The 144,179-nt window shown below is 42.1% G+C and overlaps 4 protein-coding genes across 8 annotated transcripts; 3 read left to right on the forward strand and 1 right to left on the reverse strand.

The window, feature by feature from the left end:
* Nucleotides 1–22,927: 22,927 nt before the first annotated feature.
* On the forward strand, nucleotides 22,928–47,505 carry scdb (stearoyl-CoA desaturase b). The gene is made up of 6 exons (XM_060924739.1): nucleotides 22,928–23,097; nucleotides 23,209–23,469; nucleotides 42,648–42,778; nucleotides 43,901–44,106; nucleotides 45,844–46,076; nucleotides 46,585–47,505. Exons 2-6 carry the CDS (start codon nucleotides 23,232–23,234, stop codon nucleotides 46,782–46,784), a joined length of 1,008 nt encoding a protein of 335 aa, XP_060780722.1. The 5' UTR covers nucleotides 22,928–23,097; nucleotides 23,209–23,231; the 3' UTR covers nucleotides 46,785–47,505.
* A 7,483-nt stretch (nucleotides 47,506–54,988) lies between these two features.
* Nucleotides 54,989–60,287, forward strand: wnt8b (wingless-type MMTV integration site family, member 8b). The gene is made up of 6 exons (XM_060924740.1): nucleotides 54,989–55,059; nucleotides 56,300–56,333; nucleotides 56,784–56,922; nucleotides 58,096–58,221; nucleotides 58,426–58,568; nucleotides 59,727–60,287. The coding sequence occupies exons 1-6, from the start codon at nucleotides 54,989–54,991 to the stop codon at nucleotides 60,285–60,287; spliced, it is 1,074 nt and encodes a 357-aa protein (XP_060780723.1).
* Nucleotides 60,288–96,151: 35,864 nt separating this feature from the next.
* hif1an (hypoxia inducible factor 1 subunit alpha inhibitor) lies at nucleotides 96,152–118,268 on the forward strand. Its single transcript, XM_060925977.1, has 9 exons — nucleotides 96,152–96,596; nucleotides 102,828–103,078; nucleotides 107,939–108,087; nucleotides 108,234–108,379; nucleotides 109,288–109,394; nucleotides 111,306–111,369; nucleotides 112,286–112,396; nucleotides 115,104–115,149; nucleotides 116,920–118,268. The coding sequence occupies exons 1-9, from the start codon at nucleotides 96,171–96,173 to the stop codon at nucleotides 116,988–116,990; spliced, it is 1,371 nt and encodes a 456-aa protein (XP_060781960.1). The 5' UTR covers nucleotides 96,152–96,170; the 3' UTR covers nucleotides 116,991–118,268.
* A 4,972-nt stretch (nucleotides 118,269–123,240) lies between these two features.
* cuedc2 (CUE domain containing 2) lies at nucleotides 123,241–141,268 on the reverse strand. 5 transcript variants are annotated; one of them, XM_060925980.1, is made up of 9 exons: nucleotides 141,175–141,268; nucleotides 130,196–130,283; nucleotides 129,959–130,102; nucleotides 129,754–129,815; nucleotides 129,106–129,224; nucleotides 126,658–126,828; nucleotides 126,288–126,352; nucleotides 125,386–125,446; nucleotides 123,241–125,255 (listed from the first exon to the last, which is right to left on the reverse strand). In XM_060925980.1, exons 2-9 carry the CDS (start codon nucleotides 130,267–130,269, stop codon nucleotides 125,109–125,111), a joined length of 843 nt encoding a protein of 280 aa, XP_060781963.1. In that variant the 5' UTR covers nucleotides 130,270–130,283; nucleotides 141,175–141,268; the 3' UTR covers nucleotides 123,241–125,108. The 5 variants fall into 5 exon arrangements, with proteins under 5 accessions (XP_060781963.1, XP_060781961.1, XP_060781966.1 ...); XM_060925978.1 differs by having other exon boundaries at nucleotides 130,196–130,286; XM_060925983.1 differs by lacking the exon at nucleotides 141,175–141,268 and adding an exon at nucleotides 134,465–136,960 and having other exon boundaries at nucleotides 130,196–130,286.
* Between the last annotated feature and the right edge of the window lie 2,911 nt (nucleotides 141,269–144,179).

A 144,179-nucleotide genomic window follows, 5' to 3' on the forward strand; every position in this document is an offset into this window, starting at 1 on the left:
CGCCGCGGATATTTCATTTTGGTTGCTTGGCTCTGTACTGGTACTTCGACACTGCTTGTTTACCGTCACCTAATCCATATTTAGGTAAGTAGAAAAACAGTGGTCATGTTTATGTGCTGATTGTCTCAAAGCTTTAAGGTAAGTAAAGTATTTTCAACTAAACCGGTTATGAGTGAGTCCACTCGGACTTCGGCAGCCAGCAACCTCTAATTATAAGTTTCAGTTTCACCGCGAGCATATGGGTATTTTCTCGCCTTGTAGCTTGTTTATTTCAGCTTTGATTGCTGATTACCTGAACGCAGTTGGGTGAGTATGTTCGCCTGACTCCGCCATGGATAGTTCGTTTTGTTTGCTTGGCGCACTGCTAGGCTTGCTCAGCTGGAAAGCAGTTTGGGCTCTCGACTGCCCCCAGCACCGAGCGACTACGCTCTGCCTCCTAAGTCTAGGAAGCGCCCTAAGGAGCCGTCATGGGAGACTCCCTGTAGGCCCAAGTACCAGAAGGTAGACCCCTTGGCGCAACAAGTGGGCACCTTGGCTCTTTTTGTATTGCATTGATTTATTTCGCAATAAAAACATACATAACATGTAAACATAATATAAATATTACGGAGGATAACACAAAAGTAAAAATACTTATTTCCATTGTGGTCCTTCAGAGCTTGCTGAGATTAAGGCTTTGCTCTATAACCTACAACCACCTGAAGCACAGCCTGCTGATGCTCTCGCCTCTGCTGCTTCATTTACTCCTCCTGAGCCACAGCCTCCGGTGCTGTCCCCGGCCACGGAGCTTCAAGAGGAGGACGTGCTTTCCACTATGGTCAAGCCCGCGATAAAAATGGTGCCTGGGGTTGGACACAGCACCATCTGAAGTACAGATGCAGAGTGCCTTTTTTAGACTCCCCCTCTGCTGTTTTCACTGTTCCACCTTCAGCCCCCTTTATAGACCCCTTTCACTGACGTCACCCGAAACCGGAAGTAAACAGACCCTTCGCCATTTTGGAAGACCAACAAACTCGTGATTAGGGGGAAATAACGGCAGCGGTATGTGAACCCACGAGAATAAAGTGGAGTGGCAAACAACTTAAACAAACAAATCTGAGCTGTTTTATTTATGATTTATTGGCCCAACAGTAGACTTGAAAGAAACCTGTGTGAGACTTGGCAAAAAACTGTGGATATAATGGATAAGTCTGTGCATGATCTGCGGACACTTTGAGGTAAGCAAACGCAAGAAATTCAGATTTAAAACATGCTAAATTGGCCCCAAGTTGATAACTGTATGAGGAGCAAGCCTCCCAGACTTCTACAATTTAATAATAATAATAATAATAATTTAGGATAGGCGGCACGGTGGTGTAGTGGTTAGCGCTGTTGCCTCACAGCAAGAAGGTCCTGGGTTCGAGCCCCGGGGCCGGCGAGGGCCTTTCTGTGTGGAGTTTGCATGTTCTCCCCATGTCCGCGTGGGTTTCCTCCGGGTGCTCCGGTTTCCCCCACAGTCCAAAGACATGCAGGTTAAGTTAACTGGTGACTCTAAATTGACCGTAGGTGTGAATGTGAGTGTGAATGGTTGTCTGTGTCTATGTGTCAGCCCTGTGATGACCTGGTGACTTGTCCAGGGTGTACCCCGCCTTTCGCCCGTAGTCAGCTGGGATAGGCTCCAGCTTGCCTGCGACCCTGTAGAAGGATAAAGCGGCTAGAGATAATGAGATGAGATGAGATAATTTAGGATGGTTTGGGGCTTGCTTGCTGCTGCCAGGTTGGTTGTTGAGTAGCCTGACTGTTTTTTTTTTTCCTTGCGTGTGGTATCATTGTTGACGTGAGGTTGCTTTTTGAACATGCCAATGCGGACACGATTTCCCCTGATGAGTTATGACTTCAGACGCGATGCGTGTGTGGAGGTGTGGAGTCCGCGTGATATGTGCATAAGATAGGCTTCTCATGTGTTTGGAGATCCGCGCTCCAAGACAAGCGCAAGCGCAAGCACCCCCCCCAAGGGAAAAAAAGAGACCCCCCGAAAATATCGGCATAGTTCGAACACTGAGTGTAGGCACTGGGTGTAAACAACAAATAGTTTACAATGTCTGGGTAGCAAACAGATGGCAGAATTGGTGTCAGATCCTCCTTATGTTTCCATTCTCCCTTGCCCTGAGTCTTATCATATGGGTCAAACCCATCAATCACAGCCAGTTTCTCCACATACCGTGCCCTTTCTGCAACTGGTAATGTACTCACATAACCAGAATTATCATCCATCGTGTCACTTTACTCTCGCTCGTACTTTGTTTTATATTGTGAGTGCATGTACTTGGTCTTCCAATATGGCGCCTAACAAAATCTCGCGGCACGGTGACGTCATGTGAAAGGGGTCTATAGAGGAGCTGTAGAGATACAGGATGCGTCCAGTCAGGGTCTGGTCAGCATGGAGGCATTGAGAGCCGACACTCGCTGTCCACGGCCACAGTGTCGTTTGACCGATGACTTCATCGGGAAGAGCTATGATGCTGCAGCACGGGCTGCACGCATAGGCAATTCGTTATCTCATCTGATCCTGGCCCAGTCTCAGGCTGTTCAGTCTTCTGGAGCAGACCCATCACTGCAAAGCCTAGGCAAGGCAAGTTTATTTATATAGCACATTTCATACACAGTGGCAATTCAATGTGCTTTACAGAAGTAAAAGCAAAACAGTAAACAATAGAAAATAAAATTACATAAAATAAATGGGGAAGAAAAAAAATAAGAATTAAACAATAGTAGAAATAAAATAATAAAATGAAGTAAAAGTTCAGTAAAAAAAAAACAGCAGAATAAAATAGAATAAAATTTAAGTAAAGTTTAAAACATGCAGAGACTGTAAAAGTTAAGAAAGTTTAAAACATGTAAAGATGACACTATTAATCAGTTAGCAGAAAGCATCTGAGAACAGCTTGGTCTTTAGTCTAGATTTGAAGCTGCCAACAGCAGGAGCATTTTTGATGTCCTCTGGGAGTTGGTTCCATAGCTGTACTGCATAGTAACTAAAAGCTGCTTCACCACACTTTGTTTTAACGACAGGTTCAGGGATGTGATTTTTCCGCGAATTCGTGGAATTCCGCTTTTTTCACCTCAAAACTTGAAAAAAAATGTTTCCGATTTTTCCCTCAAATCCACATTCGTATCCTATTCGTTCCGACTTTGTTTGAAAGATGGCAGCCTTGGATTTGCATCTTTATGCCTCGATCACGGAGGCTGCCATCTTTCAACTCTTTGTTTGAAGCGAGCGCGTTCATTGGTTGTTACAGAGCGATGGGCCAATCACGTACCTCGTTTCATCTCATTGATGTAATTATGTCATTTACGCAATTATGTCATTGAGATGAAACGAGGTACATGATTGGCCCATTGCTCTGTAACAACCAATGAACGCGCTTGTTAGCTGTATGTAAGCTCGCTTCAAACAAAGAGTTGAAAGATGGCAGCCTCCGTGATCGAGCGTAAAGATGCAAATCGAGTTAAAGAAATCAACAGAATAGTGAAAAACAAGTTCCGCTGGGAATGGTTGGAGAAAGAGGTTGCTACAGACGTTGGACATAAGACTGTGAGACATTTGTTCAGTGATTTCGTTCTTTGGGGAGAGGGCAGAGGTCTCTGGCTGTCAAGTTTGGGGATACTGGGACCTCCCCTGCCCGAGCTACGAGCGTCCAAAGTCGGGCTGGAGCCCGGGATAGAAACGAAACCTAAGCGGAGCACCGCGGCTCGCCTCAGGGCGAATTATGTCCCAAGGCGCGGGGCTAGCGGGCCCTGCTAACGCTGGTTCTTTGGGGGGGGGGGGGGGGGTGAGTGAGTGAGAGTGTGAGAGTAAGTGTGTGTGTGTGAGTGAGTGTGTGTGTGAGTGTGTGTGTGAGTGTGTGTGTGAGTGAGTGTGTGTGTGTGAGTGAGAGTGAGTGTGTGAGAGAGTGTGTGAGAGAGAGAGTGAGCGTGTGTGTCAGAGTTGCATGTTGACCATTAAACTGGCTTGAATTTGTTAATCATGACAAGTTTTTTCTTGTGTGTTTTGCTTGCCATTTTAGTACAATTTTTAAGTCAGAAAACCCCAAAACCCAGGAGCTTCGGGGGGCTTCCCCCCTTGTCCCCCCACCAGGTCGCTGCCCTGGACCAGCTGGGGGCCTGCGGCCCCCAGACCCCCACCTAAAATTTTCAGATAATTTCACCAGCCCCAAATCACATCCCTGCAGGTTTTACCAGTAAATTTTGCTGCTGCGATCTGGTAGATCTGATTGGGTTAGGTCGCTGCAACATATCAGAGAGGTAAATGGGCCCTGTACCATTTAGAGATTTGTACACCAGCAGCAATACTTTAAAGTCAATTCTGTAGCTTACTGGAAGCCAGTGAAGGGACTTTAGAATTGGAGTAATGTGCTCTCTTCTTTTTGTTCGTGTGAGAACCCTAGCCGCTGCATTTTGAACCAGCTGAAGTCGTTTGATGGTCTTTTTTGGCAGGCCTGTGAGAAGGCCATTGCAGTAGTCAACCCTACTAGAGATGAAGGCATGTATAAGTTTTTCCAGATCATTTTTTGGCATAAGTCCTCTTAGTTTGGAAATGTTTTTTAGGTGATAAAATGATGTTTTAGTAATTGCTTTCATGTGACTGTCAAAGTTTAGCTCGCTGTCCATGAAAACACCAAGATTTTTAACCATATCTTTTGTTTTAATCCCCTTTGTGTCAAGAATAGTGGTAATCTTGAGTCTTTCATCTTTTTTCCCAAATAGAATTACTTCTGTTTTATCTGTGTTCAGCTGAAAATTTTTTGACATCCAGTTGTTGATTTGGTCGATACACTGGTAGAGACATTCAAGGGGGGCATAATCATTAGGTGATAGAGCAAAATAAATTTGGGTGTCATCTGCATAGCAGTGATACAAAATTGAGTTGTTCTTGATAATTTGTCCAAGTGGGAGCATATTAAAGGTTGAATAGTAATGGTCCAAGAATCGACCCCTGGGGGACACCACAGGTCAAGGACATTGATGTTGAGGTACAATTTCCCATGGTAACAAAGAAGCTTCTATCTTTTAAGTATGATTTTAACCAATCGATAACTTTACCAGTCAACCCAACCCAGTGTTCAAGTCGATATAACAGTATGTTGTGATCAACAGTATCAAAAGCTGCACTGAGGTCCAGTAACACCAGGACCGATGTTTTGCCTGCATCAGTATTAAGACATATGTCATTTATAACTTTAATCAGCGCTGTTTCAGTGCTATGATTGGCACGAAATCCTGACTGAAAGTTATCAAAACAGCTGTTTGATATCAAGAAGGCAGTTAATTGATTAAAGACAATTTTTTCAAGGATTTTCCCGATGAATGGTAGATTTGATATTGGCCTGTAGTTGTTTAATACTGAAGCATCCAGATTATTCTTTTTAAGTAGGGGCTTTACAACGGCTTTTTTCAGGGACATAGGAACAATGCCAGTCTCAAGGGATGTATTTATGATCTGAAGCACATCTGTAATTATGAGGTGAAGAACAGACTTAAAAAAGTTGGTGGGCAGAATGTCCAATGCAGATGTTGAGGAACTGAGATTTTGTACAGTTTTTTCAAGAGTCTCGTAATCAATTAAACAAAATTCTGACATTGTGTTGAAGTTGTCTGTCTGTGTCACTGGTGATTGCAGCTTTTCAATTATTTGCAACTGAGATATATTATGAGCAATATTCTGCCGTATTTTATCAATTTTACCTTTGAAGAAGGATGTAAACTCATTGCATTTATTAACTGAGAGAAGTTCAGGTGCTAATTGTGGTGGGGGATTAGTTAGCTTCTCTACTGTTGAAAATAGCACATGGGCATTGTTCATATTCCTGTTGATGATGTTGGAGAAGAAAGACTGTCTTGCTTTACGAATTTCATAATTATATTTACAAAGCATCTCTCTATAGATTTGATAATGGATGTGAAGTTTAAATTTATGCCATTTTCTTTCAGTCTTTCTACATTCTCTCTTAAGCAATTTAACAGCTGGGTATTGCTTCCATGGTGCTTTCTGCTTGTCATTAATTCTTTTGATTTTGAATGGAGCAATATCATCCATAATTTGGGTTATATTTAAATTAAAAATTTCCAGTAAATCATCTACAGAGTCTGACATTTTGGTTGAGATCCGAGAGAGAGCTTGCTCAAAGAGAACACGTGTTGTCGTTTATGACTCTCCTACCCATAGTCGTTGAGCTGTTTTGAATGTGAGGAGACATAGAAACATCAGAGAAAACACAGAAATGATCAGATAAGGCCAGGTCAACAACAGTAGTAGAAACAGTAAGACCCTTTGTGATAACGAGGTCAAGGGTATGACCACAAGAGTGGGTTGGCCCCTGTACATGTTGTACTAGGTTGAAGTTGTCAATAAGTGCAAGTAGTTCTCTGGCATAAGTATTTTCAGGATTATCTACATGCAAGTTAAAATCCCCAGATATAATAAGACAGTCAAACTCTAAGCAAATGACTGACAACAGTTCACCAAACTCTTCCAGAAAAACTTTGGCTGAATGTCTTGGAGGCCTGTAAATAGTTAATAACAATATGTTAGGAGAGCATGTAACAAGTGCACATAAGTGTTCAAAGGATTTAAAATCACCAAGTGAGGACTGTTTACATTGAAAAGAGGCTTTGAATATATTTGCAATCCCTCCACCTTTCCCCTGTCGGGTAGCATTCATGAAATTAAAATTTGGGGGGGCTGCATAAGGGTGGTAGCACTATTTGCTTGATCCAGCCAAGTTTCAGTTAAAAGCAAAAAATCAAGATTGTGTTTGCAGATAAGATCATTAATTAAAAATGACTTGTTTGAAAGTGATCTAACGTTCAGAAGAGCTAGCTTTACAGAAAGTCTAGAAGTAATATCCGCTTGGGCACTCTGATGTTGTTTTGAAACAGGAAGGAGACTAGACTGGTTTACCCCCTGGGTTAAATATGCTCTATGTTTTCTATTTCTTATCAACACAGGAATAGATAATGGCATAGGCATACTGGGTTCCAGCTTGTTTTCAAAACTACGCCCAATGCAGGGACCCACAGCACATCATACAAGACTTTCTGTATGTTCCATATGGTTGGATGAGGGAAGGATTGGAGATGTCATGTATTTTTTTAGATGGTGAAAAAGACTGGTAGCCAGCTGAAAGTCCTGGGCGAACACAGTTCAGTCTGTTGGTTGATTTTTGACGAACTGGGTACACTGCTTGTCGCAACTGATTTGGACTGGAAAAAGAGTGTAGCCATTGGCAGCAATCTCTGCATACTTTCAGGGAAATCCATGCAGGGGGGAGACAGAGATGGTACAATAAAGTCAGAAGAGCGAGACTGAGATTGGAACTTTGGTGAGGTCTTTGTGAGTGTCTTCATGACTGTCTCTGTGGTGACTGTTTCCATGACAGTCTCTGTGATACTTGCATGGGGTCGAGATGTGGATGATGGAATCACATGCTCACATTCTTCATGTGATTGTTGATGTCCTTGGCAGTCTGCCCCAGATGGTTCTTGGCAGTCTGCCCCAGATGGCTGTGTGTCCTTGGTGAAGACTTGCATGGATGATTGTTTTGGCTTTGCAAAGTCAGTCTGCGATATCTTATCAACTGTTTTCCTTGATGTTGGCTGAGAGAAAATTGCGTGTTGTAAAGTGAGGCTGTAGTGATCCACTAAAACTTTGGTCCCAATCCGGCTGAGTTCAGTGCTGTTTGGCTTGAAGAATTCTCTGCGATTCCAGAAAAGGTTAAAATTGTCTATGAAGTTCATACCAAATAAAAAACAAGTTTTTCCAAGCCAGGTGTTAAGACTGAAGAGTCGAGTAAATGCAAAGCTTCCCCTTGCAGGAAGTGGGCCACTGATAAAAGATTGTATTCCAGTCTTATAGAGATCAGAAAAAAGTTTTCTGAAATCATCTTGGACAAACAGCTGTTCTCTGAAAACATCATTTGCTCCCACATGCACAACAATACATTTGATAGTTTTATGCTCGGACATAAGTTTCAAAATGCTGTCTTTGGTGTCAGAGATGGATGTATTTGGAAGGCAGCAAATAATCATTCCATGTCCCTTTAAATGTCTTACAGTGGAATCACCAAGAACAAGGGTTGTGGGATCAGGTGGTATTACGAGCTGCTTTTTGCCTCTTCCCACAGCTCTTCAGTTGTGGTGCGATCTCTTTCTGTGATGTGTTTGTCTGCCTGAGAATTCCGCTTCCACATCCCTGAGGCATTCAAATTTGTTCTGAAGCCTTATGGGCTGTGGATTTTCCATAGGATTGTAAATTCTATTGCAGTTTGTAGACATGGCTCTATTTCTAATAGCATGGCTGTGGAGCATGGGTTGCATAGTACCAGGACGAGCTGGTGTTGAGGTAATTACTCTTCTGTTTTTATTTTTGGGCCTGCCACCCATCATGTGCCAGTTTTTTGTACTCACATTTTGCCCTGTTAGATCGATGATTTCACCCACTCGATCTGCAATGCCATCGGCCTGTCGGGATGCAATCTCTGCATTCTCAGCCACTGTTTCTGTACTCCTTTCCTGAGATATCGCTCTTAATTCATCCGTCTTTGGCAGGGCATCAATCTTTGATTCCAGGATAGAAATCCTCTGTTCTAGTTCTGTGCATTTTCTGCAAGATCTCCTGGATTTTTTGCCTCCTGGCATTTTGTTTTAAAAGCTAACTTATCTTATAAAGATGAAAAATAAAATGAAAAATAAAATGAAGAAAAAATAGTGGAAATTAAATGATTGAGTAAAGTAAAAGAAAGATCAAGCAGGAGCAAAGCAAAGAAGCGTCCTACTTGCTTGAGTAGGAGGAGCAGAAAAAAGGCCTAAGCGAGGCCTTGCTGCAGGCATTTGCTTTCATGTCCAGGGAGCTGGGCAGACTAATGTCGTCTTTAACTCTCGCCAGGCGTCAGCTCTCCCAGTGATTCCGGGACAGCTCTTTGGTGCCGCCGCACAGGCACGTCGGGGTACAATTCCCACTCTCCCCCCATAGGGGGCGTGGAGGCAGACGTTGACTACTCCACTCCGGCGGTCGGACACTTCACCAGTCAACAACTTGCCTACTGGGAAGTGGTAACATCGGACCCCTGGGTTATATCCACCCTCTCTCAGGGTTACAGCATACAATTCAGATGCCGACCGCCGAGAGTTCAAGGGGTCAAAATGAAAGCTCTGGCAGTACGCCAGGAGGTCTTGACCCTCCTGGAAAAGGGTGCCATCGAGCCATTAGATCCACCTTCACAAAACAGTGGTTTTTATTCCACCTATTTCATCATCCCCAAAAAAAAGGGGGGGTGGGCTTCGCCCCATACTGGATCTGAGACATTTGAACGACCACCTCAAGGTCTTCAAATTCCGTATGCTGCGCACATTCGACGTCTTAAACAGCATCGATTGGTTCACAACCATCGATCTGAAGGATGCATACTTCCCAGAATCTTTATGAGATTCGTCGCGACAGCACTGTCCCTACTTCAGAGCAGGGGAATGCGTATCCTCCCCTACCTGGACGACTGGTTGATTTGTTCTCAGTCAAGGGTAGACGCGCTCAACGACCCAGCCGTGCTGGTTTCTCACATCACCAAACTTGGGCTCAGGGTGAACCACGCCAGGAGCTCCCTCACACCCAGCCAGAAGACTGTTTTTCTTGGCCTTCAGCTGGATTCTCAGCTGTTGAAGGCAACCCTGTCTTAGCGACAGGTGAGCGATATTGTCCGACGGTTACATCGCTTCAGGAAGGGACGAACCCTGACCTTCAGGTCTTTCCAGACACTACTAGGTATACTCACCGCGGCCTCATCGGTAGTTCCGTTGGGCCTCCTCACACTCGGGCCTCTACAAATCTGGATGAACAGCCTTGGGTTACATCCACAACATCACAGGCCAGTCAGAATCACGGCCAGTTGCTCCTCATGTCTACGCCCATGGAGAGAGCGCTCTTTTCTAACGTGGGGGGTACCCATGGGGTCCATACCCTCTCGCAGAGAAGTAGTCGCCACCGATGCATCACTGATCGGCTGGGGCACAGTGCAGCAGTGCAGGACTGCCCGGGGCGTATGGGCCCCACAACAGTGGGGACAACACATCAATGTGTTAGAGCTGCGGGCCGTTTTCCTCGCCCTGAAACATTTCCGTCCGGTTTTAGCAGGTCGGCATGTCCTTATAAAGACCGACAATACATCTGTGGTCTATCATATAAACCACCAGGGCGGCACCAGGTCACTACTTTCCCTGAAAGCTCACTCGGCACCTACTGACATGGGCTTACCCTCGTCTGGTGAGCCTGAGGGCAATGCATTCACCAGGAGTGAGGAACACTCCTGCGGATCTTCTTTCACGACAGAACCCCAATCCGGGGGAGTGGAAGCTGCACCCGGAAGTGGTGCAGAGTATTTGGCTGTGATATGGCAGGGCAGAGGTGGACCTTTTCGCCTCCCAGGCCACGACACATTGCCCCCTGTAGTTTACACTGAAAGAAACGTCAAGCCCCTCGGGCCAAGACGCACTGGCACATGAGTGGCCACAGCAGCTCCTGTATGCTTTCCCATCACTCCTGCTAATTCTGCCCACTCTCGAGAGGATCCTCAAGGAGGATCACAGGGTGCTGTTGATAGCCCCCTATTGGCAGGGAGAGTCTGGTTCCCTACCCTGTACAGGTTGCTGCAAGGAGCCTTGGTGTCTCCCTGCACGGATGGACCTCCTCTTACAGATGGGAGGTCAAATTTGGCATCCGAACCCAGCACGGTTGCAGCTGTGGGTGTGGCCTCTGAAGGGCCCGACCCACTGCTAGCAGAATGTGAGTCGACCGTTGTGCGGACCATCCAGTGTTCCCGTGCACCTTCCACCAATGCGCTCTATGCCAATAGGTGGAAGCTCTTTGTGAGTTGGTGCCAAGCACGCCATCAGGAACCGGCATGTTGCCCGATACCGGTGATTCTCAGCTTTTTACAGTCTCGTCTGGACGAGAGCCTTGCACCCTCCACCATCAAGGTGTATGTAGCGGCTATATCCGCAATTCACAACAGGGTAGACGGGCTGACTGTGGGATCCCACACACGGGTGAGCCACTTTCTTAAAGGTGCTCAGCGCATAAGACCCCCTCAACACAGTCCAAGACCAGCTTGGGACTTGCCTCTGGTTTTAAGAGCACTGTGTAAACCTCCATTTGAGCCCCTACAGGGGATGGAGCTCAAGTGGCTATCTTTAAAGACAGCATTCCTTTTAGCTATGATGTCGGCTAAGAGAGCGGGTGAACTACACGCCCTGTCTATCGGCCGGGAGTGCTTACAATGGAGCCCCGATGGCACGGGTGTAACATTGTGGCCTAATCCTTCGTTTATGCCCAAGAACTTCTCCTCTTCATACACCAATCAGCCCCTCAGCCTGGAAGCCTTCAGACCACCGCCTGAGGAGAATGAGCAGGGCCAAGGTCACGTCCTTCTTTGCCCAGTTCGAGCACTGAGGGCATACATTGAAGCGACTGCTGCATTTCGGCAGTCGGATGCACTGTTTGTGGGTCACACTGGACATAGGCGCGGCCACGCATTGTCCAAACAGACTGTCGAACTGGACCGTGGAGGCCATTAGCAGCAGCCTCCCGGTCCCTCCCCACATCCGAGGCCACTTCACTCAGAATGTGGCTGCATCATGGGCGGCTCTACGTGGAGTTCCACTCTCTGATATCTGCGCCGTTGCCTCATGGGTCTCAACTTGAACATTTGCAAGGTTTTATAGGGTTAATGTGGCCATGCATAATCCACTGGCCACAGCCACCCTTTCAGCCATTCGTAGGGTAAATAGGTCTTCCTCGTGACCCTGTTGGTATTAGTCATCCGGGTGCTTCAAGCACTGCCTCTGGCGGTCAGGAGAAATGAAATAGAATGATGGTTACGTATGTAACCGCGGTTCTATGAATTTCGGATGACCGCCAGAGCTTGGCTGTCACTCGGAAGGCTGACGAGAAGACTGCCAAGAGAACGCTTCCGGGGTAAATGCACCTTAAGTACCGGTGCAGTGACATACGTCACCCCTGTCGCAAGCGACTTTGTTGGTATACACACTCGAACTGCAAGGCAAGGCAAGGCAAGTTTATTTATATAGCACATTTCATACACAGTGGCAGTTCAATGTGCTTTACAGAAGTAAAAGCAGAACAGTAAACAATAGAAAATAAAATTACATAAAATATTTGGGGAAGAAAAATAATAAGAATTAAACAATAGTAGAAATAAAATAATAAAATGAAATAAAGTTAATCAGCCTCGAGATTAATTATTATTATGGGTTTAACTCATAAAGCGCGCTCTTCCCATGGCTCTTCCACGAGGATCACCAAAAATCGTCCCGCAGACAAAATCTACGAGGATCACAAATATCACATAAAGCGCGCTCTTCCCGTGGCTCTTCCACGAGGATCACCAAAAATTGTCCCGCAGACACAATCTACGAGGATCACCAAATAAAATCGTCCCGCAGACAAAATCTACAAGGATCACAGTAACAAAGAATTAAAGTAAAAGTAAAATCATTAAAATCAAAGATTAAAAAGAAATTAAAATAAAGAAAGTAAAATCATTAAAATCAAAATTAAAATAAATTATGTTAAAGGAAATTAATTACTTAGGTAAAAATTAATCAAGTGAAAGCATCTGAAAACAGCTTTGTCTTGAGCCTGGATTTAAAACTAACAACAGTAGGAGCATTTTTGATATCATCTGGAAGTTGGTTCCAAAGCTTAGCAGCATAGCAACTAAAGGCTGCTTCACCACACTTCGTTTTGACAGCTGGTATTACTAGCAAGTTTTTCTCTTGTAATCTTAGAGACCTAGTTGGTGCATATAATTGAAACATATCCAGTAGGTAGCTGGGTCCCATCCCATTTAATGTTTTAAATAGAAGTAGTGCTTTAAAGTCAATTCTATAGCTCACTGGGAGCCAGTGCAGAGACCTTAGGATTGGAGTGATATGGACTACCCTTTTTGTTCTTGTAAGAACCCTTGCTGCTGCATTTTGGATTAGTTGAAGCTCTTTGATGGTCTTTTTTGGAAGACCTGTGAAAAGGCTATTGCAGTAATCAACCCTACTGGAGATGAAAGCATGAATAAGTTTTTCTAGATCATGTTTTGACATGAGACCCCTGAGTTTAGAAATGTTTTTTAGGTGATAGAATGCAGACTTTTTTACCACTTTCATATGACTGTTGAAGTTAAGTTCACTGTCAATAAGGACACCAAGGTTTTTGACAGTATCCTTTGCTTTAAGCCCCTTAGTTTCAAGAACAGTGGCAATCCTAAGCCTTTCCTCCTTTTTGCCAAATATAATTGCTTCAGTTTTATCTGCGTTCAGCTGAAGAAAATTGTGAGACATCCATTTGTTAATTTGGTTAATGCATCTATGAAGAGAATCAAGAGGGGCATAGTCATTAGGTGACATAGCTAAGTAAAGCTGAGTGTCATCTGCATAGCTATGGAAGTTTATTGAGTTATTCTTAATAATTTGTCCAAGTGGGAGCACATAAAGGTTGAATAGTAATGGTCCCAGGATTGAGCCCTGGGGAACCCCACAATTCAAGGACACGGGTAATGAACTGTGGCCTCCAATGGCCACATAAAAAAATCTTTGTTGTAGGTAAGATTTTAACCAGTTGATTACTATGCTAGTAAATCCAACCCAATGCTCCAGTCGATGTAACAGTATGGAATGATCTACCATGTCAAATGCAGCACTTAAGTCTAAAAGCACCAAGACTGAATCAGTTTACCAGCATCAGAATTAAGACGTAGGTCATTCATGACTTTAATAAGAGCTGTTTCAGTGCTATGATTGGCATGAAAACCTGACTGAAACTTATCAAAACATCCGTTTAATGTCAGGAAGGCAGTTAATTGATTAAAAACAATTTTTTCAATTATTTTACCAACAAATGGCAAATTGGATATGGGCCTGTAGTTGTTGAGTACTGAGACATCCAGGTTATTCTTTTTCAGTAGGGGTTTTACAACCGCTTTTTTCAGAGATGAGGGAAACATGCCAGTTCATAAGGAGATGTTGATAATCTGAAGTACCTCGTCTGATATTAGGTGAAGAACAGATTTGAAAAAGACTGTAGGTAAAATGTCCAGTTAAGATGTGGAGGAGCTGAGACTTTGTACTGTTTTTCTCAGAGTCTCAACATCAATTAAACTAAATGTTGACATTGTATTACGACCCCCTCTCTTGTTATCCAATGGTTCCAGATTTTGAAGTGTTTGCACCTGTGTGGCTATATTCATACGTATTTTATCAATCTTTCCTTTGAAAAAAGATGCAAGGTCGTTGCATGTATTAACTGAGAGAAATTCAGAAGGCATTTGTTTTGATGGGTTTGTTAGCTTTTCAACTGTAGAAAATAGCACACGGGCATTGTTGATATTCCTATTAATAATGTCAGCAAAAAAAGACTGTCTTGCTTTAGAAATTTCTAAGTTGTATTTACATAACATCCCTTTGTAGATTTGATAATGAATCTGGAGTTTAGATTTACGCCATTTTCTTTCAGACTTTCTACATTCCCTCTTTAACATTTTAACTGCTGGATTTAGTTTCCAGGGTGCTTTTCCTTTGTCTATGACTCTTTTGGTTTTAAAAGGAGCAATAGCATCCATAATATGATTCATTCTTGAATTAAAAATTTCCATTAGATCATCTGCACAATCTGAAGATTGACATGGGAGTTCTGAGAGTGCCTGCTCAAAAAGAGCTGCTGTGCCATTGGTAATTACCCTCTTTTTTACAGTCACAGACTTGTTTTGAAAGTGAGGGGAAATGGAAACATCAAAGAAAACACAGAAATGATCAGATATACCCGGTCCATGACACTAGTAGATACATTAAGACCCTTAGTGATGACAAGGTTGAGGGTGTGGCCATGGGAGTGTGCTGGCCCTTGTACATGTGTTAGGTTGAAGGCATCAATCAGTGTAAGAAATTCATTTGCATATGTGTTATCTGGATTATCAACATGGAAGTTAAAATCCCCAGAAATAATAAGATTGTCAAACTCTAAACAAATATTTGACAACAGTTCCCCAAACTCCTCTCGGAACAGTGGTGCAGAAAGTCTTGGTGGTCTGTAAATAGTCAACACTAATATGTTAGAAGAACATTTTAGGATTGCACTTAGGTATTCAAAAGATGTAAAATCACCAAGAGTTGTCTGTTTGTACTGAAAACATGCTTTGTATATATTTGCTATTCCTCCTCCCCGTTTATTGGCTCTTCCAACACTCATGAAATCAAAGAGTGGGGGAGTTGCTTCAATAAGAGTAATAGAGCTGCTTGATTGTTCAAGCCAAGTTTCAGTAAGAAGCATAAAATCCAGTTTGTGTGTACCATTGAAGTCATTAATTAAAAAAGGCTTATTAAGTGATCTTACATTCTGAAGAGCTAGTTTTACAGTGAATGTGGGGATAATTTCCACAGAAGCGTTCTGTGGTTGTTTTGGAACTGGAAGGAGATTTGACGAGTTTACCCCATTGATAGGATGAATAAGAACACCTCTCCTTGTTAGGACAGGAATAGAAAAGTACGTCGTGGGTCCCAGCTTATTTTCAAAACTACCATCTGGACCCAGATTATATCAGTTCGTTCCAACATGAAGGTCTTCACTGCTGCTGGTGAACTGTAGCTGTGCACATGGTCCTTGAGTCTTATCTGTAATCACAGGGGGAGGTGGTGCCCTCTGTTTTTTGGGTGCTGTGGCAGTTGGCCATGTTTACCACTGTGAGACATCCCCTTTTCTCTTTACAACAGTCTGAAAACGTCTGGGGACTGAGGAGACAAGTTGCTCAAGTTTAGGGATAGGAATGTTAACCCATTCTTGTCTAATGTAGGATTCTAGTTGCTCAACTGTCTTAGGTCTTTTTTGTCATATCTTCCGTTTTATGATGCGCCAAATGTTTTCTATGGGTGAAAGATCTGGACTGCAGGCTGGCCAGTTCCGTACCCGGACCCTTCTTCTATGCAGCCATGATGCTGTAATTGATGCAGTATGTGGTTTGGCATTGTCATGTTGGAAAATGCAAGGTCTTCCCTGAAAGAGACGTCGTCTGGATGGCAGCATATGTTGCTCTAGAACCTGGATATACCTTTCAGCATTGATGATGTCTTTCCAGATGTATAAGCTGCCCATGCCACACGCACTAATGCAACCCCATACCATCAGAGATGCAGGCTTCTGAACTGAGCATTGATAACAACTTGGGAACAGCTATACATGTGGTAGACGTCCTTACACAGAACAATTTACAGAAGTGAAAAGACATGACATTTTATCTCATTTATACAGTTGAGGAGTTGAGGGTTAAAGGCCCAGCAGGGGTAGTTTGGCAGTTCAGGTATTGAACTCACAACCTTCCAATCAGAAGTTTAGTGCCTTAGCCACTGATCTAACACTGCCAAAGACTGCTGGCTGTTACAAATCACTGACACTGGAGAGTCATTCCAAAATGATAGTTAAACATCTCACAGAAAGCGTAACATATCAGCAATTGCAAAGTTATTGTTGTTGTGTGTGTTTTTTCTTTTTAATATCTATGTGGAGCATCCAGGATACAAAATCCAGCATAAATTTAGATTATAGGAATTACAACCAATTAAAATCCACTGGTCAGAGTTATTGTCTGTGCTATGCAGTTATAGAAAATTAATCAATACATTCTGATCAGGGGCAGCATGGTGATGTAGTGGTTAGCACTGTTGCCTCACAGCCAGAAGGTTCTGGGTTTGAGCCCAGTGGCCGACAGGGGCCTTTCTGTGTGGAGTCCAAAGACATGCAGGTTAGGTTAATTGGTGGCTCTAAATTGATCGTGAGTGTGAATGGTTGTTTGTCTCTGTGTCAGCCCTGCGATGATCTGGTGACTTGTCCAGGGTGTACCCCACCTCTCACCCATAGTCAGCTGGGACAGATTCCAGCTTGCCTGCGACGCTGCACAGGATAAGCGGTTATGGATGGATGGATCTTCTGACCAATCAGAATTTAGTTTTAAACAGTGCTGTGGTATAATATTTTATGAAACAATTTCAGCCAAAATTCAACAAAGAACCATCACTGCTCATCATATACAAGCTTTCTCTGGTTGAAGAAAAAGACAAAAACAATAAACTATTAAGGAGCTGAAAGTGTCAGCTCTGTTTGCTCAGCCAAAAAAAATCAGACTTACTGAAAAGAACCATAAGTACAATTGTTACTACATCTACATTTTTGTAAAGCTGCTTATTTTGAGTGTAACAAATGATTAAACATTCATTCATCTTCAGTAGCTATTTTATTCTGATCAGGATAGCAGTGGATCCGTAACCAATCCCAGAAGTCCTGGGTGCAAGATGGGAGAATTCCCCCTGAATGGCACACTGGTCCATTACAGGGCACCATTCACATACATTCACACCTGGGGGAATTTGGCACAGCCAATCCGCCTGCCAAGGTGTAGACTGGCCATCAAGAAGTTCTTTTTTTCCCAACTGCAGCATATAGCCTACATACAGATATTCAGTAGGTCATCTTAGCCGCAGCTGGTGCAATCTGTAATAGCAGAAATTAGTTGCTATCACAACTGAAAATAGCCTATCTAGCACTCAGGCTGTTGGTATCTAGCACTCGTTAAAAGTACTTATCACCCGTTGCCGGGGTGCAGAGAAGGTGTGCCAGAAAAAAAGGCTTTGCTGGCTGATGCTGCATAGTGTGCTAAGATAATGGATTTATATACGCAGACTGCAGGTAATGATGCAGACACTAGCAAAGAGGTAGAAACATCAAAGAGGAGTGAAAAGGGAACAGGTGCTTTGTCATGCTCACTGGTGCTAGCAGCTGTAATCCTGCACACATCGTGTGTACATTTTAAAAAAAAAATGATTTTGTTCATTTTTTAACATTCTATCTTGAAAATAAAATTGTGACAACAGCAGGTCATGTCTTTGGATGAAACAGTAACCAGCCCATAAGTAAAGTGAACACACCCAAGGAGGCAGTGACAAATTCATTGGACAATATCATGCATTGCATTGTACTGGTAGGTGAATTTTGATGGCATGTGCAGAAATCTGTGAAGTGCACAAAAGTAGTCTTTCAGCAGGAACTATTGGAGAAAGAGGGCAGGTTTTGCGCACTTCTGTGCTTGCCAGGAAAAAGAGAAAGACGCATAGAACACCTGAAAGTCTACCAAAACTTCATTAGATATTCCTTATGCATATTTACAAGAGAAAAAACATACCAACGGACATCGAAAAACTAGAAAAGAGACACGTTGGAGATGTAAAACTTCCACACTAGCAAGCGAGTGTGACAAGTTATAAACAAACATGGCTGCCAGGTTTGCTTCATTAAAAATGGAGGATTTTGAGAGAATTTTAACTGCCAGGTAGCTTTGTTGTGTGTCGTTGTCGATGTTGATTTTAAAAGTAACTAAGTAAATTACTTAGGGAAATGAATACTTCAGTCTGAGTGAAAAATACTGTGGTGAGCGTGCATGGAAGAAGAGTCTGGAGACAGAAATCTTAGTTTCTCGGTTGTTAGCCTGTGTTACTTGCTCTCCATAGCACTGGCTTGACTGCTTCATTAGCATTCGCTAACACTACTGATGAACGCTACACTGGTTGGAAAGTGACTTCACTGCCGCACTGACTGTGCCGACTTGTGGGTAAGCTTGCGTTGGCCTTCGAGAAGGCTGATATGCTAATATGAAGAGTGTGTATGTATAATAATAATAATAATATTGGCTGGCCTTTTTTCATTGTATATCAGATATATTCCATTCAGCTAGCATGATATTGAACTTGTCTTTGACTCGTTCAGTATTATGCTAGCTGAATGGAGTATATCTCAAGTCAAGTCAACTTTATTGTCAAATATGCTATACATCTTCGACATACAGCACAGATGAAATTTCAGTCCTCTCTGACCCACGGTGCAAACAGGCAATGCAATAAATAAAAATAAAAATAGAATAATTGAAAAAAACAAACAAACAATATAAACAGTATAAACACTCTAGATAAGAACTAGACATAGACTAAACACTCAAACAATATAAACAGTATAAACACTAGATAAGAACTAGACAGACTAAACACTCAAACAAACAATATAAACAGTATAAACACTCTAGATAAGAACTAGACATAGACTAAACACTCATATACATACATATATATATATATATACACACACACACACACACACACACACACACACACACACATGTAAATTGGTGCAAATAAACAGTCAAGGGTACTTGAGGTATAGCAGGTAAACATGAAATAAGCAGTATAAACAAACTAGCAGCTGTTAAGGTGAGGTAGTGCGGAATAGTGCAAATGAGCGAGGTAAAGTGAGATGTGCAGTCCCTGAATTCAGTGTGTTAATGAACGATGAGGTGTGTGTGTGTGTGTGTGTGTGTGTGTGTGTGTGTGTGTTTTGGGGGGGGGGGGGGAACTGTGAGGATGACATGTCAGATGCTGAAGGGGGGTCAGGGGGGGTGTGCGAGCAGAATCTGTGGCAGGGGCAGAGGGGGGAGGAGGGGCAGAACAGGGAGGGAGTTGAGCCTCCTGACCGCCTGGTGAAAGAAACTGTTCTTGAGCCTGCTGGTTTTGGCCCGGAGACTCCGCAGTCTCCTCCCCGACGGCAGCAGACTGAAGAGGCTGTGAGATGGGTGGGTGGGGTTACCTGCAATCCTGATGGCTTTGCAGGTGAGGCGGGAGTTATAAATATCCATTAGAGAAGGGAGAGAGACACCAATGATCCTCTCAGCTGCTCTCACGATGCGCTGCAGAGTCTTGCAGCAGGACACGGTGCAGGCGCCGTACCACACGGTGATGCAGTTGGTCAGAATGTTCTCGATGGTGCCTCTGTAGAAAGTGTGCATGATGGGGGCTGGGGCTCTTTCTCTCCTCAGTTTGCGGAGGAAGTACAGACGCTGTTGGGCTTTTTTGGCCAGTGAGGAGGTGTTGTTGCTCCAGGACAGGTCTTCAGAGATGTGTACACCCAGAAACTTGGTGCTGCTCACCCTCTTCACTGCAGCACCATCGATAGATAGTGGAGCATGCTGGGCGTGCTCTCTCCTGAAGTCCACAACAATCTCCTTCGTCTTCTCCATGTTCAGACGGAGATTGTCATCCTTGCACCACATGGCCAAGCGGCTCACCTCGCCTGTAGATTGTCTCATTGCCATTGTTGATGAGACCCACCACAGTCATGTCATCCGCAAACTTAATGAAGAGATTAGAGTTGGATGTTGGTGTGCAGTCGTGGGTCAGCAGAGTGAAGAGGAGGGGGCTTAGCACACATCCTTGGGGGGCCCCCGTGTTCAATGTGATGGTGCTGGAGGAGTTGCTGCCAACCCGTCTGTCTGTCCCAGTTGCACAGGGAGGTGTTGAGTCCCAGCTGGTCCAGTTTATGAATGAGCTGCCGAGGAATGATTGTGTTGAATGCTGAGCTAAAGTCTATGAACAGCATTCTGACATACAAGTCTTTTGTCTCCAGGTGGGTGAGGGCTGAGTGGAGGGCAGTGGAGATGGTGTCATCGTACAATTTGTACTTTGTCCCAACTTTTTTGGAATCGGGGTTGTACCATTCACTGGGAAAATCCTTGAAAAAATTGTCTTCAATCAGTTAACTGCCTTCTTGACATCAAACAGCTGCTTTGATAACTTTCAGTCAGGATTTCGTGCCGATCACAGCACTGAAACAGAGCTGATTAAAGTTATAAATGACATGCGTCTTAATACTGATGCAGGCAAAACATCGGTCCTGGTGTTACTGGACCTCAGTGCAGCTTTTGATACTGTTGATCACAACATACTGCTATATCGACTTGAACACTGGGTTGGGTTGACTGGTAAATTATCAATTGGTTAAAATCATACTTAAAAGATAGAAGCTTCTTTGTTACCATGGGAAATTGTACCTCAACATCAATGTCCTTGACCTGTGGTGTCCCCCAGGGGTCGATCCTTAGACCATTACTATTCAACCTTTATATGCTCCCACTTGGACAAATTATCAAGAACAATTCAATTTTGTATCACTGCTATGCAGATGACACCCAAATTTACTTTGCTCTATCACCTAATGATTATGCCCCCCTTGAATGTCTCTACCAGTGTATCGACCAAATCAACAACTGGATGTCACAATTTTCTTCAGCTGAACACAGATAAAACAGAAGTAATTCTATTTGGGGAAAAAAGATGAAAGACTCAGGATTACCACTATTCTTGACACAAAGGGGATTAAAACAAAAGATATGGTTAAAAATCTTGTTTTCATTGACGGTGAGCTAAACTTTGACAGTCATATGAAAGCAATCACTAAATCAGCATTTTATCACCTAAAAAACATTTCCAAACTAAGAGGACTTATGTCAAAAATGATCTGGAAAAACTTATACATGCCTTCATCTCTAGTAGGGTTGATTACTGCAATGGCCTTTTCACAGGCCTGCCAAAAAAGACCATCAAATGACTTCAGCTGGTTCAAAATGCAGCGGCTAGAGTTCTCACATGAACAAAAAGAACAGAGCACATTACTCCAATTCTAAGGTCCCTTCACTGGCTTCCAGTAAGCTACAGAATTGACTTTAAAGCATTGTTGCTGGTATACAAATCTCTAAATGGTACAGGGCCCAATTACCTCTCTGATATGTTGCAGCGGCCTAACCCAAACTTCTTCCCCCTTTATTTTATGTAATTTTATTTTTTATTGTTTACTGTTTTGCCTTTACCTCTGTAAAGCACATTGAACTGCCACTGTGTATGAAATGCGCTATATAAATAAACTTGCCTTGCCTTATGTCGGCTCAGATTTGGTGTATTATATTGGGGCCACTTGACAACAAATTCCCAGACTGCTTTACATTACCACTCTACCCCTGCACCTGCCTGTATGTTTTTTGATAGTTGGAAGCTGGGTGTGAACATGGGGTGAACCTGTAATGCTATCCTGCAATGCTACCCGCTGCACCACCATGTCACTCATCATTCAGGATTCACCATTCAACACTGTGTTATTTAAACTCTTGAATTATTTCCCACAGATTAAAAATATAAAAACAGACATATTCCTTGTTGTCTGCTGTGGTTTATGATGATGATGATTATTTTTCTTCAGATTTAACCCCTGTGCACAATACCTTGAATGCATTATCCCTTCTGAAGTACACTTTCTCATCTCATCTCATTATCTCTAGCCGCTTTATCCTTCTACAGGGTCACAGGCAAGCTGGAGCCTATCCCAGCTGACTATGGGCGAAAGGCAGGGTACACCCTGGACAAGTCGCCAGGTCAGCACAGGGCTGACACATAGACACAGACAACCATTCACACTCGCATTCACACCTACAGTCAATTTAGAGTCACCAGTTAACCTAACCTGCTTGTCTTTGGACTGTGGGGGAAACCGGAGCACCCGGAGGAAACCCATGTGGACACAGGGAGAGCATGCAAACTCCGCACAGAAAGGCCCTTGCCGGCCACGGGGCTCGAACCCGGATCTTCTTGCTGTGAGGCAACAGCGCTAACCACTACACCACCGTGCCGCCCCTGAAGTACACTTTGCTTTGTCTATTTTCTTAAACTACCACAGAAATACTGTCTGATTTCTTTTGAAGATGTTTCCCCTTTTTTATGCAGCGCTGAAGCTTTTAATTTTTTTCCTGAAGCTTTTTATGAACAGTTATTAAAGTATAATGACCTCGATGAGGTAATGACCTCTTGGACATGGACTGTGTGACTAAAAACAATGAGTCAGTGTCACTGCAAATTGTGCCATTCGAGCTGGGCTGCACTGAATAATGTGACTGGGAGGAGAGAGAGAGGGGGGTGGGAAGTGAATTGTTTAGATTGTAGCATCCAGCATGAACATCAGACCAGCTGACAGCCAATGAGACTAGGTGGCATCTGTCGCCTCCCAACCAAATGCAACAGTTATAACCGTGAACTATCTAAATAGAATGAGGGGCTTAGGTAAGTAAGTTGAATAAAGCAGGCTGTGAACCACTCTTCTGATATAGAGCTCTTCTTGTAGCCTACTTTAACTCGCATTTACAGGTAGGTGCACGAGAATGGGGAGGTTTTCAGAGCAGCATCAGACTGTATGTGTGTGTGGGGGGACAAATATAATTCTTTGTGTGCTGTTGTTGCATGAATAATCTCTTTCAGACACTACAGGCCAAATTGAAAATATGACTGATACAGAAAAGAGGGATGGCAACTCAACCAGGCAACGAATAATACCTGAGGAAGATGGCGAAACAATGTGGGTAGATGATGCTTTTGATGAATCCTACAAAGAGAAAGAGGGCCCAATGATTCCACTGGAGATAGTATGGAGAAATGTTGTGGCGGTGTCTTTACTGCACATCGGAGCTGTTTATGGACTGACCATGATCCCTTCTGCTAAAGCACTTACACTATTATGGGGTAGGTTTACTCTTATGTGCCAGTATCTTAACTTTTAACTTCTAACATAATTTTATCTTCTTGTTTTTGATCAGTCACATGATCATGATGATGTACAATGAAGTCTACAGTGCTGTTTATTCTGGATGTGAGGGGGCATTTCGGTGCTGACTAGCTGTCAGAAACACACTGTCTTTTGTTAGAAAACTGAGACTAATGCTTATTACCGAGTCATGCTTTTATTCAGATTTGAACAAACAACAAATGACATTTTCTCTAATCTCCAGTTTAATGTATTATAGTAACTTAAATGATTTTGTTGTTAAGAGACTGGGAGACAGACAGAGTATCGTGTTTCCTATCAGAAAGAGATTGGCGTAGTTTCCTTTTTGGAAAGCTAAGAACCCTGAATTATCCAATAAATCCCCTTTAAGGGTGAAGTCATAAGAGACAGAGACTTGTCTCTAATCCTGCAGATAAAAATTGTGTTCCACGGTTTTGGGTTATCACACTGCATGTTTTGACCAACCGAACAATGCACAATCAGTGTGTCAATAGGCTGTCTGTTGTGAGCTAGACAGTATTTGTCTCTAGCAGAATTTTCCTCTGGGAGACTTTGCAGACTTTGTCTGAACACACAGCACAGTGAGACATTCAGCACCCCTGCAAAACATCTTGACACAGGAAATGCATGCCTCTCAGCAGGGCTGTTTGAGTCTCCAGGCCCCTAAGAGGCTACATCTTATAGATATTCCTTAATTCATTTTGTGATTGCTTCACAATCACATATTGTTCTCTGATTTGTATTATTCCCTTAAATTTCTGGCCCTTTCTTCTCCCACAGTTTTCAAGATACTGACGCCAAACTAACTTTAACTCATTTGTCTTGTGCCTGAGTGGTGTGTTTGTATACAACTAATTGATGTCAGCTCGTTTTTTTAATTGCCTTTTTTAATTGATAATTTTTCCCATAGACAATGATGGGACAGCTTTATGTCCCTAATGCCAACTTAGGCAGACTCCAGGGTGCAGAATGCAACCCCTTCTGACAAGTTCATATGCTCCTCAATGCTAAGACCTGTGGAAATTTACCTATGAGTTATGAGCTCCCCTGTGGATTAATTAAAGCCTATTTCACAGCAGATATTTTTGTTTGCCTTTATTTAAGATGATAAAGTAGCTAGAAAAAGCGTAATGACTCACTTTCTATCCAGGTAGCAAGCAGCTGCTAGCGTGCTAATGGCTACCATGCTAACAGTGTGCTAAAAGGCTTCGTGCTGGAACATTTTCAAACAGTTTGTCGAGTTCACTATCAACATATATATATATATATATATATATATATATATATATATATATATATATATATATATACAGGAAATTAGGCTGAACTGTGGGAAGGACTCCAATGACCCAGAACCTGACTGGGACCGAGATGTTGCCTAATGGCTGTGTCTGGGATAGAGGTGCTAGGATATCGGCTAACACAAGTCAAATCAAGTCAAGTTTATTTTTATAGCGCTTTTAACAATAGACATTGTCACAAAGCAGCTTTACAGAATTTGAATGACTTTAAACATGAGCTAATTTTATCCCTAATCTATCCCCAATGAGCAAGCATGTGGCAACAGTGGCAAGGAAATCTCCCTCAGATTACATGAGGAAGAAACCTCGAGAGGAACCAGATTCAAAAGGGAACCCATCCTCATTTGGGTGATAACAGACAACATGATTATAACATTTTTAACAGTTTTAACATGAAGTCTGTTTTGTTGATGTTATAACTCTTCATTGATGGAAACTTGAGTGCAAAACTGTTCATGACAACTGCAGTCCTAAAGTTAGCAAGTCAACTGTAGTCCTCAGCCATAAAAGCGTTACTGTAAGTGTCCAGAGCATCTTCCAAGTGTGACTTTCAACTGTCCATATGGGGCCGTCTTCCACAGGAGAGATGTGATGAGACTCCAGCCAGACATAGGGCATCAGGATGGATCAGGCAGGTCCGAGGAGCAGAAGAGGTCAGCATCTCGATCTCAGGATTGACATGTAACTCAGAGGAACAGACAGAGTTGGGGGGGGAGAAAGAGAGAGAAAACACAGGTTGTTAGGTATGCCCAATGTCACCTGATGAGTAGGAACAGTATACATTTTGTGCTGAGTGCAAGCAGGGATTCTGGCAAAACTAACTATGACAACTAAAAGGGGAGAGCCAGAAGGTAACACAGGCATGAGGGCACTTCAGGACATAAAGCAGCCAGCCACTACACCATCAACAAACTCGAGTGAGCAAGTGAGTGGGGGGCTGACAGCATCCATACATCCCAATTTACCAAAACACTCTATGTCTGAGGATCCTCCAGATCTACTCCTTTATTTCATAAACACTATTAACAAAAAGCTTTACTAAACAGATATGTTTTCAGCCTAGACTTAAATGCTGAGACTGTGTCTGATTCCCGAACACTACTTGGAAGGCTGTTCCACAACTGTGGGGCTTTGTAAGAAAAAGCTCTTCCCCCTGATGTAGCCTTCACTATATGAGGTACCAGCAGATAGCCTGCACCTTTTAGTAGATGTGGCAGGTCATAAAGGGCCAGAAGTTCACTCAGGTCCTGTGGTGTGAGACCATTCAGTGCTTTAAAGGTCAATAGTAGTATTTTATAAACAATATGGAATTTGATTGGGAGCCAATGCAGTGTGGATATGACAGGGGTGATGTCATATTTTCTAGTTCTAGTAAGGACTTGCTGCTGCATTTTGAACTAACTGGAGCTTGTTTATGCACTTATTGGAACATCCAGACAGTAAGGAATTACAATAATCCAAACTGGAGGTAACAAAAGCATGAACTAGTTTTTCTGCATCATGTAGTAACATTAAATTTCTTATCTTAGCAATATTTATGTATCTATGTATGGGCGCTGTGTGAGACGGCTGCCTCTCCAGTAGCTTTGTAGTTTTTAGCTCTTTAAACCTTTTTTCCACCTTTTTTACTTTTCTGCTCTTCTTATGAAGACATAGTGTGTTTTACTTATATCACATGGATATTTTTAACTTTAACACACAACCAGGAGCCAATTTTCTCACTTATTCGAGAGAGGAGCTGCTGGCCCTGAAAACAATGGGACGAGCCGGGATATGACACCCCATCCTGGCGGAGTTGAGGAGGAAACCCAGGGGCTGCAAAGCTGGAGCTAAGCTAAAGGCTAGGCTAGTGGACAACTGGCAGTGCTACAAACCATCCATTCCCTCCATTATCATGGGGAATGTGAACTTGCTGCCGAATAAAGTCAACGAACTATCTGCACTGAAAACCAGTGGATTTATCAGGAGAGCAGCTTATTTATCTTTATGGAGACATGGCTAACGCACCTTGTACCAGATGCTAACATTGACCTGCGGGAATTCACTGCTGTGAGAGCTGACAGAGACACTAACACATGCAGGAAAAGCAAAGGTGGGGGACTCATCATTTATGTTAACAACCGCTGGTGTAACCCGGGACATATCTCCGTAAAGACAGTTTTATTTTGCCCGGACTTGGAGCTGCTAGCCATTAGCCTGCAGCCATATTATCTGCCGAGGGAGTTCAGTCACGTGATCACCATCTGTGTTTACATCCCTCCAAGGGCAGCCACAGCCGCTGCATGTGAGAGGATTCACTCTGTCACAGCACGGCTGCAGACATGGCACCCTGAGGCATTTATGATCATTTCTGGGGACTTTAATCATGCTACTTTGGACTCTACTTTGGCTGCTTTTTACCAGGCTGTGGATTGTCCAACAAGGAACAACAGGACAATTGACTTGCTGTATGCTAATGTGAGGGATGCATACAGAGTCACACCCCTCCCCCCACTAGGGAAGTCTGACCACAACCTGGTTCTTCTACAGCTGAAGTACACCCCCCTGGTTCAAAGGCAGCCTGCAACAACTAGTTCCATCAGGAGGTGGTCCCCTGAAATGGAAGATGCCCTCAGAGACTGCTATAACATCACGGACTGGGATGTGCTGCTTAGCCCACACTGTGAGGACATAGAGGGGCTGACACACTGTCTGACAGATTACCTCAACTTCTGCTTGGTCTCCCCTGCTAAGACTGTACGGTGTTACCCTAATAACAAGCCATGGGTAACACAGGAAGTGAAAGCTGTCCTCAACAGAAAGAAGGCCGCCTTCAGGAGCTGGGATAGGGAGGTGATGAAAGCAGCACAGCAGGAGGTGAAACGCTGCATGAGGGAAGCTAAGGACAGTGTGGCAGCGGGGGCGTGGTCTAGCATCAGTCTGTGACAGGAGGGCGGAGTCGGGGAAGTTAAGTGGCAGAATCATTACACCTGTTAATTGATGTGTTTGTGTGTCTTCCCAGTGACCGTGCCCTTCTTAAGGAGAGAGAGTGAGAGCAGAGAGAGGCTCTCCACAACCAGACAGCTGATGTGTGTGCGTGTGTCTGTGTGTGTATTTACAGCTGAAAAGCTGAATAAAGAGAGTTTTTGTATTCTCAGTTCTGTCCTGCCATCCTTCTGTGCTCCACCCATTTACACAAACTGCCACAGTGGTGCCGAAACCCGGGAAAATGAGCACAGAAGACAACAGCCCCATGGAGTCCTCCACCTTTGCCGACCTGATCCACGCCCTCGCCACGGCCCAACAGAGCCAGCACCAGGGGCTGCTCGCCCTCCGAAAGGAGCAAGAACAATGGTTCGAGGCCCTGGTGCTGGTGCAACAGGAAGATCGTCGGGCGTTCCGGCACCTCCTCGCGTCGGCGGGGTCCACCAACTCCACTGCCGCGGGCCCTTCCCCCCTCACCCTCACGAAGATGGGCCCGCAGGACGACCCCGAGGCATTCTTCACGCTCTTTGAGCAGGTAGCAGAGACCTCGGGGTGGCCGGTGGAACAGCGCGCGGCGCGCCTCCTCCCCCTGCTAACGGGAGAGGCGCAGCTGGCCGCGCTACAGCTCCCTGCCGACCGCCGGCTGGCCTACGCGGACCTTCGCCAGGCCGTCCTCCAGCGGGTGGGACGCACCCCGGAGCAACATCATCAGCGTTTCCGCTCTCTGCGCTTGGAGGAAGTCGGCCGGCCGTTCGCGTTTGGCCAGCAACTCCGGGACGCCTGCTGGCAGTGGTTGAGGGCCGACAGCCGCGACGCTGAGGGACTCATCGACCAGGTGGTACTGGAACAGTTCGTCGTGCGTCTACCAGCGGGAACCGCAGAGTGGGTCCAGTGCCACTGCCCGGCGTCGCTGGATCAGGCAATCGAGCTGGCGGAGGATCATCTGGCGGCTGTCCCGACGGCAGGACAGCAGACGACCTCTTCTCTCCTCTCTCTCTCTCTCTCTCTCTCTCTCTCCTCTCCTCCTGTGTCTTCTCCTCGCCCCATTCCCCCACCGCGGAGACGGGGGCCGGCGCCACCTCAGCCGGCCCGCCGCACCCGCGGTGCCCTTCCATGTCTCCCTTCTGTGTCTGTCTCTCCCCCCCCTCAGGTGAGTGAGCCCCAGAGCACTAGAGCAGAGAGGAAGCCCGGGCCGGTTTGCTGGCGCTGCGGGGAACCGGGCCACCTCCAACAGCAGTGCTCGATAATGGAGGTGGGCGCGGTGGTTCGGATCCCCAACACGCCAGGAGCTGCCCTCGATCGGGCCGGAGCGTATCGCATACCGGTGAGTATCCAAGGGGATACATATCAGGCGTTGGTGGATTCGGGCTGTAATCAGACCTTAATCCACCAAAACCTGGTGCAAGACGAGGCATTGGGGGGAGCACAATTGGTGAAGGTGTTGTGTGTGCATGGGGATGTTCACAACTACCCTTTAGTGTCGGTCCACATTATTTTCAGAGGGGAAAAATTTATAGTGAAGGCGGCGGTTAATCCTCGCCTTACCCACTCTCTAATTTTGGGGACTGATTGGCCAGGATTTCGGGGTTTAATGACACACTTAGTCAAGAGTGGGTCCTGCCATTTGACAGGGGGAGGTCCCGGTGTCGCTTTGGCGGGAGCAGCTGTCACAGAGCTGTCTACGTCATCTCCGCGCCAGAGTGAGGAGCCACCAGCTCCTCCTCTCTCTATTGGGGAATCCCTCGCGGATTTCCCATTAGAGCAATCGCGAGACGAGACTCTGCGGCATGCTTTTGACCAAGTGAAAGTAATCGATGGTCAAACGTTCCAGCCGAACGCCACCCCGTCCTTCCCCTACTTCGCGATTATGAAGGATAGATTATACCGAGTGACGCAGGACACTCAAACTAAAGAGCGAGTCACGCAGCTTTTAATTCCGAAGAGCCACCGGGAATTGGTATTCCAGGCGGCTCACTTTAATCCCATGGCTGGACACTTAGGGCAGGATAAAACACTAGCCCGAATAATGGCCCAATTCTATTGGCCGGGGATTCGCGGCGATGTCCGTAGGTGGTGTACGGCATGCCGTGAATGCCAGTTAGTAAATCCAGCGGCCATTCCAAAAGCGCCTTTGCGCCCTCTACCGTTAATCGAGACCCCGTTCGAAAGAATTGGCATGGATCTCGTCGGGCCATTAGATCGGTCAACACGAGGGTACCGCTTTATATTAGTTCTGGTGGACTATGCAACGCGATACCCGGAAGCAGTGCCTCTTCGCAATATCTCAGCACGCAGTATTGCGGAGGCGCTCTTCTGCGTCATCTCCCGAGTTGGAATCCCGAAAGAGATTCTGACTGATCAAGGCATCTCGTTTATGTCATGAACACTGAACGAACTGTATGGGTTATTAGGTATTAAGCCGATCCGCACCAGCGTTTATCACCCACAAACGGATGGCTTAGTGGAACGGTTTAATCGCACCCTTAAAAACATAATTAAGAAATTTGTAAGTGAGGACGCGCGTAACTGGGATAAATGGCTCGAACCCTTGTTCTTTGCAGTGCGAGAAGTCCCCCGAGCCTCCACGGGGTTCTCCCCGTTTGAATTATTATATGGGCGTAAGCCGTGTGGCATTTTAGATGTGCTGCGAGAAAATTGGGAGGAGGGACTTTCACCAAGCAAAAATGAAATTCAATACGTTATTGACCTGCGCGCAAAACTCCACACACTCACACAATTAACCCAGGAGAATTTGCGGCAGGCCCAAGAACGGCAAACCCGCCTGTACGACAAGGGTACGTGCCTTAGAGAGTTTGCACCGGGAGAGAAAGTATTCGTACTGTTGCCCACATCGAGCTCTAAATTAGTCGCCAAGTGGCAAGGACCCTTTGAGGTCACACGGCGAGTCGGGGACGTCGATTATGAGGTGAAACGAACGGACAGGGGTGGGGCGCTACAGATTTACCACCTCAACCTACTCAAACTCTGGAACGAGGAGGTCCCTGTGGTGTTGGTGTCGGTGGTTCCAGAGAAGGCAGAGCTGGGGCCGGAGGTTCAAAAAGGAACATTAGCATCACGTCCCTCTCCGGTCCCCTGTGGAGACCACCTCTCCCCGACCCAACTCGTGGAGGTTGCCCAGTTGCAGACCGAGTTTTCGGACGTGTTCTCACCCCTGCCCGGCCGCACTAACCTCATAGAGCACCACATTGAGACGCCCCCGGGGGTGGTAGTGTGTAGCCGCCCTTACAGGTTACCCGAACACAAGAAAAAGGTGGTTCGGGAAGAACTCGAGGCCATGCTCGAAATGGGCATTGTCGAGGAGTCCCACAGTGACTGGAGCACACAGTGACGGTACCAAGGCCGACGGGTCGGTCCGGTTCTGTGTGGACTACAGAAAAGTCAACGCGGTGTCTAAATTCGATGCGTACCCAATGCCTCGTATTGATGAGTTGCTCGATCGGCTAGGCACAGCTCGTTTTTACTCGACACTGGATTTAACAAAGGGTTATTGGCAGATCCCCTTGACTCCATTATCCCGTGAAAAAACGGCCTTTTCCACACCGTTCGGCTTACACCAATTCGTCACACTTCCTTTTGGGCTGTTTGGGGCGCCTGCTATGTTTCAGCGGCTGATGGACAGGGTCCTCCGCCCCCATGCCACCTATGCGGCCGCGTACTTAGATGATATCATTATTTATAGTAATGACTGGCCGCGGCACCTACAACACCTGAGGGCCGTCCTTAGGTCGCTGAGGCGGGCGGGTCTCATGGCCAACCCGAAGAAGTGTGCGATTGGGCGGGTGGAAGTACGGTATCTGGGCTTCCACTTGGGCAACGGGCAGGTGCGTTCCCCAAATTAACAAGACCGCAGCAATTGCGGCCTGCCCGAGGCCCAAGACCAAAAAGGGGGTGAGACAGTTCCTGGGGCTGGCTGGCTATTATCGTAGGTTTATACCTAATTATTCGGACGTCACCAGCCCGCTGACTGATCTGACTAAAAAGGGGGCACCAGATCCGGTCCAGTGGACGGAGCAATGCCAGCGGGCTTTTTCTAAGGTTAAGGCTGCACTGTGTGGGGGGCCACTTTTACACTCCCCTGACTTTTCTCTCCCTTTTATGTTGCAGACGGTTGCGTCGGACAGAGGGCTGGGGGCCGTTTTGTCCCAGCAGGTGGAGGGGGAGGATCGCCCTGTCTTGTACATTAGCCGCAAGCTGTCGGTGCGTGAGGGGCGCTACAGTACCATCGAAAAGGAGTGCCTGGCAATCAAGTGGGCGGTCCTCACCCTCCGGTACTACCTGCTGGGACGCCCTTTCACCCTCTGTTCGGACCACGCGCCCCTCCAGTGGCTCCACTGCATGAAGGATGCCAATGCGCGGATCACCCATTGGTATCTGGCACTCCAACCCTTTAACTTCAAGGTGATCCACAGGCCGGGGGCGCAGATGGTCGTGGCGGACTTCCTCTCCCGTCGGGGGGGGGGGGAGTCGGCTGCAGGCCGGACAGCTGCCCGGCCTGAGTCGGGCGGTGGGGGTATGTGGCAGCGGGGGCGTGGTCTAGCATCGGTCTGTGACAGGAGGGCGGAGTCGGGGAAGTTAAGTGGCAGAATCATTACACCTGTTGTTAATTGATGTGTTTGTGTGTCTTCCCAGTGACCGCGCCCTTCTTAAGGAGAGAGAGTGAGAGCAGAGAGAGGCTCTCCACAACCAGACAGCTGATGTGTGTGCGTGTGTCTTTGTGTGTATTTACAGCTGAAAAGCTGAATAAAGAGAGTTTTTGTATTCTCAGTTCTGTCCTGCCGTCCTTCTGTGCTCCACCCATTTACACGAACTGCCACAGACAGCTACAGGAGAAAGGTGGAGCAGAAGCTGAAGGAGAACAGCATGAGGGAGGTCTGGGAAGGTGTGAAAACCATCACAGGCCACAATACAAAGACCAGAGTCGTTGAGGGGACAGTGGAGAGGGCGAATGAGTTGAATGACTTGTTCAACCAGCCCACGTCCCCCCCACCCTCCCCCTCACTGCAGCCATCTCTCCTTCTTCCCTCAACACACCTCCCCCCAGTCATCACAGCAGCCACCTCCTCCCCCACCTCAACACAGACTCCTCCATGCATTACTGCAGACCAGGTCAGAGGTCAACTGAGGAAGCTTCACCCCAGGAAAGCAGCAGGCCCGGACAAGGTGTGTCCCCAACTACTGAAGACCTGCGCTGCTGAACTGGGTGAACCACTCCAACGTATCTTCAACCTCAGCCTGCAGCTGGGGAGAGTGCCCACCCTCTGGAAGACATCATGTATCATTCCAGTTCCCAAAAAGAATTGGCCCAGCAAGCTGAACGACTTCCGACCGGTGGCACTCACTTCACATCTGATGAAGACGCTGGAGCGGCTCTTCCTCAGCCTCCTCAGACCCCAGTTACAACATGCCCAGGACTGTCTGCAGTTTGCATACCGGGCAGGTGTTAGTGTGGAAGACGCCATCCTCTACCTGCTACACCGAGCCCACTCGTATCTGGATAAGGGAAATGGCACAGTGAGGATCCTCTTCTTGGACTTCTCGAGTGCCTTCAACACCATCCAGCCCCTTTTGCTTCAGGACAAACTGACCAGGATGCGAGTGGACCCCTGCCTGGTCACCTGGATCTCCAGCTACCTCACTGACAGGCCGCAGTACGTCAGGCTGAAGGACATCACATCTGACACTGTGATTAGCAGCACTGGAGCACCCCAGGGCATGGTGCTGGCCCCTCTTCTCTTCACCCTGTACACTGCGGACTTCTGCTACAACTCAGAGCTGTGTCACATTCAGAAGTTTGCCGATGACTCAGCCATAGTTGGGTGTATCAGTGATGACAGAGAGGAGGAGTATAGGAGCCTGGTTAGGGACTTTGCTGTGTGGTGCAACAGGAACCATCTGCAGCTCAACACCTCGAAGACCAAGGAGCTGGTCATTGACTTCGGGAGGTCCAGACCAAGGTCACGACCAGTTCTGATCAAGGGAGTCGAGGTGGACGCTGTGGATTCCTACAAGTACCTTGGGCTGTGGCTGGACAGCAAGCTGGACTGGACTTGCAACACCAATTACTTATACAGGAAGGGACAGAGCAGGCTATACTTCCTTAGGAGGCTGCGGTCCTTTAACATCTGCAGGAAACTCCTGTGGATGTTCTATCAGTCTGCGGTCGCCAGTGTCCTGTTTTACACCGTGGTGTGCTGGGGGGGCAGCACATCCAAGAAGGACACATCCAGGCTGGACAAACTGATCAGGCGGGCCGGCTCTGTGGTCGGCATGAAGCTGGACTCTCTGGTGACGGTGGCAGAGAAGAGGTCTATGGACAAACTATTGAACATCATGGACGATGCCAGTCACCCTCTGCACACCGTCATCAGCAACTAGAGGAGCCTGTTCAGTGACCGAATGCTCCTTCCCAAGTGCAGGACGAACAGACTCAAAAACTCCTTTGTCCCTCATGCCATCAGACTGTACAACTCCTCTCTGGGGGGGGGGGGGGGAGGAGGGGTAACAGGAGGACAGAGGACGGGAAGGAGCAGTAGCCTAGCCTAACAATAAGCAATACCGGACAATGTGCAATATAAAGTGCAATATCTCTCCTGCTGCCCCCCCTTTTCCCTTTTTTTCCTCCTCTCTCTCCCCCTTCCTCTCTTCCCCATATCTTATTCTTTTTATATCTGTATATGTAAATCATCTCATCTCACTTATCTCTAGCCGCTTTATCCTGTTCTACAGGGTCGCAGGCAAGCTGGAGCCTATCCCAGCTGACTACGGGCAAAAGGCGGGGTACACCCTGGACAAGTCGCCAGGTCATCACAGGGCTGACACATAGACACAGACAACCATTCACACTCATGGTCAATTTAGAGTCACCAGACTGTGGGGGAAACCGGAGCACCCGGAGGAAACCCACACGGACATGGGGAGAACATGCAAACTCCACACAGAAAGGCCCTCACCGGCCATGGGGCTCGAACCCAGACCTTCTTGCTGTGAGGCGACAGTGCTATCCACTACACCACCGTGCCGCCCTTGTATATGTATTAATTTAATTTATCTAGAAGTTTTTCTCTATTTCTTTTCTCTGTTTATCTGTAGTGATGCTGCTGGAATCTTAGTTTCCCTGAGGGAACCCTCCCAAAGGGGTCAATAAAGTTTTATCTAATCTAATCTTTTTCTGAGATGAAAGAAAGCTATCTGGGTAATGTTATTGATATGAGTCTCAAATGAAAGACTGGGGTCATTAATCACCCTGAGATATTTTACTGCTGCACGTGAAGAAACAGAAAGGCAATTCAGAGTTACTGTGTAATCAGAAAATCTACTTCTAGCTGCATGTGGTCCTAGTACAAATACATTACTTCTGTCTTGTCAGAGTTAAGCAAAAGGAAGTTAATAAGCATCCAGTGTCTAATGTCCTTTACACATTCCTCAATTCTATTAAGCTGGCATCTCTCATCTGGTTTTGCAGAAATATACAACTATCTGTCATCAGCATAACAGTGGAAACTAATACTGTGCTTATGAATAATATCACCCAGAGGTAACATGTATAAAGAAAAAAAGCTGTGGACCTAAGACAGAACCTTGTGGAACACCAAACTTTACCTCAGTACGTCTGGAAAAATCACCATTTACACCAACGTACTGATAGCGATCAGTTAAATAAGAGCTGAGCCAGGAGAGGGCTGTTCCCTTAACTCCCACATTTTCTAGTCCATCCAAAAGATTGGATGATCAATGATATCAAATGCTGCACTAAGGTCAAGCAACACAAGCAGCGAGACACAGCCCTGATCAGATGCCAACAGTGGGTCATTTACTACTTTAACCAGTGCTGTCTCAGTGCTAACACACCTCACTTATCTCACTTCTGATAATATATTTAGTCATTATTTGATATGTTTTGTCTAGAAGTTATTTACATTATTCATCATGTCTTTTCATCAATCTTGATGTGTTTCGTATTGTGCGGGAGACACATTTTGCTGTTTTCCTTCTCAAAGAAAAAAAGAGGAGGTTTATTCTCTGTTTAAAAGTTTGAATTTAAAGGCTATTGTCCATTATTTTAAATTAACCCCCCCCCCCCCCCCCCAGTCTACACATTATTGGCATCGTGTGAATCTCCTGAAACAAAGCATGTAATTCTATATTTTAAATAAACCATATTTTACCGGCTGTTTCAGGTTAAATTACAAATATTAAGCATCAAAATGACCATACTGGTCTCCTGAAGAGAACAACGCCATTAGTTAAGCAAACTTGTGAATATTTTTTGAGTTTTGAGAGCTTGTTTCAAGCATTAATAAAGTGCTTTGCACTTCAGACTTATGGGAGTATGGATGGAGAAAAGGGACAAATTAATTCTTCCTCATTCTGGTGATATGGAAGGGGAAAAGAGACAAACTAGCATAGGGTTATATGTAACATGTAATAGATGATGATTACAAAAACCCGTGACACAGAACAGGGCGTGACGTGACATATTATCACTCACAGTCAGTGACGTCCCCGTCCCATCATGGACCAGAATAATTGTCATGGATATTGAACTCTTGTCCCGTCCTGTCCCAGGAGATCTTACCTTAGCTGTCTTGTTACGTGTCATGGTATAGTTTGGATAACATACTATAGTTTTCATTGTCACGGTATAGTTTGGATAACATACTCTAGTTAGTTGAGAATAATCAAAAGAAAAGAAAAGAAAGAAATAAACAAATTAGTGTGTATGTGTTAATATTTATTTCTTCTTTGATCTTCCACGTTTGCTCTGACATTTGATACATTTTCAATTCTTTGCTTTGTTAATTTCATCCTGGGTTTTATGCCCCAATCCTTTACATGATGGCTGATACTACTGTTTACATTTAGTACAACTGAAATACAATTCACTGTCCTTTGGCATATTGCAGGAACAGTAACTGCTCCACTGTTGAGCCATATTGCTTTTGGGATCCTATTAATATCTGGGGGTTGTCAAAGAATGGAAATTGAACTAACTTTTTTCTTTGAAACATTTTATTAGATGTTTCCTCATAACTGATTTTTCGTATATTGTTGATGGGCATATGCCATTGCAAATGGAAAAGGCATTAGCAATGGCAAAGAGCCCACAAGCCCATTACTCTGCATGTCACATGATATATAATTAATGGTCAACAGTTTGGACTTGGGTGACACAACTTTACAGATTGCTTTGATCACTTAAAAGTGCAAGTAAGACCCCCTGCAGTGTCAAAGACATTAACTGTACCATCTTCACAGTAGACATTTGAGAAAGTAATCCAGTGGTTTCCACTACCTTCCAAGTCAGTATTTATGATCTGGACCATAGGTCCAGATACTGGCGGTGCTTTAATTGCACCAACCTCTATGCAAGAATACAGTCCTTGCATAGATGGGAACTGGTGTTTCATTGTTGTCATTTATGACATCACGCCATGTCCTGTTCCATCCAGTTTCATTGTCCCATCACATCCCAGTATTACAATGGCAGGACGACTCCTAGATTACATGAGTATGACATGATAGGAAGAAATGACAAGTCAACACAAGAATTTTTCAGTGAATTATTTATTAATTAACAAATTGTATCCCATGATGGACAATAAGGTAGGTGTCCCATCCCGTCCAGTATGTCACAGTTCCATCCCGTCTCATATGTCCCATCTCGTATGTCCCATCCCATATGTCATGGGTCCGTCCGTCCCGTATTGCGGGGAGATCACTGCCTGAGTGATGTCACATCATGTTATGTTCCGTGTCATGGGTTTTAGCAGAACCCGTAATAGATTGTAAGTGTAAATATTGACATGTGTTTGTGATGCTGAAGAGTTGCCATTGCAATACACTCACAGTTTCTGCAGGAACTGCACTATCTAGTCCACTTAAGACACTGACATGTACTGTCCTATATAACATTGACTGTTTAATATTAATATCCATCCCCACCAGTGTTAGCTCAGGTAGACACACTCTGTAAGGGATTGTACCAACCAGTCCTAAAATAGAAATCATAATCTGGATTCACCCAGTGACTGTTGTAAAAAGAGCAACTGGCAACTAGGGAAAGACCTGGTGACAGCTTGGAAATACAACTGGCAGGAAGGAAAGACCCCAATGGGCCTGCCATAGGCTAGCTACCTATGGTAGGAGGAACCTGGCACTATTAGCATACAGGTTCCACCCACCCATGGCTACGGAAAATTCAAAGAAGATACCCCCAGAGTCAGTGAGAGTGGGGGCAAAAGATGACTTTTCGGCAGACAACACAGCAACTGACCCAGGAATGAAACAGACAACGAGAATGATGACTAACATTATACATGAGACAACAACACCAGCTCCAGGAATCAAGCTCCAGATTTGCAGCTGTGGTTGGGCCAAAGTAACATCCTCTATAGGCCTGAGAATCCACCAAGGGAGAAAAAGGTGTTTGAAGGCAGTGGGTTAGGGACCTTGCATCAACCGCTATTTCTTACGAGGCATATCGAATCAGTCAAGTGAAGTTCAGCAGCAGGAGGAAAGCCAAAGTCTGCAGGACATCAATACCCCTGTCCTTGAGAAAGAGGTGGAATCAAGCACAACAGAGTGTTGCGAGCCTGGCCCACCACAGCCTGCAATCAAAACTAAGACCCAGGGGTGAAGGCCGCTAGTCAGGTGGCCCAAATCCTGTGAAAAGAAAGAGTGGGAGACAGTTAACAAAGACCTCAGCAAATTACTGGAACAACTGAGGGGTACATCAACAAAGAAACTGGAGAGAATGGGAGAACTCATCTACAGCTATGGAGCTGAGCGTTTTGGAGTTGTAGAAAAGAGGAATATACCAATACCCATCCCAGTCAAATCCAGGAGACAGCAAGAAATAGAGTGGCTCATCAAAGAGAGAAGACAGCTAAAGAAACAGTGGAGGAAAGCTGCAGAAGAGGAGAAGGATGGAATAAATCTGCTGCAGGCAGAAATAAAAAAAACAGTTGTCAACCTTGAGGAGAGTAGAGAACCTGAGAAAGAGGCATAGAAAGAAGGATCGGGCCAGATCAAACTTCTTCAGAGACCCCTTCAGGTTTGTGAAGAGTCTGATCACAAAGGAGAAAAGTGACAAACTTGCAACACCAAAAAAAGACCTCGGGGTTCACCTTAAAGAAATCCACATGGACAGCCGGCGTTACGAACAGATCATCCTCCCACCCGACATGCCACCGATACCTTCCCCTGAACATCAGCTAGACGTCAGCCATCCCAAGTGGAGTGAGGTGGTAACAACTGTACGTCGGTCAAGAGCTGCATCCTCCCCTGGGCCCAACGGAGTCCCATACAGGCTTTACAAAAATGCTCCAGATGTTTTACAGTTCCTGTGGAGACTGATGAAGGTGGTGTGGCAGAAACGAGCAATACCAACAGCCTGAAGGAGGGCAGGGGGTGTCTTAATTCCAAAGGAAAAGGACTCTGCTGATATCAACCAGTTTTGCCACATCAGTCTTTCGAACATTGAAGGGAAGGTTTTCTTCAGCATTTTGGCTCACAGGCTGACGGCCTACCTAGAGAAGAACCACTACATCGACATGTCTGTTCAGAAGGTGGGGATCCCAGGCTTCTCTGGGTGTTTGGAGCATGCAAACATGATCTGGCATCAAATCTGAGCTGCCAAAAAAAATGGAAGAGACCTCCATGTTGTGTTCCTGGACCTCGCCAGTGCCTTTGGCTCAGTCCCTCACAATCTTCTTTGGTCTGCTTTCAGTTACTTCAGTGTCCCAGAGCCCATCACAGTCCTATTTTCAGGACATACAGCTTTGCCTTACAACTGATGAATTCACTACAGCATGGCAGCATCTGGAAATTGGCATCATGGCAGGATGCACCATCTCCCCACTAGCCTTCACCATGGCCATGGAGGCCATCATCCAGGCCTCTCGGTGGGTGGTAGGAGGAGAGCAGCTCAAACCTGGTCTCCGTCTCCCTCCTATCAGGGAATATATGGATGATATGACCATACTTACAACAAACAAGCCCTGCATTAGGCGACTACTGAGGAAGCTCCAAGAGAACATCGAGTGGGCTAGAATGAAAATAAATCCAAGGAAGTCCAGGAGCATATCAGTCATCAAAGGGAAGCTGTTCGAGCAACGCTTTTACATTGGCGAGGAGCCCATACCAACGATGGCAGAAAAACCTGTTAAGAGTCTTGGATGCTGGTACGATGCAACCCTCAAAGATGTAGACCAAGCAGACCAGATTAGGCAGGACACCATCAGGGGCCTGGAGAGCATTGATAGGTCCTTCCTACTGGGCAGGTTGAAGCTCTGGTGCTTTCAGTTTGGTCTCCTCCCCCGCCTGATGTGGTCCTTGACCATCTATGAGAGCCCAGTCTCCAAGATTGAAAAACTGGAAAGGCTGGTTAGTTCATTTGTGAAAAAATGGCTTGGTCTCCCCAGGTGCATTGCCAGTACAGGCCTGTATGGGAAAGGTATTCTTGAACTTCCAGTGTCCAGTCTAACAGAGGAATACAAGTGCTCCAAAATTAACCTGGAAATGACACTGACAGAATCCCATGATCCATGTGTTGCACAAACAGCTCCCATTCTGGCAACTGGAAGAAAGTGGACCCTATCACTAGCTAAGCAGCAGGCAAAGTCATCCCTTAAGCTTCAGGACATCATTGGTCACATGCAGCAAGGGAGAGGAGGTCTCTGCCTTGGAGAGAGCAATCTATCCAGACACAAAGTAACACCATCACAGCGCTGAGGTCTTGTAGATGAGGAGGTACGCCACCAAGAACAAGCAATGAGGTGTGCAAAGGCCACTTCTCAAGCAAACCAGGGGCAGTGGATGTGATAGGAGGGGGTTGAGAAAAGAAAATTCTCTTGGATGGATCTGTGGAACATGGAAACACATTAAATCAGCTTCGTCATATGAGCCACCTATGATGTCCTGCCATCTCCAATCAACCTCAACCAGTGGTACGGAGAAGACCTTATGTGCCCCCTCTGTCAGTCTCTGGCCAACCTGAAGCACATCCTGGTGGGCTGCAAAACAAGCCTGAAACAAGGCCGTTACACCTGCCGACACAACCAGGTGCTGAAGTGCCTTGCATCAATGCTGGAGTCCAGGCGTTCATCCATCAATGCCCTACCTCCTCCTTCATCAGCCTATCACTCATCTGTGATAAAATTTGTCAGTGCAGGAGTGAAGCATGGCAAAGCCCATGCATCCAAGCCACACATCGGCCAACTAGGTGGGGCACGAGACTGGAAGCTATCGGTGGACTTGAACCAGCAGCTCTGCTTCCCAGCTGAAATTGCCATAACAAATCTCAGACCAGACCTCATGCTTTGGTCCTCTTTACTTCGCTCCATGTACATAACAGAACTGACCATGCCCTGCTCCATTAGGGTGAATAGTGAGAGTTAAAGCAGAGGGGGGCACACCTGGGACGCCAGATGTCGCCGATGAGCCCTCTGGAGGTGTTGTGGGCCTATCACTGAAACACCTAAGAAGGAGGGTGCCCACCTGATGACCCCGATGAAGCTTTATTCCTCCACACTCCACCCAAATACCATTCAGGCACCCACCTGGAGACCCTCAGTTTGCACGCCCGTCCCCACCAGTGTTAGCTCAGGTAGACGCACTCTGCAAGGAATTGTACCAACTAGTCCTAAAATAGAAATTAATAGCAGTGTGTTATCTGCTGATGTATAGAGGTATTAGAGAATAGATGCCCTGCCCTTAGATGATATTTATTGCTGTTCCAACAGATGGTAGGAAAGTCAAACTTTTCTTTCGTAAGCATCCACGTAATTATATAGGTTATGCTATGCAACAGCACAATCACATTTACATTTTCTTGTGGAAATGCATCTCTAGTTTTCTATGCCACTTATCCATCGTGGGTCTTGGGTGGACAGGAGACATTCTCAGCTGACATTGGGTGAGAGGTGGAGCACACCCTGGACAGGTCATTGCAGGGCAACACAGAGAGACAGACATTCACACCTATGGGCAATTTAGAGTAGCCAGTTAACCTATTCTATTACCCCTTTTCCACCAAATCAGTTCCAGGGCTGGTTCGGGGCCAGTGCTGGTGCTGGTTCACAACTCATTCAACTTGCGAGCCAGCTGAGAACCAGTTTGCTTTTCCATAGCTCAGGGTGCTAAGCGGAGCCACGTCATTACGTCGCTGTATACGTCAGTTACGTTGCTGTATACGTCAGTTACGTCGCTGTGTTTGTATAAACCTTGGCGTGAACATCGTAGCAACAACAACATGGAGAAGAAGTAGCAGCAGCAGCAACAACAACAACAATAATAATAATAATAATGGATGACTTCGCATTTGTACAGCTGCTGCTTCTCGCCGCTTAAAAATGGTGACCTTTCGTGATCTTGCTATTGTTGTTGGTCTTAACAACTCCGCCCCCCCACTGACGTAAGCGGTTCTTTCCTCTGGCTCAGCAAAGAGTTGGTGCTACCCTGGAACCGGTTTTTCTGGCCCCAGAGCCAGTTCTTTGTCAGTGGAAACAGAAAACCCGGTTCCAAACTAAGCACTGGTCCCGAACCAGCCCTGGAACTGCTTTGGTGGAAAAGGGGCATATGTCTCTGGACTGCGGGAGGAACTTGGAGCACTGAGAGGAAACCAGCAGAGGCACGAGGAGTGGCCCCGGTCGACCTTGCTGTGAGGTGACAGTGCTAACGACGATGCCATTGTACCACCTACATCCAATAGATTTGGGACCCCTGATGGCATAAGATCCCTAAGCAGCCTAAGGGCCCTGCATCTCATTCATAAATACCACAGAATCAGTAATTGAGTGAAGACGAGAGAGTCTGAACTTTCTTATTAATTTTTCTATTTTATTTTACAGCATGGGTGTGTTTCATGATTAGTGGCCTGGGAGTGACAGCTGGGGTACATCGACTCTGGAGCCACAGGTCCTATAAAGCTAAACTGCCATTAAGAATCTTCTTAGCCATTGCAAACTCTATGGCCTATCAGGTAAATGAATTGTCTTATGTGATTCATTCTTGATCCAGCTTCAACCTGAGTGTTGCAAAATAGGGATTTAGATTTTTCCTTTTTGAAATAGGACGGCACGGTGGTGTAGTGGTTAGCACTGTTGCCTCACAGCAAGAAGGTCCTGGGTTCGAGCCCAGCAGCTGACAAGGGCCTTTCTGTGTGGAGTTTGCATGTTCTCCCTGTGTCTGCGTGGGTTTCCTCCAGGTACTCCGGTTTCCCCCGCAGTCCAAAGGCATGCAAGTTAGGCTAATTAGTGGCTCTAAATTGACCATAGGTGTGAATGTGAGTGTGAATGGTTGTTTGTCTCTATGTGTCAGCCCTGCAATGACCTGGTGACTTGTCCAGGGTGTACCCTGCCTCTCACCCATAGTCAGCTGGGATAGGCTCCAGCTTGCCTGCGACCCTGTAGGACAGGATAAGCGGCTACAGATAATGGACGGATGGATAGATGATTTGAAATAAATTGAGTAACGGCTGATAGCAGATGCTAATCCAGTACCAACATCCTCAAAGTCAGTGATTTTTCAGTGTGGGGTCCGTAGACCCAGAGGGGTCTGTGAATTATAGGCAGAGGGCCAGTGATTCTTTTAATGTCATTAGACTAGTGAAAATCTCAACATGCCATTATCAAAATTCTTACATTTATCTTTTGAGTTCTTATAGTTATTCACCTACTTGACTGAACACTTGAATTTAATGTGTTTAACCAAATCTTAATTTAAAAATAAGTCTATAACTATGCTGAGGGTGTAGAGAATTTATTTTACATTGAAAGGGGTCCCTGGTTGCAAAAAGTTTGAGAACCTCTGTTCTCAGTAACCAAACTGACTCTGTGCAGGCTTTGTTGACAAGTTATGAGAGCAGTGATAGTGACAGGCTTTTAGGAAACTTCTTCTGTCCTACTTTAAATTCAATCCAATAAAATCTAGGCACTATTGTCTCAGATAGCAATACTTTTATATTGAATTGGTAAGTCCCTGCTGCAAAGTATTGTACAGGATCTTACCTTATGATTTGTCATTATTTAACATTAGTTATAATTATGCTTAATGTGTAGCACCTGATGGATTTTTGTCATCTCTGCTATTTCTGTCCATTCAGGATGATATCTATAAGTGGTCTAGAGACCACAGAGTCCACCACAAGTATTCAGAGACCAGTGCAGACCCACATAATGCTATGAGAGGCTTCTTCTTTTCTCATATGGGCTGGCTGATGGTACGTAAGCACCCAGATGTCATTGAAAAAGGGAAAAAGCTGGACCTCAGCGACCTCAAGGCAGATGGCATCGTTATGTTCCAGAGAAGGTATAACCATGGAATAAATTTTATTGACTTTATTCAGTGAAATTTTAACTTTATAGATTACATGCTAGAGGTCACTTTATTATGTAAATTGACTATAAGTTGCATTTGTCTTTGTACCAAATTCTTGGGCATATATCACCATGTAATATTAATTTAATATTTGCTGACGTAACATTTATGTGGCTTTAGGCAATATCTTACCAGTAATGTTCTTTATGCATTACGAAGCTTGTAGTCAATATGAATTCAAGCCTAAATGCACATTGCGTCAATGCAAACTGACACAACCAGGGTTATTTCGCCCCCTTTCCTCTTTTGAGCCAAAGTGTTACTCACATTGTGTGACATGACAAGCTAATAAAGGCTGATCACCTCTGCCAAAGCACACATTAGACCACAGTGAATGAGCAGGGTCCGATGTGTCCTGTCTGTGTGCTTGCAGTCCTTCAGTGGTCCTGGAATCTCTCTGAAAAGGGATTAGCACATTTAAACTCAGCTGAACATACAGTATGCTCAAAACTTGCTAGCTCACAGAGCTGTCAAATCAGTTAGTAGAACATTAACTGGCTTGAAAATATTATATAAATTAATTATAATGTAAAATTGGGAAACCAGCTTTTGCAGCTTTTTCCACACAGTTTATGTAGCTAATAATATCTCTTCAAGCTGATTAAGAAATCAGTTAGGATGGTGACTGCCTCATGAACATTTTCTTTTAAAAATATAAAATTCATTTTAGCATAATATAAAATTTTAAATAACAAAATATGCTATATAATATACAGTGCCTTGCAAAAGTATTCACCCCCCTTGGTGTTTGTCCTGTTTTGTTGCATTACAAGCTGGAATTAAAATGGATTTTTGGAGGGTTAGCACCATTTGATTTACACAACATGCCTACCGGGCGGCACGGTGGTGTAGTGGTTAGCGCTGTTGCCTCACAGCAAGAAGGTCCGGGTTCGAGCCCCGTGGCCGGTGAGGGCCTTTCTGTGTGGAGTTTGCATGTTCTCCCCGTGTCCGCGTGGGTTTCCTCCGGGTGCTCCAGTTTCCCCCACAGTCCAAAGACATGCAGGTTAGGTTAACTGGTGACTCTAAATTGACCGTAGATGTGAATGAGAGTGTGAATGGTTGTCTGCGTCTATGTGTCAGCCCTGCGATGACCTGGCAACTTGTCCGGGCTTTATGGAAGAGTGGCCAGAAAAAAGCCATTGCTGAAGAAAACATGTTTGGAGTTTGCCCAACTGCATGTGGCAGACTCCCCAAACATATGGAAGAAGATTCTCTGGTCAAATGAGACAAAAATTTAACTTTTTGGCCATCATGGGAAATGCCATATGTGGCACAAACCCAACAGCCTGAGAACACCATCCCTACAATGAAGCATGGTGGTGGCAGTATCATGCTGTGGGGGTGTTTTTCATCTGCAGGGACAGGAAAGCTGGTCAGGACTGAAAGAAAGATGGATGGCACTAAATACAGGGCAATTCTGGTGGAAAACCTATTTGAGTCAGCCAGAGGTTTGAGACTGGGACGAAGGTTCACGTTCCAGCAGGACAATGACCCTAAATATACTGCTAAAGCTACACTGGAGTTTTGTTAAAGGGAAACATTTAAATGTCTTGGAATAGCCTAATCAAAGCCCTTGCTTGTTTTTTTAAAAACTATATCTTAAATCTTTTCCTTTATAGCTTAAAGAGAGATTGAATGTGTGCGTTAATGTCATTTTCACTGGTTTAGGTATTATAAGCTCTCTGTAGTGGTAATCTGCTTCCTCATTCCCACACTGGTGCCGTGGTACTTCTGGGAGGAAAGCATGTTGGTGGCCTACTTCATCCCATGCCTGCTAAGATACACTATTGTCCTTAATCTCACCTGGCTGGTTAATAGTGCTGCCCACATGTGGGGAATGAGACCCTATGACCACAACATCAACCCCAGAGAGAACAAATTCGTTGCCTTGGGTACTTTAGGTAGGAGGATTTTAAATACCCATTCTTTGGTATGTTTTGCATCCAACCATTTGCTTACATGATAAACATGTTTATGGGTTCACGATTTTAAAAATAAAATGATTATGCATGGTAGAACTTTATTCCTCCCCTAATATTTATGAGCTTTGTGAACAAACCTTTATGAGAAAACAGTAAGAGTATGAGTGGGATGATGTCACATAATACTTATACACATATCTGCTCTTTGACCTATATGTACATATCTAAATACATACAATTTTTAGATAACACCATGTATAACACCATTACATGTTTACAAGATTTTACAAGAAAAGACATTTGGAGTATTCAGCAATGTATTAATATTATCCATCCCTTCATATTTAGCGTTCAGAGATGTTGTTTGTTGGGTTAAGGGTCGGGTTGTTCGCTTTATTTCTCTAGAATTTATCTTGAATTCCATCAAACATTTTTTTATTATTGTTCATATGTTTTTGCAGTTGGTTAATATTAATTTTCATTTCAGGGGAAGGCTTCCATAACTACCATCACACATTTCCATATGACTATGCTACCAGTGAATATGGCAGTTGGCTGAACTTCACCAAGGTGTTCATTGATTTTATGTGCTATATTGGCCTTGCCCAAGACCGCAAGAAGCCATCTCATGACACAGTCATGGCTCGGATTCACCGCACTGGTGATGGCAGTCACAAAAGTGGCTAAATTATTTCTAACATTTCAAAAGCCAAAGTGCATCATGGGAAGCTAAACTAATATCTAAATATATTTGTGCCTCAAAGTGTGCAGTGAAGATCCTAGTATTATCTCCAGTAAATTAAGAATTCTTGTCTTAATTACACAGACTAAGGACCACTGTTTAATTATTTTTGGCAAATTTTATGATGAAACTGTGTACTTTAGCACTGCACAGTTTAATTTGGAAACATGGCTCGCTCTAACTGTAACAGTAGTAGTAATAGTATTACTTAAACAGTGCATTCAGGTAAACCTAACTGATATCACTGTTTGTTTAGAATGTAAAATTCACATTGACTTAAAGTCATTCTGATAAACTATGCAAGCTATACAGTTACAGCTTATATAACATCACAAATGTGCTATTACTCCCTATGGCACCTTTGGTTTATATTCAAGTTGCCATAAAGTGATGAAAGTGAAAGAAGTGACAGAACTGATAGAAGAAACAAGATTTCAAAGCAACAGATACTCTGATACTGTTGATTTGCACACTGACACTTCTTTGAAATTCAATACCCCATTTTATGTTGAAATAGACAACTATGCTGGCCTTCAGATTTCAATTTATATAAACAAAAATGCTATATAAATTTAAATTTTATCGTTAATAGTTTAACATTGTATGACCTATCCAGAACACTGAAAATATCTTATTTTGATTCCACTGCATGAAAAGTAAATATATACTGTATAAAACTGTTCTTTTCTCATAATGAAATTACAAAGATATTGGCACCGCTGAATTTATTTCACGTTCTGTTTGGCAGGCTCAAAATAATCTTCATTTTTAATGAGGTAGAAGACCATTACATTATTTTTATTATATGCATTTGGCTATCAACTCCTCTGCATTTCTGCCTAAAAATGCGATTCAGATCAGAGGACAAAAATTTAAATCTTGGCATGCAGTGCATGATATGATTTTTTGAACATGTTCAAAATTTCAGCGACAAAGGAGCGACACTTTGTGACTCACGTGAGGAAATTGAGAAGCCCTGCGAATGTTTCAAGACACTTTTGAAACTCTCTCGCAAATGACGTTCGCAATTTGTCGCAAGCTGTCGCAGCCCAGTGAGATACTGGCTTAAGAATGTACAACATACTTGCTTGCAGAAGAATTTTGAGGGATGTCCATAATTTAAACAGACATGAAAATTGTTTATTAGATTCTTTTCATACATGAATGTAAGATCAAGATAAAAATCAATCCCATGCCCATCCTTATACTATCTAACAATAACCACAGTGGGTCCTTTCTGTGTTTTTCTGTAGTTAAGCTGTTCTATATCACAGAAGCTCTTTAATAAATACAGCAGGCCTTTATGGGCTACTTATGGTATGCGTTCTCATATCGACCACTGATGTTTTAAAAATAAAAGGATGATTTATTATTATTATTATTATTATTATTATTATTATTATTATTATTTCTCTCAGTAGTTTACAGCAGGTTTTACCTGTATGGAAGCCTTAAAGTAAGGTCAAGGAAAGTTATCACTTTATGTACAACTGAATAAATAAAACATTTTGAAAAGAATTTCATGTTGTGAATTACTTTTATGGATGTTTACGTGTTGTTTTAATCGAGTAAAACTTGTGGACCTATAGCAGCTATAGTGTTGAATAAAACTGTCATTTAACTTTCATCAGTCAAGCATCATCACAGACAGCACAAATGTATTTTAGGTAAATTTAGACTTCAGCATGTTTGTAGCCCTTTGTGATGACTTCTTCTTTAGTATTCCGCTTGATGGCAGGTCCGCTCTGATGGCTTCAGCCATCAAAGTTTCTAGGGAAGAATGACAGTAGTGGTTTCCCATTGCCTTCTACTGGATTATTATACAGGTTTTCTCCTCTCAACCTTTCACACACATTCACACCTATGGGCAATTTAGAGGAGCCGGTTAACCTAACTGCATGTCTTTGGACTGTGGGGGAAACTGGAACACCCGGAGGAAACCCACACAGACATGGGGAGAACATGCAAACTCCACACAGAAAGGCCCCCCCCGTCAGCCACTGGGCTCAAACCCAGAACCTTCTTGCTGTGAGGTGACAATGCTAACTACTACACCACCGTCACACCATGCTGTTTTCATGATGACTAGCTATTAGATATAAAAATACATGAATGTTTCGGGGGTGGCACGGTGGTGTAGTGGTTAGCACTGTCGCCTCACAGCAAGAAGGTCCTGGGTTTGAGCCCAGCGGCCGGCGAGGGCCTTTCTGTGTGGAGTTTGCATGTTCTCCCTGTGTCTGCATGGGTTTCCTCCAGGTGCTCCGGTTTCCCCCACAGTCCAAAGACATGCAGGTTAGGCTAATCGGTGTCTCTAATCAACTGTAGGTGTGAATGTGAGTGTGAATGGTTGTTTGTCTCTGTGTCAGCTCTGCGATAACCTGGCGACTTGTCCAGGGTGTACCCCGCCTCTCGCCCATAGTCAGCTGGGATAGGCTCAGGAGTGATGCGATGAGACTCCAACCAGACACAGGGCACCTGGATAGATCAGGCAGGTCCGAGGAGCAGAAGAGGTCAGCATCTCGATCCCAGGACTGACATGTAACTCAAAGGGACAGATTGGGGGGGGGGGGAGAAAACACAGGTTGTTCGGTATGCCCAATGTCACCTGAATAAGTAGGAACAGTATACATATTGCACTGAGTACAAGCAGGGACTCCTGCAAAACTAACTATGACAGCATAACTAAAAGGGGAGAGCCAGAAGGTAACACAGGCATGAGGGAGCCCCGGGACATAAAGCAGCCAGCCACTACACCATCAACAAACTCAAGTGAGCAAGCGAGTGGGGGACTGACAGCATCCATACATCCCAATTTACCAAAACACTCTATGTCTGAGGATCCTCCAGATCTACTCCTTTACCTCATAAACACCATTAACAAAAGGCTTTACTAAACAGATATGTTTTCAGCCTAGACTTAAACGCTGAGAAATGTATTTCTTAAATTAGAATCTGGAAAACTTGGCTTGTTCACACAAGGAATTTCTTTCTCTTTTAACAAAAACAATCCAAAAACAATTTAAAAACAAAGAGACAAATTGTTTTCTCTTGGTTACTGAGGATAAGGTTAAGGTTATATTCAGGCAGAGGCAGAGCATTAAATACCTGCATTAATAGCCTAGTATGTTCAAGGAAGGTCTTCACAAGGACAGTAACACTAGCGTTTGTCTGTGTGTATGTTGGACACTGGCCCCCTCTGCTGACTGCAAACTAGAGAGCGCTCATGCACTCCTTAAAATCTCTTCAGGCAGGTGAATGGGCAAACGAACCTCAACTCTTATTGCTCATTCTTACTGAATACATCCTCCATACATTACTGTATAATTGTGAAGATAGGGCCCCTATTGTACAGGGTGAGCCATAAATTCCCATACATACAAGGAAGTTACGTTTATTTTCATTTTCCAGATAACTTTGAAGGACGACTTTCATCAAGTTCATACAGTGTCTTGCAAAAGTATTCATCCCCCATGGTGTTTGTCCTGTTTTGTTGCATTACAAGCTGGAATTAAAATGGATTTTTTTAAATGGGCTTCCATTCAAATCTAAAGTTTGCGTGCAGTTTCTGCAGATAACAGATAAAGCTCACACCTCAATAATATGTTAAACATTTTCATCCTAAAAACTACATATAAAACCTAGTAATACCCTTAGATCTCAAATGCTCAGCTACATCTCATCTCATTATCTCTAGCCGCTTTATCCTGTTCTACAGGGTTGCAGGCAAGCTGGAGCCTATCCCAGCTGACTACGGGAGAAAGGCGGGGGTACACCCTGGACAAGTCGCCAGGTCATCACAGGGCTGACACATAGACACAGACAACCATTCACACTCACACCTACGGTCAAGTTAGAGTCACCAGTTAACCTAACCTGCATGTCTTTGGACTGTGGGGGAAACCGGAGCACCCGGAAGAAACCCACGCAGACACGGGGAGAACATGCAAACTCCACACAGAAAGGCCCTCGCCGGCCACGGGGCTCGAACCCGGACCTTCTTGCTGTGAGGTGACAGCGCTAACCACTACCCCACCGTGCCGCCCCGCTCAGCTACATTTTATATACAATATACTGTGTGTGGATTACAGTGTCTTGCAAAAGTATTCATCCCCCTTGGTGTTTGTCCTGTTTTGTTGCATTACAAGCTGGAATTAAAATGGATTTTTGGAGGGTTAGCACCATTTGATTTACACAACATGCCTACCACTTTAAAGGTGCAAATTGTTGTTTTATTGTGACACTAACAGTAATTAAGATGAAAAAACAGAACTCTGGAGTGTGCATAGGTATTCACCCCCTCTCAAAGTCAATACTTTGTAGAGCCACCTTTTGCTGCAATTAGAGCTCCAAGTCTCTTGGGGTATGCCTCTATTAGGTTAGCACATCTAGCCACTGGGATTTTTGCCCATTCCTCAAGGCAAAACTGCTCCAACTCCTTCAAGTTAGATGGGTTGCGTTGGTGTACAGCAATCTTCAAGTTATGCCACAGATTCTCAATTGGACTGAGGTCTGGGCTTTAATTAGGCCATTCCAAGACATTTAAATGTTTCCCTTTAAACCACTCCAGTGTAGCTTCAGCAGTATGTTTAGGGTCATTGTCCTGTTGAATTCAATGTGAACCTTCGTCCCAGTCTCAAACCTCTGGCTGGCTCAAACAGGTTTTCCTCCAGAATTGACCTATATTTAGTGCCATCCATCTTTCCTTCAATCCTGACCAGCTTTCCTGTCCCTGCAGATGAAAAATATCCCCACAGCATGATGCTGCAACCACCATACTTCACTGTAGGAATGGTGTTCTCAGGGTATTGGGTTTGCACCACACATGGCATTTCCCATGATGGACAAAAAGATAAAGTTTCATCTCATTTCACCAGAGAATCTTCTTCCATGTGTTTGGGAAGTCTGCCACATGTTGTTAGGCAAACTCCAAACGTTTTTTAAGCAATGACTTTTTCCTTCCACTCTTCCATAAAGCCCCACTCTGTGGAGTGTATGGCATAAAGTGGTCCTATGGACAGATACTTCCATCTCCACTGTGGATCTTTGCAGCTCCTTCAGTGTTATCTTTGGTGTCTTTGCTGCATCTCTGATTAATGCCCTCTTTGCCCAGTCTGTGAGTTTTGGTGGGCGGCCTTCTCTTGTCAGGTTTGTAGTGGTGACATATTCTTTCCATTTCGCTATAATGGATTTAATGGTGCTCCCTGGGATATTCAAAGTTTGGGATATTTTTTATAACCCAACCCTGATCTATACTTCTCCACAACTTTGTCTCTGACCTGTTCAGAGTGCTCCTTGGTTCTCATGTTACTTCCTTAGTAGTGTTGCAGAGTCAGGGTCCTTCCAGAACAGGTTGATTTATACAGACATCATGTGACAGATCATGGGACACTTTGATTATACATAGGTGGATCTTAATCAACTAATTATGTGACTTATGAAGTAAATTGGTTGGACCAGCTCTTATTTAGGGGTTTCATACGAACAGTCATGGGAATAACGGCGTTAGAAATAAACGGCGTTACTAACGGCGTTACTTTTTTTAGTAACGAGTGATGTAACTAATTACTTTTTACATCGTTATAACACCATTCCCATTAATTACAATAAAATACTATGCGTTACTTTATTAAAGCTGTTCTCATCTGGCACGCTGCTCGTTCAGCCTTTCTTTACTCTGCTTTGGTGTGGGGCGGGGAGATGCAAGACAACGGCACAGTAAGCCAATCAGAGTAGATTTGGACAACATACGTAGGTAGGCCACGCCTACTGCACTACTGCGCGCTCTTTCAATCGGAAGACACAGTGATGGCGAGCGGTCAGCCCAGCACTGCGCTTTCACACTGGAAATACAGCCATTACTTTTCATTACTTGAAATAAAAGGCAAGAGTGTTTACGTGCAATGCACATTATGTCGAGGAACAAAGCGTTTGTTCTCGTCAGTGGCCAGTAATTAGTAACATAATTTTAGTAACTACAAAAATATATTAGTACATTTGATAGATGTCTTATCTCACATTGTCCCACAAAAATATTAATATAGTGTAGATAATGTTACTAATTGGTTCTGTTAAGTGTCCATTTCAGTCATTAAACACATTTAACATTCACTTTTATTATGATTACACTAATTGAATTTGATTTTTTTTTTTTGAGGGGGAACAAAATGTAACGGAATAATTACTTTCCCTGGTAATTAGTTACTTTTATGACAAAGTAACTCCATTACTAAGTTACTTTTTCGGAAAAGTAACTAGTAACTATAACTAATTACTTTTTGAAAGTAACGTGCCCAACACTGCATACGAAAGGGGGTGAATACCTATGCACACTTCAGATTTCTGTTTTTTCATCTTAATTATTGTTTGTGTCACAATAAAACAACAATTTGCACCTTTAAAGTGGTAGGCATGTTGTGTAAATCAAATGCTGCTAACCCTCCAAAAATCCATTTTAATTCCAGCTTGTAATGCGACAAAACAGGACCAACACCAAGGGGGATGAATACTTTTGCAAGACACTGTATTTATGAACAAAATCAGCTTATGGTAAAAGTGTTAATTTCCCCGATGGAAACTTATGGCCCACCCTGTTGTTGTTGTTGGTGGTAGTAGTAGTAATAACAGTTAATGAGAATCACGTGTTATTTGTGCCAGAAATTTTCAGTAATTAACAATTAAATGACACAAAACTTGTTTATTATACTTAATACAATATTATTTAGTATTCAGTACTGTCTTTTCTTGTTTTTTTCTCTGTATGTGGAAGTAATAATATATGGAGTACATAAAATGGTTAGTTAATTGAATTCAGTGAATTGTTAGCTAAGTGAATTGAAAAAGTTCTCTGATTTTGTGTGTGTGTACAGTGCCCTCCATGACTATTAACAAGCTGGAGCCTATCCCAGCTGACTATGGGCGAGAGGCGGGGGTACACCATGGACAAGTCACCAGGTCATTGCAGGGCTGACGCATAGACACAAACAACCATTCACACTCACATTCATACCTATGGTCAATTTAGAGCCACTAATTAGCCTAACCTCCATGTCTTTGGACTATGGGGGAAACCCATGTGGACACGGGGAGAACATGCAAACTCCATACATAAAGGCCCTCGTCAGCCACTGTGCTCGAACCCAGGGCCTTCTTGCTGTGAGGAGACAGTACACCACTATGCCGCCCCATATAGTTTTTTTTCAATTCAACTTAAAAAATCCCCCCTTTTCAGATCATAATCCAAAAGCATCTCTTTAGGCCTCTAATAAATTTCCTTAACCTTAAATTAGAAAGAACACAAGCTTTGAAAAAAATTGGAGATCACTGAAAGAGCTTTGAGTTTGTCAGGATTAGGAGAGTAAACCCAGCATTGTCATGACCTGTTTATTTCATTACATTGATCTGCACAGTTTCTATTCATTTCATCCTCTTAATTCAGTCTCTTCTTTCCAGTTTGCTCAGCCTTGCATTCAATCATTTAGTTGGTCTATCTTTAAAGCATCAGCAGATTATAGGGCTTAGAGTGTTAGGCACTCGTCTTTACGTTCAGCACACAAATCCCATCTCCAAGTTTTGAGATTTGTTGAATTTGTAGGCTATGGGCTCGTACAAAGAAAAGGAAAAGAAAACACCCCAATAACCATTTTCAGTCTAGATAAAGGGCTTGGTCTGGTTTAAAGATGATTAAATCTAAGTCTGCTCTGTAAAAGTGCACTAATTTCCTCAGCAGAAGAAGAATCCAAATAACATTTGGTGTTTGATCAGTGATAATCCCCGACCGTCCTTGGTTCCCATGCAGGCTACTGTAGCTATCACACTGGGCCAATGGAGTTTTGGACGAGATCAGTGATCTTCAGTCCGGATTCATATGGATTCATTCACCCCAAATGTTAAGATGCACTGAGCTCTTCCCCACTATTTGGCCCCGGGGAGCCACTGTGCCCTTTTGATCATTTCAGTCTCTGCTAGGCACAATAGTGCTGATTGGCTGAAAGGCTAAGAAGGGGGGAAAAGGCTTTAATTAAGCAGATAATCTCAGTTTGGGATGAGAACAGATCCATTTCAGAGGCTTGCCTGGAGCTTATATAGACTCTGCTGTGCCTGATTCTGTTTTCTAGACTAACATCTGGCTTTAACGGTTCTCTCTCTCAGAATGTTCATCCATTTGGACATTTATTATTATATTTTCATTTTGATGGTTCACATGAAATCCTGCTGCAGTTGGTAAGTTATATTTTACATGATATTTTAAAACATCGTTTTGGAAAATTATTGCGCTACTGTTTGTCTTGTGAAAACATTAACATACTATCATTTTCATGGTGTTGAAGCCAATTTGTAAAGTACAATGATTTTATTCAGTTAATAACAAAAATAAGCCTGATTACACCCCACCCTGCACCCCCTAAAAAGATTAGATATTGCATTCATCAATCATTTAATTTATTTTAACTTATTGTTTATCGATTTTTGAATGTTTGTGGGTGTGAAATGTATTGCATTTACATGATTTTATAGTTACTCATCCTGTTGGGAACTGATTTTGTTATGGCATCTTTTGATGTTTGCATTATTTTGTTGAATTGTCATTATTACCTATGTTTAATTACATCTCTGTTACATTGACATTTTGAGATTTTTTTCAGAACGAAAATGTGAAGTTCTACCTAAATTTCTGGTTTTGTGATGATTGTGATGAGTAGAATAATAGGAGAACAATTAATCCTCTCTGAATGGGTTGTCTGGTTTCTAAATCATAACCAACAATAACTGTCAATAACTTATGAAATAGATTTTTATGAATCAGAACCTTTATGTGCGTATGTACAGTAGGTTTGCATGCATGCGCTTTAGAGTGGAAAAGTTTGAAGGCATTTTTTGCATTAGGCCTCACAGGTGTTTGTTCACTGTTGAAAATAATAAAGGGGACAAGCAGTGTGTGTGAATAGAATAATAGTAAAAACAAACAAACAAACAAACAAAAACAAATGAGATTCTCAAAAGTTTGTATCTCATATTTTGAATGTGATATAAATTTTCAAAGAACTTGCCCACTTATTGGCTTTATAACTGCATTAACCTCTTTGCGTATCCTCTAAGCAATTCCCACATGCTTCTTTCTAAATGAAGTCTATTATTTTTGAACATCTTTCATATTCAATGTAAACACATATCATAGCTACATAACTTTTTCTTCAGATTACAGATTCTCCCAATAATACAATATCTGTACATATTGTAATTAATTGTTTGCATCTAATTTAAGAAATTGAGGTAGTAACTGTAGTCAGTAGCTTTGTTTTGTATGTACTGTATACATGTATGGAAAATAAAAGTATGACAATTATTTATTTGTTTGTTTGTTGTATATATTATGCATGTGACGCAACTTTTTATCCTAAGAATGTTGTGTAGAAAATTGTTGGTCATGGGGGAGAGCTAACACTTTTGCTCTGTTTTCCAGGTCAGTGAATAATTTCCTGATGACTGGTCCAAAAGTAAGCCAACTTTCTTTTGATCTACTAAGATCTTTATCTAAAATCAGAGAGTCAGAAATATCCTCTCACTGATTTAATTCCATCATTATTTGAAGATAAATGACATTTTCTTTTCTCACAAGCACGTTCATTATTTGGAATGATTCCTTTGAAGATTTATCTAATGCTAGGGCAGACTATAACTCACATATCTGACCATTATAGGTTTTTTTAATCCACTTTAACCCATTCAAACTGTGAGGTATCCATCGGTTACAGTCAAAGTCTTAAGAAGAGACCAAAACATTTCTGGCCTTTATTGATGAATAAATGTATACAGATCATGTGAGCTTGCAAAAGCTGAAACCAAAGTGTGTGTGTGTGTGTGTGTGTGTGTGGGGGGGGGGGGGGGGGGGGGGGGGGGTTGAGAAGGAAAAGGATCAAGTTGTTGAAGTATTTCTGCTTTTGCAGGCTTACCTGATCTATTCCAGTAGCGTAGCTGCAGGCGCTCAGAGTGGGATTGAAGAATGCAAGTATCAGTTTGCGTGGGAGCGCTGGAACTGTCCAGAACGAGCCCTTCAGCTTTCCACCCACAGTGGACTCAGGAGTGGTAAGGGCCTGTGATTTGAAAAATAACTCAAAAAACATTCGTTTTGTGTGTCCCAACACAGTAAAAAAAAAATGTAATGGTATTTGTCAGTCCAATAAACTAGCATACAGTTTTATTTACCTGTTGTAGTAACATCATCCAATCATACTAATCTGATTAAAAACCATTTGAACACTGTTTACTGTAGCTACATATACTGCTTTCTCAAATCAATTAAACCTTGTGCATAGGTGAGTAAACAGAAAGCCACCTCGATGTTATTGTGAGGCAGCATGAGTGAGTGAAATAGATGTCCTCTTAATCTGAAGGGTGTGGGTCAAAGGTATGCCTTAGACTCCTTTCACTGGGAATTCTTCAAGTGCTAAAAGAAAACGTGACCCAGTCTAGTGCTGAGCCCTGCCTAATTGAGAAACTGTTGTGCTGATGCCAACTGTGCGCTTCACTGTTTGATTCAGCAAACAAAACTCATGAGTGTTCATAAATAATTAAATAATATTGGCTGGCTTTGAGTGGTATATCAGATATATTCCATTCAGCTAGCATGATACTGAACAAGTCGAAGACAAGTTCTATATCATGCTAGCTGAATGGAATATATATATGATATACCACAAAAAAATCCAGCCAATATTATTATGATTATAATACATACACATTCGCTGGAACAATTATAGATTTTACAAAACATTAAGAACAAAGGGGGGATTACTTGTAATACGTATCTTATGGCATTTGCAATTAATTGCGACAATTTACTATAGGTGCTGCTGGCGAACAAAGAAATGCTTCTGCACATGTGCAGCAGAAAACTTTCTCACTGGATATTCACATCAGCTCCGATATATGATGTCACGTTGTCTTGACAACCATGCAATATCGTAAACCATATTCAACGCTCGTTCTCCATTGAGTAGAGTGAAGTAATGCATGTAGGATAAGCGATATGCGAACAATATTGCATGTTATCGAACCAAATGAATGAAACTCGCTAGAAGGGAATAGAATACGTGTTTTTATTCCATGGGAAGTGTGTCCTGTATGTATAATATTTAATATCTTATCAAGTACTCTACAGGGAAATGCAGAGATATAAAATAAATTTGATCAGAATGTTCAGTACGTCATGCTGGGCACAAAAATCAGAAACAGCTTCAAGTTCATGTCTATTTGCAGCAACCCGGGAGACAGCTTTTGTTCATGCCATCAGTTCTGCTGGGGTTATGTACACTCTCACAAGGAACTGCAGCCTGGGTGACTTTGATAATTGTGGCTGTGATGACACCAGGAATGGTCAACGAGGTAAGTACACATACTGTAAAACAAATACTATAATGTACACAATGACAGACAAATTGTAAAAACAACACGACAAGTATTGTGTAAGTGCAAATGGTCTGGAGCCCATCTCAGGAACACTGGGAAAATATTATTAGTGTATGTATTTATTTAATAATAACAAGAGAGGTAGGTGCTGCTGGTTTTATATGATGTGTAATGTTTCAGGTGGTCAAGGCTGGCTGTGGGGAGGCTGCAGTGATAATGTTGGCTTTGGAGAGGCCATCTCCAAACAGTTTGTGGATGCGTTAGAAACTGGGCAAGATGCACGTGCTGCCATGAACCTGCACAACAATGAAGCTGGGCGCAAGGTATCCTGAATGTCAGAGAAAGCTTCTCCAGTTTCTCCCACGGACTTTAGCCTATGAGAGGGTGCTAGAGATAGTTTGCTAGAGTGGGGGATTTACTCCTGCACTACAAGATGGAACTTGAAACATAGGTAGCTCTCCTGGCCACCAACAGAATGTAAAGTGCCTTTTGAATCATTTTAGTGCTTCCAGTGATCGCTTACCACCCAAGAGTTTCATTCATGGCCTTATAAGCAAGGTGCCACTCATTCCCCCAACAGTGTTTGCGCTGTACCAGATGGGCCTATTTACAGCCTGTGAATGTCCTTTATGACAAGACCTCAACTCAAGATTCTTGGGATCAGTGGTGCGAGATTAATTAGAGGACCTAGGGGGCCACACGTTGCAAAGGTTCTGTATTCTGTTGCTTCTCAAATAAGCATTTAGTTTTATTCTAGCAATAAGGATCTTACATTTATGTTGGTCTTTGTTGCACTTGAGAGAGCCACAGGCATCACATCCATGCAGCTGAAGTGCTTTGTTTTTCCTGCTAGTACCCCGTCTGCAGGTTTTGTCAACTAACTATGGCACCTGGAGCATCATTGTAACTAAAAAAAAAAAAAAATGCAAAAGAATTCTTTTTCATTTCATCCTGAATGGATTAACCATTGGGTCTGCCCATGGCAGAAAACATGTTGACAATGGCCTTGCTAAATAAATACTCCCCTTTCCTGTGCGGAACAATTCAGCTCACTGTGAAACCTTGATTCTGCCTCCTGTCAAGAGCAAATACCTCCCTGAGAAAAGAGACGCTTCTTTTCAAATGACAGATGTTTGTTTCATCTGAAGTCAAGATATATTGTGCAGGCACAAATGGTGCAAAAAAGAGAGAAACAACCAAGGCTTGAACCTTGAACCTGCTTTTCTTTATCCAAATGAATTCCTTTTTTTGTCAAGTGGATGTTTTGGACATATAGTCTGTCCAATAATGGGTTCGTTGTGTGTTATCTTGAGAAATGATGAATTCAAATTCAAGTGTCTTTAAAACATGGAAAAGGAGAACAAATGCTGGAATTAGTGAATGAATTAAAAAAACTGTACTTATGGAATTACTGGTTAAGAATGATTCTTTTCTGAAGCACATTAGTCATTTGTTAATTTTGCGATCTCTTCTTAAACCAGGCTGTGAAAGGGACCATGCAAAGGACGTGTAAATGCCATGGTGTATCTGGCAGCTGCACCACTCAAACCTGCTGGCTTCAGTTGCCTGAGTTTCGAGAAGTAGGCAACTACCTGAAAGAGAAGTACCACCGTGCCATTAAGGTGGACCTCCTGCGTGGTGCAGGCAACAGTGCGGCCAGTCGCGGGGCTGTTGCTGAGACCTTCAGCTCCATCTCCCGTAAGGAGCTGGTGCACCTGGAGGATTCTCCTGATTACTGTGTGGAGAACCGTACGCTCGGCCTTCCAGGCACCGAAGGCCGTGAGTGCTTAAAAAAGGGCAAGAATCTGAGTAAGTGGGAGAAGCGTAGCTGCAAGCGGCTATGCAGTGACTGTGGCCTGGCTGTAGAGGAACGCAGGGCAGAGACTGTATCCAGCTGCAACTGCAAGTTCCACTGGTGTTGTGCGGTAAAATGTGAGCAGTGCCGCAAGACTGTCACAAAGTACTACTGTGTGAGAGCCAAGCAGGTTAAGAATGATAGTGCAAGTCGAAGAAAAAGTCTTCGCTTAAAGAAGAAGCACTAATGTGGCCTTTAAGGTTCGACAATGACACAGTGTAATCTTTAATATATTCAACCTGAATTTTGACAATGCATTAGTAATTAAACTCACTGACACTGAAAAAGAACACATACAATACACAAACAAATATTAAATATGACTGAAATCTAGAAAAGAAGAGGAAAGTGTTACATATTAGTCATGGTATCAATACTGAAATGCCTCAGGATGATGTTTCTAAGGATATACTTAAAATATACTCAGTCACTTTTCAGCTTGCATTTCTAAGATAGCACTGAAAACTGTATTTAACTGTATGTAGAATTCACTAGACTATGGATAAGGCATTCTTTGAAATAATGTCTTTCAGAATCTCAGCAACAGAATAATAATGTCTCTGTATTCTTTTTATTATAATACATCTGAATCTGAAAAAAAAAATCCCAACAACTATATATTGTGTTCTGAACTGGGGACAATAATCATACTCTCTGTAAATGAACTGTAAATAAGATAAAGCACTTTGTATATTGTTAATTTATTTCATATATGTAGAGGTGTTTTGTTTGATAGATTTTTTAAATTTTGTATTTCATCCCACATTTTTTTTTATTAAAGATATATAATATGGCTTTCATTACTCATTTTTTTTCTATTTAACAATATTTAGCAAGTCTATAGGAATGGAACACTCATGGATTATGTCACTATAAGTGATTAAAAGTGTTAACGGGTAATCTGAATATTTTATGGAAAATGGTGAATCTGCATAAAAGTATCAAATTAAGTACTATGTACACATCCAGAGTATATACATACAGTATATACAGTCCTACTTATTGTAAACAGTACAAACTGTAGATTGTTTGCCAGGATTGTAATTTTTTTTAAGCATGCCATGTAGATTGGCTAATTCTTTTTTTTATATTTAGTGTCAGATAACCCTGGGGCAGGGAAACAATAAGAAAAGAGTTTTAATTATAGTCTTCCTTCCTTCACGCCTCTCTCAATTTCTTCTTTTCAAATGCCCTTTTTTCTATCTAAGTAATCCTCAAAGAACTCCCAACGCCTTGGCACTTGGATGTTTCTTTACTGTTTAATACTGGTTTAATTAACTTTGTCGAGACAGAGGGAAAACATGGACCAAGTCGCCCCTCAAATTATCTTGCCTCTAATTTTGTATGCTAATCTCCTTTTCACGCCATCATCTTGGGGGAAAAAATGTTGGGAAACTTCATGTGGCCTGTATTGGGCTTCCTGTGGATGTTTTATTCCAAGCCCACCTATTTGGCTCCTTTCACTCCTCTAGGGCCTTCCTTTGCTCGATTTAACAATGAATGGCGAGCTAATCAGCTCCCTCGGTAATGCACCACTGCTGAAGGAGCTAATCCCCCTCTCCTCCTCCTTCAATGGCCCGTCGCCTTCAAAGGGACTTTGGGAAAAGGCTTTGCATGGATTCACACTATTTGGTGAATAGAAGTTAGTTCAAGTATTGTACCTAGACAAGGAGGGTTCATAAACAAATACTTGCCAGCTTCCATCCCACCTGCAGAAGTGCCAGCCCTACTGTAGCACCCAGTGACAAAACAAAGGGCCTACAAAAGTGATATCCTATTAAAAAGGCTAATTAAATCTCCACTGAGTGATGCATTAATGCTTACAAGCATAGTCTGCTTTACTTAAAGTCGTGTCAGTGAAGCACCTCACTGAGCTTCCTTCCTTCCTCTTGGCTATGGCTAATTTGGGATTCCTCCTGTCCACGTTACAATCAGTCATATGATTTTCCATCTGATGAAAAAGGGTTCTGTCAGTTCACTTTCAGTGTATTGTAACTTGTAAAAAATAATATTAGATCTGTTATAATAAAGTTATTATGGTTGTTGCCTTTTATGGTCATTACAGAAATAAAAAATTGAGCCACAAATATCACAAGAAAACTTTTTAAATATGGAAATACACAACATTTTAATCATGAAAGTGCTGCACTTAAACATCAGGGGGAAAAAAAAAAAAAAACGACAGTTATCACAGCTGCAATTACCTTGGGCCATGACTCTGAGGTGTTGGAAACATTTTATAGGAGGAACTGAAGATTAGGGGTTGTCCACACACGAAGATCTAAATCCGCTCACATGGTTTGGAAGGTCACTGTGCATTTCCAAAGTCACTGAACCGCACTTCATGACTCGTTTTTCTGGGAAATGAGTGGCCTACATATATGTGTGCTACTTAAAAACATGAAAAAAGAAATGCTAATGTACTTTAAATAAACTTTTAAAATGATATATGCTGTAGAAGAAAAAGTACAAAAAGTTTGTCTATAGAAATTGAATATCAGTTATCAAATCACTTCTCAAGTGACTTTTTTTATCCATATTGATTTGTAGTGGAAAATAAAAATACAATGAAGAGAAGCAATTTTCTTCCATCAAGGGAAGTGATGACAACCTACAAAGGATGGGAAAATTACATTTAATAGTTCTGTAAAACCTTGACTAATAGGATTTGGGGCTTCAGAGCTTTGGACACACAACACCAAGAGAGAATTAGGGTCAGGAGTATGTGCTGAGGAAAAAAAAAAAGCTATGACACAAGTGCTCAGTTCTTAGAAAAAAGTTATATGACTTGCTTTCGGAAGTAAGCTAGTTCCTTCCTTTCTTCCCTTTGAAAAAAAAATTACAGTAGTACTTTGGTCTTTTTGACCATCTCATTTGTGCTCACACTGTGATTTACATTTGTTATTTTTTATGCAAACTGACTTATACAGTACCAGTCAAAAGTTTTGACACACGGACTCATTCATAGGGTTTTCTGTATTTTGACTATTTCCTACATTGTAGAACAATACTAAAGACATCAAAACTATGAAATAACACATGGAACATATATGGAATTATGTGGTAAACAAAAAAAATGTTTAAAAAATAATGTTTGATATTTTAGATTCTTCACAGTAGTCATTGTTTACCTTGATGACACTTTGCACACTACTGGCATTATCTTAACCAGCTTCATGAGGTAGTCACCTGGAATGCTTTTCAATTAACAGGTATGCCTCGTCAAAAGTTAATTAGTGCAATTTCTTGACTTCTTAATGTGTTTGAGCTCAAACAATAAATAGTAAATAATAACAATACAGAAAATCGTCCAATTCCACAACTATAGTAATCCATGTTATGTCAAGAACCACTCAACTAAGTACAGAGAAAGGACATCCATTATTACTGTAAGACACGAAGTGTCATTTAATTAATAAAAATAAAGAAAAACCACTGAATTTGAAGGTGTATCCAAACTTTTGAGTGGTACTGTATGAGGCAGAATATACAGTGCCCTGAATAATATTCATCCCCCTTTGTGTTTGTCCTGTTTTGTTGCATTACAAGCTGGAATTAAACTGGATTTTTTGGGGGGGTTAGCACCATTTGATTTACACAACACGCCTACAACTTTAAAGGTGAAAATTGTTGTTTTATTGTGACACAAACAATAATTAAGATGAAAAAACAGAAATCTGGAGTGTGCATAGGTATTCACCCACCAAAGTCAATACTTTGTAGAGCCACCTTTTGCTGCAATTAGAGCTGCAAGTCTCTTGGGGTATGCCTCTATTAGCTTAGCACATCTAGCCACTGGGATTTTTACCTATTTCTCAAGGCAAAACTGCTCCAACTCCTTCAAGTTAGATGGGTTGCATTGGTGTACAGCAGTCTTCAAATTATGCCACAGATTCTCAATTGGATTGAGGTCTGGGTTTTGATTAGGCCATTCCAAGACATTTAAATGTTTCCCTTTAAGCCACTCCAGTGTAGCTTTAGCAGTATGTTTAGGGTCATTGTCCTACTGGAACGTGAACCTTCGTCCCAGTCTCAAACCTTTGGCTGACTCAAATAGGTTTTCCACCAGAATTGCCCTGTATTTAGTGCCATCCATCTTTCCTTCAATCCTAACCATCTTTCCTGTCCCTGCAGATGAAAAATATCCCCACAGCATGATGCTGCCACCACCATGCTTCACTGTAGGTATGGTGTTCTCAGGGTGTTGGGTTTGCACCACACATGACATTTCCCATGATGGCCAAAAATATCAATTTTAGTCTCATCTGACCAGAGAATCTTCTTCCATGTGTTTGGGGAGTCTGCCACATGCTGTTGGGAAAACTCCAAACAAGGTTCCGTCAGCAATGGCTTTTTTTTTTTCTGGCCACTCTTCCATAAAGCCCCACTCTGTGGAGTGTATGGCTTAAAGTGGTCCTATGGACAGATACTCCCATCTCCACAGTGGATCTTTGCAGCTCCTTCAGTGTTATCTTTGGTGTCTTTGCTGCATCTCTGATTAATGCCCTCTTTGCCCGGTCTGTGAGTTTGGGTGGGCGGCCTTCTCTTGTCAGGTTTGTAGTGGTGCCATATTCTTTCCATTTTGCTATAATGGATTTAATGGTGCTCCCTGGGATATTCAAAGTTTGGGATATTTTTTTATAACCCAACCCTGGTCTATACTTCTTCACAACTTTGTCTCTGACCTGTTCGGAGTGCTCTTTGGTTCTCATGTTACTTGTTTAGTAGTGTTGCAGAGTCAGGGTCCTTCCAGAACAGGTTGATTTATACAGACATCATGTGACAGATCATGTGACACTTTGATTGCACACAGGTGGATCTTAATCAACTAATTATGTGACTTATGAAGCGAATTGGTTGGACCAGCTCTTATTTAGGGGTTTCATACAAAAGGGGGTGAATACCTATGCACACTCCAGATTTCTGGGTTTTTTTTATCTTAATTATTGTTTGTGTTACAATAAAACAACAATTGCACCTTTAAGGCATGTTGTGTAAAACAAATGGTGCTAACCCTCCAAAAATCCATTTTAATTCCAGCTTGTAATGCAACAAAACAGGACAAACACCAAGGGGGATGAATACTTTTGCAAGACTGTAATTCACACACAGTATATCGTATATAATATGTAGCTGAGCATTTGAGATCTAAGGGTCTTATTAGGTTTTATATGTAGTTTTTAGGATGAAAATGTTTAACATATTATTGAGGTGTGAGCTTTATCTGTTATCTGCAGAAACTGCACGCAAACTTTAGATTTGAATAGAAGCCTACACATAGTATATGAGGACATGAGAGTGGTGCTACAGTTCCATCTGCTGGTGAACTGAATAAAGCTGCTGATAATGTTGCTATATCAAACTATGATCCTATTTAAAATTTTAATGAACTTCACCATTTAGAATAAGTGTTATTAAGTTGTGCTTAAGTTTGCATATTGTACAAGCATTTATTTTATATACACTAATCAGCCAAAACATTAAAACCACTGACAGGTGACGTTAATAATATTGGTGACGCTGTTACAGTGGCACCTGTCAAGGGGTGGGATATATTAGACAGCAAGAGAACAGTCAGGGGCGGCACGGTAGTGTAGTGTAGTGGTTAGCACTGTCGCCTCACAGCAAGAAGATCCTGGGTTCGAGCCCAGCGGCCAACGAGGGCCTTTCTGTGTGGAGTTTGCATGTTCTCCCCGTGTCCACGTGGGTTTCCTCCGGGTGCTCCAGTTTCCCCCACAGTCCAAAGACATGCAGGTTAGGTTAACTGGTGACTCTAAATTGACCGTAGGTGTGAATGTGAGTATGAATGGTTGTTTGTGTCTATGTGTTAGCCCTGTGATGACCTGGTGACTTGTCCAGGGTGTACCCCACCTCTCGCCCATAGTTAGCTGGGATAGACTCCAGCTTGCCTGCGACCCTGTAGGACAGGATAAAGCGGCTACAGATAATGGATGGTTCTTGAAGTTGATATGTTGGAAGCAGGAAAAATGGGCAAGTATGAGATCTGAGCGACTTTGACTTTGACAAGGACCAAACTGTGATTGCTAGATGACTGCATAAAAGCATCTCCAAAATGACAGGTCTTGTAGGGTGTTCCAGGTATGCAGTGGTTAGTACCTACCAAAAGTGGTCCAAGGAAGGACAACCGATGAACCAGTAACAGGGTCATGGGAGTCCAAGACTCACTGATGCACGTGGGGAGTAAAGTCTAGCCTGTCTCGTCTGATCCCACAGAAGAGCTACTGTAGCTCAAATTGCTGAAAAAGTTAATGTTGGCTGTAATAGAAAGGTGTCAGAACACACAGTGCTTTGTAGGTTGCTGTGTATGGGGCTGCATAGCTGCAGCTCTGTCGGAGTGCTTGTGCTGACCCCTGTCCACTGCCAAAAGTGTCTACAATGGACAAGTGAGCATCAAAACAGGACAATGAAGCAATGGAAGAAGGTGGCATCGTCTAATGAATCATGCTTTCTTTTACATCATGTTGATGGCTGGGTGCATATACAGCGCCCTCTACAAGTATTGGCACCCCTCGTTAAGATATGTTCTTAGGCTTCTAATAAATTCATATTTTTTTCAATAATATAGGACAACAATGCAAAAAAAAAAAAAAGAGAAAAATCCAACCTTTAATTCAAGTACATTTATTCAGTGGGAAAAAAATCTCACATTAAGAAATAATTCTTTTACATGAAATCATGTGTGCCACAATTATTGGCACCCCTGATGTTAATAATTTGTACAACTCCCTTTTGCCAACAAGACAGCACTTAATATTCTTCTATAGCATTTCACAAGATGGGAGAATACAGAGAGAGGGATATTCAACCATTCCTCTTTGCACAATCTCTAAATCATCCAGAGTCCTGGGTCCTCTCCTATGCACTCTCCTCTTCAGCTCACCCCACAGGATTTCAATTGGGTTGAGGTCTGGGGACTGAGATGGCCATGGGAGGAGCTTGATTTTGTGTCTGGTGAACCATTTTTGTGTAGATTTGGCCACATGTTTAGGGTCATTATCTTGCTGAAAGACCCAGTGACGACCCATCTTCAGCTTTCAGGCAGAGGCCACCAGATTTTGATTAAAATGTCCTGGTATTTCAAAGAGTTCATGATGCCATGCACCCTAACAAGGTTCCCAGGGCCTTTGGAAGAGAAACAGGCCCACAGCATCACCGATCCTCCCCCATACTTCACAGTGGGCATGAGGTGCTTTTCTGCATACTCATCTTTTGTGATGTACTAGAGTGCTTGTTGCCGAAAAGCTCTATCTTGGTCTCATCTGACCAAAGCACACGGTCCCAGTTGAAGTCCCAGTACCGCTTAGCGAACTCCAGATGTTTACATTTATGCTTGTAAGTGAGAAAAGGCTTTTTCCGTGCATGCCTCCCAAACAGCTTGTTGGCATGTAAATAGCGCCTGATGGTTGTTATGGAGATTTTGTGACCTCAAGATGCTACTCTTTGATGCAATTCTCTAACAGTGAGCTTTGGAGAACTTTTTACTTCTCTTATCATCCTCCTCACTGTGTGTGGTGGCAAGATAAACTTGCATCCTCATCCAGGCTTGTTTGCCACTTTTCCAGTTGTTTTAAACTTCTTGATGATTCCTCTGACTGTAGATATGGGCAGGTGTAGGCGAGTGGCTATTTTCTTGTAGCCATTGCCTGACTTATGAAGGTTGACACGCATCTGCCTTACTTGAATGGTGTGTTCACTTGTCTTTCCCATGTTGAAGAGTGGATAAGAGAAATAGGCCTCTGTGTCACATCAGATTTATACCCCAGGGAAACAGGATGTGATGAATTACTAATTAAAGGTTCCTAGATACTCTGATCAACTTTATAAACTACAGTAGAAATGACAAAAATGCTTCAATTACATTTATTTTCTAGGAATTGTTATGGGTGCCAATAATTGTGGAAAAGGTGATTTTATGAAAAATAATTATTTCTTAGTCAGGGATTTTTTTTTTAAATTCACTTGAGTTAAGGGTTACATTTTTATACAATTTTCAGTGTGAGATTATGCTTCTGCAATAAAAATTAAATTTATTTTAAGGCTTTTAACACATCTTAACCAGGGGTGCCAATAATTGTGGAGGGCGCTGTACATCACTTACTTGGGTCACCAGGCACCAGGATGCAGTGGCGTGCACAGATAGACACGAGGTGGTGCTCAAGCACCCGCCCCTATGCCCTCTGTCCAAAAAAGTGCCCTTTTGAATTTTTTTTTTTACAGTTTACTGAGGCCAATGTCGACATGATCTTTTAGAAAAGCCGCGGCATTAAAAGCATGTGTGAAAATAATGTCCCGATGTGTGCCCCCTCCGCACACACACCGGACCTCTGTCTCGCTTGCTCTGTCACGTGAACAAGCGTGCAGTGCATTCAATGTGAGGTTGCAGCAGCATAGCGTCCTGGAAGCCACGGCCTTGTCGTAGCGCAGACAACACATCGGGCAGTCAGTCAGCTCTTCCCCTGCCCCACCAGCCAGGTAACACATGAATCGAGTGAAAATGTACTGTTTGCCCTCTAAGCCCAAGCTGTAATTATTTTGTCGTGAAGTAGCCCGTCGCATACAGAAACAACTGCACATAAGTATTATATTTTTTGCTAGACCATTTTCAGATTTAGGAAAACAAAAATTTCTTTTTCTATTTTGTTCAACTAGAGATTCCTGGCAAAGTCAAAAAGCCTTGATGTAATAAATTAACATTAAGTGGTTGTTTTACACCTTTAAAAACTAAAACGGGTCAGTGGCGACCCGAACACAAGAGGAGGGTTAAATCTCAGACTTTTATAATAAGGTGTTCCACATGCACAAAAAAGTGCCCTTTTTCCCCCCCAGAGCACTTGCCCCCCAAAATGTCTGTGCACGCCACTGCCAGGATGCATTATAGGAAAGCAAGCCGGCGGAGGCAGTGTGATGCTCTGGGCAATGTTCTGCTGGGAAACCTTGGGGTCCTGGCATTCATGTGGATGTTACTATGACACATAACACCTACTGTATCTAAATATATTTGCAGATCAAGTACAGCTCTTCACGGCAACTGTATTCCCTAATGGGCTGTCATACTGGAAAAATTGTTCAGTGATGATTTGAGGAACATGACAAAGAGTTCAAGGTGTTGACTTGGCCTCTTAATTCATCAGTTCAATTGAGCATCTATGAGATGTGCTATACAAACAAGTCTGTTCCATGGAGGCCCCATCTTGCAGCTTATAGGACATAAAGCATCTGCTGCTAACATCTTGATCGGGGCGCCATTAGGGGGGAAAGTTAGGAAAATTCTAAGGGCCCAGCATTGAAGAGGGCTCTCAGAGAACAATATTAACACTAGAGACAATTCCCCTGTGGGAAATTGTGAGAGTGATGCAGTGCGCGTAGCAGTCACTATTGCAGGAGCTGCACTGAACTGTGTGAATGTGTGACTTGCCCTGATGCTACAAGCCTGTGTCTCTCTGAGAGGGAGCAGCCCCTCCCTCCTGTGTGTGTGTGTGTGTGAGAGAGAGAGAGAGAGAGAGAGAGAGAGAGAAAGAGCATCCCCTCCCCCACCCGCGCGCTGAGCATAGAGACAGAAGGGGTGTTCACACGGCAAATTTTACTCCGGTGTAGCACCGGGGCTGCCCCGGTAGAGCGTTCACACGGTACAAAGTTATACCGGTGTAGCCCCTGAAAGCTGCTTAAACCAGTGCAAATCTAACCCTGCTCGGGAGGTGGTTTAAGAAATTTACTCCGGAGTAAATGCTAGTTTGCGGGGCAGCACCGATATAAAATGGGACGTCTGAACGCTACAGGGGTAGACTCGCTACGCATGAGGAGAGTTGATTACATACGGGCATTGCATAACTTGCATCCTAGTATTTTGCGCTTCCAAAATGGCGAATATCAACAACAACAGAACTGCGTGTCTTCCAGTGTTGCCAGATTTGGCAGTTTTAAGTGCATTTTGACGGATTTGAACATATTTTGGGATGGAAAACGTCAGCAATATCTGGCAACACTGGTGTCTTCATCCACGTTGTTTTCCCGGCGCTTGGTGATGCCATGACAACCGGGAAAAAGAAGTACAGTTTCACGCATGCGCATATTTCATTTCCGCATTATTACTATCGGAAATGATAGTAATAATGATAGGAAATGATAGTAATAAAAGGAAATATCAAAACTTTATTACTATCAAAGGAATTTGCTACTATAACACGGTCGCAGAAACTGCCGTGTGACCGCAAGTGGGGCTGCACCGGTGCTAACACGCTTCTCTCTAGTAAGCAGGGTTGTGACGTGTGAACGCTGCGCAAAATTTACACCGGTGTAAGATATATCGCAACAAAATACATCGGTGCAGCATCGATGCAAATATGTGCCGTGTGAACACCCTAAGAGAGAAGCACACAAAAAGGGCAGTTTTTCCTCAGAATGCTCCCTCCAAACAACGGGGATTTACACGAAAACAGAAGGAAATTTTCACAAAATTCTTTCACATAGAGTGCCACAAGGCTCTCCTGAACACATTGATGTAATTTTTTTGTCTGTAGTGTAAAAAATGAGGACACTAGAGCGAGTTAAAATCGAGTGACTTTTCTGATTTTGCAGTCTTTGCAGTCAGAGCGCTGTCAGGATTTGAATGGGAGTCTATGGGGCAGCGTGCCTGTCCTCTCCTTACTTTCAGGCTTCTCATTCAAAAACTGTAAATCCTATCGGTTAGGTAGACACATTGTGTGAATCAGGACAAGTGTGGCTACTACTTTTGAGAAAATTATGTGTGTAGATTAAAAATTGGGGCTGAAAACAGTTTAAATGAGAAAGTTTGAGCTTTTTTTCATGCTGCCTACACTCTAAATTCCTGAGCGCCACTGGTGTGTAACGCAATAGACACCCATTATAAAGGCTGAATTTCTCCAGATTTACTCATGGTGTTTGAGCTGGGACTGATCCAAAAGTATAGAACCTAGCAAAAAAGTTGAATGGCAGATCCACAGAGGAGAAGTTTGTCTACGTTTTAAAGTTTGAATCATGTCTCTAGGTGAAAGCATGCCATAGAAAATGAATGGGAAATTTCAAAATCATATTTTGATGAACAAAGTAATAGCACACCGAATCCGATCGAGCCGCACGTTTTGATATATTGCTTGTCTGTGTGCAATGTACGGTTATTGGGTTATTATGAATCAAAATTTCTAGGTACTCCTTCTTTTTTTCTATAATAATAAGAAGAAACACAGAAGAACAATAGTTATGCGTGCCTAGGTACTGCATCACTAATTATTACCATGTGTAAGTTAAATTAATAAATTTTTTTAAATAATTTTGTCTCTTAAAATGAGCAAATTTTAAGAGACAAGCAAATTTTTAGTGACGCCCTTGGTCTTGATGCCAGATACCAGAGCACACCTCCAGAGGTCTTGGAGAGTCCAAACTGTATAACAACATTGGAGAACATAGACTGCCATCATGCTGACCAGTAAATGCCCCCTAACACACACACACACACACACACACACACACACACACACACACACACACACACACACACACACACACACACACACACACACACTTTCTCCTGCACTGGACTCATGTGGAACATTGCACACAGCGCACATATGTATATATTCTGTATATCTTGTCTTTTTTCCCTATTGCCATAGTACTATTGTTTTTTTTTTAATATGCACTATTATCATGTACCTTATCACATTACATTACATTATTGGCATTTAGCAGATGCTCTTGTCTGCAACATACCCAGAGAAACCTGGGGAGCAGTTGGGGGTTAGGTACCCTGCTCAAAGGCACTTCAGCCATTGATGTGAACCGGCGACCTTTTGGTCCCAAAGCTGCTTCTCTATTAGCCCATGGCTTCCCCCACATGTTGCACCGTTATTGCTTACAGTTCACCACTTACGTTTCATAATACCTTCTGCTACCTCACTTCATTGTGTCACTTTATATGGCTCTACACCACTAGCTTATGCACACCACTAGTGGATGTAGTGCCACTACTAATTCTTGTTGTTTGTTGCTGTCTTTTGTGAGAAAATGTCCTTATTTAATTCTGTTTTTTATTCTATTCTATTCTTTTTTCCCTTTTACTTAGTCTACATCTATTTATATTTACTCTGTTCTTGATCTGCTGTAACACCTGAATTTCCCCCATGGGAATCAATAAAGCAATATCTTATCTTATCTTATCGGAGGTGGTGGCACAAAGGGGATCTACACAATATTAGACAAGTGGTTTTAGTGTTATGACTGATTGGTAGATATAGATTTAAAATTCTAAAGCTTTTTATTTATTTACAGTTTTAAATAGAAAAATCTGAGTTTATCAGTGTAGGTTATATATTAATTTTGAAAATTCTAAAACAAGAAAAGCAAATGTGTAACATCCTAACTATTGAAGATGTTGCACAATTTCTCGGTCACTATTTAAATTTTAAGCAAATTTGCAATATTGATCATGTTAACTCCTTTATACAAAAAAAAAATCTGATTCTGTGTGAGTCTTATTCCTTCCATTGAAGCATGTGCTCAGATGACACATTGATGGATTAGCTCTAAAACACCTGCCTGATCCATCCTGGTGCCCTGTGTCTGGTTAGAGTCTCATCTCATTGCTCCTGTGGAGGGTGGCCCCATGTGGACAGTTGGGGGTCACGCCTGGAGGACAATCTGGACTCTTGCAGTGGTGCTTTTGTGGCTGGGAACTGCAGTTGACTTGCTGACTTTGGGACTGCGGTTGTCGTGAACAGTTTTGCACTTGGGTTTCCGTCGGTGGGGGGTTTATAGCATCAACGAAGCTGACTTTATGTTAGGACCGTTAATGTTATAGTCATGTTGTCTCATCTCATCTCATTATCTCTAGCCGCTTTATCCTTCTACAGGGTCGCAGGCAAGCTGGAGCCTATCCCAGCTGACTACGGGCAAAAGGCGGGGTACACCCTGGACAAGTCGCCAGGTCATCACAGGGCTGACACATAGACACAGACAACCATTCACACTCACATTCACACCTATGGTCAATTTAGAGTCACCAGTTAACCTAACCTGCATGTCTTTGGACTGTGGGGGAAACTGGAGCACCCGGAGGAAACCCACGCGGACATGGGGAGAACATGCAAACTCCGCACAGAAAGGCCCTCGCCGGCCACGGGGCTTGAACCCGGACCTTCTTGCTGTGAGGTGACAGCGCTAACCACTACACCACCGTGCCACCCATCATGTTGTCTGTTGTTGCCCAAATGAGGATGAGTTCCCTTTTGAGTCTGGTTCCTCTCGAGGTTTCTTCCTCATGTCATCTGAGGGAGTTTTTCCTGGCCACTGTCGCCACAGGCTTGCTCATTGGGGATAGATTAGAGATAAAATTAGCTCATATTTTAAGTCATTCAAATTCTGTAAAGCTGCTTTGTGACAATGTTTATTGTTAAAAGCGCTATACAAATAAACTTGACTTGATTTGACCAGAGGTGGGACAAAGTCACTAATGTGCAGGTCACAAGTAAGTCTCAAGTCCTACCACTCAAGTCCGAGTCAAGTCACAAGTCAAGGCACTTTTGACCAAGTCAAGTCCAAGTCCTACCCAAGCCAAGTCGAGTCCAAGTCTAAGTCTCATTTTTTTCCAAGTCCCTAACAAGTCACCATTTATTCTACAGGCAATCAACACATTTTTGATCACAAATGTATTACCTCTCCACACTGCAGTGTATGTCCTCCTTTTCCAGTCACCTTGGATAAAAATGTCTGCTAAATGTAATGTCAATGATTCATAGAGTCAGCACAAGTAACTACAGTACACCCATTCTTTTCCATTTTAAAATGTTTTAGAGCTTGTGCCCCAAGACAATCAAAGAATCTCAGAGGAGACAATGATTAGTTAGTTAACGTTAGTAAAGCATCCTAAATTTTCAGTGAGTTTAGTTTGAGTGAGTCAGTGTACATCTGAGGCTAAGGGTGTGAGAATGAGTGAAAGTATGACCATTTCCTTAAATTTTTTATTGGAAAATTAGTGAGAAATTAAAACAAAATTCTAAACAAAACTAGTACTGGTACTGTGTAACAAAAATCATTTTCTTTTCATTTCATTCATGTCATTTTTCACATAAAAATGCTTTTCATGTGCATTTTAAGACATGAAACTCAAAGTCCAAGCTAACAGATGATCTGTGTACTTTTAGAATCAAAGAATGGTTTTCCTTCTGAAGTTACGCACTGTCCCAACATACAACATGACATGCCTTTAACACAATACAATGTGACTTGAGTACGTTTGTGTGTGTGTGAGAGAGACCAACTAACTGACAAAAAATTCCGGAAATATCTGTTCTCCACTACTGAGAGAGGGATGTTGCATCCAATGACCAAATCTGTTAGTATTGAATTTGTGATGGCTTTTTGTTGTGGGTGGGCAGCATTGTACTGTGTATCTTTTGCAGTAAGGAATCCAGAAATGGACGGCTGCCCTGTCTCACTTGGGATGATCTTGTTCTTCAGATATTCTGCAAATCTAAACAAGAAAAAAAATGTAAAATTAGTAGGCCTACTTGTTTTCTGTTTTTAATCATGTAGACATTAACATGCTTTTATCATTTTCAATATCAAAGTCTGAGTTCATTTAATCTGAACATATTTGTTTATACACAGTATAATGTTTAATACAACCCAGCCAGGATGTTCCTTTAAGCAGTTTAGCTAGACCACAATGCATTCACTAAACACTCGCTAAAATACCGGTAGCCTCAGTAAACACAGAACGTTGTGACGATGTAGCCAGAATCAGAGTCCTCTAGGGCTCTGGCCAGAATGTGAGAATGAAGCCCTGGCAACATTCTAGAGAGCCGTATAATAAAGTAGAATAAACAGTTGTTGTGAATTTCAGAATGTTCAGCGGAATCCTCCAGATCCAAGTTGCGTGCTTTTGGCGAATTTGGTTTCTCGCCAGAGACTAATAAATGCACTGGTAAAGCCATGCTATTTAGAGGCATTGTGTGCCCTGTCGTTTGGGTAAGACTGTGGGATAATGCTTCGCGTCGGAGTAGGCTACACTCCAATCTGTCGGGATGTACTGCGCTATAAAACGTCAGCTGAGCTTACATTTTACATAGCCCAAATGGCCCATTATTCACATTGCCTACATGACACCAGAGAGGAAGAGAATAGAATTGAATGTTTCTGATGACACGTAATCCCAGCACTAATAACACACATCGCACAGCGTCCACGACTTGGTGCAGTATGTAGCAAACAGTTAAACGCCTGGTTTAACTTGCATTGCTAGTCATCTCGTCTCAGTGGTTTAAATGCCTTTCATGACAAGCACTGACTTTCCCATTGCAAAGAGCGAACTTCTGTTTTACATACTTAGTTTGCAGCCTGGGTAACTGTTTATTTGATTCACGTTTTATCCTTTGCTGTCCGGTTCTTATCATAAGTCTGTGTCGTTCTGACCAGAGCCTTTATAACAATCTTGTAAACGTTCTCTGCTCTGAACAAATCACCACCTTCTGGCTATGCCTTCCCAATGTGTGTTAACTGGTAGCCTAGCCCACATAATCTAACACTAGACTGAACACAAAAGCAATCCAATAAAAAAAAATCTACTTCACTATTTTATATTCAGCAAAGCAAAACAAATCCTTGACAGCGTTAATACATTAACACATTCCACTTCTAGCCACCAACTAGCCTGTACAGATTCTTGCTAGCTGTAGCCTAGCTTTGTTACTTACTTTTCCTTATGCAGCCTCAGGTGACGAGCGAAGTTTGATGTGGTTGACTGGCTGTCCGAAATTGTTGCTCCACATGTTCTGCACGTAGCAATGCGTTTGCCATCTGTATTGGAGTATTCTTTAAATCCAAAGGAAATTACGCGGGGAATCATGTTTTTATCCGTCCGTTCATCATTCAGCGTCCTCGTTGCCCATCACCGTTTGGTTTTTCATTTGAACCAGTTGAAGTGCTTGAGTGACACCTAGTGCTAGTGGATTGAGCTGCCGTAGCCTAGGACAAGGAGCTACACCGCATTCAAATAATAACGAGTGTACTTGGATTCAAAATCGGGGGGGGGGAAAGAATATTTTATACCTGATACGCCAAGTCATTGCAAGCTAAAACTGTCAAGTCCAAGTCAAGTCTCGAGTCAACAGCATGCAAGTCCGAGTCGAGTTGCAAGTCATTCCTCATCTAGGGATTTCAAGTCTCAAGTCATCAAAATGGTGACTCGAGTCTGATTCGAGTCCAAGTCACATGACTCGAGTCCACATGTCTGGATTTGACTATAACCTGAACCATCAGGTTTTACACAAACTTGTGGAATATGTGTCAGCTCAAATGCACATTGTCATAGATAGATAGATAGATAGATAGATAGATAGATAGATAGATAGATAGATAGATAGATAGATAGATAGACCAAGTAAATTCATTTTCTAATAAAAATCCATTCATTTGTAATGAAAAGGTTTGTGTTAAATTGAAAATGAATGCCAAACAGAAGCATATGTGTGTATCTGTATAAAACAGGTTATTATACAGACAAATAATAATAATAATACAACCCCGATTCCAAAAAAAAGTTGGGACAAAGTACAAATTGTAAATAAAAACGGAATGCAATAATTTACAAATCTCAAAAACTGATATTGTACTCACAATAGAACATAGACAACATATCAAATGTCGAAAGTGAGACATTTTGAAATTTCATGCCAAATTTTGGCTCATTTGAAATTTCATGACAGCAACACATCTCAAAAAAGTTGGGACAGGGGCAATAAGAGGCTGGAAAAGTTAAAGGTACAAAAAAGGAACAGCTGGAAGACCAAATTGCAACTCATTAGGTCAATTAGCAATAGGTCATTAACATAACTGGGTATAAAAAGAGCATCTTGGAGTGGCAGTGGCTCTCAGAAGTAAAGAAGAGGATCACCAATCCCCCTAATTCTGCGCCGACAAATAGTGGAGCAATATCAGAAAGGAGTTCGACAGTGTAAAATTGCAAAGAGTTTGAACATATCATCATCTACAGTGCATAATATCATCAAAAGATTCAGAGAATCTGGAAGAATCTCTGTGCGTAAGGGTCAAGGCCAGAAAACCATACTGGGTGCCCGTGATCTTCGGGCCCTTAGACGGCACTGCATCACATACAGGCACGCTTCTGTATTGGAAATCACAAAATGGGCTCAGGAATATTTCCAGAGAACATTATCTGTGAACACAATTCACCGTGCCATCCACTGTTGCCAGCTAAAACTCTATAGTTCAAAGAAGAAGCCGTATCTAAACATGATCCAGAAGCCCAGACATCTTCTCTGGGCCAAGGCTCATTTAAAATGGACTGTGGCAAAGTGGAAAACTGTTCTGTGGTCAGACGCAGTGCTTAATTTGTGAAGTGGGAGGTCCCGGAACGGCAAATATTTTCAAATACATTTTTGTGAGAGCCATATATAAAAAGTGACGCTGAATACAACTAAAATGCATTTTTACGTATGACCAACAATTTGAGTATAATATATTCTTTTTCATAATGAAGAGGCTCTTGACATGCCGTCTTCCTCCTGTCCCCTGCTGAATTTTGACGCAAACGTAGTTTGGCGTGTTTCGAAGTGCCGCTTTATTTCATTGTTTCATCAATGCAATCTTGTCATTGTATATGCCTATTGGACATACAGCAGAACCCTCTCACCCCACAAAGGCGAATTCCTCTGTCCATTCCTGTTGAAATGTACGGTAGCCTACCAGTCACCTTTTTTCCCTTTTCGCCATGTTCTTTGTCAAAAGGCTTTGCTTTGCGGACAGCTAACTGACTTTTTCATTAAATGGAGGTGTACTTCTTGATCTCAATGTGAGCTGATTAATCTGCGAGCCAGATGCAGCCACCAAAAGAGCCACATCTTGCTCCCGAGCCATTGCAGACCCTTGCATTAAGGCAACAACTGGATCAACAATTAACAAATCAAACACAGGCTACAATATTGATGGCCATAATAAAACACAGCAGAGTAAAGACTTAATCTTGCTTGTGTATCTGACTGAGATTATAAAGAAAGTAAATAAATAAAACGGTCCTGGCACTTGCACCCACAACGCAGCCCCATAGACCGTAGAACGCATTTGAACAATAGACCTACCACGTGTCGACCGACCCGGCAGTGGCCCCACTTGGCAAAAAAAAAAAAAATAATATCAGACATTATGATCTTAGAAAATGCTTTAGTGACGAACAGTTACAGACAGTAATATGTCATGATATTATGTTATAAAATATTATTTTTTATTAGGCTATATATTAAATTATATATTAAATGTATCTTCTAAAATAACAGACTGTACTCATATCACAACCGGTTTATTTCACCATTGGAGATCAGATCACACAAGACATGAGTTAAATGACTCATTTTAAGGATTTAAGTAGGGTATTTAAAAGCATAGCCTAGGATTTCAAGCATATTTCAAGTTTAAAAGCAGTGCCAGCAAACATAAGTGCAATCAATTCAAGTAACAGTTAAGAAATAAAGGGTTTACAAAACAAGGGGAATTCATTTTAAGGATTCAAGTTTTACTATATTCCAAGGATTCAAGTAGCAGCCATAAGTGCAATCGATTCAAGTAATGGGTAATAACGGGTTTTTAAAAAGTGACGTGAACCATTTTTTCTTTTTCAAGTAACACGGTTAATTCTTTTCTTAAGTAATAATGAGTTGACATGTAACGTTTTTTTTTTCAGGGCAGCGATCCGCCTACACCCTTCACATAGTCAAGGATTTGTTCTGTAACTGGGATTGTTCGCAGGTGGTCGGCAGGTTCAGGATGCACCGGCGCTTTGCAGCCCATTGTAGCTCTCTCGGGTTGCTCCATCATGGGTGGGATCCTGCGCTGCCTGTGTAAAATGTCTGTAGAGGGCAGGGTAATGTTTAGGATCCGGCTGTCCTGGGACTTTGAAAAATTTTAGTAAGCTTTTTTGTTTTTTTGCCATTTTTTCCACAGTGCAAGCTAACGGCTACAAAAAACCCGGTGTTCGATTGAGCGGAAGTATACACCCCATGTGTCCCCCCCTTCGCATAGATTTTGTGGATGTCATAGGAGAGAAATCAACAACAGATATCAAAATCAAAACCGAACACTAAACAAATTTTTATTTACTTATTTATTTAATTTATTGTTTGATTTTTTTCCCTTTGTGATGTTCACGGAGGTGATCTGATCCATTTAAATAGCTGCTGGAACACCGAATGAAATGAAAATAGCTGCCAGATCCGACGACGGAGGTTCTGGATCTTGTTCCGTCATGTTCCAGCTCAAATTAAGCCCTGGTCAGACGAATCAAAATTTGAAGTTCTTTATGGAAATCAGGGACGCTGTGTCATTCGGACTAAAGTGGAGAAGGACGACCCAAGTTGTTATCAGCGCTCAGTTCAGAAACCTGCATCTCTGATGGTATGGGGTTGCATTAGTGTGTGTGGCATGGGCAGCTTACACATCTGGAAAGACACCATCAATGCTGAAAGATATATCCAGGTTCTAGAGCAACATATGTTCCCATCCAGACAACGTCTCTTTCAGGGAAGACCTTGCATTTTCCAACATGACAAGGCCAAACCACATACTGCATCAATTACAGCATCATGGCTGCATAGAAGAAGGGTCCGGGTACTGAACTGGCCAGCCTGCAGTCCAGATCTTTCACCCATAGAAAACATTTGGCGCATCATAAAACAGAAGATACAACAAAAAAGACCTAAGACAGTTGAGCAACTAGAATCCTACATTAGACAAGAATGGGTTAACATCTCATCTCATTACCTCTAGCCGCTTTATCCTGTTCTACAGGGTCGCAGGCAAGCTGGAGCCTATCCCAGCTGACTACGGGCAAAAGGCGGGGTACACCCTGGACAAGTCACCAGGTCATCACAGGACTGACACATAGACACAGACAACCATTCACACTCACATTCATACCTACGGTCAATTTAGAGTCACCAGTTAACCTAACCTGCATGTCTTTGGACTGTGGGGGAAACCAGAGCACCCGGAGGAAACCCACACGGACACGGGGAGAACATGCAAACTCCGCACAGAAAGGCCCTCGCCGGCCACGGGGCTCGAACCCGGACCTTCTTGCTGTGAGGCAACAGCGCTAACCACTACACCACCGTGCCGCCCCTGGGTTAACATTCCTATCCCTAAACTTGAGCAACTTGTCTCCTCAGTCCCCAGACGTTTACAGACTGTTGTAAAGAGAAAAGGGGATGTCTCACAGTGGTAAACATGGCCTTGTCCCAACTTTTTTGAGATGTGTTGTTGTCATGAAATTTAAAATCACCTATTTTTTCTCTTTAACTGATACATTTTCTCAGTTTAAACATTTGATATGTCATCTACAGTGGGGCAAAAAAAGTATTTAGTCAGTCACCAATTGTGCAAGTTCTCCCACTTAAAAAGATGAGAGAGGCCTGTAATTTTCATCATAGGTACACTTCAACTATGAGAGACAAAATGAGAAAAAAAAAAATCCAGAAAATCACATTGTCTGATTTTTAAAGAATTTATTTGCAAATTATGGTGGAAAATAAGTATTTGGTCAATAACAAAAGTTCATCTCAATACTTCGTTATATACCCTTTGTTGGCAATGACAGAGGTCAAACATTTTCTGTAAGTCTTCACAAGGTTTTCACACACTGTTGCTGGTATTTTGGCCCATTCCTCCATGCAGATCTCCTCTAGAGCAGTGATGTTTTGGGGCTGTCACTGGGCAACACGGACTTTCAACTCCCTCCAAATATTTTCTATGGGGTTGAGATCTGGAGACTGGCTAGGCCACTCCAGGACCTTGAAATGCTTCTTACGAAGCCACTCCTTTGTTGCCCGGGTGGTGTGTTTGGGATCATTGTCATGCTGAAAGACCCAGCCACGTTTCATCTTCAATGCCCTTGCTGATGGAAGGAGGTTTTCACTCAAAATCTCACGATACATGGCCCCATTCATTCTTTCCTTTACACGGATCAGTCGTCCTGGTCCCTTTGCAGAAAAACAGCCCCAAAGCATGATGTTTCCACCCCCATGCTTCACAGTAGGTATGGTGTTCTTTGGATGCAACTCAGCATTCTTTCTCCTCCAAACACGACAAGTTGAGTTTTTACCAAAAAGTTCTATTTTGGTTTCATCTGACCATATGACATTCTCCCAATCCTCTTCTGGATCATCCAAATGCTCTCTAGCAAACTTCAGACGGGCCTGGACATGTACTGGCTTAAGCAGGGGGACACGTCTGGCACTGCAGGATTTGAGTTCCTGGTGGCGTAGTGTGTTACTGATGGTAGCCTTTGTTACTTTGGTCCCAGCTCTCTGCAGGTCATTCACTAGGTCCCCCTGTGTGGTTCTGGGATTTTTGCTCACCGTTCTTGTGATCATTTTGACCCCATGGGGTGAGATCTTGCGTGGAGCCCCAGATTGAGGGAGATTATCAGTGGTCTTGTATGTCTTCCATTTTCTAATAATTGCTCCCACAGTTGATTTCTTCACACCAAGCTGTTTACCTATTGCAGATTCAGTCTTCCCAGTCTGGTGCAGGTCTACAATTTTGTTTCTGGTGTCCTTTGACAGCTCTTTGGTCTTGGCCATAGTGGAGTTTGGAGTGTGACTGTTTGAGGTTGTGGACAGGTGTCTTTTATACTGATAACGAGTTCAAACAGGTGCCATTAATACAGGTAACGAGTGGAGGACAGAGGAGCCTCTTAAAGAAGAAGTTACAGGTCTGTGAGAGCCAGAAATCTTGCTTGTTTGTAGGGGACCAAATACTTATTTTACCGAGGAATTTACCAATTAATTCATTAAAAATCCTACAATGTGATTTCCTGGATTCTTTCCCCCCATTTTGTCTCTCATAGTTGAGGTATACCTATGATGAAAATTACAGGCCTCTCTCATCTTTTTAAGTGGGAGAACTTGCACAATTGGTGGCTGACTAAATACTTTTTTTGCCCCACTGTATGTTCTATCCTGAATAAAATATGGAATTTTGAAACTTCCACATCATTGCATTCCGTTTTTATTTACAATTTGTACTTTGACACAACTTTTTTGGAATCGGGGTTGTAATAATAATAATAATAATAATAATAATAATCTTCTTCTTTTGGCTGCTCCCAATTAGGGGTCGCCACAGCGGATCTTTTGTCTCCATTGCTCCCTGTCTTCCGCATCCTTCTCTACCACACCTGCCACTTTCATGTCCTCTCTCACCACATCCATGTATCTCCTCTTTGGCCTTCCTCGTTTTCTTTTGCCTGGCAGCTCCATCCTCAACATTCTCCTTCCAACATGCTCTGCATCTCTTCTCAGGATGTGCCCATACCATCTCAGTCTCATCTCTCTTAGCTTAATTCCCAGGCTCTCCACATGTGCTGTCCCTCTGATGTGCTCGTTCCTTATCCTGTCCAACCTTGTCACTCCCATCACAAACCTTAACATCCTCAACTCCGCCACCTCCAACTTTGCCTCCTGTCTCTTCATTAAGGGTATGGTCTCCAATCCATACATCACAGCTGGTCTCACTACTATCTTATACATCTTACCTTTCACTTTTGCTGGGACTTTCCTATCACAAATGACTCACAAAATCCTTCTCCAACTGTTCCACCCTGCCTGCACTCTCTCACCTCACTATCGCAGCCCCCATTTTCCTGCACAGTTGACCCCAGCTTGAATTCACCAACTTTCTTTACGTCTACTCCTTGCATCTTCACTACACTCTCATCCCCATTCTCATTGATGCACATGTATTCTGTTTTGCTACTGCTCACCTTCATTCCTCTTCATTCCAATGCATACCTCCATCTCTCCAAACCCAACTCAACCTCCTTTCTACTTTCACCACATATCACAATATCATCCGCAAACATTATGTTCCATGGTGACTCTTGCCTCACTTCGTCCGTCAAGCTATCCATCACTATGGCAAACAAGAAAGGACTCAAAGCAGATCCTTGATGGAGTCCCACCTTCACCTTGAACCATCCAGTTGTTCCAACTGCACACCTCACTGCTGTTTCACTGTTCTCATACATGTCTTGCACCACTGTAATATACTTCTCATTCACTCCACTCTTTCTCATACAATACTATAACTCATCTCTCGGCACTCTATTGTATGCCTTCTCCAGGTCTACAAACACACAATGTAGCTTTCTCTGTACTTCTCCATTAACATTCTTAAAGCAAAAATTGCATCCGATGTGCTCTTCCTTGCCATAAACCCGTACTGCTGTTCACAGATTGCTACCTCTCTTCTCAATCTCGCCTCCAATACCCTTTCCCATAGCTTCATGGTGTGGCTCATCAATTTTATTCCTCTGTAATTACTGCAGCTCTGTACATCTCCCTTATTCTTGTATATTGGGACTAGCACACTCTTTCTCCATTCATTTGGCATTTTCTCATTCTCTAGGATCTTATTAAACAATCTCGTTAATAGATACTACTACTACTACTACCACTACTAATAATAATAATAATCTTGAATGCAGTTTTCTGTAGGAAGAGAAAGCTTAGACTGTAGCCTGAACAATGTTTGGGGACATTGTTCTGAATGATGAATCAAATGAATCAAAACAGGCTTGATTTACTGGCATGGAAATTAAAAATAATCAGTACATTTCACTGAACTGCTTATTACTAAGTGTGTTTTTGACAAAAGGTTTGCCATGCACATTATCGCTCAAGTGACCCTTTCATTTATTTTGAATTCTGTTTGGAAGTGAATTGAATGATTTAAGCTTTGATTCCTTTGATTCACCACTGCATTCAGAGCTGCATTTAAGTCAGGGCCAGTCTGGCACTATAAATCAGGCCAGGAATCTAGGTCCAGGCCACACACACTATATATATATGCACAGTTGTTTAAAAAAAAAGGGCATTTTGAGCAAATGTCCTTCATTAGCTGTGTTATTGCTTACTGTGCTGGCTCTGAGCTCTGAACTTTCCCTTTTAATGCACATGCATGTGCTTTATGATGAAATTACCATTAAAAAAATCACAAATTTTGTATTAAGTGATGTTTGCACCTAGGAAGGTCTATGACTGAAAATGTTATGCTTCTTTACACTTGCTAACCTCTTACTCTGTTTTCCATGATGCACTAAAAATACATTAAAAATCCACTACTTTGAAAATTCGGTGTCTGTATGGTGTCCCCACTTTTTTATTGCATTGTTAAACTCATAGACTGCATCTGTCTGGGAGGCAAGTGACAGGATGATACATCACAGGTGCTGTATCTTCTAAGATTACCTGTTTCTCATCTGGTCATAACAGCATAACTTTAGTTTGTTCTCTCTTGTTGCAACGCTGTAATGTTAGAAATTACAACAACATTATCAGGCAATATGTAAGATTTTAACCTTGAGGGTTTTAGACATCTTTAGGCAGTCTGATTGCATTTAGCCCATCCATCCATCCATCCATCCATCCATACAGTGGTGCTTGAAGGTTTGTGAACCCTTTAGAATTTTCTATATTTCTGCATAAATATGACCTAAAACTTCATCAGAGTTTCACACAAGTTCTAAAAGTAGATAAGAAGAATCCAGTTAAACAAATGAGACAAAAATATTATACTTGGTCATTTATTTATTGAGAAAAAATATCCAATATTACATATCTGTGAGTGGCAAAATTATTTGAACATTTGCTTTCAGTATCTGGTGTGACCCCCTTGTGCAGCAATAACTGCAACTAAACATTTCCGGTAACTGTTGATCAGTCCTGCACACCGGCTTGGAGGAATTTTAGCCCATTCCTCCGTACAGAACAGCTTCAACTCTGGGATGTTGGTGGGTTTCCTCACATGAACTGCTCGCTTCAGGTCCTTCCACAACATTTCAATTGGATTAAGGTCAGGACTTTGACTTGGCCATTCCAAAACATTAACTTTATTCTTTTTTAACCATTCTTTGGCAGAATGATTTATATCCTTAGGGTCGTTGTCTTGCTGCATGACCCACCTTCTCTTGAGATTCAGTTCATGGACAGATGTCCTGACATTTTCCTTTAGAATTCACTGGTATAATTCAGACTTCATTGTTCCGTCAATGATGGCAAGCTGTCCTGGCCCAGATGCAGCAAAACAGGCCCAAACCATGATACTACCACCACCATGTTTCACAGATGGGCTAAGGTTCTTATGCTGGAATGCAGTGTTTTCCTTTCTCCAAACATAATGCTTCTCATTTAAACCAAAATGTTCTATTTTGGTCTCATCTCTCCACAAGACATTTTTCCAACAGCCTTCTGGCTTGTCCACGTGATCTTTAGCAAACTGCAGACGAGCAGCAATGTTCTTTTTGGAGAGCAGTGGCTTTCTACTTGCAACCCTGCTATGCACACCATTGTTGTTCAGTGTTCTCCTGATGGTGGACTCATGAACATGAACATTAGCCAATGTGAGAGAGGCCTTCAGTTACTTAGAAGTTACCCTGGGGTCCTTTGTGATCTCGCCGACTATTACACGCCTTGCTCTTGGAGTGATCTTTGTTGATCAACCACTCCTGGGGAGGGTAACAATGGTCTTGAATTTCCTCCATTTGTACACAATCTGTCTGACTGTGGATTGGTGGAGTCCAAACTCTTTAGAGATGGTTTTGTAACCTTTTCCAGCCTGATGAGCATCAGCAACGCTTTTTCTGAGGTCCTCAGAAATCTTCTTTGTTTGTGCCATGATACATTTCCACAAACATGTGTTGTGAAAATCAGACTTTGATAGATCCCTGTTCTTGAAATAAAACAGGGTGCCCACTCACACCTGATTGTCATCCCATTGATTGAAAACACCTGACTCTAATTTCACCTTCAAATTAACTGCTAATCTTTGAGGTTCACATACTTTTGCCACTCACAGATATGCAGTATTGGATCATTTTCCTCAATAAATAAATGACCAAGTATAATATTTTTGTCTCATTTGTTTAACTGGGTTCTCTTTATCTACTTTTAGGACTTGTGTGAAAATCTGATGTTGTTTTAGGTCATATTTATGCAGAAATATAGAAAATTCTAAAGGGTTCACAAACTTTCAAGCACCACTGTAACCACTTATCCTGTGCAGGGTCACGGGCAAGAGCCTATCCCAGCTGACTATGGGCCTCTCACGGGGTACACCCTGGACAAGTCGCCAGATCATCGCAGGGCTAACACATAGAGACAAACAACCATTCACACTCACAATCAATTTAGAGCCACCAATTAGCCTAACCTGCATGTCTTTGGACTGTGGGGGAAACTGGAGCACCCGGAAAAAGCCCACGCAGACATGGGGAGAACATGCAAACTCCACACCAAAAGGTCCCTGCTGGCCACTGGGCTCAAACCCAGAACCTTTTTGATGTGAGGCAACAGTGCTAACGATTACACCACCATGACACCCCGCATTTAGCCAAGCATTTACCAAACTAGCTCCTTTGCTAATGTGATATTTGCAGAAGATAGCCTTGTCAAGGTTAAGTAAACGCAACTACTTCTATGTTGTTTTGGTGACGTATATTTATGATTACTTGATAAATTCATACGATTTGAAAGTACTTGATTATCGTCTCATATGAAACCTTATTTTTTGTCTTTTTCACGTGTGTAAAATTTCAGCCACAAAGACACCCAGCTAGTGTCCATCTATCCATCCATCCATCTTCTGCCACTTATCCAGGTCTGGGACAGCAATTCCAGCAGAGACACCCAGGCCTCCCTCTGCCTGGCCTCCTCCTCCTCCTCCACTGAAGCATTCTCAGACCAGCCAAGCATTATAATCTCTCCAGCATGTCCTGGGTCTGCCCTGGGGTACCCTCCTGGTTGGGCATGCCTGGAAAACCTCACCTAGGAGGCATCTGGGAGCATTCTAGACAGATGCCTGAACCACTTCAGTTAGCTCCTTTTGATAAAGAGGAGCAGTGGCTCTACTCTGAGCCCCTCTCAAATGTAAAAGCTCCTCACCTTGTCTCTAAAGGCCAATTTATGCTGACAACGCAGTCCTCGCAGATGGCATCGCAGATGGCGTCTGCGTAGCCCCCCCCCTTCGCAGACGCTCTGCGCGCACCTCCCAAAAATTGTGACCACCGCAGAAGCCTCGCAGACAGCGTCGCAGACAAGAGGGCTCTGATTGGTCCACTCTGCATCCACTGTACACGCACTTCCGCTTCCCTACTTTCCCGGTTTGGTTTGTTTTCACTACCGCCATTTTTAAAAACACGAGTGAAGATGGAGCAGCACGAAGAGCGGTTGATCGAGGAAGTGAGGAAGTACGTACATCTATACGACTCCAGTTCTAGTCATTATAAGTAACCAGAGGATAAACACTCCACTAACCACACCCACCAACTACTCCTAGTGATTTCGCGACTTCGCGCCCCCTTGCGTTGTGGCGGTGAATAACATCGCGCATGCCTATTACTCCCCGCTCAACGATAAATTACAACTGTCTGCGAAAAGCTATCTGTGAAAGCCTTGTCGGAAGAGCATGCAGAGGCCCTAAGGATGAGCTCAGACATCCTTCAGAGGAAGTTCATTTCTGCTGCTTGCATCTGTGAACTTGTTCAGTCTTATTTTGGTCACTACCCACAGCTCATGGCCATAGGTGAGGGGAGAAATGTAGATTGATCAGGAAATCAATAGCTTTACTGTTGGCTCAGCTCTCTCTTCACGACATCAGACAAGTACAGCTTCCACATCACTGCAAAAGCTGCACCAATCCATCTGTCAATCTCCCAATCAATTCTTCCCTCAATTCTGAACAAGACCCTGACATACTTGAACTCCTCCACTTGAGGCAAAGACTCATCCCCAAACTGAAGTGGGCAATCCACCCTTTTCTGGCTAAGAACCATGGCCTCAGAATTGAAGGTGCTGATTCTTATCCCAGCCACTTCACACTTGGCTGCAAATTGCCCCAGCACAAGCTGGAGGTCATGGCTTGATGAAGCCAACAAAACCACATCATCTGTAAAAGGTATGAAGAGAAAGAGTGACCAAAGGCAGCCCTGGCTGAGACCAACACCTACCAGGAATGAGTCTCACTTATTCCCAGCAATGCGAACAAAGCTCTTGCTCCAGTTATACAGGGCCTGAATGACCTGTAGCAGCAAGCCTGATACCCCATACTCCTGGAGCACCCCCCCCCCACACACACAGGACACCTTGAGGGACACAGACCTATTCCTTTGCCAAGTCCACAAAGCATATATAGACTGGTTGGGCACACTTCCATATACCCTTGTGAGTGTATATGAGTCAAAGAGCTGGTGCAGTGTTCCACAACCAGGATAAAAACCACATTATTCCTCCTGAATCTGAGGTTCAACTACCATACAGACTCTCCTTTCCAGCACCATAACATAGACCTTCTCAGGGAGGCTGAGGAGTATGATCCTCCTAAACTTGGAACACACCATCCGATCCCCCTTCTTAAAAAGGGAGACCACTCCAGTCTGCTAATCCAGAAGCACTGAACCCAATCTCCACACAATGTTTAAGAGAGGTGTCAGCCGAGACAGCCTCACAACATCCAGGACCTTAAGGGACTTGGGCTGGATCTCATCCACTCCCGGGGCCTTGCCACTGAAGAATTTTTTAACCACCTCAGTGGTTCTCACAGCCCTAATGATGGGAGAATCTCCCTCTGAGTCCTCATATTCTGCTTCCTGTATGGAAGGCATGTGAGTGGGATTCAGATCCACAAAGTATTCTTTCCACTGCCTGACTATGTTCTCAGCTGAGGTCAGCAGCACTCCATCTCCACTATATACAGTAATGGAAAAACACTGCTTCCCCCTCATGAGTCATCTTACAGTTTGCCAGCATCTCTTCGAGGCTGACTGAAAGTCCTGCTCCATGGCCTCACCGAACTTTTACCATACTCCGCTTGGCCAGTTGGTATCTGTCAGCTGCCTCCAGAGTCTTACAAGCTAAGCAAGCTTGATAGGACTCCTTCATCTTGATGGTTCCCTTTACCACTGGTATCCACCACTGGGTCTGGGGTTGCCACCATGACAGGCACCAACAACCTTACAGCTGCAACTCTGTAAGCTGCCTCAGCAACGGAGATGTGGAACCATGGCCCATTCTGATTCAATATCCCCAACCTCCCTAGGAATGCAGGAGAAGTTCTGCTGGAAGTGGGACTTGAAGATCTTCCAGATAGGAGCCTCTGCCACTAGGCTCCTATCTATGGAAATGAGCAATACCTGAACTCTCTAATATGCATTAGTGGTCTCCTCCCATAAGCATCCACTGATCTCATTCTCACCATTAGTTCTGTATGATACTATATGAATGTATGAATGATCCACTTATTCTCATTCTGAAATAAACTTAGGACTGTGGTGAAAGAACTATGTATGTGAAAGAGCTACTGTATTTAAATACATGTTTTAATAGACCATTAGAATGGATCACATTACCTTTTAAATATAATGTTGGAATGTTGTTGGACCTGAGGTTCTGAAAGGGGCATGAGGGATAGGCTTTTTTACATATTTTTAGAAAGAGATACTTGATGAATGTTAGGAAGATTCTTCTACCGTCATCATTAAACCAGACTAAATTCTCTGAATACAATCATTACATTTTCCCTTCCTTTAACACTATTTGGAAAGCTACTAAAGTTGAATTTTCCCTTAATTTATTATTTTCAACAGCCAAACGAAACAGAATTGTTGTTGTTGTATTTTAAATCAGGGATTGGTTTTATGGGTGGTGTAGTGGTTAGCACTGTCGCCTCACAGCGAGAAGATTCTGGGCTCGAGCCCAGCGGCCGGCGAGGGCCTTTCTGTGTGCAGTTTGCATGTTCTCCCTGTGTCTGCATGGGTTTCCTCCGGGTGCTCCGGTTTCCCCCACAGTCCAAAGACATGCAGGTTAGGCTAATTGGTGGCTCTAAATTGACCGTAGGTGTGAATGTGAGTGTGAATGGTTGTTTGTCTCTGTGTCAGCCCTGTGATAGCCTGGCAACTTGTCCAGGGTGTACCCTGCCTCTCACCCATAGTCAGCTGGGATAGGCTCCAGCTTGCCTGTGACCCTGTAGAACAGAATAAGCGGCTACAGATGATGGATGGATTGGTTTTATTTTCCTCTTGATACACTGAGCTGGGTTTGAATGCTGAGTCATTGAGATCTGGCAACGCTGATTGGTGATTTAACCACAGGGATGAGCGAGCTGTCAAGACAACTGTTCATAGGGATTTTAAAATAGTGACAACCATTTATTTCTGTTTTTTCTGTTTAGTCTTTCCATACTAAAATAGGCACAATGATTTTAGATTTGTATAATATTTGAGAGCCCCCCGTCCAAACTATTAACTGGTGAATCAAGGTTTTAAAGTGCATATCACGGGTAAATTCAGGAGCAAGATCAATGTAATTCTCCTATTTTATACTAAACTTTGGTCAAATTTCTGTCACATTCTGCATTTTGTGCAATTTTTTTACCTTGCGCAATACCAGAAAAATTCAGTTGAAATCAAGCCATTTGAGGCGAATTGGTCCGCCTCTGAAAAAACTTGCCATTTGGATTTCCCAGGAAACATTGACTTTCGTGACATCACGTGTGGGATGCCTCCCTCTGAATCTTACGTCAGTGTTGGTTTGTTTATGAGAAAACAACCTGGTGGTTTTCTGCAAATTTCTTCAACATTATTACGTAATTATTAAAATAGTTAACAGATGTATCATAGGAGGGTGTAGCAACACCAATCTTGATGGGATTAGTACTCATTATTTCCCAAAATACTGGACAATGAGAGAGAAATGGGAGCGCTTCATGCGAGGCACCCGGAAAAATTGGCTACATGCTACAGACTACAGCATCATATGCGGGGCTCACTTCACAAGGCCCGACGACTTTGAGAACTATTTGCAGTGGGAATGGGCTTTGCGAGGCAACTTGATCTGAAAAAAGATGCAGTTCCATCTGTCAGAATGCCCAAAGCAACACCGTCTCCATCTGTGTCAGCGTCACCAAAGGAGCCAGCCGTGTTCGTCTTCCCTGACAGAAGGCGAAGTGCCGCATCCACTGAGGCCCTCGAAGCCGAGGACCAAGCAGAGCCAAGAAAAAGACCAAGAAAATTGGCAATTCACAAATTGACTGTTGCCAGGGTAAGAAATAAGAGAGACTATATATTAGGTGTTCCTGTGTTTGTGTGGTACACGGATAATGTTATTTATTGACACACAAAAGTAAACAACACGAAAGCGCTGGGTGATAATACACTTACTTCACATGTATCAAGGGATATGTGTGTCAGGACTTGAGATCTTGGGACCTGTCAAACACATTAAATGTATATACAACCCTGCTTAGCCGATTCCATGTACACACATGGAATTGGCTAAGCAGGGTTGTATATACATTTAATGTGTTTGACAGGGTCAATGCGCATCTACAACCCCGATTCCATAAAAGTTGGGACAAAGTGCAAATTGTAAATAAAAACAGAATGCAATGATCTGGAAGTTTCAAAATTCCATATTTTATTCAGAATAGAACATAGATGACATATCAAATGTTTAAACTGAGAAAATGTATAATTTAAAGAGAAAAATTAGGTGATTTTAAATTTCATGACAACAACACATCTCAAAAAAGTTGGGACAAGGCCATGTTTACCACTGTGAGACATCCCCTTTTCTCTTTACAACAGTCTGTAAACGTCTGGGGACTGAGGAGACAAGTTGCTCAAGTTTAGGGATAGGAATGTTAACCCATTCTTGTCTAATGTAGGATTCTAGTTGCTCAACTGTCTTAGGTCTTTTTTGTTGTATCTTCCGTTTTATGATGCGCCAAATGTTTTCTATGGGTGAAAGATCTGGACTGCAGGCTGGCCAGGTCAGTACCCGGACCCTTCTTCTGCGCAGCCATGATGCTGTAATTGATGCAGTATGTGGTTTGGCATTGTCATGTTGGAAAATGCAAGGTCTTCCCTGAAAGAGACATCGTCTGGATGGGAGCATATGTTGCTCTAGAACCTGGATATACCTTTCAGCATTGATGGTGTCTTTCCAGATGTGTAAGCTGCTCATGCCACACGCACTAATGCAATCCCATACCATCAGAGATGCAGGCTTCTGAACTGAGTGCTGATAACAACTTGGGTCGTCCTTCTCCTCTTTAGTCCGAATGACATGGCGTCCCTGATTTCCATAAAGAACTTCAAATTTTGATTCATCTGACTACAGAACAGTTTTCTACTTTGCCACAGTCCATTTTAAATGAGCCTTGGCCCAGAGAAGACGTCTGTGCTTCTGGATCATGTTTAGATACGGCTTATTCTTTGAACTATAGAGTTTTAGCTGGCAACGGCGGATGGCACGGTGAATTGTGTTCACAGATAATGTTCTCTGGAAATATTCCTGAGCCCATTTTGTGATTTCCAATACAGAAGCATGTCTGTATGTTATGCAGTCCCGTCTAAGGGCCCGAAGATCACGGGCACCCAGTATGGTTTTCCGGCCTTGACCCTTACGCACAGAGATTCTTCCAGATTCTCTGAATCTTTTGATGATATTATGCACTGTAGATGATGATATGTTCAAACTCTTTGCAATTTTACACTGTCAAACTCCTTTCTAATATTGCTCCACTATTTGTTGGCGCAGAATTAGGGGGATTGGTGATCCTCTTCCCATCTTTACTTCTGAGAGCCGCTGCCACTCCAAGATGCTCTTTTTATACCCAGTCATGTTAATGACCTATTGCCAATTGACCTAATGAGTTGCAATTTGGTCTTCCAGCTGTTCCTTTTTTGTACCTTTAACTTTTCCAGCCTCTTATTGCCCCTGTCCCAACTTTTTTGAGATGTGTTGCTGTCATGAAATTTCAAATGAGCCAATATCGTCTTGTCTTGTCTTCTTCCGCTTATCCGGGGCCGGGTCGCGGAGGCAGCAGTCTGAGCATGGAAGCCCAAACTTCCCTTTCCCCAGACACCTCGGCCAGTTCCTCGGGAAGAACACCGAGGTGTTCCCAGGCCAGCCGAGAGACATAGTCCCTCCAGCGTGTCCTGGGTCTTCCCCGGGGCCTCCTCCCGGGGGGACATGCCTGGAACACCTCCCCAGGGAGGCATCCAGGAGGCATCCAAAAGAGATGCCCAAGCCACCTCAGCAGATTCCTCTCGATGTGGAGGAGCAGCGGCTCTACTCTGAGCTCCTCCCGAGTGACTGTGCTTCTCACCCTATCTCTAAGGGAGCGCCCTCCTAGAACTGCCACCTTATTGTGGTGGAGGGGTTTGTGTGCTTGAATGATCCTAGTAGCTATGTTGTCGGGGGCATTACGCCCCTGTTAGGGTCTCCCAAGGCAGACAGGTCCTAGGTGACAGGCCAGACCAAGAGCAGTTCACCAAAACCCTTATGGAGAATGGCAGTGGCGTCGCCCGGTATGGCGCAGCCGGGGCCCCACCCTGGAGCCAGGCCCGAGGTTGGGGCTCGTATGCGAGCGCTCGGTGGCCGGGCCTTTGCCCACGGGGCCCAGCCGGGCTCAGCCCGAAGCGGTGACGTGGACCCGACCTCCTGTGGATTCACCACCCACAGAGGTAGCCGTAGGGGGCCGGTGCAGTGTGGATTGGGCGGCAGTCGAAGGCAGGGGCCTCGACGACCTGATCCCCGAACACAGTGGCTAGCTGTTGGGACATGGAATGAGCCAATATTTGGCATGAAATTTCAAAATGTCTCACTTTCGACATTTGATATGTTGTCTATGTTCTATTGTGAATACAATATCAGTTTTTGAGATTTGTAAATTATTGCATTCCGTTTTTATTTACAATTTGTACTTTGTCCCAACTTTTTTGGAATCAGGGTTGTATCTATTGTTACATAAATCATATTTTTTCTAATTACTATTATGTATTTATATATTTCTTCATTTAGAAGAGTACTGGCTACTGTAGGAGAAAGATTTCATAAGCTACACAGCTTATGAAATCTTTCTCCTACAGTAGCCAGTACTCTTCTAAATGAAGAAATATATAAATACATATATGTTATTTACCAGCCTAAGGTCAGTCTGTATCGTGAAATACTGTGACCGAGGTCTTGAAAGTACTGAGCGAGGCCCTCTGGGCTGAGGTCAGTCAGTATTCAAGGCTGAGGTCACGGCATTTCACCATACGGACCGACCTTAAGCTGGTAAATTTTATATATATATATATAATTTTTTTTTTAACCAAATTCTAACAGAAAATGAGAGCGCCCGAAAGGGAAAACCGAGCCGAGCCGCCATTTTGAATCCTCATTCATGGCTGTAATGCAAATTGTTTCCTCCTCAGTATACAAGTGCACTTCCATGGCAGGAAAAAAACTACATTTTGCCACCTATGTAGTCCCCTATTTATACAAATAGGAGTCATTCAGGATTCAGCCATGTTTTTGCTCGGTGTTAGCAAATTACAGGTTTTTAGCTTTCTCCTGAAATATTTTCTTTTATTTCTTCTTCCTCAGGGTAGTTAAACTCGCTTTTGCTGTGAAAACTGTCGTTATCACTATACATGCTGTAAAATTAATGCTATTCTCCTGAGAAATGCTGGCAAAAATGTACAAGATTTTTGATAATTTTATAAATAAATCTTATAAAAAAAGATAAATGTTGACAAAAAATACTACTATGTTTGTTGTTGTTGTGAACGAGCGAGTCGCCAGAGGTCAGTAAAGCTGGGCATACACTGCGATTTTTTCAATCGCGGTATTCAGCTGCTGCTCACACTGCACAAGTGAATCGCAGGGGTAAACAGCACGCAGCTTACGATTCCTGTTCTCACACTATACGATCCGATGCTCGGATGCGATGCTCGGGATTTCAAACAGGTTTGATTTTCATCCGATCAATCGGGAGGAGGTCGTGAGGTGTTAATCGCTTGTCGTTACCCCATGTATACTACACGATCCGAGACGCACGATTGAGCCAAAACTCGGCCCGATCTCCAAAACAGTCGCACGAGTGAAAATCGTGTCAAAATCAGGCCAAAAATTGCATAGTGTATGCCCAGCTTAACCGGGGTCCGTACAGTAGGATACGGACCAGCTCGCCAGCCAATTAGAGCGCAGGATTTGGACCGCGAAAAAAATAATAGTAATTAAAAAAAATATGAGTTATGTAACAATAGATAGATGAGCATTGATACACGAATCCATGGGTTTAGAAGCTCAGGTGACAATTCCATAATTCAATGCAAAATCGCTAGCTGCTAAACTTGGTCTACACAGGCTGTGCACTGAAACCGTGCAAGCTCGCGCAGCCTGCTGGCGCTTCCACAGGTGACGTCATGAATCTGGCTCCAGACTCCCTTGGGATTTTTCCAGAAGCGTTTTATTTATTTATTTTTTCTGCTGTAGACAGATAGCCTTGTGCAAAATTACCCTTCTGGATGAGTGTGTAAAGGGACATTCTTTCATATTAAAAAAAACCTAATTTGGTCCAGGATATGCACTTTAACGATCAAGGGGTTCAAATGAATCACGCGCTGTTCGATTCATGAACAAGAATCAAAATCACAGGAAACGCTGTAATCCCATGTGTGTATTATCCCAGGGAAGGAATGGAAACTTCTCTCTCGTATATCACTTACACTATCAGAGATGATCTGTTACGGGGACATGTAGCCTAGAAAACTATCCGATTCATTCACGTTGTGGTTCGATTTGCTGAAAAGAATCGAACGAATGAATCATTAGTGAATCGACTCTCACAAACTAGGATGCTTCATGTTGTACACAAACACGCTTTGTGGTATCAGTTGTAAAAGAAAACAGTTTAGAACTATGTATATAATCGATTGTTTAATTTATTAGCATTTTCTGGACCTCTTAACTATATTCAATAGTAAACTGGATTTAATCCAATTTACTCAAATTTTAAAGGTACTACGGAATAATAGATTATATATGGAGTTACACACACTGGATTTTTCTCCTTCATGTAAACAAGTGATTGTGGTAAAGCTTAATAATCTTACAAAATTTCAAGAAAATAGAGATTTTGAAAAATGAATCGGTCTTCACCTGTGTGTAGTGTAGTGTAGTGTAGTGTTTGGTTGTAGTGCATGAGTCATTGTGTCTGGCTTCACACAGCCGGAACAAAAAACACAGCACAGTCAAGCTGGGGCCAAACAAACCCGAGCTGCTCCAGCAGTCAGGCTGAGTGCACAGCTGCCAGGCTAGCACACTGTCACAGGACAACTCACCAGCTGGTATATAGCTCTTATAAACCTTTTCCCCACATACCAGGAAAACAACAGAGCCTCTCCTGCAAGGACAGTCACCCTCACGGAGAGACCGAGACCGTGGAAATGGCCACAGCGACAGTGGCTGAAGCTGAGCAGACCTCCACCGATGCAGCTAACGCTTTCTTACACGTTCATGATTCGGGTTGGACTGAATCTCAGCTTCGCAAGTACCCGTTCCAAACTAAACAAATCCCACGGCTTTCTCATACAGACCCCCGAGCAGAGATCCTCATCAACAACGAGGTAATATTGTCTTTATATGCCTGCAGTAGGTATGTGGAGAGCTAACTAGTTGCTATATCATATCTAGCGTTGATTGATTGATTGATTATTTTTAAGTAAACAGGGCATGCTAGCTAGAACACTGTTCCGTATATGTTAGCTGGGTTAGTCATCACTAACCATAAACAGTGATTTCAGTAGACTGTGCTTATGCACATGGTGGCAGAGAAGAGGTCTATGGACAAACTACTGAACATCATGGACGATGCTAGTCACCTTCTACACACCGTCATCAGCAACCAGAGGAGTCTGTTCAGTGACAGAATGCTCCTTTCCAAGTGCAGGATGAACAGACTTAAAAACTCCTTTGTCCCTCACGCCATCAGGCTGTACAGCTCCTCTCTGGGGGGAACAGGACGATAGAGGGAATGGGAAGGAGCAGTAGCCTAGCCTGACAATGTGCAATACCTCTCCTGCTAGATTTTTTTTCTCCCTCCATATTTTATTTTTTTTATTTCTATATGTTAATAATTAACTTATCTAGAAGTTTTCTCTATTTTTTCCCTCTGTTTATTATGTAATGCTGCTGCTGGAATTTTAATTTCCCTGAAAGAACCCTCCCAAAGGGATCAATAAAGTTCTTTCTACCTATGATCCCATATAGACTACCTAGCTCACTAGTAACACTACTGTCATCCATTATCTGTAGCCGCTTATGCTGTGCAGGGCAAGCTGGACCCTATCCCAGCTGACTATAATGGGGTTCAAGTCACCAGGGCTGACACATAGAGACAAACAACCATTCACACCTACAGCCAGTTTAGAGCCACCAATTAGCCTAACCTGCATGTCTTTAGGCTGGTGGGGACCCGGAGTAAACCTATGCAGAACATGCAAACTCCACACAGAAAGGCTGGGCTCGAACCCAAGACCTTCTTGCGGTGAGGCGACAGTGCTAACCACTACACCACATCATTTTCCGTTATTGTTTACCATGAGCAATGTCGGATATTCAAGCTACTGTATCATACATTTTATGGTGGTTAGATGAAAATAATAATAGTGAATGCGTAGCATAGTGCTCTACAGTTTCACTTGCTTATAGACTGGAATATAAATCCAGGTGTAGTTCCGTATAATGAGCTTTCATTGCGTGCATTAGAAGCTGCTCGGAGGCTTTAGTCATGCGAGCGCAGTGCGAGCTGTTGGCCACGCCCCCGCGCTTTATTGGTGCAAGTACAAAATGTTCTGACCCGACAGCACGCGCGCTCGAGCCCTGACTGACATCAACAAAGCGTTTAGATTGGCCTTATCAAACTTTTAGTTCGTAACAACGGGTTTAAAGAAAACCATTTCTTTTCTGGGTTTTAAATTAAGGTATGATTTGGGTTGTGAAGTATAAGTGTGTTTTTGAACAGAAATCAGTCTGAAATATTCGCTGTCAACACAACAGAACATGCCGTTCAAGAACGAGTCGGCTCTTTGAACCGGTTCTTTTAGGTGAACGCTAAGAACCGACTCACATAAGTGAGTCATGTTTTTCTTTAGATTAGATAAAACTTTATTGATCCCTTTGGGAGGGTTCTCTCAGGGAAATTAAAATTCCAGCAGCGTCATTACAGGATAAATAGAGAGAACTACTTCTAGATAAATTAAGTATTTACATATACAAATATAAAAAAAGTCTATTGCACATTGTCCAGTATTGCTTTCTGTCAAGCCAAGTCAGCTTTGTCAGTTTCTTCATATGCACAGGTCATACAAGGAAATTACGTTTCTCTCTATCCCATGTAAAAACATAGACAAATATAGGACTGACATTAACAAGACAAACATTAAAGTGCAAGACAGGACCAATAGGTTACTGCTCCTTCCTGTCCTCCTGTTAGCCATCCTGGTATTTCTTTAAATTGAAAAATCTTCACAGTGAACTACAGGGTATAAACACAAGGCAAGGGCGGCACGGTGGTGGAGTGGTTAGCACGGTCGCCTCACAGCAAGAAGGTTCCGGGTTCGAACGCAGCGGCCGGCGAGGGCCTTTCTGTGTGGAGTTTGCATGTTCTCCCCGTGTCTGCGTCTGTTTCCGCCACAGTCCAAAGACATGCAGTTAGGTTGACGTGGGGCGGCCTTGGGCTGAGGTGCCCTTGAGCAAGGTACCGAACCCCTGACTGCTCCCCGGGCGCTCTAGTGTGGCTGCCCACTGCTCTGGGTGTGTGTGCATGTGTTCACTGCTTCAGATGGGTTAAATGCAGAGGATGAATTTCACTGTGCCTGAAGTGTGCATGTGACAAATAAAGGTTTCTTCTTTTATGATCGTTTATGATTTGGGTTAAAGGATTTAAAAATACAAAGCAGTGTTTTGTTAATCAAAAAGATGTTTGGAAGCCGAAAGAGTTGGCTCGTTTTGGTGAACTGAATCAAATGATGTGACTCATCAAAATAATGTTTCCGCTTATGGCGTCAGGTTGGCCGCTGTGTGGCGCTGTTCAGCACTCAGAAAAGCGGCACGTTCCTGCAGTCACGTAGCACAAGCGAGCGTGCAAACCCTCCCCCCGCAGAACTAACCAGCGCCTTCTTGTGCACTTTCGGTATCTAGCAGGCAGTTTATGGCAGTGTTACAGCCTGGATGTATATCTAGGATGAGAATCTTTTATTTTCACAAAACCAAGCCCAAAAGGTTTTGTGCATATCACATTTTAGTGCATTATTATTATTATTATTATTATTATTATTATTATTATTATTATTGATGTGGCATGACCCTTAAGGAGTTAAATGGGCCTTCGGTTCAAGAAGTCATGTGTCTGAATGTGAGCAGATGTGGATAGAGCTGAAACACTACTTTGATTTTCATTTCAGATTGATTTAAAATGATGCCAAGGCACACTTGTCCATGACATCCTTATGTCCAGTCTTGTAGTTGCTTTATTAGATTGCCTCAAGGAGCTTAAGTTTATACATGCTACATAATAAAAGATGTACGCATTCAAAATGTTAATCACCTTGAAATGTGAATTTATTGATTTCCCAAATGGCTTTCCTTTCACAACCATCCTCCTTTTGCCTGTGTATCATCAAGCCAGAAACTTGCTCAACCGCCCATTTATGATGGAAACCCTTAGTGTGATTGTGACAGCATCTGTGGTTAAATGAATTATACAAACAATGTAGAATTGAATTCGTGTGCAATTAAAATTAGCATAATATGCATAATACAATATAATATAATACTAATATGGTATATAATGTATAATAATATAATACCAATATGCATAATACAACATGTTAGTTTATAAAAACTAGAACATATTGAAAGTTATAATATTGAAACGTTTACCACTTGGAAGTGTGGGGGGGGGAGGAAACTTGACACAACACTCCATGAAGCAGTGCTAGAATGAATACAGGCATGAATATTTTTTATTTTTATGCCTCCGCCACTGTAAGGTGCAGGAGGCATTATGTTTTCGGGCTGTCTGTCTGTCTGTCCGTCCGTGCGTGCGTCTGTCCCGAAACCTTGTGAACGCGATATCTCAAAGGCTAATGAAAGGAATTTCACCAAACTTTCACCATTTGTACGCTTTGGGATAAACATAAACTGATTAGATTTTGAGATCAAAAGGTCTAAGGTCAAGGTCACTGTGAGGTCAAACATCTGTCCGAAAACCTTGTGAACACAATGTCTCCAAGGCTGATACAAGTAATTTCACCAGGTCAAGATTACTGTGAGATCAAATGTCCATCCCCGAATCACAACTTAACAAGGCGTGTAGTCTACCGGGCGGAGGCATCCCCATTGACTCCGTTGGCGTCGAGTTCTCATCTCATCTCATCTCATCTCATTATCTCTAGCCGCTTTATCCTTTTACAGGGTCGCAGGCAAGCTGGAGCCTATCCCAGCTGACTACGGGCGAAAGGCGGGGTACACCCTGGACAAGTCGCCAGGTCATCACAGGGCTGACACATAGACACAGACAACCATTCACACTCACATTCACACCTACGGTCAATTTAGAGTCACCAGTTAACCTAACCTGCATGTCTTTGGACTGCGGGGGAAACCGGAGCACCCGGAGGAAACCCACGCGGACACGGGGAGAACATGCAAACTCCACACAGAAAGGCCCTCGCCGACCCCGGGGCTCGAACCCAGGACCTTCTTGCTGTGAGGTGACAGCGCTAACCACTACACCACCGTGCCGCCCGGCGTCGAGTTCTATCTAGTTTAATTTTTAATTTTTTTAAACCAAGCTCTATCAATATGTGATTAATTTCACTGGTAATGCCAGTCATATGGTCATAGTTACTAATGACAGCATTAAATGATTAAGGAATTTATAGCAATATAGCTGTTTATTCATTAATTTTTTAGAAAATAACATTTTAGAAAAGTTTTTTTTTTTTGCCGTTTTGCTCCAATTCTGACATGACCCCATTACAGAGTAATAGTGGAAAATGTACAGTTTTTAGTGTGAGTGGGAATGGAGTGTTCGAGGCTTTTACAAAGCAGTTATCTTTTTGTGAATTGGGCTCGGGGATACCATGCTAGATGATTTAAATTTTAGGAAAGGCAGCAGGCAAATCGCTATTCTTTCCAGTGCAAGAGCTAGCATCTGCCAGCAAAAATACTGCTGTATCTATCCAGACAGGACTAAATTTATCAGATGACCCCAGAGTTGAACAAACAGCAGTAGGTCACTTGGTCTCTAATTTCCTCAGGGAGGAGAAAAACACTGACATGGCTGATGTCCATGGGTGGAAATATAATCGCAGTGAAGCACCTGCAAATGGTGGAATTACTCCAGGTTTCCATGTAAATTTAATCCTGTCTGACTAGAGCTGAGGTGTGTTTTTCGGGATCTTATGTAACTGATGATGAAAATAAGAAGCTAATGTATGGGTTATGGCCTGCCTATAGTTGGCACACATTCAAGAATGTGATTTGGGTCATTGTAGTATGTGAATATTGCGTTAATGTAAATGGGTATAGTAGCTAGGGACAGAGGATATTTCTTGGAGTGAGCAAATAAAAAAAAAGCTTGTTATTTAAGCTAGGACAACAAGTGACTTCCTGCTCAGTGTGTTCCACAAGGTCTGACCTGTTTTCACTGATTAACGTCTGGCTGGAGTGATCGAAGCTCGTGCTCATGCATATAAGCAGCCCCAACTGCATAAACAATAAAATAGTGAAACTTTTTATTTTCCTCGTCTGGTGAGCAGATAATGCTCAATAAACTCTATAAATATGCTAAAGAACTAATTACAAAAATGCTCCTAGTTAAGTATTAATAAAGCTCTAGAAGCTGTAGAATGCAGATTATAATTTAATACATTAAAAATGATCAGCTCCATTATCAGTGAAACTATTTTTAACTACCCAGACATAATATAATCTTCTTTTAAATACATTTGTAATTATACCAAAATAAGATGGCGTTATCCTGACAAGTGTGCATCAGTTTTTCAGTTGAGGTTATGGATTTACAAAGCAGCAGTTAAAGAACAATGTTAGGAAGAGTGTTTTTTCTTTTTCTTCCATGATGTTCTGGTTGAATTGAGCTGGCCAGGACTGTCTTTGGTATATGTGACGTAAAGGCTACCAAATTACTAATCAGGTTTCAGATTACATCAGCTCCGTCTTGACCACAAGTACAGAAACTTAATTTCGCAGAGTTTCAGTGGCAAAGACTAATGCGATCGTAGATGGACTGGGTTGGCAGCAATTTGTCAGACGTCTTGTTTTATCCTGGTTGAATCATGACACCACTTAACTTGTCCAAAACAATTGCAGAATTCAAGCTAAGCTTGAGCATTAGCCTTTCATGGTGCAGGTTTATCTGAAAGTGTATGTTATTATCATAACTGAACAGGGCTTACGATTAGCTTCCTTCATGGAACTGAAATTGACCATTAGCTTGGTTGGTTGAAATAAGCCTGGCTTACCTAGTGAGCTTTCATCTTGGATCCATACTCTTCCAGGATTGTACTGATGCTGAGATGGTTGTGTAAACGAAGGCGAATCTGTCTTGGAGCACCACTGTTTTTAAATTATGATTATATTTAGCTTGACCTACGTTACTTCTTGTTGAACATTAGGGATTTAGAGGTTATTTGGCGTTGCCACCTGTGTAGGATTATGACTGATTGTAAAAGCTTTGGCATCTTGAGTATATGTGTGTGTTAAAAGCCAATAATCCATACTATCTGTATATGTTTATATTAATGCTACCATTTTTTTTTTTTTTTTTATAGGAACCTGTCGTGTTAACAGACACCAACTTGGTTTATCCAGCGCTCAAGTGGGACATCGGTTACTTGCACGAGAACATTGGCAATGGGGACTTTTCTGTGTACATTGCTGAAAGCCACAAATTCTTATATTATGACGAGAAGAAAATGTCGAACTTTGAGAACTTTGTACCAAAGTCACACAGAATAGAGATGAAGTTTTCCGAGTTTGTAGAAAAGATGCGCCAAACAGAGGAGCTGAATGGAAGACAGAGGTAAGGTGTATTAATGAACCACTTATCCTGTATCTACAAAATTGGTGGCTTAAAAATGTGTTAATTGCTGTTGTCTAGAATTCAAACCGTGGTTCATGTGTGTCTTAATGTAAACATATATTTTGCGGACAAATTAAATTTACTAGTTTGGGTTCAGGCCTTTGTGGCAGATTGCTGTAACAGCCGGTGTGCAAAGTTGTGGGACGTGTTTAGGTGCATGAAATCCAATCAAGGAAATAAAATCACTGCTGGGTGTCGTGAAGCTAGCAAGCAGAAAGAACACTGACCTCTTCATGCACTGATTTCACTTCTGTCACTGCCTCAGTTAGACATGATGTTTTGATGTGTGGAAAAATAAACAATCTCATCGACAGAATATCAAAGAGAGGTTTAAAGGTCCCATGGCATGGTGGTTTGTTGATGCTTTAAACGGGCTCGTGGAGGCTTCCGGATGTTATATCCGCAGCCTTTCTCGAAATGAACCCTCGGCACGTAAATATAGCTTCCTGGGAGAAAGCCCCATTTCAGCGCTTTTCCCAGTGCGTTGTTTTGCTAATGAGAAGCAGGAGGCGGGGAAGGGTAGAGGGTGGGGGCGGGCCATGGGGGGAGGGGCTTGACCAAGCTGCGCGCGCACACGTACTCGCTGCTATTAGCGCCTGTAGCCACGCTGCTAAGACAAAACCCCGTTCTCCCTCGGACTCCTTTCGTAAACTCAACGTGACGCAGAGAGTGAGAGTGTTCGGAGTGGTAGTTTATGAACGTATAATACCCTAGGCTTGAACATGCGCTCCATAACCAAAGAGGATAGAAGCAGCAACTACAGCAACATATCGCTTATCCAACAGAAGACATGCATTGCGGAGCAATAGTCAAACATAAGCTCATAAGTTACAGTCAATTTCCAGACTAAACTCAGTTTAACAGAGCATGCTGCATGCTTTTTAGTTTTGTAGCGCAGATTACCTGGCTAACTGCAGGAAGCGGTTAGCTACACAGCTAATGTAGCCATTGCTAGGCTAACGCACCGATTTTAAAACACGGCAAAACGACTTAACAGTTATACACTTACTTGTTCGGTGTTTGTTGCTGATGCGGCAGGGATGCTTAGTACGGACCCAGGCTTCAGTGACAGTTGATGTGCAAAACCTGCCCTGTACTGTCCCAAGTTGTGGAAACATTCCTCAGGAAAATGCTTCCGACAAACATACACCGTCTTAGGTAGACTCGACGGCGTATTATTGAAGTAAATAAAAGTAAGCCACTGCGTCTTCAGGGGCTCTCCCGTCGGCAGTAAAAACAGACTCTTTTCTGTGTTGTCACATCCATGTACAGTGCAATTTCCATGTTTCGCTCGCTTAGGTGATGCCATGTTGTGTCCTCTATGGTCTCCTCACTACAACTGGGCGGGGCAATCCATACAGTGGGTGGGAATCCAGAGGGGGGGCGTGGGGATCATCTCCCTTGCTGACGTAGTAAAGGGAAGAGCTTATCAACGCGCTGTTTTGACGCGCCATTCTCAAATGTTGGGCATAGTTTGGTTTACACATTATGAAATTTCTAGCCACTGGGGTGACTTAAGAAGGTCAGAGGAACTCATTTTAACGTTAAAAAACCTCAGAAAGTGAAAATTTCATGCCATGGGACCTTTAACAAATATTGTAATCTTTAAAACATATTATTCATACAGTACCTTTAACTCAACATCGATGTTAAAAAGTGGTTTGTGGTTATTGCCAAAAGACGGCTTGCCATTTTATGTAGTACAGCATGTGCCTGTGCGGGTTGGATTTTAGCTCCGTGGTCTAATGTTAGCAATGTGTGTCCTCTCATCGTAGTCTGGCTCAAACAACACTTGGCATCATTTTGCCTGAGCTCAGGAAATATGATGATATGAACTATTTCACTGAGCTCAGTTCATCATTCTGCCATAATGTGTTTGTGTTATTTATTTCTTTATTTGTTTGTTTTTAAATTGACCTGCAATCAAAACATTACTATATTATAATCACTAATAATTTTTTTATGACATTGTGTTTGTTAAAGCGGCAACCTGTGCTCAGAATGTTTTTTTTTTTTTGATGTTTAGTCCTTGACAATCTCATTTTAGTCACTTTATATTCATTTTACATACGGTACCATTCAAAAGTTTGGACACCCCTACTCATTCATAGGTTTTTCTGTATTTTGACTGTTTTCAATATTGTAGAACAATACTGACTACATCAAAACTATATGAAATATGGAATTATGTGGTGAACAAAAAAAATGTTAAAATGTTTCAGTTTAGATTCTTCATAGTCGCCAGCGTTTACCTTGACGCTTTGCACACTATTGGCATTATCTTAACCAGCTTCATGAGGTCGTCACCTGGAACGCTTTTCAGTTAACAGGCGTGCCTTGCCAAAAGTTAATTAGTGCAATTTCATGCCTTCTTAATGTGTTTGAGCTCAAACAGTAAATAATAAAAATACAGTAAATAGTCCTATTCCACAACTGTAGTAATCCATATTATGTCAAGAACCGCTCAACTAAGTAAAGAGAAACAACATCCGTCGTTACTTTAAGACATGACGTGACTTTTAATTAATAAAAATAAAGAAAAACAATTGAATTGTCCAAACTTTTGACTGGTACTGCCTATATTAAGACTTGATGCTTCTTTTGGTAAAATGGACTAATATATGAAGTGCTCTTTTTGTGTTAGACCACCCGTCTAAGCAATATTTTTATGTATACAGTACCAGTGTCCTGATTAGTGTTTAACTTGCTGTACCATACTTTCCAAGTGTAAACTAGTACAACACGATTGCTTTTGTCTCTTCACTTGTTGCCTCAATTTGTGCTATATGATTTTCTTTTTAAAGCAGATTTTAAATTGTGTTCTCCAGCACTGCTCAAACACACTCTGAAATGAATGTATGAGTTTTTTTTTTTTTTTTTTAATTGTTGTTCATGACTCAAAAATGGTCTGGTATAAGAACATTAGTGCTAATCATATAGTGCACACTATGACAGATGGATTTCGACTGGATCATTGATTTACTCCTTGTTTAGTTGGACTGAGTTGTATGATTACGTACGGTTTGCCAAAATCGCATTTGATGTGGAAAATTATCTGGCCACTTTGTATACTTTTTTCCATTGAGATGGCAAACATTTAATGGAAAAGTATTATAGTTTAAAGATTAAATCCCTTTACAGGACACCTAATTTACTGCTTTTTAGAAAAAAAAAAGCACAAGGTGTTACACGGAAATGCCAGTTTGTTAGAGTGCACATACAAGGTACGTTGATCTGATAGGTGCATCATGTAGATGTTGTTAGTAGTTGTATAGTTACTGACTGTAGCATGTTTTCCTCAGCTAGTCTCTATGCTGTCTATATAAAGAATCCAACCACCACAGGAACTCCTCTGCTCAGATATTATATGGGTTCTAGATCCAAGACTAACGCTGACATGGTTGTGGTATGAGTGTGGCATTGTTGTGTCCCCCCCAACAATGTCACTGCTCAGTTGAGAACAGTTTGCCAACCAAAAGCGGTCCTGTGGTCAGACACTAACCACTAATGAGGGCCTACATGATGCTTTAGAAAAAGGTATGTTGTAATTGTACATGTAATAAAGGCCAGTGTTTGTACATGCTGTTACCATGTCTGTCTCACTGCTGTGCTGAGAATAGTCAATATCTGGGGAGAAGTCTTATGGTGGTCCCTTTTCATGGATAAACAGATGACTTGCAGCCCCCTCTGATATATATATCTCTGTGTCCAGTGGATATGAGCAATTGCATGCTCTGATTGGCTACCCTACTCGTAGGATGAATATCAGCTCCTATACCGTGAGTAGAGAAAAACAAAATGACAGAGCGTGTTGCTGAACCAACTGAGGAGGAAATAAAAACTATACTAGACCCCCCCCCCCCCCCCAAAAAAAAAAAAAAAAATCAAATATTTAAAAGAAACAGAAATGGCTAAAGGGCGGCACGGTGGTGTAGTGGTTAGCGCTGTCGCCTCACAGCAAGAAGGTCCAGGTTCGAGCCCCGTGGCCGGCGAGGGCCTTTCTGTGCGGAGTTTGCATGTTCTCCCCGTGCCCGCATGGGTTTCCTCCGGGTGCTCCGGTTTCCCCCACAGTCCAAAGACATGCAGGTTAGGTTAACTGGTGACTCTAAATTGACCGTAGGTGTGAGTGTGAATGGTTGTCTGTGTCTATGTGTCAGCCCTGTGATGACCTGGCGACTTGTCCAGGGTGTACCCCGCCTTTCGCCCGTAGTCAGCTGGGATAGGCTCCAGCTTGCCTGCAACCCTGTAGAAGGATAAAGCGGCTAGAGATAATGAGAGAGAGAGAGAGAGAAATGGCTAAAAGAATATAGTTGTGTGTCGTGTCCCTCAATATCGCTTGTTCCATGCTCCAGCCCAGCTGATGGCAGTAATGCACCTGGTTTGCCAACTGCCAAAAATCATGAAGAAGAAGAAGAAAAAACCCCAAAAATAAAAAAAAAGCAACAAAATATGGAATAAAAGTATTTGATGGTTAGGTTTTTTTTTTTTAAATCAATTTTCAAGAATTATTAGTATAGCATTTTCATAAATTGCTCCGGTCATTTCACCGGTTTGTTTACATTCTAAGCAGAAATGATTTTGTCTGTACTGAAGTTTTGAATAAAGTTTTTCTCATCTCATTATCTCTAGCTGCTTTATCCTGTTCTACAGGGTCGCAGGCAAGCTGGAGCCTATCCCAGCTGACTACGGGCAAAAGGCGGGGTACACCCTGGACAAGTCGCCAGGGAATAAAGTTTTTATTTATCGAATTTGCTAAATTAAAAAAATATATATTTATTTATTATTTTTTATTTTTTAAAGAGTATACTTGCAGCAAACCCTGAATGACACAGTTGGGAGAAAAATTGTTGTGGATTTTCTGGGATTCAACTGGAACTGGATCAACAAACAGCAAACCAAACGAAACTGGGGGCAGCTAACATCAAACCTTTTACTCATAGGCATGGAAGGTACAACATCACAGCATAGTGTATAACCAGCCATTTTGTAGCACAGACATCCACATAATAAAGCTGCTTTGGTATTTATTTTTCATTTTTAAATTGCCTGAATGATTTTAATGTCCATCTCTGCTGTATTCTCTTCCATTGAAAAGGCAACGTGACACCAGCGCATTATGATGAGCAGCAGAATTTCTTTGCACAAATCAAAGGTTACAAGAGATGCATCCTTTTCCCACCAGACCAGTTTGAGTGTCTCTACCCTTACCCTGTTCATCATCCATGCGACAGGCAGAGCCAGGTATTGCTACTACTTCAGAAGGAGTTGGCACTTCAATCTTGAAACTGCAAATAAGGATGAAGTCATTTTTAGTTTTGCTGTACCGGTATATTATGTAAGAAATAAAACACAACGACGTGCCGTTATCGGAAAATTATCAAGTTAGGTGATGTCATCACCCAGAAGCTGATTATTTTCTGTTAACAAAACGTTTTATTCCCCTTTTACTACAGGAACTTGTCAGTGCTAACACTTAATTTTATTAATAAATAATACATTACACATACTATAAAGATAATTTAATGTTGAATGTCCACAAAAGACGTTAGTTCCTGTTATCACTAAGGTTATAGCAGCTATAAACCCTCGTTCTCTCACCAGCCTCTCTTCTCTTTCTTGAAGTTAATAAAATAAAAAATGCAAAAAAAAAAGTACAAGTCCTCTGTTGTGAAGACTTACAGAAAACCTCCTTACAGAAAAGTTAAGTGTCAACAATTACACGCTTTAAAAAAAAAAAATCTGCTTATGTGGAGCGTCCAGCATACAAGTTGTTTTTCTATAGAAATGCTCATGTATTAGCTCGAGTGCGTTATAAAGCTGTCAGTTGCTTCGCATCTGGAACTTCTCAGAGATGATGGTATAGAAAATTAATCAACATGTACAGTATTTGCCAATCAGATTTGATAATTCAGCAGCGCTGTGGTACAAGACAGTTGATTATTCATGCAGAACTTATTGCTACTAACACTGTGATTGGGGGAAAAAAAAAAACCAAATGGTTATAATCTTTGTTGCTGTTTCTTGCATTCCAAGTGTTTTTTTAGTAAATCGGTGCTTTTAATGTTCTACAATCCTTGATTTTTAAAAGTATGTTAAAGTATAGGCACACTTACAAAATTATTCCTAATTGCATATTCTTTGCATTGTAGGTTGATTTTGAAAACCCCGATTATGAAAAGTTTCCCAAATTTAAAAACGTCTTTGGATATGAGGCTGTTGTTGGACCAGGGGATGTGCTGTACATTCCTATGTACTGGTAAGAGATGTTTATTAGCTATATGTATAGAGTACGCTTAGCTTGATTTAGTCCCAGTAATGTGATTGATTATAAATAATTTAATGAAATAGTATTGAATTCCAAGTGGTATGGTCTGTCATTTTAAATTTGTAAAAGGCTACATACAAAGTTTTAACCACTGATCTATTAAAAAATAAATAAATAAAATATATATGGACAATCCATGAAATAAAAACTTTCTGCACTGTGTGTTTTTAGACAGTAACACATTGCTTATTGTTTTGGTGCTATATGCTTAACTTTGGAAGGAAATGCAGTCTTATTGCAGGTTTTGAATATCAGTGAAATAATCTACTTCAGCAATATTACACGAGCAAGAGTGCAGTTATACTGAATATCAGCACGGCAGCAGCCTCATGCCTATGGCTGAGTCACAGCTTTTCTAATATTAATAATTAATATTGAATAACTGACATTTCTGACACTATAAGGACAGTAATTTTGTACATTTTTGCTCCACAAATAGAAATAGATCCCAAAGAAGCCACACTCCCTTTATAGCCCTGCTGGTTAGCTAGCTCACACTGATTTTGTACGTTCCAGGTCTGTGTCAGTGTTCCTAACTTGACTGAATTAATGGTTTTAGTGGGACTCTTGCTAGAATTGTGATACATGGTGCATACAGACAAGTGGAGCGATGCACACAGTGAAACATCCCAGTGTGATTATACTAAATATCAACGCTCTTGGAATGCCGTTCGACCAATGAGACTAATGGACCAGAACTAACTGTAGGGTGATTGTGTCCTTTCAGATAGGGTTGCGACTGTATGTCTCAGATTTTGTTCATTTTTTTTTTTTTTTTATGTTTGTTGCTTGTGATTAAGACGAAAATCCGTAAAGTATTTTTGCTGATTTCTGACATTTTATTTTGATTCCTCAGAGAACTAAAATGTTAATATAAATAATATATTAAATACTAGCAGGTTACCCGGGCTTGTGTGTGTGGGGGGTGAAGCTCAGATGTAATTTTGAAAATTTATTTATTTAAAAAAGTATGTGATATATGTTAACCCAAGACAAACAAAAATCCAAACATCCACCACCCAGGGGCCCACCGGGGAACCCCTAGGGCCCAAATATGGAATTTCTGAGTTCTGCCAAATTGTGGCTATCTCCTGTACCTACGTGCCAAGTTTAGTGAAGATCTGTTGAAAGTTTGTGCTGATAAATGTAATGCGAAAGGCATTGAGGGAGGGGGTGGGTGGATGATGTGCCCCCCCCCAGGGACCTCCCTGGGGCCTGTACATAATTTTTTTTTTTTTTAAATATATATCTGCAAAATTTCGGGTCATTCCCCGACCTACTTGCCAAATTTGGTGAAAATCCGTCGAGAAATGGCAACGTTAGGTCAAGACAAACAAACTTTGCTGCTTATTATATAGATAGAACATGTAAAATTTAATATGAATTAAAATTAAAAGTCACAGCTTGTCCTTAAATTACTATATAAACTGACCTTCTGAGCATTTAGACAGATAGGAAATGTGTTTGTTGTTTTGTATGCCTTTATTTCAGGTGGCTGAATAATATTTCTGGAGCTGTTAAATCTTATGCATGGCTTCCCAGATGAAATTTTTTCAATTAGAAAATATGTTTGTCAGGGGAGTGAAAAAAAAATGTTTGAATTCAGCCAAAATACTTTACGAACTTTGGTTTTTGGTCACAAGGAAGAAATGTAGAAAAAAAAAATCTGAGACATGCAGCAACAACCCAATCCAATATGATTGAGTATGAAACCAAAACAGGAGTGATACTGTCCAATTGCAAATAGACTGCGGTGTATAAATAAGCAAGTCACACTTTTTAGAGTTTGACTCTGAAATTGATTAATGACTCTTGAATGAATCTTTCTGTTTAATAATGCAGGTGGCATCACATCGAGTCCTTGTTAAATGGAGGAGTAACTATCACCGTCAACTTCTGGTACAAGGTAGTCATGTTCATGCTGACTTTGCAACTAGAATTCTCTCATTCTCTCTCTCTCTCTCTCTCTACACACACACACACACACACACACACACACACACACACACACACACACACCCCAGTCAGCAAAGCTTGAGGTTAGGGCTTTGTGTAGGTCAATGAGCTTGCTTAATATGCAGGGGAATTGTCATGCTGGGACAGATTTGGGCTGCCTGGTTCCAGTGAAGGGAAATTGTATTGCTACATGTGCAATTGTGTGATTCCAACTTTGTGGGAACAGTTTGGGGAAGAACCACATACTGGTGTAATGGTTGGGTGTCCACATACTTTTGGCCATATTAAAAAAAAAAACTTTTCTATAATAAATGATCACTGAAACATGCATGCAGTCAAATACTTTGTTAGCTGTTGTTTTTTTTTTAAGTCTTATTCTTAGATAATTAGTAATAATAATAGGTAATAGGCTAATATGTTTAAAAAAAAAACAGCCTTACGTTATAGCCCTTTGATGGCTCAAAAACAGGGTGAAATCTGATGCTCCTGATTTAGAGCTTAAAACGTCAAGTGACTCCTTGCAAAAATTGTAAACAAACTGAAATATAAAAATATTTTTATAATAATGTTGGCGCTGCTGCAACTGAATCAGTGTCCCATGTTAAAGCTCAGGAATACTTTGAATGAATGAATGTACTTTCCCAAATGACCTCGCAGTGACCATTTAAGCAGCTCAAAGGATCCCTAGTTCTCCGTTTACCTACCACGACTTGGGTTCTACATGGATACACACATTGTAGAACCTGTTACTCCCAAAGCTCAGACTCATTTCAAAACTGCTTGTTACGTCAGTCCAGCCATAGAGAGCCTTTTGTATTATGGGATCTCGTATCACAACTGAAACCTACCTGTATTGTTCTTTTCAGGGTGCACCCACTCCAAAGAGGATAGAGTACCCACTGAAGGCCCATCAGAAGGTGGCCATTATGAGGAACATTGAAAAAATGTTAGGAGAGGCCTTGGGGGATCCACATGAGGTACTGAAAAGTAGAGCATTCAATCATAGTGTTTTTTTTTCTATTTTTAAACACTTCAGTACTGCATTGGAGATGGTCCTTCTGTCTTTTGACCTTAACCTAGATACAGAAATATTTGTCGCTAACCTGCTTTGAAGCAAAATTAAATTGAGCATACCTGTTTTGACAGCTGTTCAGGTTTTTATTAAGCCTTTCACATGAGAGTTTCTTTGATCATATCTTCAAGGTATAAAATGACGTTGGGCAGCATGTTTGGTGTGAGCAGTTCACACATTCGCATAGTCGGCAGACGTTGCTTGGACCAGGCGTTCCCAAACAGTTCGAGCAAACAACCCCAAGTAGATGATAAGTTTTCTGCGACCTCAAGCCTTTGACCACTCTACATGTTTTAAATTCTAGATGTATGATGCAAAGTAAGAGACTTAAAAACCAAAAGGATATTCTTTCCACTGACTTACCGGTCTCGTAAATGTTCTTTTGTTTGAAGAAAATAATCCACGCCGAGGTGGTGTGATAAGGTCTGACGTGAAGCAGCCTAGTTTATGCTTTTTGCATGATTTTGTGTGCGTATAGGAGCAATGGTAACGTAAGTTGCATTATTATTCACATACTCTAGTATCTTGTGTACATCTGGAAGATTTAAAAGCATTTGACAGTGTGTCAGAACCAAAACATCCCAGTCCATTAGGTTTCCAAGTCACATTGTAAAATGTTTAGCAGTTTTATGTACAGTGATGACCTCTGTAACTTTCTACTGTCATCATGATTATTATGGGCTACATCTCAAATCGGATACTCTGACCTTGCATTCAGAAGTATTTACTAGTCTAGAAAATGTAAAAGGCTGGTAGGCAAAACAGACTTTTCAGGAGGGTTCAAGGCTAGAACAGAGGTTTTTTAAATGCAAACACTAACCAATAGGAAAGTCGATTAGCGTTACTATTTAATAACACACTAGAATAGTGTATAAGAATGCAATTTGAGGCACAGTGCTCGTTTGTTTTGTGGAACTACATGGATGAAGGAAATTTCTTTTTTTTTTGCTGAACTACATTTGTGCAGCTTGTTAGTATAGTGAAAGAGTATAATAGCACGTTAAATTAAACATGGCTTATCTGAATGCGACTCCTAGAAATATCTAAAAATATTAGCACAAAATCTGTCGTTGATATTTTATATTAATATAAATATAGAGGTAATTTATCGAAAATCGCATGCTGATTGGTCGAGAGATTCGGACTAATTCTCGATAATCACCTCGAGCGACGCGGCCAATCACTTTGTCACTGTAAGGCTACGTTTACATTAGACCGTATCTGTCTCGTTTTCTTCGCGGATGCACTGTCCGTTTACATTAAACCGCCTGGAAACGCCGGGAAACGGGAATCCGCCAGCGTCCACGTATTCAATCCAGATCGTGTCAGCTCTGGTGCTGTGTAAACATTCAGAATACGCGGATACGCTGTGCTGAGCTCTAGCTAGCGTCTCATTGGACAACGTCACTGTGACATCCGCCTTCCTGATTCGCTGGCGTTGGTCATGTGACGCGACTGCTGAAAAACGGCGCGGACTTCCGCCTTGTATCACCTTTCATTAAAGAGTATAAAAGTATGAAAATACTGCAAATACTGATGCAAATACTGCCCATTGTGTAGTTATGATTGTCTTTAGGCTTGCCATCCTTCCACTTGCAAGTAGTAAGTGATGTGCGCTGGGATCACACACACAGCGGCTCAGTCCCGAATCGTGGCTTGTTCACTTCACTCGCGCGCTGTGTGAGCTGCGCAGGGCCCGAGTGCGCACCCTCCAGAGGGCACTCGCTGTTCAGGGCGGAGTGATTTGGAGCGCAGGATGCCTGCGGAGCCGAGCGTATCCGTGTATTGGTGTTGCTGTGTGCACGCTAATCGTTTTAAAAACGTTAATCTGATGATCCGCTGATACGGTCTAATGTAAACATGGGCTAAGTGAGGAGGAATTTCAAATTATGAAAGAAAATGCTGTTCCTAAAAGCACTAAAGATGCTATGAAGTTTGGTCTAAAACTATTCAAAGGTAAGATGGAATTGTGATTGATTTTATTTATTTTTTTTATCTGTTTCAAAACAAAGTATTTTATGTGACTTGGCATAGATAAGTGACAAGTCTGCGCTGTGCCGTTATTACATTTTGCATGCCGCTTTTGAAGTTTGGAAAAAAAAATTTTTATGATACAATTTTTTTTTTTTTAAAAAAGCACCTGTATATTTATACTAAAACAATTATCTGCCTCAGGCTCAGTGTGCATATCAGTGAATAATAACCTTGACTTCATCTCTTCTTATTCACCTCGCCTTCGGTGAATAATTGTTAAATATTAATAATTGAATGAAACAAAAGAGGAGATTGTGTTTTCTCTCTCAAAATCTCATTTGTAGATCAAGTGACCCAATGTGGGGCCGTGACTCACTGTGAGAACATTTAACCCAACCCATGGGAAAAAAAAAAGGTTCTGGTTTCAAAAGGCTGCAGTTGTTTTTGCATTTTCTAGTAATTCTTGCAGTATTTTATCTGATAATCTGGTGCCAGTGAACCATCATTGTTAATCAGTAATTCTGGAAATTGGAATTTTTTTGGCGTTTATAAGCTGTTAGCTGTGTGTGTGTGTGTGTGTGTGTGTGTGTGTGTGTGTAAAATCAAAGATAACTGACTGTTATTCCATCTTTCGACAGGTTGGGCCTTTGCTGAACATGATGATCAAGGGGAGATACGAACAAGGTTCGAGTTAATCACCAGTTTACCTGTAGTGTGCTGGGTACAGTGGAGCACAGGGATGTGGATGGATACTTGTCTGTACATTCAGATTGTTCTTCACTGCATGGCAATGTTTTGGCTGGATACATGTCAGTCTGCTTTTAATATCACAAGCTGTTGTATCTGCTAAAGGAAGTTACCACTCGAGAGAATCGATTTGCTCTGTCTTTTGAGTCCTCATAATGTGATTTAGTTATACAATGCATTGTGGGAGAAAATACATATTCAGAGTACATATGCCCCTGCAATAGCACCCATTTGTGTTTGTTACCTTGTTAAAATAGTCAAAAGATGACTGTCAGAGTGCTTCCAGCAAGCCAAAGTTGTGTTCCTCCAACAATGGCAAATTTTTACTGTATACTGTAATTTATACAGGTTATAAAGTTATACTTCTGAAATCCGTGCTGATGCCCCTCTCCAAAGAGTGTAGAGTACAGTCACAACAGTGATGCACAGGAAATAGTTTTCAACCCCTGAAGGAATGAGACTGTTAATGTGTGGTGTTTTTTTTTTTAAATGAATTTTGATAATTTGCTAAAATATTTTATCTTTCTGTGCATATTAAATCATCTGTTTGTTTGACCTGTGCATTTGTTTGAATGTAACCTTATTTTACACATGGTACAATTTTTAGGACTCGAATTGCAAGCTAGGACGAATATTTCATTTACTATATTTGAAGACTTAAGTCTGAGTGTGAACTCAATAAAAACGCATTTTATAGTAAGAAAGTAATCTCCTAGGAACGATGCTTCTTTATATAATGATGAATCTGAAAGTCAGCCGTGTTAAAGATGCTAGTCAAAGCCACATACAAAAGGTCTAACTTGCTTATTGTCTCAGTTTATTTGCTGAACTGAGATCTGATTAACTAACTGTTTTCCAAATTAGTCTGTTTTCCATTTAGGCTGTTTTTGTAATGTAGATTTATTGATCTTTGTGTTCTGTTTATCTTCAGTCGCAGAAGAACGTTTATGATTATTTCAATGACCGATCTTTGCACCTAAGAGAAGTTCGAGTTGATATTGTTCTGCAGTGATAATTGCACAAAAGTGAATTATTTTGTGGATAGCTGAAATTGCTGGACTTGGTTTTGTAAACACTTACTGTGTATGTGCCAAATTGATTTCCCTAACATGGAGTTGTGATTGAAATCAAAGGATTTCCTCCAAGCATTTTCACTTTTTTTGTTGATGACGTGTCTATGGCTTGACTGTACTTCGAATAGAAAGAAATGGTCAGTATAGCATTAAAAAAAAGCAATACTAAGTGCTTTATACTTAATGTAATTTTATTTGTATAGCACTTTTAAAAATTTAACAACGTTTGGCATTTTAAATGTCTGCATAATAGTCACTATGTAGAAAGCACTGCTTGTGGTTAAGAGGTACTTAAGGTTGCAGGATTTTGAAACGTCGCCCTTTCTGGTAGAAAAATGCTATTCCTGGTTCATTCCGGTTGAAAATTTTGCAATGCACTCTTTTATGTGCAGATTAATTTCAAGGTTGCGAGTGCACACATTGAGAGAACTCTCTGTCCTGAACAGTACAGTGCACGCTAAGAAGCATGCCTAAAAAGTAATGATCCTGATGGTGGAGAGACATGCTAATTATTATTGTAGTATGGAGTTTAGGAAGCAGCCCCAAATATTCAGTATTTGTGCTTACTCAGTATTACAGAAGTGTAAAGAGAAGAAAGTAACTTTTTTTTTTTCTTCCCCTCACATCAATGTAGCTGTCACAGTTACAGAGTACCAGATGAAGGAGCAAAACTGCTCAGCATTGCAGCAGCTGTCAGCCGTTTAGCACAGGCTGCCTGATCAAGCTGAGCTGCCACTGTGGATCTCTACTCATTCTGTAGTGTTATAAACAGGACGTATCCCACAGAATGAACTAGTCGCCTATTATTTTATTAGCTAATCTGTGGATTTTGTTCTTTGGCCTGTGAAGAACATTTGGCATGAGCCAGAGCACACTGAATACGGAGAAACTAGCAACTGGGAATCCAAACTTCACAAGGAAGATAAATTGGTGAGCCATTATATATCATTTCACCCTCTTCCCATCAAGTGAGAGAAGAGATGCCTTATCTGTTCAGCAAGGGGGAAAGAAAAAAAAATCAGTCCTGAAGCCTTTTACTCTTCCACCAGTGTAGCACTGGAGTTCACTCTTTCACACCTGTTTGTTTCTCTCTTGCTCTCATTAGCTGTGGCTCCTGCCAGTCACTGTGTAGATAGACGACTTTTGTGTCTGAACTTGGGGTGAGATGATGTTTGACGTATGAGTAACAACATGTGGACAAATTTCACACCAATTCCAACCCCATGCCCTGACATATCTCTGATTGAAAGTAACTATTGCAGGGTTATGCAAGGTCAAGAAGATCAAGAAGCAAAGAAAGAAAAACAAACACTATATGCACTGTAGCTTTTATTTATATCTGTAATTCAAATCATAAATGCCATAAAATGGAGAAGTCGACAACGTGCCACATGATGAAAGGGACGGGGATGTAAGCCAAAATAATTTTGTAAATAAGAAAATATTCACTTGTATTCAATTTGTGCCCATTTGTTAGGCAAGTGTCACTTCCACGTACATTATCTGTGAACTCGCTGTTAATTCACTGATCACTTGAAATTGCATTTAAATAGTTTTTACTTGGAGTACTCATCAGATTTGCATAATTAATTCTGTTTCGCCTTAAATTTCTAGAGAATATTGTCCGGGTACAGGGTACCTTTTTTTTCTTTTTTTGGTCAGATATTTAAACACCCAGGGATTTTAAAGAAATGAAGGTCTTGCAGAATTAAGCATTAAAAAAAAAGTATTATCCAGTTGTGTTTTTCCTTCTTGTTAACTACAAATTTCCTGTTTTATTGAAAAATATTGCTGTACTGTATTAGTCACTGAATAAGATGCTCCACCCTGTTGTGCATGTAGTTCATAAATCAAAGGCTCTTTAGCTGCAAAGGTACACTGTCTTTTCCCAAACCTTCCCAAATGTTTCAGGATGCTTGAATTCATTGTTAAGAAATGTGTTTCTTCGAGAGAAATAAACCCTTACCCATTATTTACCATTAAGCTGTCCAAATACTTAATGAGTTATATCATATTGTTTAATGGTAACAATACAGATGTAGTGTGTACTCTATGGAAAAAGCTCTCTGCCTTTTTTCAACTCCTTCATTCTGCTTCAATTTTTGGGTACGTCAGTATGTCTTCTTTGTTGTCTCGGAAATCACTGCCTCTTTGCCAAAAGGGAGACTTCAGTGATGCCAACATCCATCCATCATCTGTAGCTGCTTATCCTGTTCTACAGGGTCGCAGGCAAGCTGGAGCCTATCCCAGCTGACAATGGGTGAGAGGCGGGGTACACCCTGGACAAGTCGCCAGGTCATCGCAGGGCTGACACACAGAGACAAACAACCATTCACACCTACGGTCAATTTAGAGTCACCAATTAGCCTAACCTGCATGTCTTTGGAGTGTGGGGGAAACCGGAGGAAACCCATGCAGACACGGGAAGAACATGCAAACTCCACACAGAAAGGCCCTCATCGGCCACTGGGCTCGAACCCAGGACCTTCTTGCTGTGAGGTGACCGTGCTAACCACTACACCACCGTGCCACCTGATACCAACATTGGGAAATGAAAACCAGTATCCTAAATGCTCCTTGTTACACGTGTCATACACTGTATATTCTCAAGCAGAAATGACTGGTACCTCCCATATTATGAGCAGTTAGGTGATTAAATAAATGTGCAAAAGGGCTACAATTGAATTACGACATATTCCAAATGAACAGATGTGTTTGAAATGGATATGGATACAAAAATGAATAGGAGCTGCCCTATTGATTCAAATAGCAGCAGGACAGGAAGTCTATGAGAGACACAAAAGAAGTAAATTTTTAACTTTTATCTGGGTGTAATTAGACATGTATCAAGTCTGTGGTACTACCAAACTATGTGCTGCATTTACAGTTTTCAGTCATCCTTAGTTTAAATTATACTAATAGTTTGGTGTGTGCCACATCCACTTCAGGTTCAAATGCAAATACGGATAGTGGTGTAGCATTATATTACACTGCTGTTGTGCAAAGAATATGCTCCTGGCTCAGACTTTTTTTATTTAGTGATGCTGTAACCATAAATGACAGCAGCAGCACAATAAATTCTTTAAGACATACTTTTGTGACTGTATTTCTATAAAATACCCCTCTGCAACATGCTGCTATAAAGCAGTCGTTGAAATCACACTGAACCAAGCAAGGGGAAAAAGAAAAAAAAAACATACTTTGTACTGTCCACTACTAGCGTCCCCGCATTTCTTATTCTCATAACATTCATTCAACCACTTGATGTTTTATCAAATTACCAGTTTTATCAGGTTAACAACTTGCATACACTACCGTTCAAAAGTTTGGGGTCACCCAGACAATTTTGTGTTTTCCATGAAAATTCACACTTTTATTTACCACCATAAGTTGTAAAATGAATAGAAAAAATATAGTCAAGACATTTTTCTGGCCATTTTGAGCATTTAATCGACCCCACAAATGTGATGATCCAGAAACTCAATCTGCTCAAAGGAAGGTCAGTTTTATAGCTTCTCTAAAGAGCTCAACTGTTTTCAGCTGTGCTAACATGATTGTACAAGGGTTTTCTAATCATCCATTAGCCTTCTGAGGCAATGAGCAAACACATTGTACCATTAGAACACTGGAGTGAGAGTTGCTGGAAATGGGCCTCTATACACCTATGGAGATATTGCACCAAAAACCAGACATTTGCAGCTAGAATAGTCATTTACCACATTAGCAATGCATAGAGTGGATTTCTGATTAGTTTAAAGTGATCTTCATTGAAAAGAACAGTGCTTTTCTTTCAAAAATAAGGAAATTTCAAAGTGACCCCAAACTTTTGAACGGTAGTGTACACATTCACAGCTGTGCATTATTCTACTGAGGGAAAACACCACCTTTTCAAATGACAGCTTAGCCAACTGTTCCACAACTTATGCTCATGTTACACAACAGGTGTGGACACAAAAAGTGCTGTCAATTTAGAATGATAATACAGAGCCAAAAATACACCTGATGAAAAGTTTACATCCATCTTTTGTTAGACAGCAAAAATAAAAACTGACAATGTTTCGACACAGTTTTTAGTTTAGCAGTATACCAGTGAGCAGATATCATCCCTTCATGAGGAACTACACAACCTGAGCACAAATGACACCTCACAAATGTTAATACACTAGTGAATAGTGAACATGGATTACATGAACAGTCACCTTCGATCAGCTAAAACTGCAGAACCAAAGTACGTAACACTTCTAATAAAGAACAGCAGATTGAAACTAAACAACGATGCGACATTAAAAAGTATTGTAGATCCAGTGTACATAACTCAAAGCTCAAAGAATTTACACTCCAAATAGTAATGAAATTAAGAGACCCTTGTATAATCTGTATATCTGCATAAAAATACAGCGAGTAACTTTTCCTTGAGATCTTTTGGCCATTAAATCACACCATATCCCAAGCTTTAATACAACCCCAGTTCCAAAAAAGTTGGGACGCTTTGTAAACTGTAAATAAAAACGCAATGCGATAATTTGCAAATCATGGAAACCTTATATTTCATTGAAAATAGTACAAAGACATATCAAATGTTGAAACTGACCAATTTTATTGTTTTTTGAAAAATCTATGCTCATTTTGAATTTGATGTCAGCAACACATTTCAGAAAAGTTGGGACAGAGGCAGGTTTACCACTGTGTTGCATCACCTCTACTTTTAACAACACACTGTAAACATTTGGGAACTGAAGAGACCAATTGCTGTAGTTTTGAAAGAGAAATGTTGTCCCATTCTTGCCTGATATACAATTTTAGTTGCCCAACAGTTTGGGGTCTCCTATGTCGTATTTTCCGCTTCATAATGCACCAAATGTTTTAAATAGAAGACAGGTCTGGACTGCAGGCAGGCCAGTTTAGCACCTGGACTCTTTTACTATGGAGCCATGCAGTTTTAATATGTGCAGAAAGTGGTTCGGCATTGTCTTGCTGAAAGAAGGAAGGCCTTCCCTGAAAAAGATGTTGTCTGGATGGCAACATATCGCTCTGAAACATGTATAGATCATTCAGCATTAATTCTGTCTTCTCAGATGTACAAGCTACCCATGTCATGCGCACTAATGCACCCTCATATCACAGGTGCTGGCTTTTGAACTGTGCACTGATAACAAGCCGAATGGTCCCTCTCCTCTTTAGCCTGGAGGACGTGGTGTCCATGATTTCTAAAAAGAATTTCTACTTTTGATTCGTCAAACCTCGGGACAATTTTCCATTTCGCCTCAGTCCATCGTAAAAGAGCTTGGGCCCAGAGAAGGTGGTGGTGTTTCTGGATGTTGTTTATATTTGGTTTTAACTTGCATTTGTGGATGCAGTAATGAACTGTTTTCACAGACGATGGGTTTCTGAAGTGTTCCTGAGCCCATACAGTGATTTCCACTACAGACACATGTCTGCTTTTAATGCAGTGTCACCTGAGGCCCTGAAGATCACAGGCATCCAATGTCAGTTTTCAGCCTTGTCTCTTGCATACAGAGATTTCTCCAGATTCTCTGAATCTTTTAACAATATTATGTACCATAGATGATGTGATCCCCAAATCCTTTGCAATTTTACATTGAGGAATGTTATTCTTAAAATTGTTGCATTGTTTGCCCACGCAGTCTTTCACAGAGCGGTGAACCCCTCCCCATCTTTACTTCTGAGAGACTCCGCCTCTCTGGGATGCTCTTTTTATACCCAATCATGTTACTGACCTGTTGCCAATTAACCAAATTAGGTTTTGTTTTTTTTCACATTACACAAATTTTTCAGTCTTTTGTTACCCCTGTCCCAACTTTTCTGAAACGTGTTGCTGACATCAAATTCAAAATGAGCATATATTTTCAAAAAACAATAAAAATTTTTCAGTTTCAACATTTGATATGTTATATTTGTACTATTTTCAACGAAATATAAGGTTTCGACGATTTGCAAATTTTCATACTATGTTTTTATTTACAGTTTGCACAGCATCCCAACTTTTTTGGAATTGGGGTTGTAATACCCAAAGCTAAGTAACTGCTGTATTGGTTGTTTTTATAATAGAACAGCCATTTAGCAGCATGTATTACTGACACATGTCATTAGCTCCATTGCAGTCAGATTTCAAACCGCATGTCAAATCTTCATCATCCTTAAAACACTAATTATGTATGTATATAATATATGAACCCTGGGTAACCACTAGGGGCAGCGAGGGTCACATTGGTGCCACCTTAAAGGAACAGTCCACTGTACTTCCATAATGAAATATGCTCTTATCTGAATTGAGACGAGCTGCTCCGTACCTCTCCGAGCTTTGCGCGACCTCCCAGTCAGTCAGACACGGTCAGACGCGCTGTCACTCCTGTTAGCAATGTAGCTAGGCTCAGCATGGCCAATGGTATTTTTTGGGGCTGTAGTTAGATGCGACCAAACTCTTCCACGTTTTTCCTGTTTACATAGGTTTATATGACCAGTGACATGAAACAAGTTCAGTTACACAAATTGAAACGTAGCGATTTTCTATGCTATGGAAAGTCCGCACTATAATGACAGGCGTACTAACACCTTCTGCGCGCTTCGGCAGCGCATTGATACGGAGCTCAGATATCAATGCGCTGCCGAAGCGCGCAGAAGGTGTTAGTACGCCTGTCATTATAGTGCGGACTTTCCATAGCATAGAAAATTGCTACGTTTCAATTTGTGTAACTGAACTTGTTTCATGTCACTGGTCATATAAACCTATGTAAACAGGAAAAACGCGGAAGAGTTTGGTCGCATCTAACTACAGCCCCAAAAAATACCATTGGCCATGCTGAGCCTAGCTACATTGCTAACAGGAATGACAGCGCGTCTGACCGCGTCTGACTGACTGGGAGGTCGCGCAAAGCTCGGAGAGGTATGGAGCAGCTCGTCTCAATTCAGATAAGAGCATATTTCTTTATGGAAGTATGGTGGACTGTTCCTTTAAGTGTGTGCCAAGACCTTTCAAAGTCACATAGTGATGTATAATGGAGTATTTACAATAAATCCCACAATAATACAGCCATCTTTGTCTGGAACCATCTCGCTGAGCTGGTACAAGGAACCTTGGCGTTTATTTAGGATCCATAAAAGCACAACTGTAACTAGAATTCATCCTACCTAACCACCAGGGGTTCATCCTACCTAACCACCAGGGGTGGAAATCACCCGGATAACATATGCCAACAATGTCATGGACAGGACTATCCTCAACAGTGCTCAGAGATAACCTTGGCACTCACACCAACGGTGTAAGATTATAGAAGCTAGAGAAGGTGCATGGTGACATCCAGGTAGTAGTACCAGTAGCAGCACAGATTTCTGAGATCGGCCTCTAAATAATACCCAAAGAGAAGGAGACCCTCCTGGTAGAGTGCCACATCACAACCGAGGCTGGGTTTCCACCCTTTTATAGGCCATGGCGACGACGCCTGCCAACCTATAGGTCAGTCTCTGTTTACACCAGGGGTGTCTTTTCTCTATGGATCAGGTGGACACCATCCGGTTTTGACAATACTGTAGGTCGTGTACCAGCAAGCAGGTCTACCTTCATTGAAGGCTGCAAGGTCAAACAACCAATACAACAATTGGTGTTACATGACCTCAGGCAGAAATCCTAGATTCAAACACAAGGTCATTCCGGAATCATCTCGTCATTGACATGTGAAAAGTCAGCTTATTGCAAGAGCATGTAATTCTCCAACTCTTTTTAGCTAAAATGATCACTAGCAAGTCAGCCTCCAGCACAGGATGGACACAGCTTCCTTGTGCTCCTCTGCTAAGGAAGGGAAAGGATGACTGGTCATTGGAGTGTAAGGAGAGCTCTGTTGAAAACTTGGAGCCTCAGTTCCTGAATCAATGCTTTTAGCAGAGCCATGTCTGCTGCCAAGTTGTTCATTCACTTAGAGAACAACTCAGATTGCTTTCTGCTATGCTTATCAGTCATTGCTAGATGTGGGTGTTTTGCACCTAGCGAGCTGTATACGCTACAGGGCTTGGGCCAAGGACTAAATCTGCCAGTTTATGTCGACATCAAGATTGTTCCAGTCAGCACAGAGAATGTCCAGGGTCAGACACTACATCCTTGCGGAGTAGCAGCCTGGTAGTTCGGTATATAGCATATAACGTGGCCTTTATAAGGTAGTGATCAATGTGGTGAGTGATACAAGGTAGTAATGCGAATGAGGAACATGATGGTGCGCTTCAACATTCCATGAAAAATACTCACAATATACAGGAAGTACACTCACCAAGGTAGAAGAGAACGAGAGGAGGCTGTGCCTTACTTTGGAGAACAAGTCACCTGTAGCTCTGATTATGGTCACAAGCTGATAAGCAGATAGATGGCCCCGTGTACATGAAGAAGAAAAAGGGGAGGATGGCTGCCACTATGTGACTGTGGAAGGTCGCAGAATATATGGGTGCACACGCACGCACACACACACACACACAAGCATCCATTTTTTTTGTTGTTTTTTTTTTGGTTTAAAAAAAAAAAACACCCTGGGGCAGTTAGGAGGGGTGAAATGGAACTGGTATTGGTACATAAATTAAAACAAGTACAATTTACCTAAATACAACAAAAAGTAAAGACGTCCCTAAACCAAATCGTTGTAAAGATTTGATTGGGCCAGTGCAGTTAGAAGTGAACACAGTCCGATTCATCCATACTCCAAAAAGAAAAAGAGATAAAAAATATAAAAAAAATATTAACTCACATAAAAGCTCACATACAGGTCAAATCATTCCTGTCATAAATAAAATTTAAAAACCAGATGTGTAATTGTACAGACATCAATGAAAGCGGTATTTGCGTGCTGGTTTAAGACTAACGTAAGTCTTTTTCATTTCCTCAGTTTCATCTTTCTTGACCAGATGGTAGCGCTCTCCCTTGGTAGTCACCACCTGATTACCATGGTAACGCACCAACTTCTTTGGAGCCTACAAGATATAAAATCAACCTGTCAGCCATGTAGCCTTCTACATAACACACTGCTATAATGCCTACATCTATGTGCTACTTTCTTCATAAGCATGTACACACACATACATAAGAAAATGAAAGACTCACATCTTTTGGAATGAACGGTCTGTGTATTTTCTTATCCTCCTCACTATCTACCAACATGTATCTGAAAGAAAATGGACAAAAACTTATTTGGCTTTGTCTCTTTGTCACATCGCACTTTTCATCGGTTTCGTATCAAAGAAAAAGAAGCAGCAGCTTTCAACGGTAACAGACACAAGATGATAGAACTATACAAGACAATAAGCAAGGCAGTCTAAAGTGACTGGTGTAGTGCGCAATAAAATAGGAGGACAAAATATAAGACACTGAATATATTAAATAGGATACTTTAGAATGTAAAAATCTAAGCATAATTAACAGTTATTCCATGAAATCGAGTTGTACATGAGCTGACAGCTGACGAGGCGCGTAGCGCTGAGTTGACTATAAGCCATGTGCGACGAGATTGAGTGGAATAACTGTTTTATTCTATCCACATTCACTGGATTTTGAGAAATGGAGCATTTTATTTTTTGCAAATTTGATAGAATCTTTATACAAAACGTCTGACAAAATCATTTCTGCTTAGAACGCAAACAAACTGGCAAAATGACAGGAGCAATTTGTGAAAATATGCTGCTATAATAATTCTTGGGGGAAAAAAAAGACATGTTCTTACCATCAAATACTTTTATTCCTTTTTTTTGTATTTTGGGGGATTTTGTTTTCGAGTAGAGTTTTTATTTTGTCCTTGGTTGGTTCAGCAACACATGCCGCCATTTTGTTTTTCTCTACTCACGGTATATGAGCTGATATCCTACTATAGTAGTAGAGTAGCCAATCAGAGCGTGCGATTGAGCATATCCAGTGAATGTGGATAGAATAAAATAATGTATAAATTAATTATTTTAACTCTCTGAATAAAAGAGAAAATGAACTTTTACAGTAATTCAGAGAAGACTCACTTTTCTAAAATATTTGCTTTCAGCTTCTCATCAGCCTGTGCACAAACAGTCTTCCCTTGGCTTCCCTAGAAACAAAGAAACAAATGGAACAAAACTTGTTTCCAATCTGGGCAGGTTCAGTCAATACATGGACTACAGTATTCTGGAGAACAGATTCTCTAGGGAACACTATTTTAGAAGTAATACGCTTCCCCCCCCACAAAACACTCAGTCCTATAAAATATTCAATACAATACTTTTGCATGGCATGATACAGAAAATTATTCATTCTGAGGCACAGTTGGCAGGACACATTTGGGTCATTGTTCTTTTCTTCAGTAGTTGAGGGTTCCAGAGACAAATCAAGCTTCACCATGGTTGGTTTACTCACACTGAGGGGAGGAGTGGGACTGAGTTGTACATCTCCTTCAATGATGAGTCGAACAGCTTCCTCCATGTCTCCTTTAGCAATAGATAATGCACTTCTGGCTTCAGTCACACTACACTTAGGAAACATCTCCAGAAGGTGCTGTTCCTGCTCATCCCACTCTGAAGTGCTCACCTAATAAACACACACACATTGATGTGATTAGAAGTAACTGTTACATAGAGCTGCAATGAATGTTAGATACATTCAATAGGAAAACATTACAATAATTTAAAATGATCACTTATTAATAATGTTAACCTCTTCCACTGATTTAGTGACAGATGTGTTCTAACTTCCTTCACACAATCATTTTCCTCACAATCACAATATTTCACAACAGCCAAGTTGCTCCATACATTTTAAAACTTGAAGCAAAGCATGCGGACAGTGTCGACAGGGATGCCTCGGTCACCCAGTTCACTCCTTTTTACTAATCTATACTGGTATGCCGAATACCCTTAAAATATACTTTGAACGTCAAGGAAGCAATTGAAGCAAAATTATTTCAGACATTTGACCTTGCTGTGACCTTGACCCTGTTTGGATCACGTGACAAGTTGCTGGTTACAATGATGGTTCTATATAAATCCTACAAACATTTAACCACTCGTTCCTGAGATATCACGCTAAAGAGCACGGACGACCCGAAAACATAATGCTCGGTGATGGAGGCATAACAAGATCAACTGTGAGCTACTGCTCATGTACGTATCCCTCTGCTTTTGCTTATATCAGAATGCAAGCAATCGAAAGAATAGGACACATTATGAATCTTGACGTCAACAAATAATTAACCCTGAAACAAGTAAAGAGCAGTGTTCTCTAAATAGGATGCAGAAGATTGACAGACATGAAAACTAAATAAATATATAAACCCTAGCTGAAACTCAGTTACAAATATCCTTTCCGACTCCACAAATGAACACCAGGGGGAAGAAGTGGCGCCTGGTCCAAGAGGAGGTGAGAGCTGCTGTGGAGGAAATAAGATCTTGCAGGGCGGTGGGCATGAGACAGCAGGGGGCCTGGACAAGATGGGAGAATGCGCTGGAGAGGAAAGTGACCTGGACTGAGATCTGGAGAGCTGAGCCTCACCGCATCAAATTTCTCATCCAGGCAGTGTACGATGTGTTGCCCAGGCCATCAAACCTGCATGCATGGGGTCTTGCAGAGTCACCAGATTGCCCATTGTGTTCCAAGAGAGGCACCTTGGAACATGTTCTTAGCTGCTGCACAACAGCACTTGGAGAAGGGCGTTACTGGTGGAGGCATGACCAAATCCTGAAGACCATCGCTGAAGCCATCAACACAGGACTGGTATGGGCAAAGCAGCTGCGCCCCCCCAAGTATACCATCGCCTTTGTCAGGGCCGGGGAGCAGGTTGCCCGAGCAAAGAAAGCACCAGCAGGCATCCTGACCTCTGCAAGAGACTGGCAGCTGCTAGTGGACCTTGAAAAACAACTGAAGTTCCCCAGCCACACTGCAGTCACTACCCTCCGTCCTGATATCGTCCTTGTATCCGAGGCCACCAAGCAGGTCGTAATGCTGGAGCTGACAGTCCCGTGGGAAGACCGCCTGGAAGAAGCTTTTGAAAGAAAGCTCTTCAAATACACGGGGCTGGTCAATGACTGCCAGCAGTCAGGATGGAGGAGGGCAAAGTGCCTTCCAGTTGAGGTAGGCTGCAGAGGCTTTGCGGCCCGGTCCTTGGCCAGCGCACTGGGGTGTTTAGGCATCGTCGGACAGCAGAAGAGGAGAGCCATCCGCAATACCATCGAAGCGGCAGAGAGAGCCTCAAGATGGCTGTGGCTCAAGAGAGGAGAACCATGGAGTCGTGGCAGCTAGCATGCCATATGGACACAAGCTGGGGTCTGATCAGCCCCGGCTGGGTCACCTGGATGAGGGTGTATGATGTTGAAAGACCCGAAACACCCAATGATTCCAGGAACATCACTGACGATGTGTCCAGTTGCATCAGTAGATGTGTTTCTACAGCATATATATATATATATATATATATATATATATATATATATATATATATATATACCCTAGCTGAAACTCAGTTACAGATATCAAGCAGTTGTGATTTGTAGTTGCTGAGAAAAGTGTGACGAAAATTTTGTAAATCCACCCTATATGTTTTGTAAATACATTAAGTTGGCAAAACAGGAAGTCGATGTGCGACAGACCTGTACACAGTATGCATGGTATAGAACCCCAAGCTGAAGTTTGGTACCAAGTGGCTATGATTTGTGGTTGCTGAGAAAAGGGGTGTTTCGGATGGATGAATGGATGGACAGAGGTAAACCAGTACCCCCCCTTCAGAGCGGGGGTATAAAAATGGCAGTCAGCAAAACCAAGTGAAAACATTCAGCGACTGGAAGAGCTGAAAACACGGGTGCGAGTTCATACCTTGGCTGTAGCTCCCTCTACATGTGATGAGTGGCTGTGTGTCTTTTGCATGGCGACTCTTTGGTCTGTATCAAGAGTCAAGGAACAAGTCCCTTCTTCTGTCTTCAATTCAAAAGACTCTGAAAGAGGTAATATTCACAGGTAGTATAACTTCATGCAGGGTATACACTCATCGGCCACTTTAGTGGTTACTAGATCCTTCCTGGCAGCTCGAACCAATCTGGCCATTTTCCTCTGACCTCTCATCAACAAGGCGTTTGTTTCCACCTACAGAACTGTCACTCACTCAATGCTTTTTGTTTTCCGCACCCTTCTGTGTAAACTCTAGAGACTGTTGTGTGAGAAAACCCCAGAAGATCAGCAGTTTCTGAAATACTCAAACCAGTCCATCTGGCACCAACACCCATGCCACAATGAACGTCACAGGGATCACAATTTTTCCCATTCTGATGTTTGAATTGAACATTAACAGAAGCTCTTGATTTGTATCTGAATGATTTTATGCACTGTGCTGCTATCAAGGGATCTGCTGATTAGATAACTGCATAAAACAGTGGGTGTATCTAATAAAGTGGCTGGTGAGTGTAAACTGAACATGCAAAATGGAAGAAGTTCTGTAATCACTTTCAGCCATTTAAAATCGGTTACCTTCATTTCGTGCCGAGGCTAATTTTGAAGCCAAACTAAACATCATTTCGCAGACCTGAACACTGGGAAAGAAAAGTTTATTGCATAGTTGAATATACACTTCAAAAGACATACTGCTAAAAGGTTCGTATTGTGTGCATTGTAGTGTACTGAATCATAACACGCTTGTAATTAGAGGCACACCACCACCAAGACCACTAATTACCAATCAATGTTGGAAAATCCTGGAATGTAAGCTTCAAGCATCTCAACAAACACCTCAATGTCAAAGTTTTCTTCAACGCTTGCTTGAGAGCCCAAATCTTCCAGCACACCAGTGATGTAGGAAAGGAGCACATCGTCCAAGGTGCTGAGAGAGAAAATGGAAGAAATTTTAACATAAACATCCCATCTCTTACAGTATTTAAAATTTTATTTGGGTGGTGAAAGATTGCCAACGTACCTCAGATCTGCATGTGGTATGTGTGATCGGACGAAATCATACAGTGCATCATGAATAATCTTCTGAAGCTCCATCCTACCTGTTCAACCTACTGATCAACATGTAATCAAATACAGAGCAGAGAGAAGTGTTTGCTCTAAACAAGGTATTTCTCGTTGGAGGTGGGGAAAAAAAAATCAAAAGACAAGTTACTGGTATATCACAGAATAATTTTACAGTTGTCAACAGGTAAACATTAACCAGCTAAGCTGCGGGGTATTTTTTTTAAAGCTAGACGGCCTTTCAATTTCATAAAAATCAGTGAAATTTAGTTCACTCTGAAATTTGGTCATTATGATACATGTTTATTTCTGTAATATCTCTACAAAATATCAGGCCATTCTGTGGCTGGAAAGTTATTTAATTTGAGGGGATTCCCGAGCAAATAATGCGTATGAAATCGCTTGCTTTGCACAGTCAAGCACACAGAGGAAGTCCGTGTGCACATGCTTAGGTTTACCATCGTCTTCTTCTTTTGGGTTTTACGGTAGCTGGCTTCCACAGTGTTGCATTACTGCCATCTACAGGTTTACCTTTGACCGTGCACTGACAGTTACATCATTCTGTCGCTAAACAAACAGCTGATCACACCGAGGTGCTCGCTGACTGCCAATATTTATTAGTTTGGTCCTGCGTTTCCTTTCCTTCGCAACATAACGTTTTTTCTTCTCACTTTCCGTTACCATAGTCAGTCTTTCATGTTTCATTCGCATACTCGTCCTCCAATTTTCTCTCCCGTTTCAAATTTGTATCCCACAATGCCTTGCACAAATGAGGAAAGCCCACCACGTGATGCATGATGTAGTATCTTCAATTGGGTCATGGTGAAGCAGGAAAAAGTAGCAGAGAATTTAGGGCCACATGGCCCAAAATTCATTAATTGTTCTAGTTTAAAAAAAAAAACACTCATAAAATTGGAAATCTGTGATTTGAATTCAGTAGCTTTTGGTCCACTAAACAAATGAACTGGGTGTCAGGGAAAATTCTTTTTATGACCTACACTTGAAAAATCTGAAAGGCAGTCTACCTTTAAGTTAAAGATTTATTTATTTTTCCTTTTAAGATGGCGCCACTGACAGCAGCCTTGACACTGCGCTCTCTAGCATTTTGTTTATTCTATGGGTTTGAATTGCCAGACATACAATCACTTACATCAGAGAAGAATGGCTTAACATCAGGCAGTTCACGCCAGATAACTTTTCACCTAACTTCACAAACACTGGAAGTTTTCTTAAGGAAATTTTAGTTGGAGGAGCGGCGCTCTATGGGACATGGAGGAGACGCAGAAGGGGTAAGCGGGCCGGTGCGCTCGTGAAACTCTGTATGCGGGGTTTTAGTATTCCGCTTCCATCAATCCACCTGGCGAATCTTTGCTTCCTGCCCAACAAAATGGATGAGCTGCTTCTTCTCAATGGAACGACAAAGGACTTTGGATGTTCTGCTGCCCTCTGTTTCACTGAGACCTGGCTTAGTGATTCAATCCCTGACAGTGGTCTACTGCTCTCGGGTTTTCACTTATCCAGAGCGGATCGCGTAGCAGAGCTATCGGGGAAAAAGAATTTGGTGGCGGAATTTGCTTGTACATAAATGAAGGTTGGTGTGCAGAGGTCACAGTGCTTAATAAATACTGCAGCCCGAATTTGGAGCTACTGTTCCTAAATTGCAAGCCATTTTATTCACTGCGGGAGTTTTCTTCCTTCACCCTGGTTGGTGTTTAGATCCCACCCCAGGTCAGCGTGGATGATGCTCTGCAAACCCTGGCTGATTAGCTAGGCAGCTGGGAATGAAAACACACAGATGCACTTTTCATAATTCTTGGGGACTTTAACAGGGCAAAATTAAACCTGGAACTGCCAAAATATATACAGGCATATTAACTGTCCCAGCAGAGATAATAACAGTATCCTGGATCACTGCTACACAACTCTAAAGAAAGCATATTGCTCTGTCCCCTGTGCAGCTTTGGGGCTCTCTGATCACTGCTTAGTCCATCTCATCCCAACCTACAGGCAGAAATTAAAATCTGCAAAACCTGTGGTGAAAACTGTGAAGAAGTGGACCAGCAAGGTAAAACATGAACTGTAAGACTGTTTAGACTGTACTGATTGGTGTTTTTGAAGCTGCAACTGACAACTTGGATGAACTGACAGACAATGTAACATCCTCTATCAGCTTTGTGAAGACGTGTGTACCAACCAAGACCTACTGCACTTACAACAATAATAGACCATGGTTCACATCTAGACTAAGGCAACTCTGACAGGCCAAAGAGAATGCCTACAGAAGTGGGGACAGGATCCTGTACAAGCAGGCCAGAAACACAGACCTTGGCTGACAACCTGAATGCCTTCTACTGCAGGTTTGAGAAGAACGCATTAACCCGTCCCAGCCCTCATCACAAGAGAACAGCCCTTATCACACCCTTGGCAACCCTCCTACCACCCTCCCCTGATGCTAAGGCTGCACTCGAGGTGTGTGAAGAGGACGTGAAATGGCTCTTCCAGAGTCAGAAAAACAGGAATACATCAGGCCCAGATGGAGTCTCCCCCTCCTGTCTTAAAGCCTGTGCTGGCCAACTGGCTCCAATCTTTACACAGATCTTCAACAGATCCCTTGAGCTGTGTCAAGTCCCCTCCTGTTTCAAATGATCCACCATCATTCCAGTCCCCAAGAAACCCTCCATCACAGGACTAAATGACTACAGGCCTATCGCTCTGACATCTGTGGTCATGAAGTCCTTTGAATGACTAGTGTTGGCCCACCCAAAGAACATTACAGGTCACCTGCTAGAACCCCTGCAGTTTGCTTACAGGGCAAACAGGTTAATGGATGATGCAGTCAACATGGTACTGCACTACATCCTGCAACATCTTCACTGCCCAGGGACCTTTGCAAAAATCCTGTTTGTAGACTTCAGCTCATCGTTCAACACCATAATTCCAGAAATCATCTCCTCCAAACTGTCCCAGCTCAATTTCTCACCTGCCATATGTCAGTGGATCACCAGCTTCCTGACAGGCAGGGAACAGCAAGTAAGGCTGGGGCTAGTCACTTATGGCATACAGTCAATCAGCACTGGTGCTCCTCAGGGATGTGTGCTCTCCCACTGCTCTTCTCCCTTTACACCAACAACTGCACCTCCATAGACCCAACTGTAAAACTCCTGAAATTTGCAGATGACACTACGGTCACAGGCCTCATCCAAGATGGTGACGAGTCTGCATACAGGTGGGAGGTTGAACGGTTGGTGCTCTAGTGCAGTCAGAATAACTTGGAGCTAAACATGCTCAAGACAGTGGAGATGATAGTGGACTTCAGGAGACGCCCCTCTGTGATGCTCCCCATCACAATATCCAGCAGCCCTGTGTCAACTGTGGAGACCTTCAAATTCCTGGGAACTACCATCTCACAAGACTTGAAATGGGATTCCAACATCAACTCCATCCTTAAAAAAAGCCCAGCAGATGATGTACTTTCTGCGGCAACTCAGGAAGTATGGTCTGTCACAGGAGCTGCTGACACAGTTCTACACTGCTGTCACTGAATCTGTTCTGTGCACATTCATCACAGTCTGGTTCGGTGCAGAACATACTGCAGCGAACAGTAAGACCAGCAGAAAGGATCATCGGTGCTCCCCTGCCCAGCCCCCAGGATTTATACATCTCATGAACCAGGCAAAGAAAATCATGAGGACTCCTCACACCCTGGTCACAACCTTTTCCACCTCCTCCCCTCCTGCAGGCGCTATAGAGCACTGAGACCCAGAACCACCAGACATAAGAGCAGCTTCTTTCCCCGTGCCATCAGCGCCATAAATATCTGACCTGAACCATCCTTACCATGAGACTATCGCACCACTTGTACCTCCTGTAACAGACTCCTGTTTGCACTACCTCACTACACTCTGTGTACACTGACTGTCGTATATTTTTAGTAACAGTTATTCCACGAAATCGAGTCGTACATGAGCTGACAGCTGATGAGATGCGTAGCGCTAAGTTGCCTATAAACCATGTACGACGAGATTGAGTGGAATAACTGTTTTACTCTATCCACATTCACTGGATTTTGAGAAACAGAGCATTTTTTGGGGGAAATTCAATAAATAAAAACTTTATACAAAACATCCAACAAAATCATTTCCATTTAAAATGTAAACAAATAGGCAAAATGACAGGAGCAATTTTTGAAAAATGCTATCATAATTCTTGAAAAATATAAAATTCTTACACTCAAATACTTTCATTCCATATTTTGTTTTTTGGGGGGTTTTGTTTTCGAGTAGTTTTTATTTCATCCTCGGTTGGTTGAGCAACACGCTCGGCCATTTTGTTTTTCTCTACTCATGGTATATGAGCTGATAGCCTAGTAGTAGAGTAGCCAATCAGAGCACACGATAGCTCATATCCAGTGACTGGAGACAGAATAATATGTATTGTCTGTATATGGTGTATTGTTTATATTGCTGAACACACACGTATTTATAATGTACACTGTATATTACAGATTTTTTATGCATAATATAGATATTGTATATTATAGATAGATATAATATAGATATTAAGATTATAGATATAGCATATTATTTTTTTCACGGTCCGGTTTCCATCAAATTGTGTGCTCTGATTGGCTCGCGAGCGGTCCGGAATCCGACGATACGAACCCCGGTTACGGACCTTTGGCGACTCGCTCGTTCACAACAACAAATATAGTAGCAATTTTTTGTCAACATTTATTTTCACATTTCTCAGTATAATTGCATTAATTTTACAGCATGGATAGCGATAACGACAGTGTTCAGAGCAAGAGTGAGTTTTATTTTTGGAAAAATCCGAGCTGACGTAGCTTGTCAAGCAGGTTTTTGACGAGCTATTAGCAGGTTTGTTCTAAATATGGTTTCCCTTTCAGGCGCTCTCGTTTTCTGTTAGAATTTGGTAAAAAAAAAAAAATTATTTACCAGCTTAAGGTCGGTCTGTATCATGAAATACCGTGACCTCGGCCTTGAAAATATTGACCTTGGCCCAGAGGCCTCGGTCAGTATTTTCAAGACTTCGGTTATGGTATTTCACAATACGGACCTAGGGGCGTAGCTGGGGGCGGGGGAGTGTCCTGGGGTGCCCGTGACCCCTGCCCCCCTTTGTCAGACCATACATTTTTTCAATAGCTGCATAAGAATATTAGAAAAGCGGCCACTGTAATTTTTCTAACATTTTTTTTTAAACTAGATTGTCATCTCAGCCTCATTAGGGTTCCTATAACCTTGTATATACTTCCTGTGGTTTGGGCACGAAAACCCAGTTCTGTGCAGGCGCAACATGATCGCACTAGAAAGCATGGTCAAGCTGCCAGCGTAGCTGCAGTCTTTTTAGTTGCGAATTACAAGTATTTCCTCGTGTTAATAATTCGCCATGTCAAAACAAGCGAAACTTTCCTCCTTCTTTCGACGTGAAAAGAGGTAAGCAATTTATTATATATTTTTTTCCATCATTTTGTGGCTTTGAAGCTAAGTTTTAGTGTGCCGTTTCTAGAACACAACATCAAGAAAACGTGGAAGAATACACGATGGCAGAGCAATCGACATTGACAAGATCGTTGACATCTTTGCCATTCGCCTTTTACTTAGGCCCTGTCCACACGGCAACAGATTCAGGTGACTCCGATACAATTGCTTATCGTTTAGGCCTGGCGTCCACACGGCACCGGCGTTTTGGGTGCCCAAAACGCAATCTTTTTGAGAACGGGTTCCAGAGTGGAAAGATCTGGCAACGTTGCCGTTGTGAAGTCGTCTGGATGAGTAAAACAGATTTGTTTACGATGACGTCACAACCACATGACTGTGAGTGCTTCACGCCGGGTAGAAGTGTAACGAATATCACCAGGAAAAAGCCTTACAGAGCACTAGTGAGAGTGAAACACGAGCTTGGATATTATTATTATTATTATGTTCAGTGTTAGTTCACAGTAGTAATGCAAGAAGCAGAATAGTGACAGTAATAGTGAAGCAAAAACATGCAATTGTACAAACACTGCAGCTCTACAGCAAAATATTCATTTATGAAATGGTCTGATTCTTAACACCAGTAGTGCCAATGATCTCATTGCGATGCGAGTTGTCAACAAATCCTATAACTTGGTTCATGAAATGCGCTTACAAAATATTTTCACTGTGAATATTTATTGTGTAATGGTGCAAAGTGAGAGAGAGAGAGAGAGAGAGAGAGAGACAGAGAGAGAGAGAGAGAGAGAGAGAGAGAGAGAGAGAGAAAATAGCCCTTAGGGCAGAGTCAATCCCACCAGCAAAACTAGGGGGAAAAAAGAGCGATCTCACCTCTTCAGATGATGGTTTAAGTCCTACAATACATTCCTCAAAAAAGCAAATTAATCCATCAACGTGTATCATTCAATTTATTCCGGACCATTAAAGACTCCGCCTTCCGCGTACGTCATCCTCGCCGCCATATTGGAAAGGTCAAAGCGGAGAATAAAGATTAGCTGCATTTAACTGTACCAACAGGTTTACCGTCCAAACGAGATCACATGGGATTACCTTTCACAGGTGAGACTGGAAAAATACTTTTCATTGTATTTGGTCATTATAATGTAATTTTCCGAACAGATTTTCCTGACTTTGTGGCTAATATGAAGTCTCGCGCGTAATAGTTTATGCGCATGCGTCCTTACTTCTTCTATTCCCATACGAAAAAGAACAGTAAAGAACTTATAAGAGTTTACCACTGTCTTAGTAGTAAATCCTTATAAATATAAGGATAAATCCTTATAAGGATTTATAAATAAATATATATGCCATGTATGATTTACTCCTGAAAGTGGCCCATTTTGCATTTTCCTCATACAAATTTTTTATGAAAATCTAGTATGTATGAAGTGAACATTGTGCATGGTTTTTACAGATAATGTGTATGATGAATTACACCGTCTTTGTATGCTTCACGTAATGTTTGTAGTTTTAAATTATATTTTACAGTTTAAAATGTATATGCCTTTTATATGTAAATCCGTGTTGGATTTACATATAAAAGGCATATACATTTTAAACTGTAAAATATAATTATATTTTACAGTTTAAAATGTATATGCCTTTTATATGTAAATCCGTGTTGGATTTACATATAAAAGGCATATACATTTTAAACTGTAAAATATAATTTAAAACTACAAACATTACGTGAAGCATACAAAGACGGTGTAATTCATCATACACATTATCTGTAAAAACCATGCACAATGTTCACTTCATACATACTAGATTTTCATAAAAAATTTGTATGAGGAAAATGCAAAATGGGCCACTTTCAGGAGTAAATCATACATGGCATATATATTTATTTATAAATCCTTATAAGGATTTACTACTAAGACAGTGGTAAACTCTTATAAGTTCTTTACTGTTCTTTTTCGTATGGGTTGTTCTGGTGTCTCCGAAGGGACCGTCTTACAGCGCCCCTAGAGGTGTGGCATGTGTATTGCATCGTTTTCAGCAAGCGTTGCGTTGCCATATGGACCTGATATTTTACTGATTGTTGCCCATTTGGACGCGATATATTTTTAAATAACATCTCGTTGCCGTGTGGATGTAGCCTTAGAAACATTTTGGCCGATGAGCAGTAAGACAACAAGAATAGATAGATCTGCATCGGTTGACGAGGGTAAGATGTCGAGCTGCTATCCATACACTGCCGGATAAAGCTGATTTGGCTGAATCATTGTCTGACGTCTCAACAGCTTGCAACATGAGATGAAAGAATGATGCAAAGACTGCGTTATTTTCAAAAATGTATTTTTGCATTTACAAACCTATGGGTATGTACTCAGGCTCCCAGTTAGTGTGTGGACCCCCCCATTTGAAAAATCCTAGCTACGCCCCTGGGACCTCCCAGCTGGTAAAAATAAATAAATAAATCACACATACATTTTAGACATATACACTAGGGTGCATCAGTTGCCCTCACTTTCATAAAATCTGATGCATTTTTGTTTGGGTGTTCCTTTTCACCAATAAAGACATCCTGTAAAATGTTTTGACCATATTCAAAAGTCTAATGGTGGCACCATGAGGTTCATTTTTTGCCAAAAACGCTTATTTTATGTTTTCGTGTAAGGTTTGAATCACAATGTTGGACTCCGTTTATTAATTTCTTGTGACCCAGAGATCATGTTAAGAACCTTTACAAGGGATTGAGAAGCATTAATGTGATTCAGAATACATTTGTATTGTTTAAAAGTAGTTGAACAATGATTCAATGAACAGCTAAAACTCAAACTGTGCTTGATAATATATTTAGAATATGTACTAAAAATGTGTATCTAAGATATTTGGTATACTCTATAAGGTGCCATAATGTTTCATGAAAAGTGATCAAAATTTTGTCATAAAAGTCATAAAATAGCAGCTTTTTCCATAACTTTGAGCTCCTGGTGCCACCACTAAACTTTTGAATTTTGTCAAAATATTTCACCCAATGTGTTTTCTTACCAAAAGGAACATAAAAACAAAAATGCATGATGATCGGAGGAACTTTTTATTTTTAGGGGGCAACTGATGCACCCTAATATACACTATGTATTGTATATAATAGTTATTATAGATTGCATATTTATTGTGTAATGTCTTTGTCCATATTGTATATTATACAGATATGCATTTTCCTTACACACACACACACGACTTACACATACAGTGGTGCTTGAAAGTTTGTGAACCCTTTAGAATTTTCTATATTTCTGCATAAATATGACCTAAAACATCATCAGATTTTCACACAAGTCCTAAAAGTAGATAAAGAGAACCCAGTTAAACAAATGAGACAAAAATATTATACTTGGTCATTTATTTATTGATGAAAATGATCCAATATTACATATCTGAGAGTGGCAAAAGTATGTGAACCTTTGCTTTCAGTATCTGGTGTGACCCCCTTGTGCAGCAATAACTGCAACTAAATGTTTCTGGTAACTGTTGATCAGTCCTGCACACCGGCTTGGAGGAATTTTAGCCCATTCCTCTGTACAGAACAGCTTCAACTCTGGGATGTTGGTGGGTTTCCTCACATGAACTGCTCGCTTCAGGTCCTTCCACAATATTTCGATTGGATTAAGGTCAGGACTTTGACTTGGCCATTCCAAAACATTAACTTTTATTCTTCTTTAACCATTCTTTGGTAGAATGACTTGTGTGCTGAGGGTCGTTGTCTTGCTGCATGACCCACCTTCTCTTGAGATTCAGTTCATGGACAGATGTCCTGGCATTTTCCTTTAGAATTCGCTGGTATAATTCAGAATTCATTGTTCCATCAATGATGGCAAGCCATACTGGCCCAGATGCAGCAAAACAGACCCAAACCATGATACTACCACCACCGTGTTTCACAGATGGGCTAAGGTTCTTATGCTGGAATGCAGTGTTTTCCTTTCTCCAAACATAACGCTTCTCATTTAAACCAAAAAGTTCTATTTTGGTCTCATCCGTCCACAAAACATTTTTCCAATAGCCTTCTGGCTCATCCATGTGATCTTTAGCAAACTGCAGATAAGCAGCAATGTTCTTTTTGGAGAGCAGTGGCTTTATCCTTGCAACCCTGCCATGCACACCATTGTTGTTCAGTGTTCTCCTGATGGTGGACTCATGAACATTAGCCAATGTGAGAGAGGCCTTCAGTTGCTTAGAAGTTACCCTGGGGTCCTTTGTGACCTCGCCGACTATTACATGCCTTGCTCTTGGAGTGATCTTTGTTGGTCGACCACTCCTGGGGAGGCTAACAATGGTCTTGAATTTCCTCCATTTGTACACAATCTGTCTGACTGTGGATTGGTGGAATCCAAACCCTTTAGAGATGGTTTTGTAACCTTTTCCAGCCTGATGAGCATCAACAACGCTTTTTCTGAGATCCTCAGAAATCTCCTTTGTTTGTGCCATGATACACTTCCACAAACATGTGTTGTGAAGATCAGACTTTGATAGATCCCTGTTCTTTAAATAAAACAGGGTGCCCACTCACACCTGATTGTCATCCCATTGATTGAAAACACCTGACTCTAATTTCACCTTCAAACTAACTGCTAATCCTAGAGGTTCACATACTTTTGCCACTCACAGATATGTAATATTGGATCATTTTCCTCAATAAATAAATGACCAAGTATAATATGTTTGTCTCATTTGTTTAACTGGGTTCTCTTTATCTACTTTTAGGACTTGTGTGAAAATCTGATGAAGTTTTAGGTCATATTTATGCAGAAATATAGAAAATTCTAAAGGGTTCACAAACTTTCAAGCACCACTGTACATATATTCACACTTTTCCCCCCTTCTGTATCCCTGGAGAGACACCAACTGCCGGAACTAAATTCCTTGTGTGTGTCAACATACTTGGCCAATAAACATGATCCTGATTCGGTCAAAATGCTAAAGCAGACCTGGTCAGTTCTTCATGAACACAAGAAGAATGTTTGCTAGTTGGCTTCATCGCCTCTACTAGCTTCTCTGTTTACTTCACACTGTGACGATATTTGGAAAATACAGATTATCTTGTGTTTATATCGCCAGCTCAGATGGAGGCCTACACTCCGGTTAAATATCGAGCATGAGCTGTATTTTGCTATTATTATTATTATTATTATTTTGAACAACCCTCCTGACTCAGAGTCTCGCTAGGATGCTAGCTAACTGGTTAAACCGGGAAACAGCACCTGGTCATTTCTGCACTATAATGAAGTCGGTATTTCTGATGCACACAGCTCCCTGACAATATTTCGGCTTAAACTGAAATCAGCACTGAACTGATGTGCGGTAGGTTGAACTCTATCGAGCTAACAGCTAAACTAGCCCACATTAGCTAGTAACCCGCAGCTTCTCCCGGCTAACACAAGCAAGCAAATAAACACATCCGATCTCTTCACCTCGAACGATCTGTTAAACTTACAAAATGAGCGCAGGATGGCTGGAGATAAATTCGTTTTGCTCAAAACAACAAATTATGATTTGCTTCAAGTGGGCAATTCCTTAACCCTGCGCGCCGTGGATTGTTTAAAAATGTATGACATCATTTCCTGTGAAAAGTAAACACGCACTCGTGCTGCAGGCGAGCTGCTCAAACCGGGAGATCGAATGCGATTCAGAAACAGCAGCAACTGCAGGGGGTTCAGTTTGCAGTTTAGTTTGTGGTGTTGAATGAATGAAAGAAAGTTGCTTTACTAATTATGGAACAAGGAGTTCGCAGTGTCGAGGTGCAAACTAATAAACGTTAAAAGAAAGGAGCCTGGTAAGTGTGAACAACAGTGTTGGTTAAATTCAGTTCACTTGGTCGGGTTTAATGCCCAAACTGATAATCACATCATCAGCTTTTCATTGGCTAATCAGACATAAAGTACGCCACTACTCTTACCGCAGTGGTTGGGTGCTTTGCTCAAGAGCGCCGAAGCTACTCCTGGTCTAGGGAATCAAACCAGCAACCTTTTGGTCCCAAATCTGTTTCTCTAACCATTAGGCCATGGCAGCTCCAAATAGTGAAGTAATCTTAAATAATGGCTGGTAAATGTGAACAACAGTGTTGGCTAAATTCAGTTTACTTGGTCAGGTTTAATGCCCAAACTGATAATCACATCATCAGTTTTTCATTGGCTAATCAGCAATAAAGCATGCCACTACTCTTACCACAGTGGTTGGGGGTGAGGTGCCTTGCTCAAGAGCACCAAAGCTACTCCTGGTCTAGGGAATCGAACCAGCAACCTTTTGGTCCCAAATCTGTTTCTCTAACCATTAGGCCATGGCAGCTCCGAATAGAGAAGTAATCTTAAATAATGGCTGGTAAATGTGAACAACAGTGTTGGTTAAATTCAGTTCACTTGGTCGAGTTTAATGCCCAAACTGATAATCACATCATCAGCTTTTCATTGGCTAATCAGACATAAAGTACGGCCACTACTCTTACCGCAGTGGTTGGGTGCCTTGCTCAAGAGCACTGAAGCTAGCCCTGGTCTAGGGAATCAAACTAGCAACCTTTTGGTCCCAAATCTGTTTCTCTAACCATTAGGCCATGGCGGTGCCAAATAGTTAAGTAATCTTAAATAATGGTTTAAGTAATAATCTTAAACCATTACTTAAATAATCTGCTCTAATCTCCAGAGAACCACAACAACTGACATGGCAAAGATTTCAAATGGCTTCCTGATGAAAAATCCAAGCCAAGCTGCTCAAGGGAACTGAACCAGCAACCTTTTGGCCCCAAAGCTGTTTCTCTAACCATTAGGCCATGGCTTCTCTGAATAGCTTAATAATCTTAAATAATGGTTTAAGAAATAATCTTAAACCATTATTTAATCAATCTGCTGTAATCTCCAGAGAACCACAACGATTTCAAATGGCTGCCTGATGAAAAATCCAGGCCAAGCTGCTCAGACTTGCTGGTCTAGGGAACCGAACCAGCAACTTTTTGGTCCCAAAGCTGTTTCTCTAACCATTAGGCCATGGCTTCTCTGAATAGCTTAATAATCTTAAATAATGGTTTAAGTAATAATCTTAAACCATTATTTAATTAATCTGCTGTAATCTCCAGAGAACTATAACAACGATTTCAAATGGCTGCCTGATGAAAAATCCAGGCCAAGCTGCTCAGACTTGCTGGTCTAGGGAACCGAACCAGCAACTTTTTGGTCCCAAAGCTGTTTCTCTAACCATTAGGCCATGGTGTCTCCAAATAGTGAAGTAATCTTAAATAATGGCTTAAGAAATAATCTTAAACCATTATTTAAATAATTTGCTCTAATCTCCAGAGAACCATGACAACTAACATGGCAAAGATTTCAAATGGCTTCCTGATGAAAATCCAGTTTACTAACTGCAAAAACACAGGCCAAGCTGCTCAGACTTGCTGGTCTAGGAAATTAAACTAGCAGCCTTTTGGTCCCAAATCTGTTTCTCTAACCATTAGGCCATGGCTTCTCCAAAGAACTTAGCAGTCTTAAATAATGGTTTAAGAAATAATCTTAAACCATTATTTAAATAATCTGCTCTAATCACCAGAGAACCACGACAACTGACATGGCAAAGATTTCAAATGGCTTCCTGATGAAAAATCCAGTTTACTAACTGCAAAAACACAGGCCAAGCTGCTTAAACCTGTAAACTTTCTTTACCAACTAACAGAAAGGAAAGATTTTCTGAATTATTGCAACTAAAAAACAACACCACAAAGAAATAACAGTAAAACCATTAGAAAATGTCTAACATTTATTAACCAGTTTACATAAGTAATAAAGGAAAGTGGAAAATAATTTGTCAGCAGGCAAAGCTGTTCTACCAGTTTATTCATGGATTTTTCAGCAGGACTGATAAACACAGAGTCTTGCCAACTGTACGTATAAAATTACTTCGGTAGTCTAGTAATTATAATGTACAAATCAGAAAAAGTTCAGAGTCTGTTGAAATTAAAACTGAAAACAATGATATGTAAATAATCTGACCTGTTGCACTCGAAGCAATACAACAGCACATTATTTTATGTTTTACCTCATTACTTTTATTTTTATTCATTCCAAAAAAAGCTGGTGTTCATCCATTTCAGTAATGTTATGCAGTTTTAATATAAAATGTTTTGAATGCCAATGGGCATGGCAACAATTCTTCTCAAGTCATGTCTGCTCCATATTCTCATTCAAATATTCATTATGGTGTAGTTGCTCTGCAAGCTAATTAGTTTCAGTATCACTTACAAGCTGGGCAAAATATCTGTGCCACAACTGATTGAAGGAAAGTGTTTGGTTTCGTTGCTTTTACATGTGAAGCTAGAATCATATGCTTAGTTTATTGTGTGCGTTGATCTTGCCAGTTTATCTGTATGGATATATTTTGACACCTTGCCATTGGACTATTTTTATTGATGAATTTAATGAATAGCATATATAAAATAGATTACCTGGAAAATCTGGA

Source organism: Neoarius graeffei, chromosome 7 (assembly GCF_027579695.1).
Source record: "Neoarius graeffei isolate fNeoGra1 chromosome 7, fNeoGra1.pri, whole genome shotgun sequence".
Lineage (NCBI taxonomy): Eukaryota > Metazoa > Chordata > Actinopteri > Siluriformes > Ariidae > Neoarius > Neoarius graeffei.

Coding starts and splice junctions, on each gene's coding strand:
- scdb (XM_060924739.1), top strand. CDS start 23,232: ATGACTGATACAGAAAAGAGGGATGGCAACTCAACCAGGCAACGAATA. Junction 23,470..42,647: donor AGCACTTACACTATTATGGG/GTAGGTTTACTC, acceptor TTTATTTTACAG/CATGGGTGTGTTTCATGATT. Junction 44,107..45,843: donor ATCGTTATGTTCCAGAGAAG/GTATAACCATGG, acceptor TCACTGGTTTAG/GTATTATAAGCTCTCTGTAG.
- wnt8b (XM_060924740.1), top strand. CDS start 54,989: ATGTTCATCCATTTGGACATTTATTATTATATTTTCATTTTGATGGTT. Junction 55,060..56,299: donor ATGAAATCCTGCTGCAGTTG/GTAAGTTATATT, acceptor TCTGTTTTCCAG/GTCAGTGAATAATTTCCTGA. Junction 58,222..58,425: donor CACCAGGAATGGTCAACGAG/GTAAGTACACAT, acceptor GTAATGTTTCAG/GTGGTCAAGGCTGGCTGTGG.
- hif1an (XM_060925977.1), top strand. CDS start 96,171: ATGAGTCATTGTGTCTGGCTTCACACAGCCGGAACAAAAAACACAGCA. Junction 111,370..112,285: donor CCGTCAACTTCTGGTACAAG/GTAGTCATGTTC, acceptor TGTTCTTTTCAG/GGTGCACCCACTCCAAAGAG. Junction 115,150..116,919: donor CAAGGGGAGATACGAACAAG/GTTCGAGTTAAT, acceptor ACATCAATGTAG/CTGTCACAGTTACAGAGTAC.
- cuedc2 (XM_060925980.1), bottom strand. CDS start 130,269: ATGGAGCTTCAGAAGATTATTCATGATGCACTGTATGATTTCGTCCGA. Junction 129,225..129,753: donor AGCCTCGGCACGAAATGAAG/GTAACCGATTTT, acceptor TACCTCTTTCAG/AGTCTTTTGAATTGAAGACA. Junction 125,447..126,287: donor AAAGCAAATATTTTAGAAAA/GTGAGTCTTCTC, acceptor ATTTTCTTTCAG/ATACATGTTGGTAGATAGTG.